A 135,977-nucleotide genomic window follows, 5' to 3' on the forward strand; every position below is an offset into this window, starting at 1 on the left:
AGAACAGTATTTGAAATTTGAATTTGACCTCAACCGGAAGTTAGAGAGATGGATAAACAATGAAAATTGGAATGCATTAACATTTTATTCATTGTAGCAAATCATCAATGAATCACACCATGATAGCTAACAAAGTTAACAAATCATTTTCGAATCATTTCATATGATATTCTAAGTTAACAAATCATTTTCAAATCATTTCATATGATATTCTAAGTTAACAAATCATAATGAAATCACACCATTCTAGCTTACAAAGTTAACAAATCTCTTTCAAATCATTTCATACGATATTCTAAGTAAACAAATCATCAAGAAATCACACTAAAACAGAATTGCTTACAAATCATACAATGGAAAGAAATCGCAACGAAATCAGTTGTAGGGAATTTGGAAAATTCTGATTTGTTTATGATTTGTTTAATGAATCGCAAGCAAATGGTACTAACAAATCGCAGAATCACGATTTGAAAGAGATTTGAATACGATTTGAAAGCAATTTTTTTATTTATTTTTCTGTTTGGGCATGCAATACCAAGATTCCCGATCTTTTCCTGAAAATGATCAAGATTCCGCACTGTCCAAGAAGAGAAAGAGAAAGAGAAGAAAAAACCGCTACAACCGCTGATAACACTAATAAGGAATCAAGACCACCTAGCTGAATTTATGACACTACGCAAAATTAACATAAAGATTTAACAGAGTCTCAACCATTACAATACTAAGTTACAATACTTTACCACCGGTTTAAAAGAAGAAACCTGCTGGAAGCTCTTACAGATTCAACATCAAACCACAGCAAAAGCTTTAATCATTAACACAACTCATAATTAAATATTTTCGGATCTACCACTATTTTAATTTCCAAAATGTACGACGATCATACACTTCACACCATTACCGACGCAATTGGAAGCAGTAACTCGAGGGTCCTAGAACGAAGCCAGTTGACTACGAAACGAACAGTGAGGTGTTGTCCAATTTGGAATTCACTGACATGATTATTAGATAACTATAAACGTACAATACCACCAAAGACCTCCCATGAGATTAACTACACAGAACAGGATAGAGGTCAACCACACGAGATGCTGTTACCATTCAAGAAAACACCAACATTTCTTTTGATATATTTTCTATTTTAATTTACTTTCACTTTCTATTTATATAACCATGAGAACATCACCATAGTGTGGGAACGGAACTGTACGGTTTTCTAATAAACTGGTCATTCGGGAGACTGTCAAGCGGGGCTCCGACATTTGCAAAATAACAAGTTGCTTGATGGAAACTTTGATGAACTCTTATGCTACTATAAAACGTTTCTGTTTCAAGTTTAGATAGCTAAAACATTCTTTATGTAAATATGAACCAAAAAAATAATAAGAAAGATATATGCATCCAAAAGTTTTCCTTAGAATGGTGGAGCTCCGTGTAAAACGATCAAAATTGTCACACAACAGCGATCAAAAATGTCAAATAAACATCGAAATATCAATGTTTGCTACCTGAATTTTCACATGTACCTTTTCTGATATATAGTCTTACCTGTCTGAAAATTTCAAAGCCATTGTACCAGTAGAAATCCAAATATATTTATTTTCTCCATGTCGGATATTTTTATTGACTGTACAATCGCTTGCAAGTTTACTGTAATATCACTCGGAGCCTTCCTGTACAATCACTTGGAGCTTTCCTGTAGAATTGCTTGGCCAAATTTATTAAATACATTGCACATGCATTGCATATGCATTGCATTGGTTGTTTCTTGCTGTCCTATTATATTCATCTATGGTATTTGAAGTGAAAATAAGCACAAAACCAGTCATTTTGACAATTAAAATTCTATCAAAGAACCCTTTTAAGGTGACTATGCCAGAGACAAAAACAAAATGTGTAATATAGATATAAAAAAAGAAGGTGTGGTATGATTGCCAAAGAGACAACTCTCCACAAAAGACCTAAATGACACAGAAATTTCCAACTATAGGTCACCGTGCGGTCGTCAACAATGAACAAAGCCCATACCGCATAGTCAGCTATAAAATGCCACGAAATAACAATGTAAAACGAGAAAACTAACGGCCTATTTATGTACAAAAAATGAACGAAAAACAAATATGTAACACATAAACCAACAACCACTAGATACGTATACAAGACAAAAAGAAAAGGACGGTACAAAATATGTTAAGAATATAATCTAAAATAAAAATGAAAATAATCCTCGTACAAAATAAATATTTATTTTTACCGAAAGGTAACTAGATGCTCTAGAAGGGTAACTAAATTTTGAATTTTACTTAATATATTATTTACCAGCAATTAAAAAAAAGATGATAAATACATATTTGAACAATACAACAAAGAATTTTTCATCAAAGGGTCGGGATATTGTAACTTGATAAAGGAATTCGAATGAGGAATGATGGTAGCTAACCCCTGATCCAAGAAAAGACACGTATATGTAAATAAGCATGATATTAAAATAAGAAGATGTCGTATAATTCAAATGATATGTCTGTTTATTACAAGCTATAGCTACTGGTAGAAAAAGCTCCAGTAAATCAAATTTTATCTTGGATGGGAGAGGACTTATTATCTGAAAAACAGAGAAAACACAAAATCCTTCAACATGACTTTTTTTTATATCAATGTCATGATTCAGGAACTTTTCAATATTCCCAACTATAGCATCTGACAAATGAACGAAACAGTTTTTTTTTAGTGAGAACATCATTTTATCAAACCACATTTATATTTTCTATATAAAAATAAGGAGATGTGATATGATTGTCAAAGTTCAAAAAATAAATGGATTTAAGCAATTATAGTCGGCTATACAAGGTCCCGACATGAAAAAAAGAATCAATACCTTTCGAATTTAACTGACGGTATAATTCATAATAAATTTTTTTACGAAAAATATATATGACAGACATGAACCAACGACAACCACTGAACTACGGGCTCTTGACTTGGAACAGGTACATAAAGAAATTGACAGGGTTAAAAAATATTTATGCTCTCATTTCTACCCAAAACTAGCACAGTACAAGACCAAACTAAAACAAATCTGTTGAATGATCGGATCATCATTTAATACTATCATTGACGATATCAGACCAGGTGCGGATCCCGCCTTTCTGAAAAAGGGGGGGGGGTCCAAAGCACGGAACACCATGAAACGTCCACAAAATAAAAACAATTCGATAAAATGGGGTTTCAACCACCTTAAACTCCCTCACCCCGCATACCGGATACGCTAATGCAGGCTGCATCAATTCAAATAAAAGCTTCAAACATCATTAACACTTTTGAGTGTGTAATTTAGGTTTAAAAAAAATTGATAACAATACCAAATAACTAACTGTAAGTTATTAAATCGTAACAGAAAAAGGAGAGAAAAATCATGCCAGACATATATTGTATTGGATTGCAGTAGTTTTAATAAATATTTATATGACAAAAGTATCATGGAAAACATAAACTGATCATGAATGTGGCAGAAGAGATAGTAGTAAGCATTATCTACCTAAAAAGTTATAATTAGTCATATGCCACTAGAAACTATTACAGCAAAATGCAATGAGTGTGTAGGTAAAGGTAATACCTTTGACTAGCTTGTTTGTTAGCTGGATCGTGAAGTCATTACAAGGTAAAGTAGGTTACCCTCCTTTCTTAGTAGTCTAGATGTCCAAACGATGAAAAGAAAAGCTCTAAGCGATTGTACAGGAAGGCTCCGAGTGATATTACAGTAAACTTGCAAGCGATTGTACAGTCAATAAAAATATCTGACATGGAGAAAATAAATATATTTGGATTTCTACTGGGACAATGGCTTTGAAACTTTCAGACAGGTAAGACTATATATCAGAAAAGGTACATGTGAAAATTCAGGTAGCAAACATTGATATTTCGATGTTTATTTGACATTTTTAATCGCTGTTGTGTGACAATTTTGATTGTTTTACACGGAGCTCCACCATTCTAAGGAAAACGTTTGGATGCATATATCTTTCTTGTTATTTTATAGGTTCATATTTACATAAAGAATGTTTTAGCTATCTAAACTTGAAACAGAAACGTTTTATAGTAGCATAAATGTTTTAGCTATCTAAACTTGAAACAGAAACGTTTTATAGTAGCATAAGAGTTCATCAAAGTTTCCATCAAGCAACTTGTTATTTTGCAAATGTCGGAGCCCCGCTTGACAGTCTCCCGAATGACCAAATTATTAGAAAACCGTACAGTTCCGTTCCCACACTGTGATCACCATAACTACTATTATGTAACTTACACTTCCGGTTAAACCGCTTAACAGCAAGATTCATACTTCACTGTCATATTTCTTTGTATAATAGTCCTGATGATGCCTATCTACTAGGCGAAACATGTAGACCCAATAAACAGATACTATGCGGTAAAAACATGAGTGTTGTTGTCTTTATTGTCGACATATTCATTTTTTTCAAGATGACTGTGAATACCTAGCGGTATCCACTCGTTTTTACCCTACCGCACAATCACCACTTCAGGTGTTGGTTCACTTATATTTTTACTTTCTCAAACAAGTCTAACGGCGTCTGCCAAGCCGATCCAATGAATGTACTATATGAGTAAGATCTAGTGATAACGCTTGCCACGGGAGAACTCGAAAATGGTTTTGTTAATCCACCCCATACCATCACACTTCGTCCCGAAACTATCCGTTTTCATGACACAAAAGTCCCCGAAACTTCTGCCTTGTCTACGCACTGTTACCACGACCCATAATAAGGCGGATGGGAATCCTAGTAAGATATTTCCCTCTTAACTTTTGATTTTGCATAAATGTGGCTAGTATTACTCAGCCGTAGTTTGGTAATTAACATATACGCTGTCGAATGCGTCTAGAGGAATGCTGAGTAAAGCCTAGGTTTTTTCTGCATTCACAGTACATTTTGATGATTCTTGTGTTAAGAGTAGGATTAGACGCAACAACACAATTGATACGATATTCTTTTGGGAATATGTTTTCGTTTTCCTTAATTTGCAAGCCTTGTCCTTTAAATCATCAAAGGAGTTACTGTCCCTTTCAAAAGCTTTTTAACAGTAACCCAAAATCAGAGTGTTTGGTCTATTAACCGGGTGTATTGTTTTGTATGCCGTCTTTTGCACAAATACTCCCTACATCCATTAGTAAGTCAAACGTGATATATCCCTCATAATCCCCTCACAAATGCATTGCAAAACTGAGGTAAAATCAATGCCCTCATAGAGTAAATCAAATATATTTGAAATTTCAGTTTGTATTGATTTGATTTCTCATTAAGAAGTGTGTTTCCGGTGTATATTGTGAGATTTTCAGTTTCATTTTAAAGCTAATTCTAGAGATTTAATGTGAATGTTAAATATGTAGGAATGATTTTAGATCTCAAATTTGAGCAGGGAAATGAAGGAATCTGTATGCAAAGCAACCCAATTTCTGATCAAATATTGACTTCCTCATGCTAAATGTGGACTCATGGTCACCATGCTGTATTAATGTGTGCTGAAGAATTCCGGTTTCGTCAGATGTAAATTTTTATGAATAACACATAAAACCACCACCTAAAAAACAAATCGATTATCTTTTACTCGATATTCGCGTATGGTATGACCAAAAAGAAATCGAAACCAATAAATCTGTTTTGTAATAGATTTGAGAAATGATAAATTTCGGTTAAAATCCGAATAGCAGAATACTTGTAAGAGACATGGACAAAGCAAAAAGAAATAAACAGGTTAAATGCGACTTAATTGTCTATGGACAATGCAGAAACATATATAGTTTTTTAGTTGGTATTACAACACTGTTTGTGAAATTGTTGCATTAAAGCAAGTTTGATTTTAATTTGTTTCCCCCCACCCGACACATTTTTTTTCTCTTGCGCTAGTATTGGTCTATACTCCGATATAGCGGTTTCAGTTTAAGATGGGTTATTGTGTTTCATTTCATGTATAGTGATGTTAAATAGATATAGGAAGATGTGGTGTGAGTGCCAATGAGACACCTCTCCATCCAAATTACAATTTATAAAAGTAAACCATTAAAAGTCAATGTACGCCATTCAACACGGAGCCTTGGCACACACCGAACAAAAAGCTATAAAGGGTCCCAAAGTTACTAGTGTAAACCATTCAAACGGGAAAACCAACGGTCTAACGTATATAAAAAATATTTAAAAACTGTATGAATGAGAAAAAACCTCGTGTTAAATAAAAGATACCAGCATCTCCAAACTATTTTGATCGACGGTTACCATGATCAACGCATTTTTATTGTGTTAAATTTTCTCAGTAACGGACAACTGTTTAAGGTAAATATTTTACAGACTCATTGCAAATGTTAATAGCCAAACAACGGATGATTAATGTTAGCCACATATATGTAAAAACAAAGAAATTAAGAGGGAAAGATCTTGCTGGGATTCCCCATCGCCATATTGGGATCGTGTTAAATTCAGTTACCATTATCCGCTTGTCAACAGTGCAACGGTATCCCTTATGCGTTCTTTACCAAAACGTAGAGATTTGTCTGTATACAGGATACGCTGCCAGGTGTGCAATCTCCAACGTCATCTAGCAGCCCTATGACGATCAATCTTTTTGTTGTGACGTCTCGTAGGGTATGCCGCTACGTGGTCAATCATTTGTTGAGCAAATTGCCTTTGACGAATCAAGAAATTACAATTTGGTTTAAAAAGAAATACGAGGTATATTCGAGTATGCTTTCTTTATCCATAATATATACGATTTTTTTTTTTTTTATCGATAACACATTTTTTCATTCAATCATTTCCTGATATATAAATACATTTCCTGATATATAAATACCTAAGTAGCCAAAGTGCACGCTAAGGGACACTTGTGACCATGGACAAATCAATTGAGTTTAAACTCCCATAGTTTTACATACATATATTTAAATAACCAATACAACCTATGATATATTTTTATTATTACCATGTACAATCATGAATATGTTATGATTGTTATATAGATAGTATACTTGTGCCTTTTGTCTTTTGTAGAACTGCAGAACAAACTCTATTCTCAACTAGCGGAGTTAGAATAATTTAATCGTTAAGGTGATTTGGATTCCACTGTATTGTTAAAGCTTTCATATGCGGCTGATGTTAAATCCTTCACATATTGAAGATTTGAATGTATGTAGGTTTCTCCTTTCGTTTAACCTTCAAATCAACTCTCATTACAAAATTAATGGTTTAATAGATTTAAGCCCATTTCTTATATTATCTTCCGAACCTGATTAATCATGCAAGAAAAAATCTTCTAAATACAGCTAACGACCGTCTGTGTTAACATTTTGTTTGTATATCATTCCCAACGTGGCATTTGCTTTTTTTTTTTATTTTTTCAAAGCCTGTTGAGTCATCATCTCCTCCAGCAACTTCAGACACATTTATTTTCTTTACTACAACCAGATCCTTCACAATATTACCTTCCATAACTTTGGCTGAGCCACTCCAACTATGTTTACATGTATGAACCCTTACAAAATCCCGTTTCATTTTATCTGATTGACACTGATTCACAAATCCTACAACTTGAAACCTTTGTATGTGATGAAGTATTCTCTTTACCTGCCTCCTCACCTGAGTCGTATTGAGATGCTTTATTATTTTCAAAATTTGACTGTAGTTTGCTCTCTCTCTCTCTCTGGGCGGTTTTGGATTCCCCATTTGAAGAGTTTGTGGGCAAATGTTTAGGCAGCAACCATTTGATTTTCGGGGGGGGGGGGGGGGGGGGGGGGGCCTTCGGCAAAAAAACAATCTATTTTTTTTGCGACAAGTTGAAAACAAAATAAAAAAATCTTTCAATTTAAGCATTACATATAGTGGCAGCTGAGGATGAAAAAAACCTTTTTTTTCTCAGGGTCAAAAACAAATTCTTTTTTTCTCCAAAATCTGGAAACAAATATTTTTTTCCAAAAAAAAACATAGACCCCTACCCCAGGCCAGAAAATCAAATGGTTGCTGCCTTATTAGCAGCAGAGTTTCCCGACAAATTCTTGACGTTCATCTTCGTAAAAAACCACATTGAAAAGGATTTCTAAAATCGTTCATTTTGTTTAACAATGAAATAAATATCAAAAAGTTAAGTGCCAAAATAAGTGACGTCATTTTTTCATTTTTATCTGATTCATAAGGCGTATTTGTTACAATAAAATTATAGCGTTTTTAAGGTTTTGGTTTTGATGCTACTGCTGGTGGACGTTAGGCAGCAACCATTTGATTTTCTGGGGGGGGGGGGGGGGGGCTATGGTTTTTTTTTCTGGACAAATTTTTTTTCCCCCGACAAGTCGAAAACAATTTTGTTCTTTCAATTTTAGCATTACATATAGTGGCAGCTGAGGGTGAAACAAACAATTGTTCCCCCCCCCCCCCCCCCAGAAAACCAAATGGTTGCTGACTTACCTCCTCAAGGTATCACCAGCCCAGTAGTCAACACTTCGGTGTTGTCATGAATATCATTATATGGTCATTCTTATAAATTTCCTGTTACAAAACTTAATTTTTCAAAAAACTAAGTATTTTCTTATAACTTTAGCCTTATTTGGCACAACTATTTGGAATGTTGGGTCCTCAATGATCTTTAACTTTGTACTTGTTTGACTTTGTAAAAGTATTTTGATCTGAGCGTCACTGATTCGTCTGGCGTATTAAATTATAATCCTGGTACCGTTGATAAATATACAACCTTATCGCTAATCCCGGCTGACCCGGCCGCTTGAACTTTTGACGTCAACAACAATCACTTTTCCATTGTTGCGTCAGATATTTTGTTTTATGACGTCAAAATTTTACGGGAACCTGTGTACTTGTTTGGCTTTATAACTATTTTGATCTGAGCGTCACTGATGAGTTTTGTGGAGACGAAACGCGCCTCTGGCGTATTAAATTATAATCCTGGTACCTTTGATAACCATATATTGATCCCCCCTCTTCCGCAGATGAAAAGTGTTATATTAAAATCCTACAACTTCAAACCATCTATGCGTGATGAAGTAGTTTTCTTCGACTTTTTCCCAAAGAGGGTTGCAGCATTTTAAGAAAATGCAAAAACGCAATTTCTGTAATGTAGAAATTCATATTTACACCTATCCTTAATATACTAACAAATCCGGCCTCTCATTGAAACTAAGGCAGCAACCATTTGATTTTCTGGGGGGGGGCTATGGTTTTTTTTGGAAAAAAAAGTTTGTTTCCAGTTTTTGGAGAAAAAAATAATTTGTTTTGAATTCTGAAAAAAAAATTGTTTGTTACACCCTCAGCTGCCACTATATGTAATGCTAAAATTGAAAGAAAAAAATTGTTTTCGACTTGTCGCGAAAAAAATAGATTGTTTTTCGCCGCAGGCGAAAAAAAAAGTTTGTACAGAAAAAAAAACCATAGCCCCCCCCAGAAAATCAAATGGTTGCGGCCTAAATCAGTTCAATTATCTCCCTTAAAAATTTAGCACCATGATAACACTCATTCTGATATTCATGCTCATCCCAATGACTGTTTAGTTTAATAAATATTGATTGTTGGTTGTGGAACGTCCAGTGGCAAATATTTCATGCATGGTAGGACGAAAACAAGTTAACAATAAATACAATACGTAGGTCTTGTAAAGGAGGCCATCAGATAGGATGGTCGGATGGTCGGGGAAATTTGGACTGCAACTGGAAAATGAAGGTATATTGGATAGGGACAAACATTTTGCCTGTAACAGGCCACTTACGGACCCCCACTTTGGCAAGCGTTTTACTGCATGTCGGAAGAATATCAAGTGACCCTATTTCTATTCCGTAAACACCGTCGGGGCATGAATATTTTTTTTGATTTTGCTATTTGATTTGGGATTTTCCGTTTTGAATTTTCCTCGGTGTTCGGTATTATTATGATTTTATATTTTAGGAGGTGTCTGTTTAGGAAAACCTCAATTATTATTCTGACTACAATATGTGAAATTTCATCCCTCTTTCTCTATTCGTAATGATCCCAACAACTTCTAAATCCAGCTACTGATCGGGTTGTTTGCTCCTGCAGGTAATTATCATCACTGTTAGTATGTTTCGAGTTCTTCGCTGACGAGTTCAGTTTAATATGATACTTATTTTCCTCCCATTATTATTTTACTTTGAGCTGCTAGTATACTAAAGTACAATAATTATGGATGCTACGACCATACATCATAATAGTATCTTGAGAACGTTTACGATGTTGCACCAATACTGCTGGTCTTTCAATTAGGAATTATTATAATGATCAATGACTTTTATGAATTTTTTTATGCATTTAGTTAGTCGTTGCACTGCATCTATTCATCGAGGATTTATACTTCATAAATTAAACTTTTGTAAAATGGGTCTATATATGTATTTGCTTCAACATATAACAACACTCTGACAACACTAGGCAAACTTCGTTTGAGCATGCGGATGTATAAATACACAAACACGTCCGATCAGAATGTGAACATTTAATAAACTCCTCTGATGGAAACCGAACAATAATGACTTTATTTCCAAAGAAACTTTATTCTACAGGTAAAGTCCATCAGGATGTGATCAACTTATTGCGTTATGTTCAATGATTAAGGTTCAGTTGGGATTTAATTTAGTTCCGACAGCTCATGCCGATAGACCAACACGCATTCTTCTCGTTATATGACCCTTGCAACAACTCCAGACCTGTTAAATTTCAGTTGTTTTTACATATTGCTGCCCATATTTCAAGATTTTTTTTAACACTCTGTCGGCTAACCTTGTCTTTTTCATTTTTAGCCATGGCGTTGTCATTTTATTTTTGATTTATGAGTTTGACTGTCCCTCTGGTATCTTTCGTCCCTCTTTTACAGAACCATCTAAAATTAGTCTTCCGTTTCCTGAATATACACGAAATATTTGTACTGGATGTAAAATACAACAATCATTAAAAAACGACATTTAGTCGGGCATACGTTTAAATGTATACGATAAATGCTTGTCGACCAATTTTGGTCAAACAAAGCTACCTGAACGTAGCGTTTCATAACGAAATATTATTGCCTAATACATCGGTAAATTCAGAAATTGAATGCGTGCATTTCTTATTAGAATTTATCATCGATGGACCCAATCGGGAAAATTTTAGATATGCGGCATTTAAACAATGCTACACGGGTTTCTCTGACGTGGGTCGGTACTTGCACATCCCGTCATTGTGTTATTGTTCTATGATATAAAAAATTGGATTCTCAACAATTCGAAAGATCTGCTTAATCTTCGATGACAATCTTTGCAATTTTGCAGCAACATAAAAACTTTTGATTTTTCTACGCTATATACTACTATTTCCCATCCTCAGTTGAACGATCGACTTCACCATCTCATAAACAGAGCTTTTTCTATAAAAATGAGAATCGTAGACTCAAATTTTGTGAAGAATCACACTGAATCTTCCAGAAAATATACTGAAGATGATATTATCAAAATGCTGGACTTTTTGATCGACAATATATTTGTTGAGTTTGGAGTATTTATATTTCAACAGACAGTCAGTATTCAAATGGGTACTAATTGTGCACCCCTGCTGGCCTATTTGTTTTTATACTCGTATGAAGCAGAATTCATTCAGAACCTTGCGAAATTCTTTACTGTTACTTTCCGATATATTGATGATGTTCTATCATTGAATAACCCATATTTCAGCCAATACTTGCATCTCATATATCCCGGTGAACTTGAAATTAAGAATACTACTGATACTAGAAGGACTGCTTCATACCTTGATCTTTTCCTCAATATTGAAGCAGATGGACGACGTCATACGAAAATCTATGATAAACGGGGCGATTTCAACTTCCCAATTATCAATTTCCCATTTCTCAGCAGTAACATACCCTCTGCCCCTTCGTATGGTGTTTACATATCACAATTGATACGTTATTCTGGTGCTTGTTCACACTATACGGACTTCATATACAGGAGTGTGCTCATTACGCAGAAACTGCTCCAACAAAGTTATGAGGAGGACATTAAAGTTTACACTCCGTAAATTTTATGGACACCATCACGAATTGGTGGATCCATACGGTGTGTCTTTGACCAAACTAGATAAGGACATTTTTACCACATGGTAGATTGTGTTTTGTCATTACGTCGTCTAATCTTTTAATTACCAAACGTGACTTATTACCGATTGTGACTGTTTTGCTAAGTGTGAATTCGCATTACTATAAGACGTGTTACGGTACTTATCTATCTCTAATTCATGTATTTAGTTTAAATGTTTAATATTATATTTGTAATTCTCATCGGATTTCGTCAAATGTGTTGGCATCTTTTCTATTATATTCATGTGTTATTGTAAGGAAAATTAATCACCGCCTTCATTTATTAGATTTGATTTTGTTCAATGTAATCTGTATGATGTTTTACGTTTGAAGTTAGATTCAAAACAAACTGGACATATATATAATATTGTTAATTGCTATTAGTAAGTATTGCAATGTGCATTGTGTTTCAATGTAATATCAGTATTTAGTTCTATTATAATCTTAAATCAATCCCAAATCTATCTTATTTTTGAGATATAGTTTTTCTAATGTGACGTAATTTTTGAGATTTTTCAGAAATTCAAATGTGACGTAATTTTTGAGATTTTTCAGAAATTCAAATGTGACGTAATTTTTGTGCCTTTTCACCACTTCGTATGTGACGTCATTTTTATGACATTTTGCGTTGAGGCCTAGACTAAGTCGGGTTTGTCTATTTTCTGTGTTGGTCTTTGTATTATGTATTCGGGTTTTGTTTTCTGTAATTAGTTAAGGTAACAGGTACGTAAATGGCTTGTCCACCGAATTTTTTAAGAAATTGTATTCACGTAGAACTTTTAAAAATAAACAGAAAAATTGAAAATTTTGAGTGGGTAACCGATCTACTTTCAAAGTTACAGTCATTTGAAATTGTTAGAAAAACACCATGAAGTACATAGACATAACGACAAATTTACGCAAAAAGTAAGAAATTTCCAGCTTATTTTAATCTGCAGTTAAAACCATTTCTACGAGTTTTCTATAAAAATTAAATGTTTTTATGATAGATTTTTCCTTTCTATTGATATATAATTTCCCTATGGTTACCGGACTCCTTTTTTATATATCAGCCGTTGAAAGGGCATTGCTGACGGGAAAAGATAGAAATTGCATGACGTCGCCGAAGAGGATTACGCAACGTCAAGTCTCCATCAGCAGAATAGTCACCAACATAAAAATCTTGTCAAATAAAGACAACGACCGCTACCTCAAGGCGTCTCTTTGATTATAATGTGTTTTTAAACTAATTATGCGCTATAGCGCTTATGAAATAATTATCCTGTCTGAAAAAGTATCACTAGTTATTACGGATATTCATTTGTTTACGGAGTATATGAAACCCTAGTCATGTATAACTTGATTCTTCTATCAGTGTGGGGTTTATGTCAATGAACAACTATTAAGGCACTGATTTAATGATAAAAGGAAATCTTTAAACAATGGACTGGTAGTTTAGAGTCTAAAAGTTTAAACAAAGTAAACGGAAACTATCATTGAAATTCACAGAATGACGATATACATTCATTGAATACATTTTCGACCCGAAAATACATGAAATATTTGCTGCTGCGCAATCAGTAAGGGAAACGGAATGTACCAAAGATGAAAACAAATTGACAATGCCCCAGAAAAACTGTAGAAAAAGTCAAACTGTACTGAGAAACACAACATTTCTTTTACCTAATCGAGTCATCAATGTGCCGATGAATCGTCGTACGACGTAGATGTAGGTCATATAATACATATATATATATATTGATAATTATGTTTAAATGGCACATGAACACAACACAAAAAATAGACAAACACTTCGAGTCCAACAGTACTGATTTATTTTTCCATCCTGAAATTAGATGGTGACTGTGTTTAATATTATAAAAGCAAATGGGATACACGTAATTTATAGATAAAGCCTACACAATATATCAAAGTTTGATGCAAATCTTCATTACTCTTTTCTCCTATTTTTTGTTTTGTTCAATGATTGTGAATTGATGCCAATATTATAAAATCGTAATGTATTTTGTCTAAAACTAAACGTGTAATACAAAATAACAAAATTAATATATAAACGTTCAGACAATGTTTTTTTTTTTCTAGCTTTGCAATGACATAATATGTTCTGAAATCGAGTCCAGTATCTTCTTGTCTTTGGTAACTCGGGGCTTCCCGTCGATCTGTTCTGTAAGCAATTCGCGTATACCATCAACACCTCCTCTATTTCCTGCAAGGATGAGATGGTTTAACCGTAAACCGGATTTGGCAATTTTGTTCAGCATTGTCTTTGAACAAAAAGTAGGTGGTATGTTGTTAAATGACTCCAGTCTAGATTTAGTTAGCTGCAGCTTACTGTTCATGTTTACTGTGTAGCGAACAGAGAAGCTGTGTTTTTCTAGCATTCTTGGAGAAACTTTTAACGTGTTGATAAGCTGTTGCAGGGATTGCACATCACCAATGGCATTGTGTGCATCATAACTTATTCCAACAATATCTTTCACGAGTGATTCCTGGTTGTATGCCTGCTTACTTGTCTTTCTGTCTGGTAGTAGTTCTTTCGTCAATGATAAGGTGTCAATAAATCCAACGCATTTTAATTCAAAATCTTTCATGACATTATTATTTTGTAAAGCCTTAGTCAGAATCCTGGAATCAAAAATTTTTGAATTGTGACCAATCAGAATGCATTTTTTTGGAAGCCAAGAAATAAACTGCTTTAAAATTTCAGTTTCTTCGTCTGTCTGCATAATTTCCCCGTTTTTATACAAAATTAAACCACTTTTTGAAAACCCAGTTACTTTAGAGGCAGATGGCGAGATACGCTGACTGGGTACCATATACCGATTATAATTTTGGTTGGCATATGCTGCAGCTAATTGAATGATATCACAATCAGTACCTGAAAAAGAAACAATTCAAAATAAGTCTTTGATATTAATACTTAAAAAATGCCGTCCTATCATTCATCTTACGATGCATGCACACAGTAACAAACTACAATGATTACCGTTTATGTTACTTAGCAATACAAACGGAAACGCCTGATCGTGTTTTTTGTTTGTTTGTTGTTAATGTTTTTTGTTTATAAATTTCCAATTACTCAGTGTAGATTTAAATCAAAGAAGATCTGTCTGTTTAAATTCTTCATAAATAAGAAAATAACCTGTAGCCGAAAAAAGATAACGATTATATTGGCTATGTAATAAAAGAAAGCCAACAACAAAAACAATTAATTTCTTACCGAATCCTGTAGTTTCAAGGTCAAAGTAAACAAATGTTTCGTCTTTCAAAGACACGGGATCTTCCGTCACTTCTGGTTCAGGATCAGGAATGGGTGAAATATCATCAGCTTTCTCTCTCGAATTTGCTGGTGCAGATATAGAGGTTGCATATGTAATGCCTTCTCGTATTTCTTTGGCCTTTATATTTAAGTTGAATTTTCCTTTTTTGACTAGTCTTTTTCTCTTTGCCTCCCGGGTACTTGCATTCACTTTGTCATGCTTGCGCTTTTTGTCTATTTTTGCCGTATGCATTACTGTAAATTTTCCCGGTGACAATTTATGAGCGTCGTATACTTGAGGTATATAAGAACGACCTTCGTTTTTCTGAATAACACCCACGCATACTCGGAAAGGAAGGGATTGACTACTACCGAAATGCTTAGCTTTTGGTGCCTTTAACGCGATAATTTGATTTAAGGATTCGTTTCCTTGTGAGCTGCCACAGTTAGCTAATTTATGTGAGTTCTTTGCGTAAGAATCAAACAATTTTGATAGATCAGCAAACATTTCCTGTCCGTTTAAATCTTTGCCATACGGAAGACTTTTGTGTTTGTAATTTTCTGGATCTTTATGGTAGTTACACCATAATAAGTCACATTTAGAATGATCACCAAAAGAATGGGGAATGATGGCATAAATATTCTGGCTTAATTGTTCTGCATGATTCTGGTTTTGAGCTATCGCATAATCTAAATCTTTTGTCAAGTAGCTTATAGTACTTGTTGACAATTTACCTTTGTGTTTTTCATGTAAGCGGTATAAGTCACTAACAATATTTTTTCTTTGGTGGTTTTTGTCTGACCTTTTAACAATATCAGAATTAATGTTTTGTTTAAGTCTAGCTAGAGTAGTGGTATCGTCATCCATTATTATACATGAAACTGTGCATCCTTTGCATTGCAGGTCCTGTACCATTTCAACGGCTAAGTTTGGCTCCATCGACTTTGCACTTCCACTGTGATTTTTCCTACAATCGTGCTGTCCAACTCCCTTTTCATCCACATACATACACTTCCTGCAATCTGCTGATTTAGTTCCTTGACTCACACATTTTCCAGTTTTTTCACCAATCATTGTAGCATGACCTACCAATATAATTATAGGATTTATAACGACATTCGAGCGCAGCTGGATATGCCCGCAGAGGTCTAACCATGAAACAGTTGTGGTAGAAACGTACACAATATTCAAGCTTGATACAAGTCAAATATTTGACATTTTACAGGTTTCTGAATAAATGTAGTCAAAGAACTCAAATTAGTTATATAAATTGAAATTATATTCATATATTATTACTGTTGTGCAATACAAGGTGCTGTTGTGCAATACTTAGTACATCTGTTGTCAGACTATAAACAATGTCATATAAGAAATTTATGAAAATCAAAATGAATCTTACATATTTAGATATAAACAATTTATGAAAAACGAATTGGAGCTCACAACAATAGATATAAACAATTCACCAAAGTTATATGAGAATTGGTTAAAGCGTTTTTGAGGTAATGTCCGACATGTTGACGACGGACGGACGGACAGACGAATGGACGGACATATACTATAATACGTGCCGTAAACAGACGATGTATAAAATTGAAAAGAAGAATTTATCTGAGAACACAAATGCCCCGCCCAAAGCTTTGAAATATTTCGAGTTAAAAAGAGTATAGTTTCAGAACTGCAAAAGACCCAATACTAAAATTCGAACCCTGTTTACATGTTGTGATACTCAGTAATGTATATGAGATTTATAAAATTTACATGACATAAGAAACAATGTTCCCATTTAAAAGGGCATAACTCTAGAATAGTAAGCGATTCACTGCCCAAATTTGAACCATGCATGTCTGCAAATTGTTGTATTTAACAGTGAGAATTTCTTTTATTAAGTTTAAGCTAGATTGTAAAAACAAAGATGGGACAGACGGCCGGACGGCGAAGGATAACTCTTAATGCTCCTTCACCTAGACTCTGGGCATAAAAAATCATTACTAAATAAGAAGTGATTTTTTCGGGGGTGACGTGAAATCTCTGTTTTAGCTATTTATCGTTTTACTATGAATAGAGGTATACCTGTCAAGCTACTGTAGCTTCTTCCACTTCCTCTTTTCTGCCAAGCACCATCAAAAGAAACTGTTATTGAAGGTCCATTTAAATTATCATCTTCATCTCTAAAAATATATGTTTCTTGTTAATGGGTAGTTTATATAAACTAGGTCTATTTAATCACACACGCTGGCAATCCGATTAACTTTGTTTCAATATATCTGACTATAAATCATCATTTATTATATTAAATATTATTGATTGTGAGGAGATGCCTGAATTTCGTTTCGTTTTTTCATAAAACTGAACACATCGACACTTCAAGATTTAATTGTAGATGTTCACCATTTGCAATGATTTATTTCTTCATAAAGGAATTTTCTAAAATTGTTCAACTATAAACTATAGAGACATTACTATCCCAAGTGTGTGGTAGCCAGGGTAAGTTTAACCTCACCACCTTCTATATGTGATTGTCCCAGGTACGGAGCCTGTAATTCATTGGCTGTCATTTGTTGCTGTGTTTCATACTTATTTTTATTCTATTATTTTGTACAGAAATTAGACCGTTAGTATTTCTCGTTTAAAATGTTTTACGGTATTTCGGGGCCTTTTGAAGCTGCCTATTCGATATGATCAGCTGGCCTTACGGTCTTATACATGTAGTTGTTATGTCAGAATATATCGCGTAGATAGTTGTCTTAATACATGCATCATACCAAATCTTCTTATTTTTTAATAAATATAAAATTTTGACTTACCTGCTTAAATCTATTTCTTCTTGTAAAGCTTTCTGACAAGACATTTCAGCACACTTTTCAATGGTTTTACCGATTTCTCTTTCTCTGATCTTTAAATTCTTAACTGCTATTGGGGGGATGTTAATGCCAGCAAGAAAATTGACTGTCTGGTGTGGACCCATTCCTGCATCTAAATAGGCTGAACAAAGATTTTTTTCATAAATACAATGTATCCGAAATATGTAATAAAATTTAATTTTATTGGAAAGACATTTATATGAAATGTACTTGAAAAATACAGATAAAAAAAAACAAAAACCAACCTCAAAGTCTACATTTTAATTGCTACATTTTAAGACTTTTTTTTAATGAAATTGCAATAACTAGAGACATATCTTTTCCTATTATAAAATGAATTAATCAATGCACGCACACATTTCCTAATTTTCTGTATACATACTATATGAACTCGCCTTATCTTTTAATTTTTGAAGCGGCGGTTATAAAGGATAATTTTCCCTTTTTTGATATTTCTGATCTGTGTCGTTTACCAGTGTTTATTAAGTTGGTGTAGGGACAGCTGTCACAAGGTACATACAAAATGCTTCCTAGGCCATATCTTTGTTCTTTTATGCAGTTGTGAAGATATAAAGGTGAATAACAGTTCTTACACGCTTTAAGTTGGTCAGCTAATAACCCCAACTCAATCACTCTTCGACCATCACGCCATGCCAAGGTACTATTACTATCATTTTCTTGGGAGGGAAGCAATGTTTCACTCGGACAAGACATTTCATTTACTATTACAACACTTTTTGTTAAATTTTGACGAGAATTGTTGAATACTTTACCACCAAATTGACCATTTTTACGTCGAAGCGGAATATCTTCCGACATTTTGAAAATATTTTTCTGGTGTAAGGGGGATAACTCTCATAACAACGAACGCAAATTTTCCCGTTTTCCGTTAGAGGCGTTCATTTACGTACCTCTCACCTTAAGACTTCAGTTTTATCAGGTATATCTTTGATATTCATTTGTAAAATTTACTGTTTGCAATAGCATACATTGTTCTAAATAATAAGGATGTTCTTATCACAAGTAAAAAACCCTAGCCGTATTTGGCACAACCTTTTACAACTTTTGATCTTCAGTGCTGTACAACATTGCACCCCTTTTTTTTGACTTTCGAACTTTTATATCTGAGCGTCACTGGTAAGTTTTGTGTGGACGAGGCGCGTTTTTTGCGTATTGAATTTTAAACCTGATGCCTTTTGTTATCTATCCATCTTATCGTTAATCCCGGCTGACCCGGCCGCTTGAACTTTTGACGCATACAACAATCACTTTTCCATTGTGGCGTCAGACATTTTGTTTTATGACGTCAAAATTTTACGGGAACCTGTGTGATTTTCAGTAATGTCAGGCAAATAGCGATATTAAAAGTGTATTATTCATGTATTTCTTTACATAATACGTTTTACTATTTATTTGTATTGTAGTCCTGTAATATTATGTTGTCATTTTAATGTTACATTTAACATTGCCATTTAAGTGCGATGTTTGGCATGCTACAAAACCAGGTTCAACCCACCATTTTTTCCTTTAAAAATGTCCTGTACCAAGTCAGGAATATGGCCTTTGTTATATTATAGTTCGTTTCTGTGTGTGTTACATTTGAACGTTGTGTCGTTTGTTTTCTCTTATTTTTGATTGTGAATTCACATTACTATAAGACGTGTCACGGTACTTATCTATCCCAAATTCATGTATTTGGTTTTGACGTTATATTTGTTATTCTCATTTATTAGGACTTTGTCTAATGCTTAGTCCGTTTCTGTGTGTGTTACATTTTAATGTTGTGTCGTTCTTTTATATTTAATGCGTTTCCCTCGGTTTTAGTTTGTTACCCCGATTTTGTTTTTTGATTTACGAATTTTGAACAGCAGTATACTACTGTTGCCTTTATTTATATATCTATTATTCTTGTTTTTCATTTTTTCCTAATGTGCTTTACTTGGGTACATATATGATGGTCAACTGCAACCATATTTTGATATTTTTACCTATTATGGCGGATTGTTTTGTTCACAAATCGTAGTAAATATAATGGAGTTTGATGCGACTGTCATACAAGAGAGGTTTATCTAGCTTTTAAACCAGGTTTAATCCGCCATTTTCTACATAAAAAAATGCCTATACTAAGTCGGGAACATTAAAGTTGTTATCCATTCGTTTGATTAGTTTGAGCTTTTGCCATTTGTTTAGGGACTTTCCTTTTTGAATTTTCCTCGAAGATCTTTCTTTGCTAGCGAAGATGCAAAAAATATGAATTTGCCGTCATTTAACATCAGAATATCCATTTTTATTAATTGATGCTTTCCAAAATCATTTATAATGACATTCCAATTCCAATCGGGAGGGTATCCAAAATTGCTCAAATATTTCAATTTTTTTTTTATTAAAAAAACACCTCTATGGTAGATTGATTTGTATTTTTGTCTTTCGTTATTGCTAATATGCTTTGTCTATATTCCTTTTTGTGTTTCTTTGATGTAAACAATATGTTATTATGAACAATCCAATAATATTTTATTAACACATTTACAATTAGGATTCAGAAACAAGCATCATGTCCTTATATTAATCCGTCTTCTTGTGTTTCTTTGTTGACGTGGCGTTGTATTTGTACATCCCGTTATTGTACTAAGGTGAATTTTTGAAATTTGTATTTTGATTTGTCACTATATTATATACTTGCAACAATTGATTTATACATATTATATATTATATGTATGAGTGTATGTTAGTTTTTTTTGGTTGTTCAATTTGTCACAAACATGTGTAATTTGTATATATGACAATAAAGATTATTACTATACTATATATAAAAATATTAATTTTCGCGAACCATTTAGGTCACGGAAATTCCAAAATATGGCATCAGTAAGGAGAGTTGTGCAAATAATGTGAATACACAGAACCCCCATCCAAATTATCTTTAGCTAAAAGTATTCATCATTTTCTATTTTATATGTACTAACAACATTCCATTTTTCTATAATTTCGATTAAAATATTCCAAAATCTGAGTTAAAAAAAGTCAAATGCCCAAAATAAACATTGTCTGATTGGTTGAAGTACTGTGGCGTCAATGATAAGCATAGCAAGCCTCGATGTAAAGCACACGCTTCACATGAATAAGGAGAGTTTTACAAATAATGTGAATACACAGATCCTCCATCCTATTTATATTTTGCTGAAAATGTTGCAATGTTCATCATTTCTGTTTTGATTCTGCTAACAACATTCCATTTTTTCTTTAATTCCGATTTATATATGTGGAACCCGCAATAAAAATAGATGGCCTCAATGATTTAAACGCAACGCAAAAAATTCCGTTGACCCTGAATTCAACGGATCGATAATAGCATCATCACCATCAACAAAATGTTTACCGTTATCTTTGTGAAATTTCAGTTATATAGTTCTTTAATTAGAGAAATTTTGGTAAGTATTACTTATTAATGTTAAGGTTCTACTGATGTGCTCCTCTAGACCTTTTTGACGGTCCGTTTTATCCCATTTATCTCAATATTATCTCCGATGACAGTAATGTCAACCCGACCTATTCGTGTCAAAAGTGAAAATCGCATCGATTTATTGAACTAATTTCTTCTTAAACTGTGCATGCATTATTTCTGTATTATATAATAACCAATCACATTCACGTTGCATGTTTGCATGAAAATGGTCATGTATTAGTGAATTGTAAGGGCGATGCAACTTGAGGTCGGTCAGTGCGCGATCACGTGACATTATTATTTGTAAACAAATTTAAAACATGCTCCCCGCGTAACACGTGTCTGAATATTTCTAGGTTTGCATATCAGTAGTCAAAGTGAATTAAACGTAGTTCTTAGTTGTGTTTTTTTTATATAGAATTAGAAGGTAAATCTACATAAGGGGGTCTCATTGGGGGGGGGGGGGGGGGGGGGTGTTCTGATCCCAGATCCCACTTACTGTTTTGTCAGATTCCCATATCCCGCTTACACTATGTACATGAGCAATTTTCATTTTTTTGTCATTTCCGGGGTCCTGCAGAACCCCATTTCCCGTTTTCACGACAGACCTCATTTCCCGTTTTCATGACACAATAATTTGACTTTCACGTTTCACGCTTGCGAAAAATTGTCAATATTGGTCACGCTTAGACCCAATGAGAACCACACACTAGTCAGTATTTAACTTCACCCAAAAAGATGACTCAACTTCCCTCTATATTTAAAACCTGCATACTAATTTAAATAGCATTTGCTCCCCTTGAACACTATTTGGCCCCTTCCGTGTCATTTCCCTTTAAATTTGCTGAAAAGTCATACTTTAAGTCCATTTACAGTAACGGCTAATATATGATTTTACCATCTTAATTTCAATTTTCATATTGAACACATTTGACCATTCAATATGAGTTCCCATGTATTTTTGTCATATATGAAGGAGGTTTTAGGTCATGTTTTCCTAAACACCTTATTGCTATTTGTCTGTCTGGATTGTTAAAACCACAAATCAAATATTGATGAATATGCAAGTTTTCAACAATCCCGGAACATTAACAAAGATGTGTGTGAGAGGGTGAAAATTACCCTTCTGATGTACTGATATTTTTAGCACCCCAAGTGAGAATCTAACTCAGGACTTTCAGCACTGTAGCCATCGGTCTTAACCACAAGATCACGAACTCACATTTGATGAACTAATTTCTTCTATATTAACTGTACGTGCATAAATTCTGTATTATTTGATAACCAATCACATTCACGTTGCATGTTTGCATGATAATGGGTTCTGTATGAGTGAACTGTAGTGTATTGCAAAATTAATGCAAATTGTGACGTCAGTGCGCCTTCACGTGACATAATTATTTGTAACCAAACCGGCTTCTCATGTAATGTAACGGTTTATTTCGTCCTCTGTGATATTTTATCCTGAGGATAATTTGTCCCGGTAATTTTTTTCCAGGCATGGTATTTCATTTCACAGGTTGATTTTCCCCAGAGGAGTGAAAATCTATCAGATTTCTGTGTTATGCGGATAGTATGTACGAGTATATATTTGCCGTATTATATTTCACAGAACCGTGTGAAAAAGAGTCCCATTAACTACTATGTAAGTTACTCTCAATCAATATATACCTGACTATAATTATAAAATGTTTACAAAGGTAAGCAACTGTCTAGGGCCAGGTAAGGGAGGGGAAAAATTAGTATTAGTACTATTTCGCAGAACGATAAACAGATGCATAGACAGACCAAGGGGGTGGGGGAAATTTAGCTTATGACATATATGTAAGAAATCATTGAAGCTTGATGGGAGTGGGCAACCCTCTGGTCCATCAGAGCCCCCACACCTTTTTGAAAAGTTCTGGATCTGCCACTGAGATTTGCAGGTTTTCTTAGTAAAGATACCTTAAAATATCACAAACTGTGTGCTTTCCAGACCATAGTTTACATTTTTTTTCATATTTTGCCGTGTCAAAATGACCTAAATTTAAAGGACAGTATATAGACCCAAAAATGGTATATCACATTCTACACATCAAGATTTTAGCAGGAAAGACTGCCATTGGAGTTTTTAACCATTGTGACTTTTTAATTTGATCTACTCCACTAATTAAAGTCGTTGAAGTAGAATATTTAATGTAGGTTTGTCCACATTTTGGTATATATTAATACATGTTTAGAAATAATGTTGAGCCTGTTCCTAGATGCCTGTTATAGACTTCAATATTTATTGTTTATTGAAAATAAATGGAATCAATTCTTTCAGAAAAGTTTGATTCTATGGAAATGTATCCCCCCTTTTATAAGTTGAAAAGGCTACATAGAGGTCAATATACAGTCTCCAACAGAAAACCAAAAAAGGAAAAATAAAGTGAATTTTGGAGAATTATTAAATGTACATGCATTTGAAATATTTAAGATATATTGTTTCAATTTTTTTAGTTCTAGGTTCCACATAACTACCATTTTAGAAAACGATTTCAATGCTAAGTCTATTAGAGGGATATTTGATTTTCATTGGTTGTAAATATGGAATCTTATTCAGTGGCAAAGGAAATAGACACTGACAAGTCTTAGATAACATTTTATATAGTTTTGAATTTTTCTTCGTCAGTTGACTAAAATTAGATGGAGGTGTGTTCTAATTTCCAACAGAGGAGCAATCAACCTATATCAATATGTGCATGAAGCAAATTGATAGTTGCTAGATACTGAATGATTATATCCACAATAAAGGTTTAACCTGTGCATATATACTTAAAACAAGATAAAAAAAGTCATGTCTTTTTCAGGACTTCTGAATCCAATCATGTAGTATGGAATGTTATTGAGATATGGTTTGGGTGGATGGATGGTCATGAAGGACCTGTAGTACAAAGTATATCACTGGATTTAGCTCTTTGTCTAAGTGTATTATTAAAGTACTTTGCTTTGAGCTCAGTTCATTGTTATGCAATTCATTCGTTGTGAAATTAAGATTTGACAGACAACTCTAATGGACAAGGATTTGTCAAAGTAGTATCATCTCTATGTACAATGTAAGTATTCAGGAGATAAAAGCATTCTATTTTGATTTGAACCATACATTTTATAAAAAAAAGTGGGAACAAATTTACCGGACAATGCTACTCCCACTACTAGCAATATGATGCTAGGTTGTTTTAATACATCTGTATTGCCTGCTGATGACTCGGCCCTGAGTGTAAATGGTCCTTCAATTAGGAGGGAAAAAAATTATAAGGCCTATCCAGTCTAAGGGAGCTACCATTTGATTTTTATGGGGGGAGCTAGGATGAAATTTGAAAAAAAAGGCAGGACAGGATTTTGAGTAAAAAAAAAAGGCAGGATGAGTAACTTGGCAAAAAAAAAAAAAGGCAGGATGACAATTGTTGTAAAAAAGTCAGGATAAGCTAAGAAAAAAAGAGGCAGGACCGAATAGACTGAAAAATAAAAAGGCAGGACAGAGATTACAACTAAAAAAAAAGGCAGGACAAAATTTTTCATCCTAGCCCCCCCCCCCCCCCCATAAAAATCAAATGGTAGCTCCCTAATCGATTTCTAAAACTATACTTCATTGCACATGTTCAACATTTTTATACAACCACAAAAAATTTGGGGTCGTAAATTGGTATCCTGTCCGAAAGATGGTTTCTGGATAATAACTTTATTATAAGTCAACAGAAATCAACAAAATTATAACACAACGTTTATAACCACAAAAGGAAGCTTGGGATTGATTTTGGGGGTTATGGTCCCTAAGGTTTAGGAATAAGGGGTACAAAGGTGCCCAAAACAAGCTTTAATCTAGTGTCGGTTTAAAAAGTTGTGTATAAGTATTTCAATTGTTCTGAAATTGTACCACAATGTTTAATACCATAAGTAGATTGTGTGGGTTATGGGACAAACAGTCTAATAATTACGGACCAAAAACAAACATTTTTGTAAATTCAAGACCCTTAATTGGAGTTTGTCCAGAATGGTTCTTGAATTACCTAATACCAATGCTTTATGAAATCTTCTTTGAAAATTGGAGTTATCTTTCTTTGTTCAGTCAACTTAAATCAATTATACAATATACAATGCAATATTCACTTTATTACCAACTGATAAATTAAAGCAGTCATTAATAACCATTCAGTGATTGCAAGCACTTTCTAGGGTATGCCCTTTTACAAATGGAAAAATTATACATTTTTTTAGTTTCTGATCTCTTAACTGAAGTTCGTCTCCTCTAAATGTTTCTCATTTCAGAAATTAAAAAGAAAATTTCTTTAGATATTTTTGTTTGAAAGGATTAATATTCAGCAGCATAGTGAATTGCTCCTAACACAAAAGCAAAACAAATATTTAAGTTCATTAGACCACATTCATTCTGTGTCAGAAACCTAAGCTGTGTCATCTATTTAATCACAATTCAAACTCAGAGCTGTTTCCAGCTTGAATGTTGTGTCAATACTAGCCCCAACTGTTCAGGCTTCGACCTCTGCAGTCGTATAAAGCTGGGCTCTGCGGAGCATCTGGTCCATTCATTTGTTTATTTTTCAATTTGTGTGAATTAACATAGTTACAGTAAATGCTAATTACTGCACTTTCATACCACAACAAATATTGTATTGGTACATGTATCACTCAAATGTGTATCCATATAACAAAAAAAATGAAAAGGAATAATTTTGCATTACCTTTTGAATACTATGACTTTTTAGATATGTAGACATATTAAGACTCATTAGTAGATGTTGATAATATTGGCTTAAAATGCTTGAAATTCTATCAGATTACTTTTGGAGCAGTTATGAGTTTTGAAATTAGAAAGATCATATCATATGCAACAAGTGTAGTAAGTTTCAAGTTGATTGGAATTCAGCTTCATCAAAAACTACTTTGACCAAAAACTTTAACCTGAAACTCCCACTTCCATTTTCTATGTTCAATGGACCGTGAAATTGGGGTCAAAAGTCTAATTTGGCTTTAAAATTAGAAAGATCATATCATAATGAACATGTGTACTAAGTTTCGAGTTGATTGGACTTCAGCTTCATCAAAAACTACCTTGACCAAAAACTTTAACCTAAAGCGGACAAACGAACGAACGGACCCACAGACCAGAAAACATAATGCCTATCTACTATTGTAGGTGGGGGCATAACAAATTTAATAAATAACACTCATAATGCTCAGATTGGTTGTCATCGTGCAACATAGTTAATAACACCATATAGAAAAAACATAGAACTCATTTTGTCATAAGACACTGTCAAACATCCATACATACTATCCACACTCATCTGTGTCCACACTTGTATTATTATAAAAAAAAATCCTCAGTATATGTAAAATATTTTGTAATAAACGCGACTGTTTTGGCTTTAAATGCATGCTCTGACAAAATAGATTTTAGGCATTTTCACTGTTTGTTAAATGCTAACTAAAAATGATTAAGTCCACTCTGTGCTAATGGCCTAGCGGTTAGTATGGTGAAAAATGAGTGATGCTATTATCAACGTATTGAAAGAATCTAATCAAAGATCATATCTCTGTATATTCAAAGTGCTCGATTTGGTTTTAAAGGCTATGGTCAAAATCGTGTTGAATTTTATGAGAAACACAATTTTTTCAATTTTCGGTCGGTTTTCCTAGTAGTAACCCAGAGGTAGAGAGAATAGTATGTTATTTGGTGTCTGCTGGAAATGTGGTTAGAGGCAAACCATTATTGCTACTGCAATCAATTTGTGATAAAAGAAGGTTTAAAGTTGCAATTATCCACGATGTGTCTGCTGGTTTTTTTAAGTTCCCTCCATTCCTTCTTTTCTCTATTTTCAGGCCTAAAAATAAGAGACGTGTGCAAAGGGTAGTAACTCATGAATTAAGATTATGATTTTACAGATATTGCATCCACTTTTACAGAAAGGGGACTGCTTACCCCTGTAATTTATATTTGCATATTATCAATTTTATTTATTTATAACATATGATTAGAGTTTGTGGTCTTTAGGGGTGGATTATAATTTTCACAAGCAAACTAAAATACATCGTTTTTATCTTTTTTTCATCAGATTGAAAGCAATTTTAAGATTCTAAATCAATATTTTAAACATGATGACAACACTTATTTTAAAAGGGGTTTTCTATCCTTTTTCTGCTGACAAAAATATTACAAATTTCAAAAAATGCTTATATTAGGGTTTTTGCTATATAACAAGTCCTATAATCTCACCTCTTGAAGTTAAAGCACGACAGCTTTAAATTTAAGGCTTTAAGAACATGACGGAGACAACCTATCAGAAAACAAAAACATGCTCCCTCCCAACTTATATAAATAGTTTAAAATTTAACGTAAACAGCATAAACTATCAACAATACCAACAAAATAAAACTTTTTTTATTAATAAAACAATAATCTTAAAATAATTTCATAACATGCGAATTTATCTTGTTGTTTTGCAAGTACAACATGAAAAAAAATCTGTACAATTTGCTACCAAGCTTATTTGGTATTTTATGTTTAAGTTTCTAGAGGAGAGTCGTTTTACAAAAATTTTACTCTGGGGGTGTTTCAAATGAACTATCTCTGTCTTTTACTTCTCATTATTCCCCTTACTCTGGAGCTGTTTCCGTTAAACATTCTTCATTAGTTATATCCCAGAAATCCTCACTGGCATAGAAATCGAAATCTGTACATAGATCTAGCCATTCGTTGTCTATTGTCATTTGCGTCGTCGTTAATTCTGATGAAATGAAAAGAATCTATGGATAATCTTTAAATGACAAAGGAGGCGGAGTTGTTTCCATTTAACTGATAACTTATTGTTTGTTTTTGATAGTTCTTTCAGATAATGTGTCCCTTGAATATTACAAAATATTAAACATCATTTAGTTCACTGATTTAAGTATTTAACTTTTTAAAAATGAAAATTTATTAAATGTACACAATTCATTGGACGAAAACAGGGAATAGCCGAACATTTCTAATGTATTTTCGTACGCTTCCACCTATAAAATTACCGTATTTTAATCTAAATTTATGTACGCTCTGTGTAAAATATCGACCAATGTTTAAATAAGCATAGAGCAGGTGAAATAATCATAAAATGAACTAAATTATAACGAGGGCCTTCTGGTCCTTCTATACAAACATCACAAGAACAACTTAGGTCCTGACAGACAAGAATGTGAGATCCAAGTTTAAGTGTGCTTACTGAATGAAATTTTTGTGTTCCTTTAATTGTTTTAACTTCCATATTTTTCTTTGGTGATGAGTGAAGTATTCTTTTTCTAGGAACATAAATAACACTTTGGTTTATCTGGTTATTTCTGTTGTGTTGCAGTACAAGGTAAACTTGGTATGCATTGTTTAGTACATAAGTTCCTCCTAATATGAGCAGTTCTAATCTTTGCTTGATACCTGCCTCTATACCATCACTGAGGCCCTTGTCATGACCTGACTCAGTATAATGGTATACAAATCTCATGTCATATGTTTTTTCTATAACAGATTAGTGCCAAAAGGCATCCTTGCATTTATACTGCGATGCACAATTGTCAGAGAACCTGTTGATTACTTTGATAGGACATCGTCCTGGATTATTTTGCAGATGTATAACTAGTTGCTGGGTGAAAACATAGACAGCATTTGTATCATGAACCAAACTGTCAGATAATATAACCAGAGACTCTTTAATTAACTTTAGCTCTTTAATAGTACTGTTATGTGCATGGCGCACAATAATAATTGGGTGAAAGGTCACTTGTTTTGGAGTCCAATGTGCTGATTCTGTCTCATCCTTGTGCCTGTAACCCAATGTTCTCTGAAAAGTCCATCACAGTAACAACTTGATCTATTGGCAAATGCTCAATCAAGTCTCTCTGTACTCTGTGTTGGTAGTCTGTCTTGTACAGATGTTCCGTGAAATCTCTCATTGCGTCATTTTTTTATTACTTGAGATTTCCAAAATATATTTTGCAGGAATGTTCTACACATCAAGCCATATCATTTGAAATCAAATGATTAGCATGATTGAAAAATATTGCTTTATATGCAAGGAACCATTTTTTTTTTTACTTTCCCCATACTCAATTCTCGTGTTATTGGTTATGTACAGGCACCTACATCAGTATGACGGCAGTTGTTCCTTGAATATATGTAATAAATGTAAACACATGAATAGAAAGTAAGTCAAAAGTATGGACAGTCATAGATGCACACAATAAGCGATACATTATTTTTTTCTTTAAATTACCTGAAAAATGATATACTAGTAAATTATATAGTCAAAATGAACCAGAATGACTATGAATTAAGCAAACATCCAAAAAAAAAAAATATGATAGAAATATTAAAATTTAATATAAAATGCAGAACTTCTGAGCGAGATTCGAACCCTTTCTTCAAAACCAACATTCATTAGTAGTTCTGTGCTCTACTGGTTGAGCCACGGCGATCCTTATCCATAATTTCTTATTAAGGAGCTTTATCGCTACAATTTAGCGATGTTACAATTTTTTCTTTAAAAAGTTGTTTTTTTTATGTTATAAGATGATAAGGACACACCAAACCAATTTCATATTTTTAGGGAAAGAGTAGTATAAACTACAAAAGTCATAAAAACATAACTCCCTGTTTTTCCCACCTAAAAACACCCGAAATTCCGCATATTGGACCTCATCGTTTTTGAGGGTTAAATTAGCTATTGATCACACATATCATAATATATGTAAATCAAGATATTGATCAAAAAGCATTTTTATTTTTTGTTTTTATAGTAAATTTTATTCTGTCGGCACTTTTTGAAATTAGCCCTTCTGTAAAAAAAATTCCCGACAAATTGGCCCTACCTCTTTGTAGATATGGCAACAAGTAGAACTACTCCATACAACAAAACCAATTTCACCGAAGATGGAAAGTTTGAAACTACAGTGGCAAGGGAGGGCAGAAGCCGAGTTGACGCATTGTACACCAGAACCAAGACCTTGCTCCAAAAGACTTCCGAATTAAACACAAGAACAGGGGCCAATGTTAAATTCATTGCAATCCCAACCTGGAACAATGGGAAACCAAATGTAATTTGATGAGGAAATAATCATCTTATTTCGGACGTATATGTATTATTCTCTTCAACCCGAACCTTACTTAATCTGTCATAATACAAACAACCCGAACATACAGGGGAGCTTTATTCAAGAGAAACCGACGCGCAAAAGAATATTTTCCATGAGTTTCCAAGAGTTCCCGTTCCAAACAATCGAATAATGTAAACAACATATGTTTTCAGCGGTGATGATCAGTTCCGCGCTGCACGACATCAAGAGCTTGTTTCATCTTAAAACCAAAAGCGGACACCATTGGTAAAATAAAAGGCCAACAAAAGTTAAGAAGAGACTTAGCCATATTAATAAATAAGACGATGTGGTTATCGTGCCAATTGGAAAACTCTCCATCTAAGTAACAATTTATAAAAATAGACCCATATTGGTCAAGGTACGGCATTCAACACGGAGCTTTGGCTCACACCGAACAGTAAGTTATAAATGGCCCCAAAAATTACAAGTGTAAAACCATTCAAACGGAAAAACCAACGATCTAATCTATATAAAAAAAAACAAAAAAAAAACGAGAAACACTTATAAACCACATAAACAGACGACAACCACTGAACATCATATTAAGTTCAAAATGACCCGGGCTAGACCTAACTATGAAATCGGAAAAACCTAAATGAAAGTTAAAACTACCATCATGGTTACGTTTAGCTGTAAGGTCATCTAGATAGTCCTTTCTCGTATCAACTAACTCTTCACATGACGAGAAGACGTAAACATAATGCTGGGATCGAATACCGGCGGACCAAACTACGAGCCATTTTCGTTGCTCTTGGATGTTGTTCTCCTCTCGTAAATGTGCAAAAATTATACCTACTTTTTCCTCATTGTTATGATTTACTATGCAAGGGTCACCTACAGTTACCGTAGGTGAGAGTTCTAAATATTGAGATGGCGTTCTCCTTTACGGATCTTAACCGAGAGGATTGTATTTAGGATTACGATTACAATTAGGACAACTCCGATTACCTGATGAATATACGTTATTGCATTGACAGCAAACATTGTTATTAAAACCCTTTTCTTTTTGACGCAAACTGATATCCACATAGTCATGACATGAAGGCATGTCTTTTATCTGGTCTCCACTAACCTCTTTTAAGAGTTTAGATATAATTTGGTTTCGATGGAACCTAAAAGTATCCACGTATTTTTTTTCATACTCATTAATTTTAGGAACTATACTGCCAAAAGCACCTACCCCGAAAATCTGTCACGCTGAAGGTGTAAAACTTTCGTCATTATGAAACGTTGTTATCAATCTTAAATTAGACAACAAGGTGCTTCATCAACTGGAACTTTTGACCCTTCTGTTATACGACCTGATGACCTCCCTACCTTCTTTTAATTGTCTATTGCACAATTAACATAACCTTCAGGACACTTTATTTGCTGTGCATCTGCACAAATGTAATCATGTACTATTAAGTAGCACCCCGAAGATTCCAAATTGCCAGCTAAGTTCGTACAAATTTTAGAATTGGTCAGACCATTTCTTTGGAATGCAAATGGTGTGATTAGTTCAAGATTTCATGAATAATAAACTTGCTCAAGTTGATGCGTAAATGCAATAGACTTCTTAACACTTCCATTAGTACTGCCCGCATCACAACCAGTCTCAGACCCTAAGACATTTAGTAGAAGGTGATTAAGGTGTGACACCCATTTTTGTCTAAGTCTTGATTCCTGTAAGCGTGTTGTATTTTTTTCTCATCTTCATAAAGATCTAGATTGATAAATGTACCAAATTGTGTGGCAATATCACATAAAAGGTCGCGACATTTATCATCAATCTAAGGAAATTCATGAAAAGAGGTCAATATAATTGTGATCTTCAATGGTCTCCTCGTCTAAAAGGTCGGTATTATCATGCAAAAAAAAAACAACGTCCGATGAATCAAGGTTTCTTAATGTGCCAATACCATTGTAAGCTGTAAGATATATTGTAGTATCGTAATAAAATTAAATATATATTTAGATTTTACTATGAAATGCCCACAAGCGGCTACAAACGGAGGAATCAAGAACTCTAGCGGAATACTGATCAATACTATTTGCGGAAGCAATATTTTGTAGAGTTTCATAGAAAACCTCAATAACTGATATAATTATTTTCGTTATAACGAAGCTTTGTTCTATTGTAATAAGAAAACGACACCTTAAAATCAACCTTTGGTGTTTTCAGTGTTGCACTGTATGGTTTCTGATTTAAAACTAATCGGTGCTGAAAACAACAGAACGTCTTAAGGCGAAGTGTACGTAATTAAACTACACAATGGATTTTTTTAAAATTTTACATGTAGATTTTACTTGTAAAAATAAATCGGAAAATAAAATAAAAAAAGGGGGTAACCGTTTTCGTTTTTGAGATACGAGCTGTTGAAGTTAACAGCATCATACACCAAAATTACAAAGGATATATAGGGAAAATCGTGAAATTCGGCAGTAATTGTTACATTTCCAAGATTTTCTATTATATTAGACAATCGATTTTTTTTTAAATTTATGAGACGATTCTAAAATGTCTGAGGACTCGATTGGTGCAAAGAAAGTCCTTAGCAACCGTGCTACTTTTCAAGCTATACCCTGGTAAAGTTGAATTTTGCGTGTAAAAAAACAAAAAACAACGACAACGTTATTGACGTCGCTGCAACAGTTACGACGCTTCATATAGTTCTATACTTGTATGAAATATATACCGTTTTGTTGGAGTTCATATTGCTCGGTCTTTAGTTCTTTATGTTACGTTTTGTGTACTATTGTATTGTATTTGTCTATTATATTCGGGTGCATGCGGAGATCGCCAAGCTAGAAAACGGTTGACATTTTTTCATTATGAACTAGAACTATTTTCGACTTTGGTGCCTTATTTTTGTTAAAATCTAAACACTGAGACGTGTTTTCAAAATCTTTGTTCCCATAAAACGTCATGTCATCAAGGTCTCTTCTCAGAATATCCGCCATCTGTCTGGCACAGGGTAACAAATCAATATTTAAGTAAATTTAAGTTGTGTGGTAATTCTTAGTACATTTGGGTAAATTAATCTTATCTTTGTGCCGCATAAGCATCTCTATAATTCAACACATCCATGAGCCACGATATTATATATTTTATACATTGCATGATCTTCTTTTTATCACAACCCAGACCGGCTAGTAACCGTTGTATAACTTTACACGTCTGAAGACGAATATTTGCGTGAAACATTTTTGTATGATTTTTATTTCTGGAAATCAATCTGAAATCTACAACAGTCCTTTTCCGAAAGTCGGGCTGGACCTTTACTATAATGTGCGTTCGGGATTTACACAAATTGTAACCCGAATAATTCAGTCGTATTATTCAGCTGATGTACGAATGCTACATTTCTCGTGTGGGAGAAAATCGGACATGGAAAGGGCTGAATTATTCGAGTTACTCAAATTGAAACTCGGGAATATATTTCTAACTGTTCGAAATTCGCGGAAACAAATAATTGTTTTTCGCATTACGGTATTGAATCAATATGAGTCAGAGCTACCAATTATTTCTTTTAACAAATTCGAATACCAGTCAGTTTATAGGACCTCAGTTTGAAATAGGGGCGGCAATCCATTCATTTTATCCAATCAATTGGAGGGGGGGTCAACATTGATAGTCAAAAAGCCTTGAAATATTCGATAAAAACGTTGAATGTAAATTATATGAACTCCAAAGTCTCATATTATAAGACTAGCAAACCACAGTCTTCTCAATTCTTGTATGATCATGAACTAGGTGAAAACCTAGGGCTAACCGAGTGCGAGATCCTTGTGGATAATCATCGAGGTCGTTAAACACCCCTTGCAGTAAACTTGGGTTAAATTTTAAAAAAAATCGAAATTTAATAGTCTGAACACATTTCACCTCTCATTTCACTAAATATTAAATTGCAGTTACAAGTATCACAAAACTTCCCTGACCTCTTTTCTTTAACCATAATTGAGAGAGGAGGGAAGGAGGGATCCAGATCCCGAAATCCCGGGCTTAAAATCACGAAATCCTGAGGTCCAGAATTTGAAAAAAATTAATCCCAAAAGGATCAATTCCGAAATCCCGAGCTTAAAAACACTCGATCCCGGAGTTCCGATAAAGGTCCTACCCTCCCCCCCCGTAATTCTATATTCTATTCATTCATAATCTTGAATTGAGACTTGATACTTCAAAATTACATTCTCTAATTTTGAATGCTGCACACAGGCACAATAAAAGAAAACAGATTTCGCTATATATCTCTTCGAAATTGGAATTTGTGAAAGAAGAAATGACATGTTATATTTTATCTTACATGTGTACTTTCAATTTCAATATGGTTCTAAATTTAGATTTAGTTTTCCCATAAATTGCGGACGGAATAGAAGACACCCTGTTTATTTTCTGCACATGTAGAAAAAGTTGAAAACTGGGAGTTGAGTGAAATTATTTTTACTTATTTTAAGATAAATGTTAGAGTGAGACAATTTTTAAGTTACTGAGTAATTTTGGGGGCATAATTTGTTTATTTTTTGTTTGTTTTCCGTCTTTGTTCTTCCTACTTGTAAGTGTTGCGCTAGTGGTCAAATTATTCTCTTGGTATCGTCTGATATCTTATATGAATATAAATCATGTCCTTAAATTTTCAATTGCACAAAGTACGAACATTTCAACGTCTTTTTAATTAAACAATTAAATTGACACGTCTTTCATTAAAATTATTTGTAACCTATTTTAAAACTTTACGTTGAGTACTGTGTTTTTCGTTCAAGACTACGGCTTTTTAAAACGATATTGTTGGGTCAATTCAGGTTTTATTTTAATTAATTTGATATCAATAGAAGAAAAAATGTTACATGTTTATTTGTTTATAATTTTGTTGTGAGGCGTTTTTTCTTTCTGATGATATCATAAACACGAAATGCCTTCTCCTACGCGTCTAAAACCAAAAAAAACAATTAAGTCAGTCTGCACACAGAACAACGTACAGAATGCTGTGATTTCTAGTTGGAGTTATTTAGATAATTTCTATGAGGTTTAAGACAGCACAGGCGTGCTTGTTGGATTCATTATAGACCGCAGAAAGTAGTTTCTCTTTCGTGTGTCCTTTCTTGGAGTAAGGGAGATAACTTGCGTAACTAACGACGAACGTTTTTAATCCCGTATTCCGCTAGAGGCGTGCAATTACGTACACTTCGCCTTAATTAAAGTATATACGTTATGGGAAAAGCTGCAATTAATATTAACACACAAACATCACTTGCCAAAAACACAACTTAAGGTAGCACAATACAAAGATTTTTTTACTTCCAATCACTAACCTTTAAAATTCTGTAACTTTCTTATAAATGCATAGAAAATAATAAAAGAAGTATATATAGATAGATAAAAGGTTACTCTTTTAAATGGTTGCAATATTTTTATTATGCAATCATTATGTAATCAATTATAATGTAATTAGTGGCAAAATCTGGATCAGTTCACTTGAATGAATTTAGCTCTATCATTTCTTTAACTATACAGAAAATATTTACGAAATCTTAATGAACACATCATGGGCTTCAAAAGCGTGTCTCAAATTGTCCTTATGGTATTCCATTCTCTCATAAATCTCTAATTAGTGTAAACATCCTAATCACATAAAAGAGGATATCGTTTGATTAGGTGTAAAATTTGTTCTATACATTCTATCTGAAATCTGAGACACCCTTTTGTAGATAATGGCCATAAGAACAACATATAATAAAATCAACCTTCTAGGGATACCGATGCAGAAGCTAATTTCATTTTAAAGTGGAAATTTGGTGAAAAATATTTTAGACACAGTTAACATTATATTTGGTTACATAATTGTTGCATAATACTAACATTGCATTAATTTGAAAGAATAATCTGTTAGCTATCCAAAACTACCACTTTTATAAATTTTAAAACTTGGGAGGTGTAGTTATAAAATCTTTGTATTGTGCTACCTTAAATGAAAATCAGAACCCTTAAAACACTACAAGACGCATTCATGTGTTCAGGTTTATTGAACATATTTCCAACAGAAATGAAAGATAAAACTAGTTATGTTAGGGATATAATGAATGATTTATCAAGAAGAAGTCTTTTAAAACATTAATTGTAATGAAAAAAACAACGTTGTATTTATAAATTTATTTTCCCATGTTAAGGAATGCTGTAGTATTAAACTGCACTGTCGTCAAGCTTTGAAATGTGTTGTATTCGAGATAAATAAATAGTTATCAAAGGTACCAGGATTATAATTTAGTACGCCAGACGCGCGTTTCGTCTACATAAGACTCATCAGTGACGCTCATATCGAAATATTATAAAGCCAAACAAGAACGAAGTTGAAGAGCATTTAAAATCCAAAATTCAAAAAAGTTGTGCCAAATTCGTCTAAGGTAATCTATGCCTGGGATAAGAAAATCATTAGTTTTTCGAAAAATTCAAAGTTTTATAAACAGGAAATTTATAAAAATTACCACATTATTGATATTCATATCAACACCGAAGTGTTGACTACTGGGCTGGTGATACCCTCGGGGACGAAACGTCCACTAGCAGTGACATCGACCCAGTGGTGTAAATAGTTATCAAAGGTATCAGGATTATAATTTAGTACGCCAGACGCGCGTTTCGTCTACACAAGACTCATTAGTGACGCTCATATCGAATTATTATAAAGCCAAACAAGAAAAAAGTTGAAGAGCATTTAAAATCCAAAATTCCAAAAAGTTGTGCCTAATTTGTCTAAGGTAATCTATGCCTTGGATAAGAAAATCCTTAGTTTTTCGAAAAATTCAAAGTTTTATAAACAGGAAATTTATAAAAAATGACCACATTATTGATATTCATGTCAACACCGAAGTGTTGACTACTGGGCTGGTGATACCCTCGGGGACGAAACGTCCACCAGCAGCGGCATCGAACCAGTGGTGTAAATAGTTATCAGAGGTACCAGGATTATAATTTAGTACGCCAGACGCGCGTTTCGTCTACATAAGACTCATCAGTGACGCTCATATCGAATTATTATAAAGCCAAACAAGAACAAAGTTGAAGAGCATTTAAAATCATAAAAATAAACTCATCATAGATACCAGGATTAGATTTTGTATTAACGCTAGACGCGCGTTTCGTCTACAAAAGACTCATCAATGACTCTCGAATCAAAAAAAGTTATAAAGTACCAAGTTGAAGAGCATTGAGCTAAAAATCCTTAAAAGTTTCGCCAAATACAGCTCAGGTAATCTCGAGTTAGTGGCACTACGTATTCCTTAAATTCTTCAAAATCAGCAATATGTAATGCAAATCATATTATACCAATACCTTACAGCAAAATTACTTCATGTCGTCTAGAGAAACTGTATTAAAAACAGATTTGCTGTTCCATTGAACGTGATATGTAAGTGTAATCATTTTTAGTACTAGAATATAGCTTCAGTTTATTGTTAACAAATCTTTAACATGTGTAAGACCATTAAGAAACTATGTATAGCTTGATTTTCGGTGTAAGCCAAACCAATATGTTAAAAGCTGTACTTTTGTCTATAAAGGAAATTTATCATATGCTGAATGGGAAGAAATTAAAATAAGAAAATAGGGTAACCGTTCATTTAAGCTCACAATGCCTTCGAAAGCGGCATGCATTTTTTGTTTTGGTACTTTTTTTTTCTGTTGAACTAATATGAGAAATAGTGGTAATACTGTAAATTCAAAAAATATTGCGTGCATTTAATATTGCAATTTTGTCATTTAATATAAAAAAAGAAGATGTGGTATGATTGCCAATGAGACAACTATCCACAAAAGACCAAAATGACACAGACATTAACAACTATAGGTCACCGTACGGCCTTCAACAATAACTAGAACGCATTTTTTTTATTTTTGCGATATAAATTATGTTTTATTCATATTAATGATTTTTAAATGAGAGTTCAAATTAATGCGATCGAATTTTTTCGCATTAATAAAACATCACAATAATTTCTGAACTTTCAGCATCGAAATAAAAAAGAACTAAATTACAGAAATCACTTAATTTTACAATTGTTTTAGTTTGAGTACAGCTTATTTGAAAAAAATAAAATGAAAAATATAGGTCACCGATGAGTTAAAAAAAAAAAAAGACATTAACCCACTTAGAGCTGTACAAAATCATTGATGCTACAGTTTGCCCAGCAAGCCATGTGAGAGGGCTGCAGAGAGTGAGAGGGTTATAGAGGATTTATTTCGATTCAGAGTCTGATAGAGAACAGCTGATAATATCTGGCATTTCTATTCCCAAAACAAAATAATCCAAATGTATACACGGAACCCAAGAATAACAGAAAACAAATATCCAGAATACATTAAAATCAGAGTAAAAAATGTTCCATTTTCAGCAGGATATGAACAGATAGAGCGATGTCTTGAGTTTAAGGGATTTGACATATTTAAACTGTATAGAGAACGGTTGAGGGTTGATGGATTAGTAACCAATTGCCAAACTGGCGACAGAATTGCAATAGTTGCTCAACTCAGTAAACCATTACCTAGAACATTAATCATATGCAAATGCAAAACTATGGCAATACATCAAGGGTAAAGAAATAAAGGCAAATAACATTACTATCAATTAATTACTTCTCGTTTATGTTGTCAATCGAAAAAAAGAAAAAAATGATAATTGCAAAAACTGAACAGAAATGACATTGTTATATTGTCAAAAAAAATTAAAAAATAACGATTTTTTTAAAAAACATTACACGAAATTAGGAAAAAAAAAAATTAACAATTGTCAATCATATTTTTAAATTCACAAGATGATGGGATTTATAAATATAATATTAATCATATTGAACATGAATTATCTTGTCAGTATTGTCCATTAAAATTGTAATAAGTCATTGAAATTTGTGAAAACTTCTGTAAACACATCTTTATGTCAATCGTAATTGTGTATTTCAAAGTATATTTCCTGAACTGAGGTATATAAATATGATCCTGCAATGTTGCTCAACACTAACTTCCCAGGAAAACGTATCCACAGATAGAAGGTAAGGTTTCTTTAAATTTGTTTAATTCCTGAAAATATTTGAAACTCTATTAATTCATTTTAAAAACAGCAAGAAATAATAAAGTAACATAGTTTAGTGTTTTTCTCTATTTTGGTTGGTTAAAAAAAATGCAAGGATTTGTTTTATCACTATATAATGTAATGTTGTATTTAAAATTGGGAATCGTACGTTACTAGATCTTATTTTTCTAACGTTCTTGGAATATTTTTAGGGTAAACTTGTAGAAAGAAAAATGCTTCGAGTTCACACCAATTTATTAAACACTAGGTATATTGTACACCAGCTTACAGTCAAAACAAGATTGACAAATCGAGGATATCAGCAGCTGGGTAGTCAATTACTATAAATAAATTGTTAAAATTATTTTAAACACTAGGGTTTTCTACCCCTAGACATAGATGTCCTTATCCAATTTGCACAATTTTATTCTTGTGGAGACAAAACTCGTTCAGCGTATTAATTGATATGCCTGGTATCTTTAATGAGTTTGTATACATATATACACATTTAAACGGAAGGATTGATTAGAGGTACCTTAAACCTCATAAATTACGCTAACTGGCGAGTGATACGACACTATCATATTAAGGAATAACAATTCAGATGAATTGACTTTCCGACAACCTACGAAAATTTAAGTAGTAAGTCATTCAAAAACACATGTTCTCTTTAAACGTGTTACCACGTAGACGTCTTTCATGCACTACAACTCGTGCAATTGATTGGTCACTTTTCTTTCAGGAAAAAAATGTGACCTTTTCAATGCACTCAAACTAGAATATGATTGAGGATATTTATTATGTTTCCAAAGACACGAATATATTTATCTAATGAAAAGAAAACACAGCAATTGTTTGGATATGTACTAGGTTGTCTAAAATAGGCGATACAGCGTAGCTAAGGCACACATTTTTCTGTAAAACTCGTTAAGATTTGCGCAACGATAAAAATATATGATGGCAAAATACGAATAAGACGATATAAAATCATGTTGACAAGTATTTTGGCTCGGAAAAAAGTAAATAACTAATAGTTGTTTGTGTTTTGAAAAATGATTAGTCAGGTCAATTTTGACCTTTTGACTTAAAGATGTACTAAGGTTAGGTTTTAGCATTTTTGTCACATGATCGGAATACTTGATTTTTTTTACTTCAGCTGATCTACCCTTATGATTCAGGGGGAAATCATTTCCTCCATAACACCCATTTTATTTCCTTAAAACTTGAGCCTTAAATAGCCTATTCACCAAATCTAATCATATTCTAAATTTCTTTTCCTACGAGTGAGAGCCAAATAATACTAATGCAATTACAAGGATAAAGTCCGACTTGGCCTTTTCTCAAGTACATCCTCAATTATGAAATATGGGACTTCATAAAACAAAATAGCAAAAAACAACTCGGTACTATCTGAACATAGCTTTAGTCACTTACTATTCATCTCTATATTTAAATACACATCAGTGTCCAACTTAAGGTTGATGTAAGTAAATACAATTGCTTTATATCGATGTGAAGATTTGTTTTCTTTTGTTTACAGATAAAGATGAAGCTGCTGATCCTTTTAATCACCATAGCTGTTGCAGCTGCTAGTTATAGCAAAATCGGTAAATTATTTTTGACTCGCATATCAAGTTTTGAAATAAACAAATCATATGATAACCTCTCCTTTTTTCCCTTGTTAATATGTATGCTATAGATGCTACATTTTATAAATTGGGGTATCGTATTTTATCGTTGTAAAGTTAATGCCAAAGTAACGAAGAACCGTTGAATAAGACTTTCGTTTAAATATTTTCAATTTATCGATAGCCAATAACTTATACTGTTAGTTAATCATTTTTATTATAATCATCTAAATAAGCTTACCAAAGCGCTGTACTTCATAAATACACATTTATTCTGTTGAAAGACTTATCAATTATTTTTCCTAAATGACTTTTCAAACGACGAGATTGTCAAAATATTATTTCAGATTTAAAGTTTTTAAATAAAATGTTACCCGTTTTGTGTAATGAATGTTGCAATTTCTTTTGCTTATATTTGAAACCAAAAAAAAAGTGGAGAGGAATAGATCTTTTACATTTAGTGCAAAAAATTAAAAGAATTTATTAGAAGATATTTGGATAGATGTCAATGAAACAGAAAATACAAAACAACATAAAACCAGAAATGGATTTTAAATAGACAGATTCTTTAACCATTACATACACGAAGTGTCTTTACACATTAACGCTCGCATATACTTTAAAAATAAGCTTCCAATAATTAAATTGCTTATATTGATACCACCTTTTTCACTTTTAATATAATTTATTAATATAATTTTAAAGTTAGTAGTTTCGAGTTGATGGAGCTTATCCGACTCTAATTATGGGCTTTAAACGAGAAGGGAAAAGGAAATAAAATTATGACATAATACATATTTAATTCAATCTGGACATATTTTGTTTCAACCAGAACTTCATTTTTGATTTTATTAACTTCTAAACTTCTTTCTAATAACCTGATAGGTTTTGCTATCATGTTTAAAGTAAAATTACAAAAATACCGAACTACGAAGAAAAGACAAAACGGAAAGTCCGTAATCAAATGGCAAAATCTAAAGCTCAAACTCATCAAACGAATGAACTAAATTGAAGCCTGCAAGTTCTTGCGGTTTCTATGACCCAAACTGTCAGTTATTGAACCATCATTGTGTAGTCCCCAATAGTCTTCTTTTATACAGGTCATACGTGAGTTCTCCCGCGTCCCATCGTATCCTTTGAAACAACACTTAGAATATAAAGAGGAAGATTTTGTCAAAGTTAATCTTTTAATTTAATTTAGTATTCCAAATATTTTTACTAAGCTGATTTCTGAGTTTTTGTTTCATGTCAGTGGTCTAATAGCCAAAATAAGTTTCAGATTGAAATTATTCTTAACGAACATTTGAGAACGTAACTATGCCCTTCTATGATAATTATCTGCACAGTATTCGAATAATAGTGTTTATGCACGACTTTGTTTAAGGTGGTACCTTACACTACAGGGAGATAACTCTGTAAAATCAGCTAAACGCTTTAATTACGTTGTATTGTTAAGGGAATATTAAGCTTCTCAATGATCAAAATTAGTGTTTGTCAAGCTGCTAAGTAACCAGTGTAATTTTTCTGATAAAATGGTTGGTTCAAATTTTTTGAAATTTTTATATTTTTGTCAGAGGGTCAAAGTAAATACTTTGTCAAAAGTTTATAAAAATTAACCGAGCCAAATTAATTTTATTGAAGGTGTTGGGTACTGAAAATTCAAAACGGAAATGTCAAAACCAAATCGCAAACACATCAAACTAGTGGACAACAACTGTATATTTCTGAATTTGTACAGGCATTGTCTCATGTACAAAATGTGAATTAAACCTGGTGTTAAGCTAGCTTAACCTGTCACTTGGATGCCAGCCGCATAAAATTCCATTATATTGACAACGATCAGTGAACAAAACAAACAAGACTTTATGGATAAAAATATCAGAAATAGGAATACAGCAGTCAACATTGTGTTATAATTTTAATCACTATAAGCACAAACAAATATGCAACAATGAAACATAAAAAGGCATCTAGACCAAGAAATAGTACATATTCAAATAACATTTCAAATGCATATCATTTGAAAACAATTTGAGATAAGGTTATTCACTTAGATCTAAGTTTACTTAAAAAGAATCATCAATGATAAAATTATCTTAAATTTTGTAAAGGAAAAGGTTATGGAGGATATGGTGGCATGGGAGGTGGTGGATACGGCGGAATGGGCGGCATGGGATACGGCAGAATGATGTATGGAGGCATTAGATATGGATACGGCGGTATGGGATATGGAGGAATGATGGGTGGGTACGGAGGAATGGGTGGATACGGTGGATACGGAGGAATGGGAGGATACGGTGGATACGGTGGTATGGGAGGATACGGAGGAATGATGGGCGGATACGGTGGAATGATGGGCGGATACGGTGGAATGGGAGGATACGGCGGAATGGGCGGATACGGAGGAATGGGTGGATACGGTGGAATGATGGGCGGATATGGTAGAATGTCACTTATTGGTGGCAAATATGGAAGATATTGGCCAGGTGGTAATAATTATTGGTGGACAAATAGGAAAATGGGAGGTGGCATTTGGCCACGTACTAAGAAAGGTATAGTAAGGTGTTATTTTCTCTTGTCGTACCCTAATTGTAACTATAATTCATACTGCACCAAGACTACAACCTTATTTACCGATTTTCCATTAATAAGACTGCCTTATTTATCGTTTTTCAATTCATTTTGATATAATTCTATTTAATAAGGCTATCTTATTTACCGTTTTTCAATTCATATTGATATAGTTATATTTAACAAGGCTAGAAGGAAAATTAAGTTAAGGTGGTATCCAACACCTTCACTAAAATTTATTTGGCGCGTTCAATTTTCATAAAATTTTGACTAAGTATTTACTTTGACCCTTAGACAAAAATATAAAAAATTCCAAAAATTTGAACCAACCATTTTATCAGAAAAATTACACCGGTTATATAGCAGTTTGACAAACACTAGTTTTGATCATTGATAAGCTTAATATTCCCTTAACAACATAACGTAATTAAAACGTTTAGATGATTTTACAGAGTTTATATCTCCCTGTATTGTATTTACCACCTTAACAGAAAAAAACACGCGTTAGGATGAATGATAAAGCTCTATTTTTTTTAGGATTTAATAGGTTATCTGAGTTGTCTTAATAAAAAACCAGCTCTTTTCCCCAGAAAAAAGCTAACGACAAAATTGATCGTAATTTATACTGAAATGTTCATCATTCTTCGAGTATTTTCGTCGTAATAATTGTTTATGAAATGAGCCGTTGTGTCGTATCATTAACACTTTTTGGTTTCGTTACTTGTCGTTATTACAGTTTTTTCATTGTTTGTACATCACTGAATTTCTTTAACAACCAATATTTCTATTTTACAGTGAGTGTTTACTAGACAGGTCCATCTGGAATGGCACACACGATATGGAATTCCCTTTTATATATACATCTTATATACTAGTAGATATTAGTAAACTTTGCAGCACATCTAAATGATTTTGTTATTTCTTACCGTGTCTTCCTACTTAGTGATAACATTGTTAAATTGTAGACAAGTCGTAAGTTTCTTCTGCTTCTGCCTGATAATGACCACAATCAACGAGCTGATTATTATGTCATGTTAGACCTGGTCAAACAGTAAAATCTGAAATTGGTGTTTTCTGTATGTAATACTTTGTTGCCAGACGTCAAACAATCGTAAATCGATCAATCGTTTCAAAACATGCACTATTGAAAACTACTTATTCCCTTGTTTTTCTTTAAAAATATGGCAGAACACTTCTCTGTTTGATCATACTTGGAAGTAATTTTAGCTGCGATATATATCCACCTTTTTTTAATCTTTCCACAAAGTAATATTCATACAAAATATATGTCAAGAACGTCTTATTAACATTATAAAAATCGTTACATTGCATATACATTATATAAAAGTTACTATTGGAACACATGGGTAGATTCATCTTCCCATAACATACTTCAAACAAGCCTTTCAATATCTACAAAATGTGTCAGGTGAGTTTTGTATAAGTTGTTTGCCTTTGGACTAATAACTTTGTCAATAATTGCAAGTACTCTAAGATCTATGCTTTATGTCTTTTTTTGTTGTGGGGACGTTTAAATATCCTGCTATGTCTGGTCTGTTTTTTTCTTAGATAATTTTTTCATTGTATCAAACTGATTAGTGAAGCGCCCTTTTCAACTGATTTGTAGTCTGTTCTGATGTTGTATAATACACCTAGTTTAACCCCGTGAATACCTCAACTGTCTTAAAGCATGCTACATGTATATTTTCTTCCAAATAGTTCCACTGTTGCACTGAACTTTTGTAAAATGTTTGATTTGACTTAAGTTTTTTGCTTCAACTTCAATGAATTGGTTGATTGGTTGGTGTTTGATTCATGAGTCGAGCCCAACACCCCTACATTGAGTGCAGTGAGAGCTAATTACACTATTTTTACATTTAAAGTAAATCTTAAATTATTAGACTGAGACAACAGCCTACAGGTCCTTAAATAAACTTGACTTCAATGATTTGATGTTGTTTCTGAATTATAACAAAATTGAACAGACCTGGATTAAAAATAATCGAGCTTTTCATATCATGATATACATCATGTTCAGTGCGGGCATGTTGATATGTCATTTATAGGGTTGGTCAATGTGTACATGTACATAAAATGTATATGTCGTTCAATGTTCATGTTTTAAAATGTTTATATTTGTAAATGCAAATTACCTGCTCCAAGTTTGGTGTTGACACTGAAGCTTGGCATCCCCTTGGCCTTTGGTTTACTTGGGTCTCTATACATGAGCTGCATTGAACATACAGATACCCAGACAAACCACACTTCATTTCCCCTTTCACAAAGTCATCGGTCAGAAGAAGTGGACCCATGTTGCACTGTTTGCAGAACTTCAAATTGTCTAAAAGGACTGCCCATTCTACTAATCTTCTCCCAGAGGACCAAGTGCGAGATGTATCTACTTTCCTACTTCCTACCAATTTGCCTATGCCGGGACAACACATTTCACAGCCAGTAGCACCCAAATCACACACATGGTTTCCACACTCATAATTGTGATCTATCTCAATGTTTTCCACAAAGCGAAGAAACGGAGAGACGTCAATCTGCTTATTTTGTTTGCTAAAACGACCCCGTATGTCTCGAGTCAGCCATATTTGTTTACCTTAACTTCTGTTTCCGATTGACACAATATAAAGATTTTTTACAAAGAATGAGCGTTTACTTTATTGTTTATGAAAATATACTTTAAGTAAGCCTTTCTGACATTATAGGAATCATTTTAGAAATTAAAGTTATACTTTCACTTCCTAGGCGTAAAATACCGAGGTTTTGAGAAACTTGAGACCTTGGTAAACTCCGGAACATTTTCCGAAAATCGTTATTGTGGGTCGGATACCTTAATTTCACCTTTCAGTATATTGATGATGTACAGTCTCTTAATTATAATAGATTCAGTGATCACTAACATTTAATGTATCCGAGTGAACTTGAAATTAAAGATACTACCGACACAGATAAATCTGCTTCATATTTAGACCTTTTTCTCGAAATGACTACTGATGGTAGGTTGAATACCAAAATTTATGGCAAACGCGATGATTTTAATTTTCCTATAGTCAACTTTCGATTTCTGTGTAGCAACATCCCAGCGGCACCAGCATATGGAGTATATGTGACTCAATTGATACGTTACTCTAGAGCTAGCTCAAAGTACGTTGATTTTTTTGAACGAGGAATACTGCTTTCTCAAAAGTTGCTAATACAGGACTATAAATCAATCAAATTAAGGTCATCACTCAAGAAAGTATACGGTCGCCATCATGAGCTGTTTGGCCATTATGACAAAATTGTGTCCGAAATCATATCTGATATTCTTACTCAGTCATAATAACCTTTCATAATTACCGAACTGAACAAAGAAATAACACGACGGGTGCCGTATACGGTGCAGGAAATGCTTACCCTTCCGGAGCACCTGATTCCACTCCCGGTTTTTAATGGAGTTCGTGTTGTTTCTTAATAATTATTAATAACTAGAACAAACCCAGGAAATCACGTGCATTTACAGCGTGGTTGAAAGTATGTAAACTGTTGTAGGATGAATTTTTGTATGACTGGAGAATTTCAGGAAAGGTATCAAAAGTATCTTAAACTTGAACTGATGTCAATATAACATTTTGAATTTTTCAACAGTTCAAAATATTGGATGTAAATCTAAAGAATGTCAACGCAAAGGTCAACTATTTGTAGTAACATGAAGGCACAATTTTTAGGAGGCGAATTGCTTTGTCACCATGCTTTTTGTTTCGTCGTGCAGAAGACAGAATTATTGATATGTTAACCTTTCCAATTTCAGTCACTCGATACGAATTCCACTGATGAAAACAGATTATTATGTGATATTTGCAAATTAGATTGGAATTATAAATAGAGCCATAATTAAATACTAAATAAACAATGTGATTTGTGCCGTCATATTTAACTGAAATCTGCAAGTGGCGTCAGACTTCAGGGGCGGATCCAGCCATTTTTAAAAGAGGGTTCCTAACCCAGGAGAAAAAGGGGGAGGGGGTTCCAACCATATGTCACCATTCAAATGCATCGATCGTCAAAAAAGGGGGCCCATCCCACAGAACCAACTCCCCCCCCCCCTGGGATACGTTAATAAGTTAATAAGGTGTTGAATTTTAAGAAAGCAAATTAATTCGAACTAGAACACACCCGTGATTTCGCAGGTCCGTGACTGAATTAAAGTCTATAACTATGTGCAAGCCTTATTTTAGTATTAGTATTTTCATCTGATAAAGTCATGCCGATTATAAGATACACAGTTTTCTCTGCTTTCAAATCTTATGACCCGTGTATAGAGCATAATCCTAAATATACTATTGGTATCGGTATCGGACTCGACCCGGAACTTCTTAATTATTGGCAATATTAATTACGTGGAAAACAAAAGGGCCTGGAGTGGTGTAATTTTTAATCTACACCTTTGTACTATATTAGTTATATAAAGATACACAGTTTTCTCTGCCTTTCAAATCTTTGTGTTTGAACCCGTCGATTTGGAACTTATCAATTATTGGTAATATTAATTATTTGGAAAACAAAAGGTCATGAAATGGAGTATTTTTTAATCAACAGCATTGTCCTATATTAGTTATAAATAAAGTTGAATTCTTTGATTCGCTGTTTTACGTCATGCCCGCTAACAAATTGAAAACTGTACGCCTTATTTTTAGTCCAGAGTTTTAGTATTCGTATTGTTATCTTAGAAAGTCTTACTGATTAAAATACTACAATAGGTAACAATTTGACAATTTAGTAGTGTCAACCCTGTGATTATGACCCGTGCATATAGCATATTAATCCTGAATACACCGTTTGTTGGTGCGCCTGTCAGATGCGGAACGTACAGATAAGGTATTAGGTAACAGGTGAATATACTATTGGTATCGGTAGCGGACTCGACCCGGAACTTCTCAATTATTGGCAATATTAATTATGTGGAAAACAAAAGGGCCTGGAGTGGTGTAATTTTTAATATACACCTTTGTACTGTATTAGTTATATATAAAGTTGAATTCTTTGATTCGTCGTTTTTACGTGATGACGGCTGACAAATTGGACCTCGTAATTTTAGTATTATAGATTGTTGATGTAAATGTTCTTTGGTTTTGTGAGTCTTTGTTCACTCCTTGATTTGATTGTTATTGTCTTGTGCAATTTTGAGCATGTCTTACCTTTATGATATGCAGAAGTCAATATAACGACACGCAAAATGTTAGCAGCAGAGTAAATACAATCATTTAAGAACTTTTCATTGTCCATGGTCATGGGTGCCGACAAACACGTTTAACCCTGCTACAATTTGTATGTGAAAAATAAAATCACAACATAACGAACTCCGAGGAAAACAAAATGGAAAATTCGAAACGGAAAGTCCCTAATCAAATGCAAAATCAAGTTTAAACTCATCAAACGAATGGACAACTGTCATATTCCTGACTTTCTATATGCATTTTCCTAAGTAGAAAATATTGGATTGAAACTGGTTTTATAGCTAGCTAAACCATATATCATTTTCATGTATTAATCGTTTTACATTTGTCATGTCGAAGGCTTTTATAGTAACTAAAATCTTTTATTGTCGTATAAAATGTTTTACATGTTTTTGACAAACAAATAAACAACATACCTATCAATTGTCGTAGAGAATATATGTTCACTGGTATGTAGGATGGGTTTCGCTGTTGTTGAAGGCCGAATGGTTACTTATAGTTCCTAACCGATATGTCATCCGGTATATGGTCTTAGGGCAATCATTCATCGTCTTAATGTTTTGCTCACGAACGAACGTGTGTCGACATCTTATATTCAATAGCGGACATATATTTGTATTAACGATTCTATGCTACTTTTTAAGTCTACGACCAGATGCAAAACAAAGCTTTTGTTACACAAAACATCCATGTGTGATTTAGCCTATACGTTAAGTTGATTATAACCTTGTTTGGTCACTCCTATGTAAAAAAAAAAACCATATGATTGATGGACTGATGGTTTCACATTAACATTTTCTTATGTAAATGTTACTAGAACACACCCACGAAATCGCGGGCATTCAGAGCGTGGTTGAAAGTATGTTACTGGTGTAGGAAGAATTTTGTAAAAGATTTAGTGACTGGAAAATTTAAGGAAAGGTATCAAAAGTCATAGGTGCTTGGGGATAAGACAATTGTTCTTGTCCCCTCCTCCTTTTTTTCCAATTTTCATTTTTTTTGTTTTCTATTAATTTCAATATGAACATAGATTTAGTTTATTATGAACATGCATTACTATAAATAAAGGGTATTTGCTCTTTACTATCAATTCTCAGTTTATAAATCAATGAATTTTTGTAAAAGATTTTATGACTGGATAACTTCAGAAAAGGTATCAAGTTAAAGGCACTTTGGGACAGGACAATTATTTTTATTGCCCGGTTCCTCCTTTCCAATGTTCTCATTTTTTTGGTTTTCTATTAATTTTAATTACACAGGCATAATTTTAGCGCTTATCTGTATATTATGTTCATTCGCTCCCATAACAGAGGTCTCATTTGGAGGCTTCGATCCCGCAGTCAGCTTACACTATGTACGTAAGCCATTCTCATTTTTTGTAATTTCCAATGTCCCGCTAAACTTCGATTTCACGGCACACTAATTTGACTTTCACGTGTCACGCTTTAAAAAAATCGGCAATCCAGCGTCACGCTTATACCCCAATGAAACCCACTATAAATACCGTGTATTTGCTTTTTACTATCAATTCTCAGTTTACTAATCGATCCACGGCGGCCATTGATATATCATACAGACCTTTATTCGTAGAATATGTATGTTCACTGTAAAAATAAAACGCAAACCGGATGTCTAGTCTGACTTAAAATTTCGTCCAATGACGGAAACAGTATCCGGATGCCTTTTTCTTGTTTTTCTCCCAAAATAGCTCAATCTGAATAATCTTAAGAATGGATGACAAATGCGACTATGCACTGTACCTATAGGACCAAGAGGCATGATGATAAATTTATTGTGCAAAGAAGAGAAGCGACACACAAAATGAGGTTTTCTCGTTTAATAGTATAGATGTAAATAATGAATTTTTGATGCATGATCAAACAGCCTCCTTTCAATAGCTAAAATGTCTTTGTTGGTTTAAACAAGAACATATAATATATTAACAGAATGATCGCTCTAAAATCTCCAGGGGTTTATTCTTAAGTTTAAACTGTTGTTCGTTTTATATGTTTCCCCGAGATAGAATGTTCTTATAATTTGCTAAAACGAAGATTTTACTATGCTTCTTCAAAAAATATAATAAAAAGAATGGGTCAGCGTGCTATTTTTTAAGCTATGAGTCGTTGAAAATTGCCAAATTTTGCTATGATTGATCATATAAAACACATTTTTGTGCACAAAAAGAAATCTATGAGATAAATTTTGAATTAAATTGTGAGAAGACAGGTTTAATAATTTGTTTTGAGAAAATAGAAATAAAAAATGGTGTCCCGAAATTGTTTTCTCGCTACAAGTTAAAAAAAAATCCTTATCGGTCCAGGATATTTTTTTTAACTAGGAGCGTGTTCTCCCCTTTAATGGCTTAATTGAAACAATTGATTCTAAAACACATGGTATTTGTTTAATTTTTTGTGATAATGTAATGAACCAGCAAGTTTTTTTTCATATAAATAAAAAATATAACCAATAAAATTGCACATCTGTCTACAAATTTGGTCATATAACTAGACTGGTTGTGTACTGCGATAACACTTTCTGTTATAACTGTTCCTGCTTCTTCCACGTTAATTTCATAAAACACTATCTAATATAACTGTTTCTCGATTCTACCCCGTAAATTCCTTAAAACACTTTCTAATATAACTGTTATCGATTCTACCCCGTGAATGTCTTAAACCATTGTCTAATATAACTGTTCCTTATTCTACCCCGTAAATTTATTAAAACACTCTTATATAACTGTTCCTGATTCTACCCCGTAAATTTCTAAAAGACGGTCCTATGTAACTGTTCCCGATTCCCCGCGTAAATTACCTAAATCCCTGTTTTACATAGTTGATTCCTTATATTTAACCTTTCTTAACACTAAAAAAAACCAATGCTTTTACTCAAATATTAAACAACAAAGAAAACATTTGGTAGTTTTATTTATTAAATAGTACGTATTTAAAATAAATCAGTGGGCCTTCCTTCTCTCTATGAGCTGTTTTCAGGTCCTCATTTTTCCTCGATTTGTTTTTAGAGTTGAAATATGAGTAAAATGTATATATCACGGGAAAAGGAATATCTTTTCATGTTGGAAACAACTAAGTGATCATTTTCCAACAATTTTCAATCGTTTTTTTCGCTGGTGTAGATTCTACTGCTCTGGGTTCTTTTCCAAATACTGTTTTTTAACTGATCGTGTTTAAAACGATATGTGAATAGTTGTTTCTGATATATATCTCAACATTGTGTCTGTGATTACATTTTGTAACAGTAAAATCCGTATGAACCATTACGTTTACCGAGAAAGTTTTTTTTAACAAAAAAAAAACTTGTTCATATTAACGTCTACAGAGTGAAAGCACGAAAAATAGTCCAAAGATTTTTTCAGTCATATTAAAACACCCATCTTTTTTGTTCTTTGTATCTGGATTTATTTTCAAAGTGTATCTTGCTTATTTTGCCCGTAACTACCTTGTAAAAAGTGGGAATAATATTGATAATATATATATTTTACTTATATAAATACTTCAGTGAAACTATTTGAAAAACCCAAAACAACAACAACAAAAATTCTAATTTTCTTATATTAATATATCTTAGTGCTTATATATACAAACTGGGGACTATACAAAATACATGTACAGATTATCTATACAAAGATAAAACACAATTTCAACGCCCTCATGAAGTTTAACGACTGATTCATGTTTAAAGTAAAATCAAAATCATGCAAAGTTGCTATTACTGGAAAAGTTGTATTGGACTTGACATACGAATTACTTCTAGGTTTCTGTCGCTTTGTCTTTTTCGTTATACTACATTTCATGAGTTTGAAATCTGAAGGAAAAAACAATTTTGCAACATTTTCCTCACTATCTGGTTCGTTTGATATGTAAGATTTTGAAGAGGTTGCTGTTCTCTTATGCCGTGCACATTAAGGGTAGGATTGTAAAGAATTTGTAGAACTTGTAGCAGGATTATAATTAGCGAAGGAAGAAGCGGTAACGTAGCTAGCGGGTGCCATTACTGTATAGTCAATGTTTGAACTCGGCGGAGTTGCAGATACAGTTTCATCATCTGATTCATCATCGCTTCCTTGGACGATGATTGTAGCATGGGCATTTCCTATCTCTTTCAGAGGAGGGGCCGGTTAAAGTGAACGTTTCCTTCACTAAGCTGAAGAAGGAGTCGTGAACGTTTCTCTTGTTTGGAGAAGCGTAATTTCACCATATCATTTCAGCAGATGTTGCTCAAATTGCTTTGTGTTAGTTCAGTTTATGCGTTGAAAATGATCTTTTGACAATTTCCGTGCACCTTCATTTCTATTTGTGCAACATTTAAAAATTTACCCGGTTTCTGCATTTTTATTAAACTTGTTTGAAGCTCGTCTTATGGCAAACTGAAAAGTGCTTATACCTGACTTCATTTAGAGAAATGTATGCAGACAAACTGTCGTGAAATATTCTTGTATCCGGGGAAACGTGCTTTGTAATATGAGGAATTGAAGTATCAGACTCTACCGGGTACATAATTATCCCATTAGAGGCGGTTTTGACCATCCCAAATATCCAAATTCGGGTTTCTGTTGGTCTTCCCGTCATACTTTATTTTCCGCCCAAATAAACTACCACCAAATTCAACATCCCAATCAAATACAAGGTTTTGATATTCTGTGTGTACATGTTCACAGAAATGTTCTCTTACATTACTCGCCCAGTTGACGGACATATGTCTGTATTCTATCCCCGCGCTAAGTGCAGATTGGTGTAATGTTAGGCCATCTAAATATTTCTTAATAAAATGCAACAAATCTCCAAAATTGTATGCGGAACTTGGAAAAAAGAAAATTTTCTCATTCCAAATTCATGGCCATTTGAGCACATAAATGAATAACAATCACTGGCCTTTGTGCGCTTGTATAGAGTGCATTTTTGGGTGCACTTGACGCAATCAAAATTCATTTAACGCAACCCGTTTTGTCAGAGCCAGATTAAGAAATCATCATCTGCTGAAAGACAGCGTTAGAATAAGTCCAAGGATTACGGAAATCCTTGAAGTCAATGCCTTCATGTATATTCTTTTGTAATTGATAACTGCCTTCTCTATGTTTTTTCCTTCTTGTTTCACGACCAGACATTTTTGGAATGACAAGAACAAAAACGAACTTAAATTGTAATCATTTACAAATTTTTAAAAATCAAAATCTTAAAGAACGCCTTCTATTTGCATACATAAAGCTAACCTATATTCACATAGACCGCTCGTTTTATAAACCGTATGCATGTTATTCAATGCAAAATTAAATATTCAAATAATTGTTAACTGCTTACCTTTTGCTCACTCTTATGGAAATAATAACGAATTCTTCTATCCACATATTCAAAACTAAAAAAATACAGATGAGTAAATATATTTCTTTAATAATTACTTACTCTTAACAATGCTTCAAAGGGTGTAATAAATAATCATTGTCAATTTATGTTTCTCCTGGTCTAAAGCTGTTATTGTTCAGAAAAAAATATATACATTGTTAATTTTATTATTTTTCATCGTTTTAGTTCCCGATTTCCACAAACAACGCTTTGTTAACCATTTTTAGTATATTTTTATTGTCGGGATTCTTTCCCCATACATTCTGCAATTTGACCCATTTTCATTTCTCTTTTACTGGTCCTGATTATTCCCCCTAATTGACATAATTTTTTCCATGTCCCCCAAAAAAAATCCTAGCCCGTTTTATTTTTTCAAAATAACCCCAAAGAAAATCCTAGCCTTTTTTTTCTTCAAAATAACCCCAAAGAAAATCCTTTCAGACGCTTGAATATGTGTGACAGAAAATAAATTAAATAATTATTTCACAAAAATAATTTTATTTTACAACAAAATATCCTCCTTCCTTCTTATAACACTGTTTTATATAACTTTTTCTTATTCTACCCCGTTAATTTCTCAAAAGACTGTCCTATATAACTGTTCCTGATTCTACCCCGTAAATTTCTTAAAACACTGTCTTATATAACTTCCTGATTCTACCCCGTAAATTTCTGAAGACACTGTCCTATATAACTGTTCATGATTCTAACCCGTAAGTTTCTTAAAACACTGTCTTATATAACTGTCCCTGATTCTACTCCGTAAATTTCTTTAAAAAACTAACCTATATAACTGTTCCTGATTCTACCTTGTAAATTTCTTAAAACACTGTCTTATATAACTGTCCCTGATTCTACTCTGTAAATTTCTTAAAACACTGTCCTATATAACTGTCCCTGATTCTACTCCGTAAATTTCTTAAAACACTGTCCTATATAACTGTTCCTAATTCTTCCCCGTATATTTCTTAAAAAACTGACTTTTAAATTACGGGTTGGATTCAAGAAGCAGATATATATAGATATAAATAATATATAAACCGGACCGTGATAATTGACGTTTCATTTTCTGTTCTGATTTAGTAACTATTCCATCATTATACTTGGAGTTTATTTCTCGTGAAGTAACTAGCAATGTGTTGTGGTACGAAAACACTTTACGCATAATCGTCTTTTCCCATTTAACATTGCTTGCCGCATTTCCAGACACAGAAACTGGATCCTTTTTTTTTTGCCAGTGATTTGCCCAATTTGAAAGTTTTCGTTTCAAAATTTCTTTTAGTCTGTGGAAAAGGTGACCTGAGCCTTTCTTTATTTCAGAGCCTACCCTTTCGTCAGGTTATTTGTGTTTGTTGCTTTCTCAGCATTCAAACTCAAGTTGAAACATTGACCAACAGCATGAGTAAAACTTTGAAGTGCATATAAATTGTTGTATGCGTCACTGGTAGATTAACATTTCGATTGGAAGTGACAGTTCCCAATGATGATGTGGTCTTTTAAAGATTTATGCTTTAGAAAGCTTCTGGTACATCCGAAAACTGGGCAACAGAAAATTACACAACTGTTTTCTGTATTACTGATGGCAGCACTGTCATCTCCAGTTCAATGCTTTCCTGTTGAATAATTCCTTGATGTTTTAGGGGTTGTATTTTCATATCTCTGAATGCTATATTATCTGATGTTGTTGCAATCTTTAGGTTCATGATGAAAGTTTGGCGTAGATTTTTCACTTTGCTCATTGGAATAGTCATTCCTTAAACATATGAAGGAAGGAAGATACAATCAATTTTCTGGAGAAAAATAAAGAAGGGGAAAATGAACAGCAAGGAGACTTTATTTCTTAACTACTTTCTAAACATTTACAGCATATAAAATTCGAATTTTCCAAACAGATTTATTTTCAGTAATAAATTCAAATGTTGTAAGCATTTTGATGTAGGGGTACTTACACGATTATTAAGAAACATATTTACATGAATATTTTTGATATTTTGTTTGTTAGAATAGATTGACACTACGTTTCACCCAACCCGTTGTTAGTGAACATGGTGAACATGTGAGTAAAACAAAGTACAGGCGAAAATATTACTACCTTTGAAATGCTAAGGCTTTTCTACCTGAGGCATAGAATACCTTAGATGGATTTGGCAAAACTTTTAGGAATTTTGGTCCTCAATGCTCTTCAACTTCGTACTTTATTTGGCCTTTTTAACTTTTTTTGAATTTGAGCGTCACTGATGAGTCTATTGTGACGAAACGCGCGTCTGGCGTATGTACAAAATTTAGTCCTGGTATCTATGATGAGTTTATTGACTGCCGAATGGTTATTAATGGACGTTACATTCATTTCTTCTCATTTGTGTTGTCAAGCAGAAAGAGAAAATAAAATAATGTGATGTTTGCAAAAACTAAACAGAAATAAGATCTGTTTTATTAGCAAAAAACAAAAACAGCAATTTCTAAAAACAATTATACAAAATTACGAATTATTTTTTTTTCAACAGCTGTCAATCATATTTATTAATTCACAAGATATTGTGGTTTAAGAATATAATATTAATCATGTTGAACATGAACTGTCTTCTCAGGATTGTCCATAAAATTGTAACAAGTCACTGAAATTTAAAAAAAACTTGTGATTACAAATTTTAATGTCAAACGTAATTGTGTATTTCAGAGTATATTTCCTGAACTGAGGTATATAAATATGATCCTATTATGTTGCTCAACACCAACTTCCCTGGAAAACATATCCACAGATAGAAGGTAAGGTTTCTTTAAAGGAGTAGGTCCGGTAAGGACCGATTTTGGCCTCAAATTTCAGGTTCATCTGACGAAAGATTTTGACCACTTTTTAAACACTTAAGTGTCTATTTCATTTGAATCAATTAGTTTGAGTGAAAGATTTTAACTGATTTAGTCACCTAAAACGATCCGATTCAAGCTCAAATGTGAAAAATCTACCAAATATGTCAAAAAATGTCACTTTTCTGATGGTTTTTGTCAAAAAATGAAAGTGGCCGCATCCGTGTTCATCCTCAACCTTTATATATGTTATGTATTATCATAAAATACAACTTACATTTCAATATTAAGGATGAACACGAATGCGGACACTTTCGTTTACACGAAAACTGTCTAAAATTTAACTGAAATGCTAGAATTGTGAAGATTTCAGTAATTTAGCATGACTTAATGGTGCTAGTACCCGATAAATGTGCATTGTATTGTCAAAAACAGCCCATATTTATGTAGCAGAAGCATTCTAATGTCCAATAAATAACTAAAAGTTTACATTTTAACAATTTTGTAAAACTGCTATATTTTGGGGCCAAAAAGGGGTCTTACTGGACCTTCTCCTTTGTTTAATTCCTTAAAATATTTGAAACTTTATTAATTCATTTTCATAACAGAGAAAATAAGGTAACTAGTTTAATGTTTTTGTTTATTTGGTATGTTGAAAAAATGCAGGGATTTTTTTATTACTACATAATATACTATGGTCTTTGAAATTGTGAATCATACGTTACTAGATTTATTTTTTTCTTAAATACTTTAGGGTGAACTTGGTGCAACAAACCTCTTTGGGGCTTACACCAACCCATAAACACTAGATCTATTGTACATCAACTTCCAGTTCAAAACAGTTTGATAAATCGAGGGTACCAACAGCCCAGGAGTCCCTGCCACTTTCAAATACTATAAATTATTGTAAAAATCAATATTAACACTAGGCCAGTAGGGTTTACCTACTCCTAGAAATAGATGCCTTTATCCAATTTGCACAATGGTATTTTTGTCGAGATGAACTCGTATTAATTGATAAACCTGTTATCCGTAATGAGTTCTTATACGTATAGACACATTTAAACTGGAAAATTGGTTTGAGGTACCTTAAACCTCATAAAGGAGTAGGGGCAATAAGGCCCTTATTTGGCCCAAAAATTACTGCAAATTTAAAAGTTATCATACATATTTTAAAATTACTGAAAAGTATCTCAGGTAAAAGGTATTCAGAAAAACAAAATAATTTTGGACATTGAACAAGTTACCATGGCAACAAATCATGCCTTTATTTGCATATTTTGTAAAAGTTTGTGATTTTCCTTGTTTTTCATCAAATTTTTAAGTATATTTTCGATTGGAAAAGTATGTGCGCACACAAGAAACAACTTTATATTTGGTAAGATTTTGTCAATAGTAATAATAAAGCTTCAGTTAAATTATTTTTTTGTTTCTTGGCTGTGCACGATGTTTCCACAACAGAAATAAAGATAGAAAACTGCATAAATTCTGAATTTTCGTCGTTTTAGTGAAAACAGTACCTTTTATGACGTAATTGTGACGTCATCACATAACAATCTTAATGTTTTTCATTTATATTTCTTGGCCCGATGCATTTCTAAAGATTATGTGCCAATTTGTAAAAGTTATCAAACATTTTATTTTCTTGGGCCAAAATCAGGCCTTAATGCCCCTACTCCTTAGGCTTACTGTTAGGTGATAAGACAATATCCTATTTAAGAAGAACAAGTCAAATGAATGCACTTTCCGATAACTTTTAAAAGTGTAGACCGTTAGTCATTCAAAACACATTTCCTCTGTAAACGTGTTACAATGTAGTAGTCAGTCTTTCATGCATTGCAACTCATGCAATTAATTGGTCACATGTCGATGTGGCTAAACATGTGAACACTCAAACTAGAATATGACGAAGGAGATTCATTTAACTAATAGGATCACATCAGTGTCCAAAATAACGTTGATGTAAGTAAATACAATTGCTTAACATCGTTGTGAAGATTTGTATTTCTTTTGTTTACAGATAAATAAAGATGAAGCTGCTGGTCATTTTAATCACCATAGCTGTTGCAGCTGCTAGTTATAGCAAAATCGGTAAATTATTTTGACTTACAAATCAAGTTTTGAACAAACCAATCATATGGTAATGCCCCTCCCCCTTTCCCCCCTTTTCTTGTCAATATGTAAACTAAAGATCATACATTTTATGAATTGGCGTATCCTATTTTTTCGTCGTCAGGTCAATGACTTTGGAATGGAAAACATTTGAATATTATTTTATGTATATATTTTCAATTTCGCGTTAGCCAATAACATTTACCTTTTCAGAAGTTAATCAGTTTTATTATAATCATGACAACAAGATAACCACAGCGCTGTAAGTTGTGCTTCGTGGATTTTTTTATGAACATAAGTTTACGTACTATATTAATCATGGTACCTTTGATAACTATTAACATTTATTTTGTTGAAAGATGTATCAATTATTTTCCCTGACGACGAAGTTGTAAAAATATTATTTCGGAATTAATGTTTTTTTTAATAAAAGATTGCCCGTTTTGTGTGTAATACATGTTTCAATTTATTTTGTTTACATTTGAAAATAGATGTTGATGGGAATAGATCTTTGATATTTGGTGCAAGAAATTAAAAGAATTCATTAGAAGATATTAGGATAGATGTCAATCATACAGAAAATTCAAAACAACCTAAAACCAGTAACGGCTTTTAAATAGAAAACGTCTTTGACCATTACATACACGAAGGGTCTTTAATATTAACGCTCGCATAGACTGTAAAACCAAGCTCCAATATTAAAAATTGCTTATATTGATGCCACCTTTTTCCCTGATAACATAGTTTTAAAGCTGCGAGTTTATTGAGCTTATTCGATTCTTATGATGGTTTTTAAACTGGAAGGGAAAGGAAGACTTTAGATGTCATAATAAATATTTTACATCAATCAAGTCATTTTTTTTTAACCAGGACTGCATCCTTGATTTTCTTAACTTCTAGACTTGATCATATGATTATAAAGTTTTGTATAAACGACGTTAAGACGTTTACCAATTATAAAAAAAAATGTATATAATAAAAGAATTTGAAGTAATTTACAACATTCTGGGGGCCTCAAAATGAGTTTACTGTTCATATTTCAAGAAGGACTAAGATTAAACAATTCAACAGTCCACTTGGTGTACAAATCTTTGCAGCACGAACAAGTCCATCTAGTCCTGTAATCACATCTTCAATAACACTTAATTTCCACATTGTTCTTGGTGAATTGTCCATGATAAGTACAACAGAAACGATTTTCACATGTGTATCAATTTTTCCTGCCACATGGTGAAACTCTCTCTGTCCGGTATTCAGTTATCCACAGTCTACAAAAATGTTCAATGAAAGTTCGTTTTCGTTGTAATAGTCCATTTGCTTCTGTTGATTCGTTCATATTGTCCTCTGTGTGTATAAAGTTCTCCTGAAATAAATGTGACGGTGTAAATTGCTCTCTAATATTTGCTGATGGACTGTGAAGACGAATAAGGCTTTGCATATTGGCATTCACAATTCGTGGGGTTGACCAGATCTCTGTTTCAATACATGTTGGGCTTGATCGTAATTTGTGTTTGTAATTTGTAATTCTGAGATGCACTGGTTTGCTTCTCCGTACAATTGAGACCTCAAATAGTTAAACTTCTGAACGTCGTGTAAGGACAAGTTTGCATGTACTGCTGACAAAAGGAATCCCAATGCCATTCCAGTATATTTCCTCCGAACGTGGGTAGGGTAAGCTTTGGTAATTTATGGTACATACTTGAGTTTCAAAATGTAGATGCTGAATTATTTGCTGGCTTGAAACTTACTGGAGTCGGGTTTATTTTGGTTGTTTGAAAGTGTAAATTCTGTTGCGTGTGGGTTTAATTGTGGTTGTTTCGTAGATTTTGTTTTATCTGCTTCCAAGATTACTTTTGCCAGTTTTGTTAAAGTAATTTGAATATCAAAGTAATACCTGTTGGCTTCTTTTATCTCTTCTTGAATATCCTCATCCGAAATTTCTTTCACAATTTTGTCGTTGAGTTCCGCGATAACTGTTTCCTTTCTTCCGTATCATTTTTCTGATTGACATAAATTCATTCACATTGTATTCCTGTAATAACTCTTCGACTGGACCACGATGTCCAGCTCGAATAGGTTTGAGTTTAGAACTCATCGTTCTTTTTGTCACGGCACAAATTTGACATATATTCTGAAAAACTAACGAAGAACGTCTTCATAGAACGAAATCTTTATTTAAACCCACATATGATTACAATATCGTCGCTAAGTAGAGACATCGAATATACAGTTACGCGGTAAACAACGTTAAGACGTTTACCAATTATACGAAAATGTATATAAAAAAGAAAGCAAAGTAACTTACAAGAATAGTATCGAGATGAAACTGATCTAAACGAACATTTGAGAACGTATTTAGGTCCTTATATGATACATTTCTGCACACTATTCGATTAAGTGTGTTAATACCGGAATTGGTTAAAAAAAACAACATTAAAAAGTAAAGTCACAAAAAATACTGAACTCTGAGGAAAATTCAAAACGGAAAGTCCCTCATCAAATGTCAAATCCGAAAGCTAAAACGAGTGGAAAACTGTCATATTCCTGACTAGTACAGGCATTGTTTTATGTGTGGATTAAACCTGGTTTAAAGTTCGATAAACCTCTCACTTGTATGCCAGCTGCATAAAATTCCATCAGTTTTACATCGACGAGTGAACAAACCAAACAGAAATAATGGGTAAAAATGTCAGAAATAGGAAAACAGCAGTCAATATTGAAAAACAATCTTAATCACTATAAACACAAACAAATATGCAACAAAGAAACATAACAAAGGGATCTAGACGAAGCACAACATACACATTAAAATAACGTTTTCAATGCTAATATTATTTGAAAACAGTTTGAGACTATAGATTATTCACTTTTAAGTTTACTTTGCAAAATGAAATGTTCTTTAATTTTGTAAAGGAATTGGTTATGGAGGATATGGTGGCATGGGAGTTGGTGGATACGGCGGAATGGGCGGTATGGGATACGGCAGAATGATGTATGGAGGCATTAGATATGGATACGGCGGTATGGGATACAGTGGAATGGGTGGATACAAAGGAATGCGTGGATATGGAGGAATGGGAGGATACGGAGGAATGATGGGTGGATACGGAGGAATGATGGGCGGATACGGTGGAATGATGGGAGGATACGGAGGAATGATGGGTGGATACGGAGGAATGATGGGTGGATACGGCGGAATGATGGGAGGATACGGAGGAATGGGTGGATACGGAGGAATGATGGGTGGATACGGCAGAATGGGCGGATACGGTATTGGTGGCAAATATGGAGGATATTGGCCAGGTGGTAAAAATTATTGGTGGACAAATAGGAAAATTGGAGGAGGCATTTGGCCACGCACTAAGAAAGGTATATTTAGGTGTTATGTTCTTTTGTCAAAGGTAGGCTAGTGATAACTTTGATTCATACTGCAGTAAGACTACTTACCTTAGTAACCGTTATTAGATTCATATTGCTATACTTATATTAAGACTAGAAAGAAATTCGTATTTAGAATAATGATAAAGCTCAGTTTTGCTAGATTTCAATAGATTAATTGTGAAGCGTCTTTAAAAAAAACTACATTTCAGAAAAAAAGCAATCTAACCGTAAATATTGACCGTAATTTATACTGCATTGTTCATCATTTTTCGAGAGTTTTTGTCGTAACAATTGTATATGAAATAAATCGTTGTGACGTACCATAAACACTTTTTAATTTCGTTACTTTTTGTCGTTATAACAGTTTTATCATTGTACATCACTGAATTTCTTTAACAAGCAATATTGATATTTTACAGTGAGTGTTTACTAGACCGGTCCATCCAAGATGGCACAGACGATAAGGAATTCCCTTTTATATATACATCTTATATACTAGTAGATATTAGTAAACTTTGCAGCACACCTTATTGATTTTGTTATTTTTAACCGTGTCTTTCTATTGCAATTTTGGATCCTCAATGCTCTTCAATTTTGTACTTGTTTGGCTTTATAAATATTTTGATATTAGCGTCACTGATGAGTCTTATGTAGACGAAACGCGCGTCTGGCGTACTAAATTATAATCCTGGTACTTTTGATAACTATTTCTACTTAGTGATAACGATGTTAAAAGGTGGAGACCGGGTTGAACCGAAAACTCTGAAATTGGTATTTGATGAATGTAATACTTTGTTGCCAGACGTCAATCAATCGTACACCAATCAATCGTTTCAAGACATGCACTATTGAAAACCTCTTAATCCCTTGGGTTTTTTTAAGTATGGTAGAACTCTTCTCTGTGTAATTATACTTGAAGTAATTTTAGCAGCTGAATCCCCAAAAGCTGCAGTTTTTCGATCTTTTCGCAGAATGATATATGTCAATAAAGTCCAATTAACGCTTTTAAAAAATCGTGACATTAATTATAAAAAATATATAAAAGTTACAATTGGAACTCAGGGGGTATATTCATCTTCCCATACTATACCTTAAACAAGCCTTTCAATATGTGTCAGGTGAATTTTGTTTAAGGTGTTTTGCTTTGAACTAGCAGTCAATAATTGCAAATACTCTCAGATCTATAATGAATGTCTTTTTGTTGTTAAAATATCCTGCCATGTCCGGTCTGTCTTTTTCTAAAAATATTTTTATGATCGAAGAAGCGCCCTTTTCAACTGATTTGTAGTCTGTTCTGATGTGTTATGTTGTTCTATTCACCTAGTTTAACCCCGCTTTATTCTGTTTGTGTCTGCCTTCCAATTCCGTGTCTCAATACTTATGCATCCGTCACAACAACACCTTACTACTTTTCCACCGTCAGAACTCTATGTTACAATGTTCAACGTTACAGATGTGTGTCAATATTGTGCAATTTTGATAATGTCTTACCTTTATGATATGCAGTCCCTTATATCATGGCAAAATCAAAGTTTAAACTCATCAAACGAATAAACAACTGTCATATTTCTGGCCTAGTATAGGCAGTATCTTAAGTAGAACATGTTGGATTAAACCTGGTTTTATAGCTAGCTAAACTTCTCAGTTGTCTGAATATCCCAAGTGGACGTTTAATTTTGCATATTATATTTTTTTTAATTTTTATTGTTTAATGTTTTGAATATATCATTTTCATATATTGATCGTTTTACATTTGTCATGTCGAAGGCTTAACACCAGCCCAGTAGACAGCACGTATGTGTTGACTTGATTTATTATTGATATGGTCATAATTATAAATTAACTGTTTACAAAACTTTTAAATTTTTAATATACTAAGGCTTTTCTACATCAGAAATAGATTACCTTAGGGACGGTGCAATATTTATCAAGCAGAGGGGACCGGTGCAAATCGCAAAACCTGTTTGAAAAAAAGTATTGTCCCATGCTGATGTGATAGGAAAAAAAGTTATGTCCCATGACCTCTATTCATTAAAAAAGTATGTGTCCCATGAATATCATGAATATATTGAGTGAATAAAAACAAAATCTGTACCTTAAATAACGTAAAGCAGCAATATCTATTGTGATATAAATGTTTTTGACAATCATTTTAACATTCTCGACTAGTCTTGACCTTCAAATTTAGTTTTGACAGGTGTAAATCAGCACATCTAACTAAATTAAATATTGATCTTACAAAATTCAAGCTTATTAGGTAGTTTGATTTACTGCTGTGAAATGCAAGAATTTAATTTTACAATAGGTAAAAATAAAAATTATTTATATATAAAGTAATCTTGGTAAAAAAAAAGCTAGGATTTGCAATAAAGATAGGCATCTTTATTTTTTTTTATAACTTTTTCAAATCAACTTGGATTTTCATCAAACTATGCAGCTATCTTAGATATATATTAAGCTTACTGAATCCCATGTCATTTAGTTTTTTGTTGTATTGCTGTAAAATTTAAGAATTAAAGTAATCTTGGTAAAAAAAAAGCTAGGATTTGCAATAAAGATAGGCATCTTTAATTTTTTTAAATAACTTTTTCAAATCAACTTGAATTTGCATCAAAATATGCAGCTATCTTAGAGATATGTTAAGCTTACTGAATCTTAGGTCATTTTGTTTTTTGTTGTATTGCTGTCAAATTTAAGAATTAGATAAATCTAAGTAAAAAAAAGTTAGAATTTGCAGTTCGAACAAAATAGAGATAGTACACTTTACAATTTAATTGTTAAATTTGACAGCAATACAACAAAAAACAAAAATGACCTGGGATTCAGTAAGCTTAATATATATCTAAGATAGCTGCATAGTTTGATGAAAATCCAAGTTGATTTGAAAAAGTTATAAAAAAAATTTAAAGATGCCTATCTGAATTTATATAATAATTTTTATTTTTACCTATTGTAAAATTAAATTCTTTCATTTCACAGCAATAAATCAAACTACCTAATAAACTTGAATTTTGTCAGATCAATATTTAATTTAGTTAGATGGGCTGATTTACACCAGTCAAAACTAAAATTGCAAATCCAGCCTTAGAGAAATAAATTACCAGTCCCTAACAATATCAATAAAAGAAAACTGTTAGATAAAAAAAAAAAACAAAAAAAAAACAACCTTCATAAAGTAGAACTGTTTTTTTTTCTTTCTCCAAATCTAGTATTTTCAAATGCCAAAATGCATTTATTTTCAATAAAAAGGAGTAATAATTTAGAATCAGTTATATAAGCAATAAACTTTTTTTTTCATTAGTTGATTGGTTATTTAATATTATCACTAATACAGAAGTACACAGTTGCATATAGATATAAGAAGATGTGGTATGAGTGCCATTGAGACAACTCTCCATCCAAGTCACAATTTGTAAAAGTAAACCATAATAGGTCAAAATACGGTCGTTTAACACGGAGCCTTGGCTCACACCGAACAGCACGCTTCAAAGGGCCCCAAAAAATTACTAGTGTTAAACCATTCAAACGAAAACCATTGGTAATCTATATAAAAAAAACGAGAAACACTTATGAACCACACCAACAAACGACAACCACTAAACATCATGATATACATGTATACATTAGTGATATTATAAGTAATATAAAAACTTAGAGAACTTTACTCTCTAACTCATTATCTGTGTATTTAAAATTGTACAAATGACATAAAATGGCAGTCTATGCTGTGCTGGTGCTTAAATCCATATATTTGACGTGACACATATTTATAAAAGGCCTAAAAATATCGGGATACTGTCCACACACTTGAATTAATGTAAAACACTGTTCTGTCAAAAGAGAGATGGTTAATTTTACTATAACAAAAACGTTTCGGTCAATAGGGCAAGTGGGAGGGGTTTACTCTCAAAACTACTAAAACAAAAAATAAGTGTAAAAAGTACTAAATGGAATGGAAAACAACATAATCCATTTAAAAAATGGAAAGACATATGAAACATTTGTAACTGAATATGGGACATTAACTGATCATAAAAAAAATATCACCCCAAAACAAGATCCTAAAGGTCTCAATTGACGCTTTAAATAATTGCTGTTACAAGAGCATTATCCGTATATTTAACAAAAAAGAAAGGAAGCATTTTGAAATGTCAGTCAGGTTTTATAATATATAAGTACATGGTACATTATGAAATGGCTTAGTTTGCTTTCATTCAATTTCAGGTTAGCTGAACATTTTGATATTGACTCAAACAGTGACACGTCACCTGAACAAATATTTACTTTCGCTGTTAATGATTATAAAAAAAATCACTACATCTAGTAGATAAGATCCCAAATTAAGCGATATGATTACTGAGATGTTTCCACAAATACAAAAATGAAGTATGCATCGCCAAAAAAACAGCTTTAGGTGTAGTCCATGCCAGTGGCTACAAGCATATTTCAGACGAATTGTGCACATCGTGCTACAAGCATGAAATTTGGCATAGACCTCTGTTACTCTTTAAATTCAGATAGGGAGGCATTTGAAAAAATGTCTCACTTCCAGTAAAATCTAAAATGGCGGACATCATACTTAAACCATCCAAATATCGAAGTCTAGCATGTGAAAAGGTGTTATAATCATGCTACTATCATTATATTCGGCAGAAACCTTTGTTATGTGCTTCTTTTGAATAGATTTTATAAATAAGATGTCTTCAAAAACCTTACTTCCGGTAAAATCCATTATGACGGACATGAAACAAAAATAATACAATTTTTAGAAAGGGTAATTGAAATGTGTTTTTTAACGTATTGCTGCTATCATTATATTGTGCAGGAACCTTTATTTGGTACTTCTCACGGATACAATTTTGAGGACAAAGTCTTTAAAACACCTACTTCCAGTAATGTCCTATATGGCGGACATAGAAATATAATTTTTTATATTAATATTTAAGTTTTTTTCAAATGTAAAAAAAAATATGTTTTTTGTACATGTCATTAAACTTTTGGCCACAAAATCACTAATGCTCTACTTTGTTTAAAATGTTTTAATACAAAGTTCACACTTCCGGTAAAAAAAAACAATATGGTCCTAAATCCATTTCTATATCCTCGATGTAGAGTTTTGGATGAATTGACTAAAACAAAATAAAGTCAATAAAGTACTAAAACATTTCTAAAATTACTAAAATTGGCCACAAATACATGTTTACTCACAATCACCACCACAAGCCATAGGCACTTGTTTCTATCCATGGGAAGACCCACTTTCAACGTACAATGTAGTGGATCTTCCCATGGATAGAAACTAACGCCTGTGCCACAAGCATACAAAGCAGTGCACAGGAGACCTGATTTTCCTCATTTACAAAGACCACTGCATCCTTTCTTACATCCATAATGTACAAGCTCCTCACAAGATGATGAGGCATCAGAAAAAGTTTTTTAAAAGGGTTTAGATGGATCCTCTTTATCCCTTCGACATCCATTGGGGCCTGGACTGGATAGCATAAGAGCCAATTCCAAGCTCATCCCCTTAACACCCGCCTTAGTATATTGCACGTTGCATCACAAACGAGATGATTTCAGCTTCCCAATTATGAACTTTCCATTTCTATGTAGCGACTTTCCAGTAGAGCCTGTATACAGAGTATATATCTCCCAATTGAGACAATATTCCCGCGCTTGTATTTACTATCATGATTTCCTACGTCGTAACTACAATCCCCTTCGCTGACATATATAGTTTATTAGTTGTACCCACTTCCTGCTGCTAAGGATACATCTGTCTGTAAAAGAATGTTCAAATTTTATTCAAAATAGGAGGCAAACTTTGTAAAAAAAAGTAAAGAAAACATTTGTAATTAATCTAAGGTTTCTAAAGATGAAATTATACAGTTAATCAAGAGCTTTGCTCCAAATTTATATGATAATCATTTTACTTTATCTCAATTTGTTGCATCTAACACAAAGATTAAAACAAGTGATAGATGAAATAAAGATGTTATATGTATGGTATTGGTAATATTTAACAAAAATCCTGCTGCGTACAGAGGTTTGGCACTTAATAAATGGCTTCATTTGCCATCAGAACAAATGCTAAAAATATACAAAAATGCTGTACGTCGGGAACCTGGTATCATTCCTGAAATTATGCTATGGATGTCGAACGATGGTAAACGACAAATTACATTAGATGAATGGTATTATGGTGGTCTTATTCTTCATGAAATGACAATTCAAGAGGATCTTCAACTGGTCAAAACCAATGAATGCTCTGTACTGCTTGAATTGTCAGATAGTGGAAATGACGTGAAAATGATGCAGGCTTGAAATGAGGGAAAATTACAATCCCATATTGCAAACCATGGCTTAACAGGTTTTAAGTGTTTTTTTGCATTTTCAAAACTCCCAGGCTTCTCCTTCAGAAATATTTGTTACCACTTGATTGTGCATAGATGAATTGTATAGATGGGGCTTTAGGTTAATTAACTATTGTATGGATGGGTCGGCAAACAACAGAGCATTTCTCAAGATGCATTTTCCTGATAGAAAGTCTTTGTACAAATACGATTGCTAAATGTTTAAAATATCCAGGTAGAAAAATAGTTCTTTTTATGAACGCCTGTCATCTTTTGAAGAAAATTAGGAACAGCATTTTAAGCAGTGGCTTTTAAGAATCACACCAGGAGGTAATAAAAGGCGTTCTTCAGTTCTAACAACACACGAGCTTACTGGTTTCATTCTTCAAAGATTTTATACATCTTTATATAAGCTTTGGATTTCAAATATTTTGGCCACGAGCATCACTGAAGAGACATGTATTGTCGAAATGCGCATCTGGTGCAAGAAAATTGGTACCGTTAATTTTATTATACCTGTAAAAGACATAAATGATGAAAGGTTAAAATGATTTTCTGAAGCTTATAACTGGTTCAAAGCATGGAAAAAGTCAATTGTAGGTTTGACCAAAAGTGTGCAGTGTTTGCAATAGAAATGAATCCGAAAATAAATGTCCAAAAGAGCACAATTGTTATCGTAACTGGAAAGGAAGATCGAAGGGAGTAGAGGCTGATAAATCAGAAGTGTTGAAATATTACCGAATAAATAAGGATAACAAGTTATATTCCTTACTTGGTACACCCTTATCTGGCTGTTGTACAGTAGAGGCCTTAAGAAAGATTGAACAACAAGGACGAGAACGGGCAAACGTAAATAATAGAATTGAAAAGACTTCTGTTAGAAACTACCTAAAGATGATTTGATCCTTAGAAACAGACTTTACTTTCTGACAAAAAAAATCACCCTGCTTTAAAAGTTAGAATCATGATTTGCAATGTTGTTTAAACTACATAGTAATCCATGATGAAGGAAATCCAGATCAAATATCAAAAGATCTTAATGCACTTTCAAAACATTATTTTGGTGATCATCAATGTTATAATCCTGGTACCTTTGATATCCATTGCTCTATCCGCTGGTGCCTATTTCTCGGTAGTCCCAATTCTGTTTTCATATCATTTCCTCAAGGAAAATCACTCTCAATTCCTAGTCAATATAAGTCGTTGGAAAATGTTTTCGAAGGATATGCTCAGAATAACATTAAATTATCCACTTTTGGAATTACCTTAGCTAATGAAAGTTTCAATACAATGGTTTCAGCTAAAGAATTAATGTATGTCCATTGTAGTTCGGGTTTGTTTAACTGCAGAGTCTAAGCAGATGGAGCACAGAAGAATTCAGGTCACAAACCAAGTCATTGTTAGTTGTATTTTATTTTATTATTCTCCCACTTTAAAGGAGCAGTACATTATGTTCGTGGTGTCCTTACTTCCCAGGTGGTCGTGTGGTCCTTTTGGACTGCTACAGTGCAAGCGATTTGGTGTCACGATATCTCAGTAGCATGGGTTCGAAAGCAAATTTACAGATCTAACACTGTTGGGTTGATGTTTAGAAGAGTTGTATATATATATATATATATATATATATATATATATATATATATATATATATATATATATATATCAAAATGACCAATAGCATTTGTGAGGTAGAACCCCCCTTTGTTCTTTTCGTTGATTTTGTTTTGTATTTCTTATTTGATTTAAATATCAGATTTTCTATGTTTTTACAAATTACCTATCACTACTTCGTATGTTACGCTTTTACTAGTGCTACCAACGTGAACTCTGTTACAATTTCTTAGTTCACTATGCATGCTTGGAACAACATTATTATTGCTAAAAAAATATATATCTTAATTGGTTTTTATCTCACCAAGCTTTTATTTTTATGCAATAATGTGATACTCAGCCAGTTGAAACGTACTTTAGGCCAGTCTTGCGTGGGTTGGATGATCTGGTCCTATTTTTCTAGGATTAAACCTTAGTACTCAAAGATTGGACCCTCACCATTATGCACCTCCTATGATGTGGTATATTGAATAATAGACGTCTGTAAACTCATTTATATTCGTATACATTTGCAATTATAATGAATAAACTAATTAAATTAGCAGAAAATGTAATAACCATAAGAGATGCAACTGCAATTTGAATATCAAAAGTATCAATACACCAGTAATAAACTTCAATATCTATTTTTGTAGCATCCCCTTTTTACGACATTCAAAATATTAAAAAAAAATTAGGAACTTATTTCTTTAATTTGATCAGGGTTCCTTGTAATCAGCCTAATCTGGCTTGTCTGGGGGCATAAGCCAACGAAAAAAATACATAACAGAAAAGAAAACAAGATTTAAAATTAAAAATGAATTATATCAATATGGTAAATAAAGGCAACAGTAGTATACCGCTGTTCAAAACTCATAAATCCATGGACAAAAAACAAAATCGGGGTAACAAACCAAAACCGAGCGAAACGCATTAAATATAAGAGGAGAACAACGACACAACATCGAAACGCAACACACACAGAAACAGACCAATCATCAGACAAAACACCACGAGAATAACAAATGTAACATGAAAACCAAATACATGAATTTGGGATAGACAAGTACCGTGCCACGTCTTATCTCAATATCTCAAAAATAAGAGAAAACACAAACGACTCAACGTTAAAATGCAACACAAAGAGAAACGAACAATATATAACAATGACCATCTTCCTGACTTGGTACAGGACACTTTTAAAGGGGAATAAAAGTGGTGGGTTGAACCTGGTTTTAAGGCATGCCAAACCTCGCACTTTAATGGCAAAGTTAAATATAACATTGAAATGACAACATAATATTACAGGACTACAATACAAATAAATAGGAGAACATATTAGACACAGAAAAACATGATTAATAGATAACAAAAAGCATCAGGTTTAAAATTCAATACGCCAAAAACGCGCCTTGCCCACACAAGACTCACCAGTGACGCCCAGATATAAAAGATCGAAAGTGAAAAAAGTACAAAGTTGTACAGCAGTGAAGATCAAAAGTTGAAAAGGTTTCGCAAAATACGGCATTGTTTTTATGCCCGGGATAAGAACATTCTTATTATATAGAACAATTCATGCTATTGCAAACAGTAAATTTTATCAAATGAATATGAAAGAGATATACACAAAGAAACTAAAGTAGAAACTTTGATATCTAGGCTTTCATACCCCCAAAAAACACTTTTGGGACCTCAAATTTTAAAACAGAGTCTTGAATATCGTGTGCACCCTTTTCTATTGTAGCAAACGTTATTAATGCTTGGAGTAAGCTAATAAACAGGTAATATTTCTTTAAACTACATGCAAAACCATGCAATTTCTTTCACTTCTACGATTTTATGTTGGATTAATTCATTGATATGTATAAGCTACCGCTCCCGCTTCGTACGATTCGTCAAGTTACGCTTTCGTATGTTCGTTTGTCAATATCCTGAGATAAATTTTCATCCAATTAAATTTAAAAAAAGTACATTCAAATTGTTCCTTACAAACTACGACAATTCTCACATGTATTTATTTTTTTTTTGTTAATTCCACACATGCAAAAGTCCTCGCCGATTTTACATTTCAATCATTTAAACACAAACATGTCTACTGAATTCATTTTATTTTCGTGATAAAGATGATAGTAAATTGCATAGTACGTCAATTGTGTTCATTCACCTGCCAAATGATACAATTACTGTTGTTTTGTTTCTATCTTTCGAGAATAATTCGCTCCGTTTATGAAACGCAGTTATTTCAAAATGACCTAAGCTTAGCTACCGTGTTCGTTTAATAGCATGAAAATAGAGAAATTATTATCCCATCAGTGTGAAAGAAAATTTAAAGGGTTACATGTATTTATACGTTTAAAATGGGTACATCTGATGCGTTACATAATAATTGTGTTGCTAGATGCATAAAGAATATAACTACAAAAGATATCACAAGTAAGGGTATAATATTTTGGCCCCACTATTTGAAAATCAGGCGACGACACAACATTACAAAACATTTGTTTAATTCTTTTAACCAAGGATTTCCATTTGTAGTACCATAGTACATTCCATTTTCGGTCACCTGTGTTAATTCACGTGCACGCTATGATTGTTGTTGTAATTGAATCTTTCGGCCAATGAAATGAGACGTTACAAGTTCTTTGTATGGGATACGCCAGAATATCAAACGCTAAACTTGACTGCAGATAAGTATATAAATTGGTCACTTACAATCTGAATTAATACTATAGTATCTATTTGAAGTGACTTATAGGTCCATTGGGCCAGGTGTAATTTAATTGAGATATTTCAATATTGTACATATTTTGTTATACACAATGTCACCATAATAAACATATTTGTATTGTATTTAATTAATATAAACTTCAAAATCATTATAAGCATATGTTTAATGTGAGCCTTTCATTTGATATAATTTCACAGAGGTCAGTATGCCAACCTATTAGACGAAGACGACTCTTCAGATGAAGATGATGATGATTACCCAGAAATGACGGGAAAAGATATAGACACCTTCTTTCCAAAGAGAATAAAATCATTACCACATGCAGCTGGTTTTGGCAAAACGTTTAGGAATGTTGGTCCTCAATGCTCTTCAACTTCGTACTTTATTTGGCCTTTTTTTTTTCTTTTTTTTCATCTTTTTTGTATTCGAGCGTCACTGACGAGTCTTTTGTAGACGAAACGCGCGTCTGACGTATATACAAAATTAGGTCCTGGTATCTATGATGAGGGTGGTAAAGGGGGGTACTGAACACGGAAACACGTGAAATAAAAATCGCAAAAACGTAGCACGAAAAATAAAAATCGGGAAAAACGAAGCACGATAAATAAGATCGTAAATATGAAGGAAACAAGTACCAGAAGTTATATCCAGTCGTTCTTGTAGATCATGCAGCCATTAGGCCAACTAAAATTAATTAGTAGATTTTCATCCAAATTTTTGAAAAAAATGGGGCGGGTGGGAGGATTTTATTTTTTAAATTTTATTTCATGTGAAACCTTCTTGTCACGTGTTATTCATATATGCAAGTGTAATAATAAGCTTATATCATGTAAATACATCCATAATGTATCGTGTATAAGACAATAACAATCAAAACCAAGGAGTAACCAAAGACTCATAAAACCAAAAGACATTTACATCAACAGTTACAAATAATAAGTAGGAAACAACACGAACTCCACTAAAAAACCAGGAGTGAAATCAGGTGCTCCGGAAGGGTAAGCATTTCCTGCACCGTATATGGCACCCATCATGTTATTTCTTTGTTCAGTTCGGTAATAATGGAAGGTTGTTATGATTGAGGAAGAATATCACTGAGATATGATTTCTGACACTCTTTTGTCATAATGGCCAATCAGCTCATGATGGCGACCATAAAATTGCTTGAGTAATGACCTTAATTTGATTGATTCATAGCCCTGTTTTAGCAACTTTTGAGAAAGCAGCATTCCTTGTTCAACAAAATTAAGGTACTTTTAGCTAGCTCTAGAGTAACGTAACAATTGAGACACATATACTCCATATGCTGATGCCGCTTTTTCAAATTCGTAAATATATATATCTAATTGGCAACTGTTCTACATGTAATTGCCACTTTAGAAACCTATTTTATAGTAAACAACAGAAATGTGGAGAAATGCTCTCTTAAGTTGGACTATCTATATCAAATGTATTTTGCTTTCTAAGCAATGTTTTTTTTTTGTCCTAATAAAATGAAACAAAGGCATTGGTATGCAACACGAGCACGATAAGTACGGAATAAAATGAAAACTCAAACAGTGTTGAAATAATAGGGTTGGTCCTTAATATGCAAGATGCAATTATAATTACAATGTAGAACATAAAGTTGTTTAATGACTCTATCGTGGGTATTGGGACAGAGGATGTCTACAAAAAACGAAAAGCATGGATAAATCTAAATCTAAGAGCTTGCTATAAATTAATAAATTAAAAATGCGCCGTATGTTTGTCGATTTTCTAAACTCAAAATACGGTCACCAATCTATAAAGTTCATGCTTGTGTCAATTTCTGTATTCCAGTCAAACGTGTTCACACGATTCTTACGCTTTTGGGTTTCATTCACAGTCCAAATTTCTTGACACAAAGTCATTGTATAAATAAAAGAAATCCAAGGTGTTTTTCTCACAAACATTTGTGTCATTTGTGACATACTGCGATTTGCGTTCTTGGACACAGCGTATTACTCGTAACCCGAATATTTCACGCCCTTCTCGTAATCAATCTCTATTCTCGGTAAATGATGTTGTCATCATATATCAGCAGAATATATCGACTTAATCATTCAGTAAGAATTCTTTAAGAAATACGAAAACCGAAATTAGAAAAAGGAAGTTTCACATGAAACGAAATTATCGACGGTTACCGGTAACGGAAATGAACAAAATACGGAAATCGTAATTTTTTCAAAAATAAAAAAAATCGAGGCGGGAAGATTTCAGAGGAGCGGGCGGGGATGAAAATCTATCAATTAATTTTAATTGGCCTTAGTAATGAACATTGAAGACCTTGCGGTCACCTTTTAGCGTCCGCTACTTGCATCTTACTTGATAAAAAATTGAATTCATAGACTAGCAATTTGATGGACTTCATTAATACCATACATATTGCAAAAGCAAAAGTAGAATGGTAACAATATATACATCAATTTCTATAAGTTTACAGAAGACGTGAAGTTTCAGAAGGTATTATAACACACTGACTTTTTAATCAAATTCGGGACCTGCACGAGAAATTAAGAGCACTGACACGAAACACGGAAAATAAATAAGGGGAAACACGAAGCACGCAAATCGAGCCAAACACGAGAACACGAGAAATAACACGTTAAAACACGAAAATACGTGAAATAAAAAGGCCGAAAACGTTGCACGAAAATAACCCTTTACCACCCTCTATGATGGGTTTTACTTCTTTTTTTTTTCTCCAATTGTCAATGTTATTCCTATTAAATTTAATTTTCAAAACATGACGCTCAAAGCTCTCAGTAAGCCGGATTTTGGGGGAAAAGGGGGGGGGGGCTTTATCCCGACAACCCTTGCGCTGCTCACTGGTGATAATAATTTGTGAACCACAAGTCCTACGGCTTGCAGGTTTAAAAGTTGAGTGTGAAGACTGTACCGATGATTACTTGATGACTACTTCTACTTTTTTTTTCGAGCTTTGAATCCGGTGATATAGGAGAAGAGAATACAGGAAAATTTGTACACTACATTCTCTGCATAGAGGTCAATCACGCTCCAAAATTTTCCACTAACCTCGGCTGCACAATTATCATTTCGAATATCACAAGCATCTTTTGTTCCATTTTTAAAATCATCAGTACGAACTGGTTATATATTTTTGTCTTGGAGTTTGTTGCTTTTTTTTAAAACTGACATTTAAAATCAAAAAGAGACTTTAGTCGTAATTTTGGAGTGTTTGTATTTGTTTCGCGTAGAAAAAAGTTTTTCTTTTTTATATTTCTTTATAGCATTTGAATTGGTATCTTTTCCTGTACAACTGATGGACAAAATAACCCTCTAATGCGGACATACAGTCTCCTCTTTCCTGACCAGCTCTGATGATTCCAAGAATTTGATCAGCGTTTTTGACGTCATAGCTTATTGAATAAATTATTAGTCCATTTCTCATTTTCAAAAACAAACGAACATATAAACCAACATTGACCATGGCACACAAACACACAATGACGGGATGTATAAGTACAGAGCCACGTCATACGTAACATAGAAGCACCAAAAAGGCATATAGACCAATCATATTAGTTTAGTTTAAACATATTTATTTATAGTAAATTGGCAAACAACTTATATTAATCTCTTTTCACTTTTCACTCTGCGGGTGCGAGTGTCGCCTTGTAGCGGCATAAGCCTGCTCTTTTTCGAAATCTACATAGGTGTTTTTAATGTACCAAAGACATGGCTCTCTCTTAACACGGGTCAGCCATTTATCGTCTCCTCCGACGGACTATCATCGTTTCCTGAAGACCATACTCGCAGAATGGTGTCACGGGAGAGCCGAAAATTCAGTGCCTGAAATTTTCATCCCGAAAGGAAATCGAACCAGGAACCTTTATGTTAGTAGTCCGATGCACTAACCACTACACCACGGCTCTCAAACCTATTAGAAAAAAATGAAAGGTAACACGAAAAGTATAATAGAACAATGAAGGAATGAATGTATGAGTACAGAGCCACGTCATTGTAACGAAGAAACACTATTAGGCATAGAGACAGAGCATCTTAGCAAATATGAAAGGCAATACAAAAATTATCATAAAACAATGAATGACGGGATTCATAACCATAGAACCACGTCAAAAGGATACAACCAAAAACTGACCAAACAGTAAAAGTAATAAAGACAAATTAAAGAATACTATAACACGTTATTAAGATGATAAACAACGTTAGTACCAAGAATATATACTTCAAGACCATCGTGAAAAGGGTGATAAAATATTGGATTAAAATGGGCCTGAATCGCGTCCAGAAAAACGAAAAGGGAAACATAGACAGATAAACATACAAAATACACATAGAAACGAGCATATTGAAATAAGCACAATATTCATTTATTATAAAGCTCTAAAAATTATACTATGTTCGATGTTTTCCCTTGGAATCTGTTGATTGTGTTTTACTGTAGCATACGTCGTACATTTGGGTTTTTTTTACCATTGAGTTTGGTTTGAATTGACTTTATGATTCAGCAAGATACGCAGTCAAATATTTTTGACTTCATTATTATAAATTATTTTCATGGAAATTAGAAATTCAAAATAATATGAAAGACAAGACAATTAGCAGTGTGGTTATCTCCAATAAAATAATAACGCCGCATCGAACACGCGTAACTTCGTCAATAATTCATTAAAAGAGACGAAATTTATTATTTGCATACATTAACGCATTTGGATTGTATAAAATACTGCAAAACAGGCCACAACCATTGGTAGTTTTATCTGCAGCACAATTGGACACAAACTTATGCATATGTCAAAAAAGCTATTGAATTCTATTTGCATCGTAATAGAACAGTTACATTATATATGCAATCAGAACTTGATTATCCCGTTTTCTTTCAGTCAGTCCTAGTTAAAATGGATGGTGTCCGGTAGTTCGATGTGTCTTTCACTAAATTGCTCTCGATCAATAGCAGCTGGAAGGAACACGTCTTTACTGAAGTTTTTCATGAAACCAAATGAATGCCTTTATCATGGAGATGTTGACATCTTTTTTTGACAATACACAACAAAGTGGTAGAATACGTAGGGTTAGAGATTTATTTTATGTCACATTCAATTTCTAGAGAAATTGAGAGATGAGAGACTTGCACCCAATAATGCAAGCCGAGGAACTGCCAGATGAATTTCCTTTTGTTAATTTATAATTTAAACTAGAAAACAAGATATAGTTAATTCTGCCTCATTCATAGGGTCGGTTGAGAAAAAAACTAAAGGACAAATGAGATGATTGCAGCTTCTCAATGGTTAAGTTTGTATTTCTATATGTAGCAACATTTCAGGAGGCCTACATGTACATATGGAGTATACATCTCCCAGTTGATACGATATTCCAGGGTTTGCATTTCCTATTATGATTCCATTAATAGAAGATTGCTGCCCACAAGGAGGCTATTCAACAAGCTCACAAGGAAGCTATTCAACCAAGAATTCCCAGTGGTGAAGCTGAAATCATTCCGATGTAAATTTTATAGACGCCATCATTAGTTGTTTGACCATTATCCAATATCTGTTTCATAGATGAAGACAAATATGTTTCAATTGTCGCCACCCCAATCCTATCCTCCTTTACCTGAATTTGACCTATCGAATTAGAATGATCAACTTGACGGATACAACATGTTAATCAGCATCTGCTTTCAGTCCTTATGAGTTAGAACGTCCAATGATATCTTTCTCCTCTTCTGCTGATATACCCGTATCTAATTTAGTAGAAATTAAGATATAATGAAGCCTAATTTGTACATATGAATTGAATAGGTGCACAATGTCCAAGTTGTTGTCTCATCAATAAGATATATTTAAGATGCGGATTCAATTTGATTTATTCTAAACATAACTAAGTAAACTACTGTGAACAACAATGTAAACCTCAATAACAACTTAACATTTAAATTAGTCAACAACTAATAATCAATAACGTGTAAATCTAGTGTTTATTAGGTCTTTCCACTTTTCCGTGAAAAGACCTATTGGTTTTCTTCTGATTATTAGGTCTTTCCACTTTTCGGTGGAAAGACCTATTGCTTTTCTTCTGATTATTATTTTTTTTTTTTTTTTTCTTCCGCCTAATTTTTTTCCTTCGCTGTTTTTTTGTTTCGCAAGATGTCGCTTAGAAATTTGGAATATGATATCGAACAGTTTATACGCTTTTGAAACCAACTCTGCTTAAACGAATACTTTACCATATAAGAGTTATCTCCCCGAACACTGTTTTTCTTGTTATCTCTAAGGCTTCGCAACACTATAAGAAACCGACAAATTTATTTTTCCAAATTGCTCGTTATATCATCAGGATGTTCTGTTTCATTTTGACCGAAGCTATCCGGAGACTCCATATGAGAGTTATCCCCCCTTTTATATATGATATAAGTGATATGCATTTCTAACTGGAAAACCATAAGTGTTAGAGGCCTAGGGTCTTTTGATTTGAGGTCCTTGGTCCAAAAAAATGAAAATGAGGTCAAGGTCAAAGGTCGAGGTCATGATTAAATTTTTGATTTTGGCTTGTTATCTCTTATTTTCAGAAATCTTATAAGATATTGACAAAATATTTTCACATAATTGTTAGTCGCGACATGTAGTTACACATAAATTTTAGTCGAAAGGGTACGTAAACATTTGCTGCGAGTTTTTCCCCCTTTTATATCTAATATCAGTCGTATGGTAATATAACTCATTAACAATATAAAGTAAAGACCTAGAGTCTTTTGATTTGAGGTCCTTGGTTCATGACCTTGAAATTGAGCTCAAGGTCATATGTTTATTTAACGTTCTAGATTTTGACCTTTGCTTTTACCTAATATGTATTCATGTTAAAGCTATTAGACTTTTTGCATTTGGTTGCAAGCAGTATGACGTTGAAAAAGCTTACCGGAAGTTACCCTTTGTAAACCGGAAGTAGCTAATTTTTGTAATAAATTATTGTAAAAGTATGTAAAACCATATATTTTTGGAATCAGCATCAAGTAAACTAGAAGACAGTACCAGAAGAAACATATTTTGAACCGGAAGTAAAAAAATATCTCCTTTATTTATATATTATTGTATAGAAACCTTATATTTTTGGAATCAGCATACAATAAGTTGTCATTTGACCCTGAAATTGACATGTAAAACCAAATTTTAATATTTTCATATAAAAAAAATCATTACTGGTGGAAAGACCATCAATGGTTCTCTGAACAATTGGTTTTTAATTAGGTCTTTCAACCTTTCGTTGAAAGACCTATAGGTTTTGTTCTGATTATTAGGTCTTTCCACTTTTCCGTGGAAAGACCTATTGGTTTTCTTCTGATTATTATTTTTTTTTTTTTTTTTCTTCCGCCAAATTTTTTTCCTTTGCTGTTTTTTTGTTTCGCAAGATGTCGATTTGATATTTGGAATATGATATCGAACAGTTTATACGCTTTTGAAACCAACTCTGCTTAACCGAATACTTTCCCATATAAGAGTTATCTCCCTGAACACTGTTTTTCTTGTTATCGCTAAGGCTTCGCAACCGTATAAGAAACCGACAAATTTATTTTTCCAAATTGCTCGTTATATCCTAAGGATGTTCTGTTTTGTTTTGACCGAAGCCGTATCAAGATTCCATATAAGAGTTATTTCCCCTTTTGTATTTGAAATTTTGAAATGTATTTTAAACTGGAAAACCATAAGTGATAGAGACCTAGGGTCTTTTGATTTGAGATCCTTGGTCCAAAAAAATGAAAATTAGGCTAAGGTCAAAGGTCAAGGTCATATTCTAAATTTTGATTTTGGCTTATTTTCACTCATTTTCATTAACCTTTCATTAAACATTAACGGAAAAGTGGAAAGACCTATTGGTTTTCTTCTGATTATTATTTTTTTTTTTTTTTTCTTCCGCCAAATTTTTTTCCTTTGCTGTTTTTTTGTTTCGCAAGATGTCGATTTGATATTTGGAATATGATATCGAACAGTTTATACGCTTTTGAAACCAACTCTGCTTAACCGAATACTTTCCCATATAAGAGTTATCTCCCTGAACACTGTTTTTCTTGTTATCGCTAAGGCTTCGCAACCGTATAAGAAACCAACAAATTTATTTTTCCAAATTGCTCGTTATATCCTAAGGATGTTCTGTTTTGTTTTGACCGAAGCCGTATCAAGATTCCATATGAGAGTTATTTCCCCTTTTGTATTTGAAATTTTGAAATGTATTTTAAACTGGAAAACCATAAGTGATAGAGACCTAGGGTCTTTTGATTTGAGATCCTTGGTCCAAAAAAATGAAAATTAGGCTAAGGTCAAAGGTCAAGGTCATATTCTAAATTTTGATTTTGGCTTATTTTCACTCATTTTCATTAACCTTATAAGATATCAACAAATTATTTTTACTAAATTGTTAGTTGCGACATGTCGTAACTTAATAATTTTGGTTGAAAGGGTGCGTAGTGAATAAATGGGAGTTTTAGCCCCTATCATATCTAAAATTATGCGTAAAGTGATATAACTTATTAACCATACATATTAGAGACCTAGGGTCTTTTGATTTGAGATCCTTGGTCCAAAAAAATGAAAATTAGGTCAAGGTCAAAGGTCAAGGTCATATTCTAAATTTTGATTTTGGCTTATTTTCACTCATTTTCATTAACCTTATAAGATATCGACAAATTATTCTTACTAAATTGTTAGTTGCGACATGTGGTAACTTAATAATTTTGGTTGAAAGGGTGCGTAGTCAATAAACGGGAGTTTTAGCCCCTATCATATCTAAAATTATGTGTAAAGTGATATAACTTATTTACCATACATATTAGAGACCTAGGGTCTTTTGATTTGAGATCCTCAGTTTTTGACCTTGAAATTGAGGTCAAGGTCATAGGTAAATTTGACGTTCTAGATTATGACCTTTGCTTAAAATTCATATCTATACATCACAATGCGATAGGAACTGACATTTTAGACTGATTTTTAATAATTTAATATCAAAATAGATATTTACAGGTGGAAAGACCTTCAATTGTTCTCTGAACAATTGGTTTTTAATTTTTTGTTTAGTTGTTTTTTACAGTAGTAATGCACACTTTGCAGTTCACTTTTCCAACTATAGTACAGGCCAATGCAGTGCTGGTGAAGCCAATACTGACAGTACTTTCTTCTTGTCTTCTTGTTGGTATGTCCACAACCCCCAAAAGATTCCTCTGTGACCCCACACTCCTGTTTTACGTTTTTCTTCTTTGGTACCAAAGGTTCCACTCTAACAACAGCATGTCGCTTAATAGAAAAGTCAGTGTGTTACCTGTGCAGATATGCTTGAGTCTGCTTGTTCTTTTGGATCATTGTCGTTGTTTTCATATTTTCAAAGAAAGTATATTTGTTTAGTCATATTGATTCCGATGTTTAAAATTTCCGATGGATTAGTCTACATCAAATGTATTATAACACAATGCACTCATTTTTAGTGAAACATGATTAGAACAGTGATAACTAATTGATAACGAAGGGACAAAAACTAGACCATGAAACAGACAACACTAAAACAATTACATAAAAAACTACCAAGAAATTAACTAAAAGAACAAGCTATATGCATGTATGTCATGATAAATTGAATATTGCTTACAGCCAGTAAACTTTTTCCCCTCCTACTATATGTGGCCGGTCTGAGAGAGCTTTTAAGTACTCGACCTTTTTCTTATTTGTTCTCTGCGATGATGCATTCATTCTAATAACATCAGACTGCAAATTTTTATGATACACAGTTTCGTCCATCTGAAAAGATATATATGTTATCTTCTCAAATGTCTTTAGAATTCAATGAGGGGAAAAAAACTCCGTTAAAATTGTACAACATGATTCATATTGGGGATTTATTAAATCAGGATCTTGAAAAAGTTGGGCACACAGACAAATTTGTAGAGGCCAATGCAGTGCTGGTGAAGCCAATACTGACAGTCCTGTCTTCTTGTTTTCTGGTTGGAATGTCCACAACCCCCAAAAGAAAGAAGTTTCCTCTGTGACCCCACACTCCTGTTTTACGTTTTTCTTCTTTGGTACCAAAGGTTCTACTCTAACAACAGCATGTCGCTTGATAGAAAAGTCAGTGTGTTACCTGTGCAGATATGCTTGATTGTTCTTTTGGATCGTTTTCGTTGTTTTCATATTTAAAAAGAAAGTATTAGTAGATTTTACGTATATTCTTAGAATTAGTGCATAATACGTTCTTACTCTTCTTAATAAAAAAAAAATTGTTTTCGTTGTTATTATAAAGTATTGTACAAAAATGCCAATTTTTGAATGGCCGTTTCAAACCTGACTTCAGAAAATCCTTCTTCCGGCCTCCATTGCTTTGTTTACTTTCCAATAAGCGTCTTCAAAGGAGTAGTTCCAGTAAGACCCCTTTTTGTCCCCAAAATATATCAGTTTTACAAAATTGTTAAAATCTAAACTGTTAGTTATTTATTGGACAGTACAATACTTCTGCTACATATATATAGGCTGTTTTTGACAATACAATGCACATAAATCGGGTACTAGCACCAGTAAGTCATGTTAAATTACTGAAATCTTCACAATTCTAGCATTTTAGTTAAATTTTAGACTGTTTCCGTGTAAAACGAAAGTGGCCGCATTCTGTTCATCCTTAATATTGAAATGTAAGTTGTATTTGATGATAATACATAACATATATAAAGGTTGAGGATGAACACGGATGCGGCCACTTTCATTTTTGACAAAAACCATCTGAAAAGTGACATTTTTCGGCAAATTTGGTAGATTTTTCATATTTGAGCTTGAATCGACGTTTTTAATGACTAAATCAGTTAAAATCTGTCACATAAACTAATTGATTCAAATGAAATAGACACTTAGTGTTTAAAAAGTGGTCAAAATCTTTCGTCAGATGAACTTGAAATTTGAGGCCAAAATCGGTCCTTACCGGACCTACTCCTTTGATAGTAGACTTAAAACAGTCCAAGCAAATCATGCATTCGAGAATTACAAAATGACACCGTCTTTACGCGATTTTCCAGCGAAAAAAACATCATCCATAATGAAAGAAAAAACTTTGGGAAACAAACGATATTCATGCATTCAGTGACTGAGAGACCAAGCTTGACAGTACACAGTAATACAAAAAACAAAGCTAAGTCTACAGGAAAATAAAAAAAGTGTCCTTACGTGCACGACATACCACCATTACGGGATATGTCTAATTCAATTTTATACGCATTTCAGAATATCAAGATGCAAGTAAAACAAAGTATATTAGAAAAACACATACCATCTTATAAGTATGTTAAATTTATGCGATTCTTGCAGTGATACTATGTACTCAGTAAATGCCTGTAAGACCAACAGACAAATCATAGTACAGAAAACAAGACTAATCCAAACAAAAACTGAAGTTCATCTTATCAGAGTATATAAGGTTCCTAACATAAATTCAAATTATAATGAAGTATTGATGGCTTAATAATAAAACGTTCAATAGATTTTGTCATTTAAGTATTTATCTCAAAAATGAATATCAAGGGTAATCCAAACCAAAATTAAATGTACATCGAAACTTAAGCTATGAATTTTCATTCATGTATATTTAACTAGGATGGAGAGTTGTCTCACTGGCACCCATACCACATCTTCTTATATCTATATACATTGAATTTAATTAGTCTAACGGGTACGTCACCTAAAATATTTACAACATATAAAATTCGAATTTTCCAAACGGATTTATTTCCAGTTGTAAATCATTTTTTTTTAAAGCATAGGGGGTTAATAACATAATTATTAAGAAATACGTTTACGTGAATACTTTTAACATTTAGTTGGTTTGCTATAAAATAAAAATAAAATGCCACTACGTTTCATGTGCCCGCTGTTCGTGAACGTTTGAGTAAAAACAAGTAAAGGCGAAAATGTTCATATCTTTTACTGCCGAAATTGTAATTAACGGAAGTTACATTTAATTACTTCTCATTCGTGTTGTAAAATGAAAAGAGATAAAAAAAAATGATGTTTTTAAAAATAAAAACAGAAATAAGATCTGTAATATTGCAAAAATAATGAAATATATTTTTTAAATTATACAAAATTAGGAAAAAAAAATTTTAACAGCTGTCAATCATATTTATAAGTTCACAAGATAATGTGGTTTATTAATATGATATTAATCATATTAAACATAAGCTGTCTTGTCAGTATTGTCCATTAAAATTGAATCAAGTCATTGAAAATTGTGAAAACTTGTGTAAACAAATTTTAATGTCAAACGTAATTATGTATTTTAAAGTATATTTCCTGATCTGAGATATATAAATATGATCCTGCAATGTTGCTGAACACGAACTTCCCTTGAAAACGTATCCACAGATAGAAGGTAGGTTTTTTTCTAAATCTCTTTAATTTCTTCAAATATTTGAAACTTTCATAATTTATTTTAATAACGGCAGAGGATTAATGTATTATATTTTGTGTTCTTTTGTCATTGTTTGTTTGTTTGGTTAGTATGTAAAAATGGGGAACTTTTTATCATTAAATAAGGTAATATGGTATTAAACACTGAGGATTATAAGTTAATAGATTTTATTTTTTTTATGGAGGCTCGAGGGTAGAAAAATTTCAGCAAAGTTTTAAACATTTTATTTTTCATTACAAATTTTATTTGTTACACTAGTAGTTGTTACTTTCTGACATGGAACAAAAATTAACAAAAAAAATCGATTTGGTTTTGGCCCTAGATGACTTTTAACATGTTTATATCATTTAAAAAGCTCCAAACCATCTGCCTTTGGTGCAAAAATGCCATTTTTTCGCATTAAAATTGAAATATCTTTTTTAACTCATCGGTGCGCTATATTATTATTTTTTTTAAATAAGCTGTACTTAAACTAAAGAATTGAAAAATTTAGCAATTTCTATAATTTAGTTCTTTTTATATTTCGATATTAGTTAAACAGAAAAAAAATACCTTAAGGTGTAATACATGTACCACCATTGATTTTCCACTATTAGTCATTGTTTCAAATAAAGAAGCTCCTTTTCAGGTTTAATCCACCATTTTCTACATTTGAAAATGCCTGTACCAAGTCAGGAAATGACAGTTTTTGTCCATTCGTTTTTGATGCGTTTTGTTATTTGATTTTGCCATGTGATTATGGACTTTCCCAATTGATCTTCCTCTAAGTTCAGTATTTTTGTGATTTTACTTTTTTCAAGATATTTGTTGTTTTTTAAATGGCGGGAAAAAGCTGATTCTGATTTTTACCTTATATTTTCATTGATATTATTTCGTCTTAAATCGAAATAAAAAAACCTCAACAAACAAAACAAAATTCATTAAATACTACTATCTAAACATAGCTTTGGTCACTCTCTAAACATCTGTATTTATAAATATACATCAGTCAATAATAACGTTGATATAAGTAAATACAATTGCTTTACGTCTTTGTGTTTTGTATTTCTTCACTGAAGGTATCTTTATTTATTTACAGATAAAGATGAAGCTGCTAATTCTTTTAATCACCATAGCTGTTGCCGCTGCTAATTATGGAAAAATGGGTAAATAATATTTGACTAACTACCTACTTCTCAAGATTTTAATAAATTGATCTTTTATGATATTATCCCCCTTCTTTTCTAAATAAAATGCATACTATAGATGTGCGTATCGTTTGTTATCGTTGCCAGGTTAATGACTTTGGAATGAAGAACAGTTGAATAACACTTTTATTTATATATTTTCGATTTGTCGGTATCCAATAACTTTTACTTTTCCTGAGTACATTCAAAGATTTGATAAAATCTTTAAACTCAAGCACTTCATCCATGCGCTCATCAGCCGTTGCAAAATATATTTTCTATACATTATCTCTTAATGAATTTTCGAACGACGAAAATGTTAAAAATAATAAAGGAGCAAACTGCAATTTCTTTTGGTTATTGTTTGAAACCACAAAATATTGAGAGAAATTGATATTTGATGCAAGAAATTAAAAGAATTCATCAAAGGAATCTTAAAAGATGTTAATAAGACAGATACTACAAAACGAACTAAAATCAGATATACGTTTGAATAGATAGCGTCTTCCACTATAATATGGACGAAGTGTCTTTTAGCAAAGGCAGTACAGAAACAAGCTCCAGCGATTAATCTGTTGATTTAGATATCAGACAACCCCTTTTATAGATATCAGTCGCGAGTTGATGGAGTTCTTATATATTGTTATTAAATTGGAAGGTAAAGGACATTTATTGTGATATATCAAATATTTGTTCAATTCAATCAAGACATCTATTTTACAAACAGGACTACATCCTTGAACTTAACAATATCTAAACTGGTTCTAAATTATCAATTTTTCAAAGTGTATTGATAATATGTCTATTAAATATCGTTGTATCAGTTTATAGTATTTGAAAAAAAACCATTTTGAGATTAGATGATTATTATAATTAAACTATTTTACATTTTGAAAAGGGGGAGGGTGGTATGGAGGAGGAATGGGATATGGTAGAATGGGCGGCGGATACGGGGGAATGGGATATGGTGGAATGGGATACGGTGGATACAGACGAATGATGTATGGAGGCAGTAGATATGGATACGGTGGAATGGGCGGATACGGAGGAATGATGGGTGGATACGGTGGAATGGGTGGATACGGTGGAATGGGCGGATACGGAGGAATGATGGGTGGATACGGTGGAATGGGCGGATACGGAGGAATGATGGGTGGGTACGGTGGAATGGGCGGATACGGAGGAATGATGGGTGGATACGGTGGAATGATGGGTGGATACGGAGGAATGGGCGGATACGGTGGAATGATGGGTGGATATGGAGGAATGGGCGGAAGAAAATATGGAGGATATTGGCCACGCACTAAAAAAGGTATAGTATGGTCTTAATTTATTTTTTGTAGTTTATTCGTCGTTATTATTTATACTGCAGAAAAACTACTTACATTTTTAACAGTTTTGCTTGCAGAAAGAATAAATCTAAAATGAAACAAGGTTAGAAGAAAATAAAGCAAGAAGATAAATGACAAAGCTCTGTTTTGTTAGAAAATAAACAATTCATGTTTCATTAGATATGTGTAAGGCGTCTTTAAAAATCTTTGGACTCTGCACAAAAAATTCTCAGACAAAAATTAAAAATTGATCGTAATTTATAGAAATATGTTCATGACTCGTACGAGTATTTTCTATCTACGGTTTTTTTTTATGAAAAGAGTCCCTGTGACGTACCATAAACACACATTAAGAAGCAATATGTATATTTTACAGGAAGTGTTTACTAGATTGGTCCATCCAGAATGACACAGAAGATATGGAATTCCCTTTTATATATACACCTTATATACTAGTAGATATTAGTAAACTTTGCAACACACCTTGTTCTTAATGTTATTTCTAACCGTTTCTACCCCTGTAGTCGAGTTGTAACATGCTGGGGGAGTCATCTGTACATTCTTTTGATGTGTTTCAGGCTTTAATTTCCCCATTTGATGAACGACACTTTCCGTAATGGATTTCCTGAGAAATCGTAATTTTTGCTATTTGTTTTTTTTTTTTTTTTTTTTTTTTTTTGAACAGTTCAACCGAAAACTTTGAAATTGGTATTTGCTGTACGTAATACTTTGCTGTCAGATGTCAAACAATCAATCGTTTGGCGCCAGTAAACTAACACTGCTTTATTCTGTACCTGCCTGAAACAAACTTAATCTTGTCCAAGATTATTTGGAGGGTCAGATTTGTGCGCCGCAAACATATTGACCCGGCCACCTTATGTAACGGCTTTTCCTAGTCGATGGTGAGTGGTTGTAGATTTATGGTGTGTATGATCGTTTACATTTTTGTACATTAAGCAGATTATTACTATTGAAGGCTGTACGATAACCTATAGGTACAAACTACTACGAAGTTTTGTTCACTGGTGGAAAGTTGTCTTATGGGTAACTATACAAGGATTATAATTAAGTACACCAGACGCGCGTTTCGTCTACAGAAGACTCACCAGTGACGCTCATATATCTTAATATTTTAGCCAAACAAGTACAACGTTGTAGAACATTGAGGATGTTATATATTGTAAGTAATATCCTTTCAAACGAACGTCATCAGTTTCTTGACGGACACACACTTTTATTGCAGATTCTGCACCACTATTTTAGGTTGTTATTACCCTTGATGGGGACCGACACATTTTTGTGATGTGGGATATTAAGGACGGATGGAGTTGAAAAAAAGTCGGATCTGGGGAGAAGTCGGAAGTTGGATATGACCATGATTTTGGATGCGGGGAAAACCCATAAAATAACAAAATGCATGAATGGTCATGATGTGTCTTTACCATTAATAGTCAGCAGCATGATGTTACATGAGGACATTACTTTTTTAACGTTGGTAGAAATGGGGTGATCTCTAACATCAATTTGCAGACTTTTGAAACCGATGTCAGTGTTGTCAAATATGACACATGTAGTCCACATTTCATTTCACTTCGACAAAGCCGCATATATTTTACTGAAACTGAAGTCCAGCCAAGTAAAGGGTATTGATGAAAAAAGGAAAATTTCAACATGAATGGATTTGTTTTCCTTGATACGAGACAGAACGGTTCCTCAAGATACACTTGTGGGAACTGTACTTTTTTTATATTGTTTTGGTCATTCGGGAGACTGTCAAACGGGGCTCCTACATTCTAAAAAAACCAAGTTGCTTGATGGAAAGTTTGATGAACTCTAATGTTACTATAAAGCGTTTCTGCTTTTAAGTTATGGTAATCAACACATTCTATATATAAATATGAACCAATCATATAATAACAAAAGTGTGTCCATAGTACACGGATGCCCCACTCACACTATCATTTTCTATATTCAGAGGAACGTGAAATTGGTGTCAGAATATGTGTACTAAAAGAGGGACGAAAGATACCAGAGGGACAGTCAAACTCATAAATCGAAAATAAACTGACAAGCCATGGCTAAAAATAAAAAAGACAAAAAAAAAAACAATAGTAAACATGACATAACAAAGAAAACTAAAGAATAAGCAACACGAACCCCACCAAAAACTGGGGGTGATCTCATGTGATCCGGAATGGTAAGCAGATTCTGCTCCACATGTTACACCCGTCGTGTTGCTCATGTTATAACAAATCCGGTAAATAGTTTAAGTTTATTTGACTTCATCAAAAACTACATTGACCAAAACATGAAGCGGGACAGACACGAACGAACGGACGCATAGACCAGCAAACATAATTCCACTCTACTATCGTAAACAGAAAGGGTACATGTGAAAATTATGATAGCAGCGATGGTATTTTGAGGTCGCTTTTGTGCAGTTTTGATTGATTTACTCTGAGCTCCCACCAGTCTAAGGAAAAATATTTAGGTGCATGTAACGTAGATGGGGCATAAAAATGATACATGCATCTAAATGTCATAATTTTCACATGTACCCTTTCTGATATATCGTCTTTCATGTCTGAAAGTTTAAAAGCCATTTTCCCAGTAGAAATCCAAATATATACATTTTCTCAATGTCAGATATTTTTAAAGACTAAAATCTCTTGCGAGTTTACTGTACAATGAATTCTGAATGTGTCAGATGCAGATTTCCCCTTTTGCCTCTTGAAAACATTATTGAAATAAAATATTGCATCTAGTTTTAGAGCAGAAGAGCACAATATAGAGGAAATTACCTATTTTCAAAGCGTAGATCCGAAGAGGCATGCTATTTGTTAAGATAGACTAACACCTTATGTAGCTTGGAATATTGTAAAAAAGAAGAGCTGGTTTGTAGAAAACAATAATTTATATATTTATCATTGCCATAAAAGCGGGAGGTTTGGCATGCCACAAAACCAGGTTCAAAACACCATTTTTGTCTTCATTAAAATGTCCTGTACCAAGTCAGGAAAATGGCCATTGTTATATTATAGTTCGTTTCTGTGTGTTGCATTACAATGTGGTTTTTTTTTTTTTGTTGTGTCGTAGTTTTTCTCTTATATTTGATGCGTTTCACTCATTTTTAGTTTGTAACCCGGATTTTTTTCCTCAATCGATTGATGAATGTCGAATAGCGGTATACTACTGTTGCCTTTATTCATGCGTGGCGCTAAGATATGAAAGTCATCTGGAGTGTATCAAATTTGATGAAAATGTGTTTAAAGACATACAAACAAAACTAGACATATCTTACTTTTATCATTTCCTTTAAACATTATTTAAATGTGTATCAGATGTGAATTTACTGGTATTAAATTTGTATTTCACAACAGGAGTTTTAGGATGGTATTTACCAAGAAATTATCTTATAACTGTTAATTGAATTAAAGAGTGGGGTTTCAACCTTTTAAATAATTGGTTTAGATGAGTCGGTAAATAAGTTTAAATATTCACTTGTTAAATAATATATATGAATGAAAATAATTTAAAATAAAATATGTTAATGGTTAGGGAGTAACATTGAAATACAACAGTATTGGCACACCTTTCCCCTGTTAGTTACTTTTCTCAAATGTTAAGGGCGTCTTCCACCAGGAAGGTGCGGTTTGATAAATGTCAAATATATTTTTCTCCTTTAATGTTCAGAGGAAAAAGTCATGTTTCCCCCTTTTAAAAATTATGATTGGTCAGTGCCTTAGTAAATTTTTGTTTTGCTTGCAAAGAAAGTTTGTTAAACAGTACTATTTTTATATTCCTTTAATGTCGTTCGCAATAATGAGCATCAGTTGATCAGGGCAATCAATTAATTGTATGATGGAAATCGAACAGAAGGAACTGAGGCATTTCTAAAAACTCCAGATAGACCATTGGAAAATATTCCAAACAAAGATATTCAAATTATTGTTTGGTACAATTTCGATGCTTAATTTATGAAATAGAAAAAACTTGATGAACTAATTCCAGGTCCTCGAAAGAATTTCAGATCTGTGGCCACTGCAATAGTTGACATTTTGCGTAAAAAAGCAGCCTGTTAAGTGTTATCAGTAAAAGTTGGGGCTTCTGTGATTTTTATCCGAAATAATTCAGGCCTGTATAATAGATGCTTAGGACACATTCCGTCCATATCAAATAAATCCATAATTGTCAGTTTCAATGGGAGGCTAGTTCAAATGGAAATATGTTTTTATGTGTATAACCCAGCAACTAAAACTATTTAAGCATCAAGAATGTAATATCCATTGAGGTTAGCTTATGTTTTAACAGTGCACAGGGCCAATCGCCAAAGTATCAAATACGTCGATATAGACTGCACCCGACTAATTCGGAGTAGCTATAAAACGTGCCATATCAACAGATGGTTAATGTTTTTCTGAACTACAATCCCTTGGCTGTTGTTATGTTAAAACATGGCGATGTTGTATGATTTTGCAAATTAAATTATCATTATTTATATGATTTAAACAGTACACCATTACTTTTTACAGTGGTGGCAAGGTAAAAGGATAGACGTACAGTTGAAAAAATCGAAGATGAAATATTAAATTTTGATGACAATGTAATTTTTAATTTGAGCAAAAACACAAAGAAGATGATGAAGAAAAACAGGATTTCCTCAAATTATGTATGTGGACAGTTAATCAGCAAATAACTCCAATGGTTAAAGAAGTTAAAGACAGGCAGCAACAATCATTTAATTAAAAACCTGTAAATGAAGCAACAACAAATTCTACGGGCTTAATTAAATTGAGATATTTAGCTGAAGACTGTATTTTCAAGATAATGAAACGGCTTAGAACTTCAGTACTGATAAAACTTACCAAAAATGGTAAAAACAAAAAAATGGAACCGCAACTGGCATGTATTAAGCAAACATTTCAAAATTAAGAATTGTTGCGTCGCCACCACAGTGTGGGTATATACTTTTAAAAGTTGTCGACCTGTTACTATTGTTTTAAACTGTTTTGGCTTATCAAGGACATAAAACTAATAAAAGTTTACAACCTGTTTATAACTGTATTCGGGTACAACATAAAAGTTTTGACACTAGTAATAAATTATACTATAAACTTTATACGACATTATATGATACTCAAATGAAGCCCCAAAAGGATACATAGAACTCAAAATTTTTTAAGATTTATCGATATCCTAGTTAACTTGATATATTTTTGGTGATGTGCAGTGGCACCTGAGATTTAGATAACGTTACGGTAAAAATGAGGTGCTGTTGTCCCAAGGTTTATAATTTAGCTATAAATGGTCATTCCTAAAAGTATCCCTAGCTGGCAGCAATTTGTGACAGAAAGATATACACTCCATTAATGGTGCCCTCTTTATGTTGTTGACAATCAAGTGTCATGTTAAGCAATTACAGGAATGGTGCTATTGCACAAAACGTGTTGATGATAGCTGGACATTGAAAACGAATCATAATTATTATCACCAAATTAAGATGCAGCTTGCTGTAACTGGGTTGAAGTGGTGCTATTTTTATGAGAGGTCGCTGAGATCAAAATCTAGAGTGTATCAAATTTGATGAAAATGTTTGGAAAGACATGCACACCAAACTAGACATATTTTCCTTTTATTATTGCCTTTAAACATTGTTTTAATATTTTCAGAATTTATTTGGATATTTAAAAGAAAAAAACCTCAAAAATTTTAGTAGAAATTACTACAACATATACCTACAAAGAAACTTTTATTCAGGTGGAAAATTGTATCTATAACATAATTTTTGTATCTTTTGTACACAAGAAGAAGATTTATTAACACTTCTTTTTACTTTGTCCGTATTTAGAACTTTTTGGAACAAACTAAATGAAGTGTTATAGAAGAGTAAAATTACTTTTAAGATAAAATTTAGACATTTGATATTTGGTTATAAAACTTCTGATGAAGAATATTTTGACTTTCAACTATTTCTTAACAATTGTTGGTTTTTCAATTTACAAAACTTATTACATATCAGATCAAAAAACAAAAAATGTCAATGTTTTCTCAATTTTTCTTAATGACTTGTTTGACAATTAAAAGTATTGCTTTAGCAACCAAAAGAAAACATATGAATAATCATTATGAGTGAAATTATGTATAATATATATTTGATGTAATATGATTTTTAAAACTAATTAATTCCCTAAGTGATTAGTGGATTGTAACAGTGGATATCAGGAGGAACTTGGACTACTGAAGGATTTTGTAACAAGCAAGACATTAATTGAAATAAATATTTAATAATGTTGTTAAAAATGTAGTCTAGATTACAATATTAATCATTCGTCACCTTAACTTCTCTTATTATTTTTTGCGAATTTATTATTTCTGACAAAAAGGGATTGTACTTGGTGAGCCTAACGATAACGAAAGGAAAGCGAGGGAACAGGAAGAAAAGAAGATGGAAACAGAAATCTTTCTTACATTGGTAAAAATAGAAGGCAGACGGAGGAGAATAATCAAACTATAAAGAAGAGGAGAACAGAAGTATACAACATATTAAATTACGTTGCTAAAAATAGAAGACAGACGGAGTAGCATAACCAACCTAAAAAGAAACAAACAAAAGATGGACCAAACATTAAGAAGAAACCCACCTTCCGAGATTTCACCGGATTGTTGTTTTCCTGCTTCCGAAAAACTAAAAAGAAGAATCACTGTGATAAACTATTTATTTCTTTATACTGGTCGTTTCTTTTCTGTATTTTACTAGATTAATTAATGTTTATTTCAAAAAAAAAATAAATTTTGAAAACACTTCCTTAGTAAGTTCAGAAATACAAAATCAACAGCTGGAATTATGGTAAAAGGCCAAGGATGCCATAGTGCCACATAAAAAACTTGTGTTATTCTATTATACACAAAAATAACTATATGCCCAGTAGAACAAAAAAAAAATTCTATCACACATAATCATGTGCAATAAGTATTATTAACAATATACATTCTCTTAAATCCCATAACCTTTGAATACAGGATTGGATGCAACAGGATTGTGTTGTAAATTTGTATGAAAAATATACATTTCTACTCACAAGTATATGCAATAAAAATTTAATAATATTCACCTTCATTCCTTTTACGTTATTATTAATCATTAATTGGTTTATTTAACCAGATAAGTAATTATGAAGAAGGCGCCGCCAGGAATGGAGTTATATGATCCAAAAAATACTTCAAATCTTATAACTATTTGATCTTTAAAGAAAGGTGTGTGTATATGTCACTGGTTCAGACGTACATATAAATATAATTATTTCTGTGACTGTTTCTTACATTTATTTGTAGGATCCTTTACTATAGATAATTATATCTCATGCTTATATATCATTTAATACTGTAGTACGACGCTAAATTAAAACTGACATGGAAAAGTAACATTCTTAACGACGCTTAATCAGTTATCACGAAGAGTCCCAATGGAAGGATGAAATCGATTGAACTGGAACTGTTAACTTGTTACTTATTTTACTAATTATTTTATGAATATATATATCTGCACATGTGAAAATAATTTTTTTACGCCTATATATATAGAAGAGTAAAACTACTATTAAGATAAAATTAAGACATTTGGTATTTGGTTATAAAACATGTGATGAAGAATATTTTGACTTTAACTATTTATTAACAATTGTTGGTTTTTTAATTTACAAAACCTATTACATACACGGGGGGGTAACTTCGATATTTTCTTGGTAGGGGTGTGCCATTTTTGCCTAAAAAAACGTACCCATTTTAATATAACATTCACTGGAATTCAGTACCTATAGTTATATAAATATTTAAGAAAGAATGACCTATACTTATATACAATATTTAAAATATGACCCATGCTTATATAAGCACTAACTCACCGGGGTTCATTTGGGAACTTATTTGAAAGCACTTTGTTTGAAAGGTGAACTTTCAAATGAATTGATTTAATTGAATATGATAGTTGACCATTAATAATGTATGATTCTCAATAGCATATTTATATATGATATGTAGATCATACCCCGAATCAATATATAGTTATCAAACGTAAATGCATTTTAATATAGGATTTCATTAAAAAGGAGGGTCATTTTTATATAAAATCTCGCAAAATTATGACCCATATTTTTGGCACATCCCCGTATACCCAATAATAGGAAGTTGACCCCCCGTGATTACATATCAGATCAAAAAAACAAAAAATGTCAATGTTTTCTCAGTTTTTCTTAATGACTTGTTTGACAATTAAAAGTAATGCTTTAGCAACCATAAGAAAACATATGAATGATCATTATGAGTGAAATTATGTATAATATATATTTGATGTAATATGATTTTTAAAACTAATTAATTCCCTAAGTGATAAGTGGATTGTAACAGTGGACATCAGGAGGAACTTGGACTCCTGAAGAATATTGTAACAAGCAAGCCATTAATTGAAATAAATATTTAATAATGTTGTTAAAAAAATGTAGTCTAGATTACAATATTTATCATTTGTCACCTTAACTTCTCTTACTATTTTTACGAATTTATTATTTCTGACAGAAAGGGATTGTACTTGGTGAGCCTAACGAGAACGAAAGGAACGCGAGGGAACAGGAAGAAAAGAAGATGGGAACAGAAACCTTTCTTACATTGGTAAAAATAGATGACAGACGGAAGAAAATAATCAAGCTAAAAAGAAAAGGGGAACAGTAACCCATAACATATCAAATAACGTTGATAAAAATAAAAGACAGATGGAGGAGGATAACCAATCTAAAAAGAAACAAACAAGAGATGGACCAAACATTAAGAAGAAACCCACCTTCCGAGAACTCATCGGATCGTTGTTTTTCTGCTTCTGTAAAAGAAAAAAGAATGACTGATTAGACAATTTATTTATTTATATTGGTCGTTTATTTTCTGGTTTTTACTGGATGGATAAATGTTTTACAAAAATAAAATAATATTCAAAACACTTCCTTACTGGTTCAAAAGAAAACTTTGCAGCTGGAATTATGGAAAAAGGCCAAGGATGCCATAGTGCCAAATAAAGCAAAAAAAAATGAAAATGATATTCAATTAAACTCAAAAATAACTATACGCTCAGTCGAACAAAAACATTCTATCACACATAATTATATGCAATAAGTATTATTAACAATATACATACTCTTAAATCCCCTACTCTTTGAATACAGGATTTACAGTAAAGGGCCGAGGATGCCACAGGACTGTGTAGTATATTTTGCATGAAAAATATACAAGTGTAATGGTCTACTGACCACTATATGCAATACTGAACTCTGAGGAAAATTCAACACCAAAAGTCCCTAATCAAATAATAAAACTCATCAAACGAATGGACAACTTCAGTCTCTTTATGATTAATCATTTATTGGTTTATTTATCCAGATATCAAATGGCAAAAATCAAAAGCTCAAACACATCAAACGAATACATAACAACTGTTATATTTCTGAATTGATACAGGCATTTTCTTATGTAGAAAATGCTGGATTGAACCTGGTTTTATAGCACTAAACCTCTCACTTGCACGACAGTCGCATCAAATTCCATCTATTGACAACGATGCGCGAACAACACAAATAGACAAAATTGGAAAACAAGTCAAAATAAGGGGTACAGCAGTCAACATTGTGTCATGATCTTAATCACAATAAAGATAAACAAATATTTAATAAAGAAGCACAAAAAGGCATATATAAAATTTAACAACCTCATTTACGCCATCACGAGTTGGTTGACCGTTATGGAATAACCATATCACAAATGATATCGGATATGTTCCTTACGTCGTAACTACAATCCCCTTCCCTTTCCTGAATGTGACCTACCGAATTAGACTATTTACCGGATTTGTTATCACATAAGCAACACGACCGGTGCCGCATGTGGAGCAGGATCTGCTTACCTTTCCGGAGCACCTGAGATCACCCCTAGTTTTTTGGTGGGGTTCGTGTTGTTTATTCTTTATGCCCGCGTCACACTGTCCCGATTTTTACGCCGATGGCAACACGATAATGGAAATTTTCAAAATCGGGACTGATCGTATCCAGATCGGGCTATTCGTAGTACCATCTTTAACCATCGTAGAACCATCGGCCACTTTTTCTAGCCTTCGGTAACAACTTCGGGAAGGGTTCTAAATTTTTAAACATGTTAAAAAATCCCCGACGGTGCGTCCGATGTTGAGGGTTCGTATTGAGTTCGTATCACCATCCTCACCATCGTAATGTCACCGGAAATGCATCTTTGCACATCGTATTGCATTCGTGTTTCCATCGTTTCCATCGGGCAGTTTTGGCATTACGATGTCTACACGAATTAATCACGAAGATACCCGAAGGTCTTACGATGGCAACACTACTTCGTGAAGACCTCGTAATCCCGTCGTGTTGCCATCGAATAAAAGTACGAAGGCGACATGATGGAACTACGACGGAAATAAATCCAGCTAAATGTAAAGTTAATTTTCGCTCTAAAATACATTAAAAATGCCATGCGCGATATGCACTGGTCAGTCTAATACGACAGTTAAGAAAGACGTTCACAAAACATGGAGCTCATATTATATAATTCTATGAGAACAAGAAAGGCGACAGCGTTGTTTCTATTAATTCAAATGGAACAAGAAGAGCAGCTATTACAGGCTCAGGATTTACTTTTACAAGTAAATTTTTTTTTTTTTTTGTCAATTTTTCATTTCAAGTAACATAACGAAAATCAGAAACGCACCTCGTACACCAACACTGCAGGTACACGTATATATAGGGAAACCAACTTTTTCTTCATTATTCTGATTTTTTATGTATCGTCTGAGTTGTTGTCACACGAATGTTTACTCCATAACCATTTTGTTTTCTATATGTCATATTTTGCCGCATTTGTTGCCCCACATCCTTCCTTTTGTCTATATTATTATGATTTTCTCCTGGAAAGAGCTCTTTTTTAATAAAAGGGATCAACGAACCCATTACCTTACCTTTAAGATAGATCAGTAAACATGGGCATAACTATGGGTGATTATTCAGACTAGTGCACACATTTTACGGTTCATACAAGGCAATGCCGAGCGTGGCATCCCCTCGTATGTAACATATTGGGGACAAATATGGACACTACATTTGTACAATGTATATGACACATGCAGAAAATGGTAAATTGAATATGCATATTTGATACATAAACTATTTTTTTAGAAATCAACCAAAACATTCAGTAACTGGAAACACCTTTAATATTGTCTTTAGAACCAGCAGGTAAAAAAATGAGCAACCAATTTCCTGTGTATTATGCTAATTCAAGGAGAAAAAACATGTCCATCTGCATGACCTTGACCTTTGGCCTTGAACGTAAAAAATGTCAGATCACTACAAGGAGGAACAATATACCAAATGTGGTTAAAATCTTTTGAAGCATATTGGTTTTAGAGTGTCCACAAGGGTGATATTGCCTTGTATTACAACTGCCACTGTGACCTTGACCTTTGAACTTTAAAGTCAATAGCGCTTAAGATATTCTTAACGAGTAACACCATACCAAGTTTTGAGCATTTTGGTTCTAGAGTGTCCATAACAATTTTATCTACACGCAACTTACATGTAGTAGGCGAGGGGATAATAAACTAAGTTTTATAAGAATTAGACAAAAAGATCGATTATCCGCCATGCTTGGCAGACTTGTACAGAAACGATATGTTGTCGAAATTCTGTTCGTATCTTTTAGACATCGTATGGCCATCGCGCCATCATCGTAATCCATCGTGTAGCCTTCGTAATCCTTCGTGTAGCCTTCGTGATCCATCGTGTAGGCTTCGGCTGAGATATGAAGCTTAAATACCCGTCTTCGGTTAACCTTCGTATGTCCATCTTTTGCTATCGTATATAATTTCGGCATCATCGTATAGACTTCGTTATTCATCGTACTTGCTTCGGTCACTTTTTTGGTATTTTAACGAGATCGGGACCAACTTCGTACGAACTTACAATTTTCGCATTCGGGTGTCCATCGTATATAAAAATCGGGACAGTGTGACGCGGGCATTAGTTTTCTATGTTGTGTCGTGTGTGCTGTTGTTTGTTTGTCTTTTTCATTTTTAGCCATGGCGTTGTCAGTTTGTTTTAGATTTATGAGTTTGACTGTCCCTTTGGTATCTTTCGTCCCTCTTTTACACGTTACGCGCGATGTTCGTACATGTAAGTGTAACACAACGTCGCGAATATTTTGTAACGTTTTAACCAAAACTTCGGCTGAAACGTTGTTTTTAAGCCAGTGCGACATTCTTGTACGACTCCGCAAAATCAACGGTGCTTTTTAACTACTTATTGAAAATTTATGCATTTAAGATTTTTGAAAAATTCAGAAAAATAACATTTTAAAAGATCATAAAATTCTACAATTATAAGATCTCGGATAAGTGAACAATTGACGTAAATTTCAGTCGAGTTCGTTTTTACGTCAAAAAATGACAACCTTGTAAGCCTTTGAAAAATCGCTCATAAATTACCATATATCATTTTTCAGAATATTTGTCTTAAAATTCATTAAATTAAGCAAATTAACATTGATGTAGTAAAAAAAAAAATACTAACATTTTTTCGTTTTAGATAAATGTTTTTTGATTCTCAAATCTGGAATCCCAATTTTTTTCCCTGTGGGACAGATTTGCCCTTGCAGTATGGAACACTTTTTTTTCTATGACGTCATCATAACGTCATAAAAAATGCATAAAAGACTGAAGGAACCTTTCTGTTAAATAATGGAAAAAACCGTTTTTCAAAATATTAAATAGTTTAGACGAAAATCATAGTTTAGTGGGTGCAATAAATGAAATATGTTACGCGGGACAGCCTAAACATAGCCGGTTTTTAAAAACGAAGCGTGTCGCATGCAGCATAAAAGATAGTTTCAATAATTTTTTTTTTTCGTTTTTATTTTAAAAACATTATTTTTTAAAATATTTACAATAGTTATGAATATGATATCACAAAATTATATATTTTGGACTTGCATCTTGCCAACTACACCGATTTTCCAATGAGGTACGAACATCGCGCGTAACGTCTAAATGTTTGGAACTTCATCGAAATCAACAAGTTCTGTTTCGCTCTCCAGAATTTCGTTGTTTTTCTAAAATATTCTTGGAACGGCGCTCCAATGTCCTGCAAGTATGGGTTTCAGCTTCAAATCCATCTTAGTAACGGCACAAAGGGTGACTGGAGAAAGAAATACGGTCACTTGGTCTTCTTCCAACCGGCAGTAAAACGCTTGCCAAAGTGGGGCGTTCGTTTGGCTGAGCGGCATGTATCAAGTTTGCAGCCATGTCCGCTCAGAATGGGGACGTTAAATCCGATGCCTCGTGCAAGGAAAATGCCACACTCTTTGAAGGTAAGTAACCCTTGCAACTCTTTGAGGGGTCCGTAATTAACCTGTTGCAAGGCAAATTTCTGTCCCTATCCAATGTACCCTAATTTACAGTGGCAGTCAAAATCATCCCGGATGGCCTCTATTGCATAATCTACCGATTATATTTATTGTTAACTTGTTTTCGTCCTGAAAATGCATGTAATATTTGCCATTGGACGTTTAACAACCAACCATCAATCAATCAATCAATCATTCAGTGGGAAAATCGGGCAACAATACGGCTAACAATAACAAAGGAGTCTACAATGTATGGATCTCTATTTAACGTCACACCTTAAGTGACGTTACAATGAAAAGCCACATCGGGAACTTTTTGCTTTTTTTGGTTATTTCCAACATCTTTAGTGTCAGAAATATGCCAGGACTGTTGTTTTTTTTTAATCTTAGTCCTACTTTGCCTCGTCTTTTTAGATGACAATCTTCGCCAACATCAATAAGATATTAGAACCAGAAAAGAAAACAGCATTTATTGATATTTAAGGTAGTCGATTAAACAGCTGTATAGGTTTTTCGCTATAGTTTTAAAATCTGCAGACGGTTGTGATGATTTTCTGATGGCATCGTAATAGAATGACATATTTTTTTCTAGACCAAATTTTTTCTTATAAGTGCTGTAGCTATAGATCTTTTCATCAAAGTGAATTGCCGTAGCATCTAAACTTATTGCATACTTAGATACTAGCATCTACCGTGCAATTAAACAAGACATATAAAGAAAAAGTAGACGAAATAAAATTAATGTAAATAACGACCTGTATGTTGACCACTAAGTGTCCGTTGGTTTTTGTAGTTGGGTCGCTGTCTTATTTACGTACACCGCACAATTTTATTTTATCATCAGTTCCTTAAGATTAAAACAGTACATGAGGTCGGGGAAAAAGATGTGTTTTTGTGGCTTCATAAAGGTTAGTCGATACCATTGTGTTGTCATAGTATCCGCAGTAAACTCATTAAATGAATCGATACACAAAGCATTGGAGACTAACAGGATTTTCAAAAAAAAAAACTTAACCAAGTAAACGACAGATAGTTGCTTTACAAAACAATTGACGAACACCAAGCAGAAAATTTGCGTGAAATTGAAACCAGCGTCAAAGTTCACAATAAAATGCAAAGCCTCTCTAATAGTGTAAAGCATATACCAAGCTGTAGATAAAGTTACGCTTAATATGTAACTTTTCATATGGAAAAATCAAAGGAAAAAAAGAATATCGTAATGGTATATTGTCGAAAAAAGCTAGTACCCGAACATGGTCGGAAAAATTAAACTAAATTATCGGAAGTTCAATCATCAAAGGAATTTGTGCTAGAAAAATGTAACATGTGCTGATATACAATCAAACAGACGAGCGACAGTCCCAATATAACAGAACAATATTAGAATGTCTAATTAACAACATTATATAAGTATACTTATAGTTCTTGGTGAAAATTATGTCTCGTCCAGATTTCAACCAGAAGCCTGAAGAGAGAACTCATTTGGGATCACCTGATATTTTACAGTAATTAAAAAAGAGGGACGAAAGATACCCGAGGGACAGTCAAACTCATAAATCGAAAATAATTGACAATGTCATGGCTAAAAATGAAAAAGACAAACAGACACACAATAGTACACATGACACAACATAGAAAATTAAAGAATGAGCAACACGAACCCCACCAAAAACTAGGGGTGATCTCAGGTGCTCCGGAAGGGTAAGCAGATCCTGCTCCACATGTAGCACCCGTCGTGTTGCTTGTGTAATAACAAATCCGGTAAATAGTCTAATTCGGTTGGTCAAATTCATGAAAGGGATGAGGATTGTAGTTACGACGTAAGGAACATATCCGATATCCTTTGTGAAACGGTTATTCCATAACGGTCAACCCACTCGTGATGGCGTCCGTAAAATTTACGAAGGAATGATTTCAACTTGGAACAATAGCTTCCTTGTGAGCAGCAACCCTCTAACAAGAAAGTCATGATAGGAAATCTAAGCACGGGAATATCGTATCAATTGGGAGATATATACCCTGTATGCAGGTGCTGTTGAAATGATGCTACTTAGAAATGGAAAGTTCACAATTGGAAAGCTGAAATCATCTCTTTTGTCGTAAAGTTTTGTTTTCAACCGACCTTCATTGTCAATTTCTAGATTTAAGTCGAGATATGAGGCCGACTTAACTGTATCTGTTGTATCCTTTATCTCAGTCAGACAGTATCAAAAACAAAAAGTGCGTTATTTTTTTAAAGGATGATTTATAGGAAAAATAAAAATCACTACAATAAAAGAGAAAATAACCAACGAAATATTGTATTGCTCGAAAACAACTATTAGAAACTTAGCAAAGTTATATATTTTACTGTCAAAAAGACGGAGGCAAAATTTAGATATTTGAAATTTTAGCTTATTGTATGATTAAAAAGCACAAGGGGAAAAAACAGAACATTTAAATTCAGTTTCCTATATTTTTTTAGGATCACTGTGTTTGTCAAAGTTGAAACATGATACATTGTTTTATTAATATACATTAGTATGTCTTTCTTTTCTTTTCATTGTCATCATTGATTTAATTGTATTCATTATTGTGCCTGTAATGGGCGTCTTTAATTGACAATCAAATATATTTGGGTTTTTATTTGTATCGCGTCGAATCACAATTGGCGTCACAGGCTGCGTCATTGGAAATTTTGTCACAGTGCAGTAAACATGGCGTTCTCTTAAACAAAGTGTTGAAAATGAATCATTGCATGCGTTTCATTAGTTCTGAAATACTAATATTCTTGAAAGAATTGATAGGTGACGGAACAAAGTACATAAACAAGAACCCAAAATAAGATTTTCTAATGTCTACAATCGATTACAGAAAGAATACGGGTTTACACTACAACAGCGTCGACGAGTACAAGTTTATCAAAAATAAAAGTAACGAATGCAAGAACATTTAACCTTTTAACACAATATACAATTAATAAGATTATAAAAGTTTGGATATTTCATTTTGTATATATTATAATATTTCTAACGCTTTCCTTCATGCAAAAAATGATGTTTTTGTTAACATCGACCAAAACTCTTCCTTTCAGAGTTTGGAAACGCTTCCTTTGAGATAAAAGTTACTAGGAAACGCATCCTTTCAGATAAATTAAAAATAATTATACCAACGGTCAGACTATGGATTTATGCAACTCTGTTTAAACGTTTTGCTGTCCCGGGGCTTGTAAAATTCAAAACGATACATCTCATATATAAGCATTGATTATCATTATGTTGCAAAAATATTTTGAACTCATGCAACAAAATTAGATCTATGTAAATTTTAAATGATAACTTTTGATTTTACCCGACTTCATTGCTTAATAGATTATATAAACAAACCTCATGTGAATTGTCTTGTCTATCAATAGGTACCAGGATTATAATTTAGTACGCCAGACGCGCGTTTCGTCTACATAAGACTCATCAGTGACGCTCAAATCAAAAATATTTATAAACCCAAACAAGTACAAAGTTGAAGAGCATTGAGGATCCAAAATTCTAAAAAGTTGTGCCAAATACGGCTAAGGTTATCTATGCCTGGGATAAGAAAATCCTTAGTTTTTCAAAAAGTTCAAAGTTTTGTATACAGGAAATTTATAAAAATGACCACATTATTGATATTCATGTCAACTCAGGATTTACAAAATAGCGTCTAATCAATATTCAATTTGTACAAAAGCGACGTGATAACACCCACGCAAACATTTGACGTTCTAAGATAGTTACAAATCCTGAGACATTGATGGCATTGAAATTCCGTATTTTTTTTAACTCACGATTAAATAATCAGTGATTACACACATTATTGAAAATTTATCAACATAAAGTAATACAACATGAGCTCCATAGTAAATTCTTTTTTCAAGTTGTAATAATTGATATCGATTTTTTTCTACTTTTACTTACACTGATGTATATCATTTTAGAGAGATCTAGAGATACGGTTTAAGATAAATTATATAGAAAAACAAATCCACATTGACCGATACATTCCAGTAGATGCTTTGGGTGCCAGGGGGAATGGTACATGCAATAATGGTTAGTGCACTTGAGTCGACAGCGTTTTCAAGACTAGAAATTTTCATTTTTTTAACAAAGTAATAATCAAAGTATGCTTCACCGAGCGCAGCTGAATACGACCACAGAGGTCAAACCCTGAACAGTTGGGACAAATATGTTCAATATTCAAACTTGAAACAGGTCTGAATTTGGACTGTAATTAAATATTTGGCACATTATAAGATCTGACACAGAATAAATGTAGTCAACGAACATGAAATTGATTTTAATTTATTTTCAAATTAAGATTCCTTGCTGTTGTGCAATACACTGTGTTGTTGCGCAGTACTTAGAAAATCTGTTCTCATACTATATACCGGTACACAGAATTAGCAAAATAAATTGTAAAAAAAAGATTCCAAATATAAAATCAATATAAAAGTAATCAAGCACAAAATTGAGAATTGGAAATGGGGATTGTGTCAAAGAGACAACAACCCGACCATAGAACAGACATTTCCTAAGTCTAAGGGCCAAAAAGTAATCAGACAGGAACAACATTAGAACTTGATCTGCAACTTTTCATGGTAAAACTATACTAAATATCAAACCAATATCTTCAAACTTGATTAAAATGTACGGAAAACTGATTTCACAGACGGACTGACAAACGGACGGACGTACAGAGCGCAAACTTTCGTTGGTAGGGAACTAAATATAAAGTTACACTATTCTGAAACACATTTTAGAAATTCAACTTGCCTCTAAGCTGACCGAAATTTTGTGTACTAGTATTAAATCTATGAGAATTTATATAAAATACAAAAACCAAGACTATTTTGCTCTCCTGCTTCTTTCTCTCTTCATGTTTTCGGATAATTCTCAATTTAAGTTTTAAATACGGATTTAAAATAGTGATTTGGTAAATAATGCGTAGTGGTGTCCGTTGTCTATTTTTCACATTTCAAGTAACCTTCTTCTCTGAAGTGCCTGAACCAAATGAAACTATTAAATTAATCTTGACATCAAACTATTCAAGATGAAAAATTGCAATTCTAAGCGTTGTTGTTGCATGTTTTGTTTGTTTCCTTTATGCAGAAATCACTACGAGTAAAAACTATATATTTTCTAGTGTTGGCGAAAAATGTGGCTTTTAATGTATTCTTTATACTTGTTCTCTCACATGGTTATGTAATCTGCATGAATTAAGAAATTATAGAAATTATCCGTAACCCTGTATACATAGAGTCCATCAGAAGCTCTCTTCTCTTTATATCTGAATCATTATTTCTATAAAAAAAAAATTCCAGAGACCAAATAATTTTACAGGAGAGGTCTGTTTTTTGTCTAAATCACCACTTTTTTTCCTCTTTCCTTTTTTTTGGAAATATCATCCATCTTGTTAATAATATGCTCGGGGTACCGGACATCATTTTCAAAGAGAACCACACAAGAACTTTGGTTTAAAAAATATTTCGTGGTTTCGGAGGAGAAAAATAATAGTTTACGGACGACGATGATAATAATGTCAAAAGCTTACATGACAGAAACTATCAATTATATATTTTCAGATGAATGTTCCAATAGATCCAACTGTTTTGGATTATCTGGGGGTACAGCTGTTGCCGTTAGATGAGGACAATGATTTAGCCGAAGACCTTTTAAATTCTTGTGAAGAAGAACCAAATACTGAAGATCAGATCCCTGATTTGTTTACAGATGGGAGAAGAAGTAGCTCACCATCTTCAATCAAGTGTACAATATGCTTAATATAATTTTCCAAAAAGTGTAATCTCCAAAGACATATGAAGAAACATGATGGCAACATGAAAACTTGTAATGAGTGTAGCAAACTGTTTTTTAGTGGCTATGACTTATCCAGGCACGTTAATTTTGTGCATAAAAATATAACCCATGACTGTACAACATGCAGTAAAACTTTTAAATCAAAGGTTGGATTAGCTTACCACGAAAGAGGTCATGCCAACAACTTCCGTTTTTTATGCCCCAACTGTGGCAAAGGCTTCAATTATAAGGGCGATTTTGAAGGCCATAAGGCAGGCCATGATGGTGAAAAAAACTTTGATTCTTCCAAATGTGAAAAGAAGTTTCAGTATAAAAGCAGCCGAAATGTGCACCAAGGGCTACGCAAAAAAATGTGACACCTGTGGGAAAGTGTTTAAATCCTTGAAATATCTAAAAGAACACTTGAAAAGTCCGGGCTGTACAAGCACTCCAAAAATAACGGACATTAAAGAGAGATTCATTCCGATTTTATTGACATTTTATTACATGCTAGTGGGTTACATTATATGTTCATTTAAAATTTTTATTAATTCAGTATTCAATTGTAGCAAAATGTTTTACACAAGAAATTAATCTTTCATTATTTTTTGTCATTAAATATAATTTAATTTATCGTACAGGATAATGTACCAGAAAATAATTACAATGGGAACAAATTTTATGAGCAGTATAGTATAAGAAATAAAAAACAGTTTGTTATTTATATTACTTGTTCTGTTAAGAATCATGTTATTAAGTACAATTACAATAATAACATTGAGTTATTTCAACGTTAAAGAGAATATGTATTCGACTTTCAATTTAAAAAAAAACACACGCTAGTGTATAGCTGTTGATGGTTGTAGTATTTCTAATGGTAAGATAAAAAAAAGACGTACATTTTTTGTACATCCACTGAGATCAGTTTCAAAGCATGCAGAATTCTCCAAACAAATAATCGTGATTCAAATATGTAATCAAGTTCCACTTTCCCAAACTAGCTGGTAATTTAGCTTAACCCCTATAAGTACAAAATGTTAAATTAATCGCGTAATAGTTATTTAATAATGTTCAAACTCATAAATCAATGGACAAAAAACAAAATCGGGGTAACAAACTAAAACTGAGGGAAACGCATTAAATATAAGAGGAGAACAACGACACAACACTACAATGTAACACACACAGAAATGGACCAGACATCAGACAAAATCCCACGAGAATAACAAATATAACATCAAAACCAAGAACATGAATTTGGGATAGACAAGTACCGTGACACGTCTTATCGCAATGTCAATTTACACTCAAAAATAAGAGAAAACAAACGACGCAACGTTAAATTGTAACACACACAAAAACGAACTATAATATAATAATGGCCATATTCCTGACTTGGTACAGAACATTTTTAAAGGAAAACATGGTGGGTTGAACTTGTTTTGTGTCATGCCAAACCTCGCACTTTAATGGCAATGTTAAATATAACATAGAAATGACAACATAATATTACAGGACTACAATACAAATAAATAGGAAAACGTATTAGACAAAGAAACACATGATTAATGAATAACAAAAAGCATCAGGTTTAAAATTTAATACGCCAAAAACGCGCCTCGCCCACACAAGACTCACCAGTGACGCCCAGATATAAAAGATCGTAAGCGAAAAAAGTACAAAGTTGTACAGCACTGAAGATCAAAAGTTGAAAAAGGTTGTGTCAAATACGGCTTAGTTTTTATGCTTGGGATAAGAACATTCTTGTTATATAGAACAATTAATGCTATTGCAAACAGTAAATTTGATCAAATGAATATAACAGATATACATAATGAAACTGAAGTATTAACTCATTACATAAATCAAACACCAATACATAATGAATGACCAACACAGAATAGACACACCCGCCTCAGTCCAGGCCTCAACGCAGTAAATTATGAAAATGACGTCACATACGATTGTGAAAAGGCATTAGAAATTACGTCAAATACGATGGTGAAAAGGCATTAAAAATTACGTCACATTTGAATATATGAAAAAGTAAAATCACAAAAATACTCAACTTAGAGGAAGATCAATTTGGAAAGTCCATAATCACATGGCAAAATCAAATAACAAAACGCATCAAAAACGAATGGACAAAAACTGTCATATTCCTGACTTGGTACAGGCATTTTCAAATGTAGAAAATGGTGGATTAAACCTGGTTCTATAGCGCTAACCCTCTCACTTTAATGAAATTTCTGAAACAGCAGAAAAATAACGTCACATATGAAAAACTATATCTCAAAAGTAAGATAGAATTAGGATTGATTAAAGATTAAAATAGAACTAAATACTGATATTGCATTTAAGCGCTGCACAATACATATTGCAATACTTATTAATAGCAATTAACTATAATATATATATATATATGTGCAGTATGTTATGAATCCAACTTCAAACGTAAATTATCGTACAGATTATGTTGACCAAAATTAAATCTTATAAATGACGGCGGTGATTAATTTTTGTTTCCATAACACATAAATATAATAGAAAAGACGTCAACACATTTGACAAAATCCGATGAGAATTACAAATATAACATTAAACATTTAAACTAAATACATGAATTTGGGATAGACAAGTACCGTAACACGTCTTATAGTAATGCGAATTCACACTCAGCAAAACAGTCACAATCGGGAATAAGTCACGTCTGGTAATTAAAAGATTAGACGACATAATGACAAACCACAATCTACCATGTGGTAAAAATGTCCTTAGCTAGTTTGGTTAAACACACATCGTATGGATCCACCAATTCGTGATGGTGTCCATAAAATTTACGGAGTGTCAATTTTAATCTGTCCTCCTCATAACTTTGTTGGAGAAGTTTCTGCGTAAGTAGCACACTCCTGTATATGAAGTCCGTATAGTGTGAACAAACACGTGAATAACGTATCAATTGTGATATGTTAACACCATACGAAGGGGCAGAGGGTATGTTACTGCTGAGAAATGGGAAATTGATAATTGGGAAGTTGAAATCGTCCCGTTTGTCATAGATTTTCGTGTGAAGTCGTCCATCTACGTCAATATTGAGGAAAAGATCAAGGTATGAAGTAGTCCTTCTAGTATCAGTAGTATCCTTAATTTCAAGTTCACTGGGATATTTGAGATGTAAGTATTGGCTGAAGTATGGGTTATTCAATGATAGAACATCATCAATATATCGGAAAGTAAAATTAAAGAATTTCGCATGGTGCTTTTTCTTTTTGTCTTTTAGAAGGTTTTGGATGAATTCTGCTTCATACGAGTACAAAAACAAATCAGCCAGCAGGGGTGCATAATTAGTACCCATTGGAATACCGATTGTCTGCTGAAATATGAATCCTCCAAACTCAACAAATATATTGTCGATCAAAAAGTCCAGCATTTTGATAATATTATCTTCAGTATATTTTCTGGAAGATTCAGTGTGATTCTTCACAAAATATGAATTATTGTAACCCAAAACAAGAAATTTGTATCTACGATTCCCATTTTTATAGAAAAAGCTCTGTTTTATGAGCTGGTGAAGTCGATCTTTCAACTGAGCATGGGGAATAGTAGTATATAGAGTAGAAAAATCAAAAGTTTTTATGTTGCTGCAAAATTGCAAAGATTGTGATCGAAGGTTAAGCAGTATATCTTTGGAATTTTGAAAATCCACATCTGGTTAACACCACTGGTAGAATATATCTCCTCACAATATTTTTGAAGACCATCTTTAACTCTAGAAAGAATAGTAGTTTATGATATTCGAAAACATAAAAAATTTTAATGACTTGTTTATTATAAATAATACATGTATAGTCAAGTCATTGTGTATTGCATACATACATACATAGTATTAAAGTTTAGTTGTAACTAGTCTGTTTTAAAAGTATTGGGAAACATATTTCGCCGAGCGGAGCGATGCAAAATTTTTTAAGGGTTTTGGAGTCACTGAAGGCCCAAGAAGCTATAGAACAAATGATGCAATATCATGCTTTCTGGGTGTTCCGAAGACCCTTTCTTAATCTGAAAATGCAAGTTTTGTTTTAATAATTTTTGACAATATTTTGGTCTCTAAGCAAAATGTATAAATTCAGTGTAAGACTTGAAGTTTCTAGGGACAACATCAAAAGACCAATGTGCATGAAAAAGCAATATGGAATTCACATATTTAAGTCTGTGGCCGCTGGTTTTTTTCAAACTCATGATCAAGTTCATAACAAAATTACTAGATTACAAATGGAATGCAACACTAACTGTAACAGAATACAGAAGGGCAATCAATGAACAAAAGACAAATAAATATGAAACATCAATCCCGAAAAAGCAGGTCTACGTCTGAGGGAAAACAGAACTTGCTTCTTGCAAGGCACTCGCAGCGAACACAATTTGATATGGAGACAAGCGTTTGGTTTTGATATTTCCTTCATTAGGCATAAATTTGTCTCAATGTAGTTACGGCGCTGTTAAAAAAAAGTGAGGTAAGGTTTCCTGAGACAATATACCTCAAGTTAAATGAAACCAATTTTCAGACATTTCAAGTATATTTAAACAATGTTAGTACTTTTATCATTAAACAAATTGGGAAGTGTTTCCCGATTTTTTTGGGGAAAAAAGATGAATTCATGAAGAATTTGGTCCCATCTCATACTTTCAAATAGACCTGCAGAGTTATTTATTGTAATGTCGTGCATCTATCCATCATTGAACATCAAACTTCCAGCCTTTACTGTTTGATCCATTTTTAGGGATATTCTTTTGGTGTTGCTCAGTACTTATACATCCAGCCGTTGTGTTATCGTGCTACAGTCATTTTTGTGTTCGTCTGTTTCATTTTCGCTCATGTTCTTTGTCTATATGCCGTTTATTTGATTTTAAAAGAATAATATTAACATTGAAACAATGTTGACTGCTCTACCCAAATTTGGACTTATTTACATATTATTCCTATTATTTTTTTTATCATAAGGAAATGTCTGTTCCAAGTCTGGAATATAATTTATGGCCGTTCTTAGCAATTAGTTTGATGTGCTTGAGAATTTAATTACATATTGCCGTTTGCGAAAAGACTCCGTATTCAATTTTCCCTTGTGTTTTCGAACTTTTGTATCTAGGCGTAACTATTAAGTCTTATGTGGACGAAACGCACTTCTGGCGTATTAAATTTTAAACCTGGTACCTTTTGTTAGCTATTATTCGTGTGTTTCTTTGCCCAATATGTTCTCATATTTATTTTTATTGTAGTCCTGTAATGTTATGTTGCCATTTTTAATGTTAAATTTAGCATTGCCATTAAAACGGTTGGTTTGGCATGCCACAAAACCAAGTTCAACCCACCATTTCTTTCTTTAAAAAAAAGTCCTGTACCAAGTCAGGAATATGGCCATTGTTATATTATAGTTCGTTTCTGTGTGTGTTACCGTTTAACGTTTTGTTTCTGTTGTGTGTTTGTTTCTTCTTATATTTGAGTGTGAATTCACATTACTATAAGACCTGTCACGGTACTTTTCTATCCCAAATTCATGTATTTAGTTTTTATGCTTTATTTGTTATTCCCAGCGGATTTTGTCTAATGCTCAGTTCGTTTCTGTGTGTATTACATTTTATAATGTTGTGTCGTTGTTTTCTTATATTTAATGCGTTTACCTCAGTTTTAGTTTGTTACCCGGATTTATTTTTTTATATCGATTTATTAGTTTCGAACAGCGGTATACTTCTGTTGCCTTTATTTGAAACCCATGTTTTGTCTGAAATAAGCTACATAAGTTTTCTTTTCTACCTGTATATAGCCAACTAGACATGCTGCTGGCTTGGCTATATAGAAATACAGAATAGTTAGCATAATTAATATATTTTCGCACAATGACAATTCCGATTTATAATGATTTCGAAAACACGAAACACTAATTTCCTTTCAAACAAAGGACAACTGTATAGAAATGAAATCGGGTACGGATATCTATATTTCCATTTTTGTATATGAACGGCAAATTAATTTTATTCAGTTTACCCATATCAACGCGTTTTGATTTTTTTTTGACGACCAATTTCTCTTTTTATTGGTTGAACTATGAAAAAAAACTCGCAGTATTTCGGTTTCAAATTTAGGAAATTAGTCTTTAATACACGAATTACCGAAGAATAGAACATAGTTATTACATAATCGACAAAAGAAATATAGACCAGGAACATCGTCCGCCATCTTTGGATATATGTAACTGCAGAAAGGGATACCACTTTTACCCCAGTGCTTAATGCATTTATAAGTGTGACAATTTTATGGAACAAAGGTGTCGTCATGTCCTTTTCAAAAGTAGCTTTACACATGAATTTGGATGGGACATTCCAATGCCAGTGTTATTGAATATTGAAATAAAAGCTTGCAAAGCTCATCTTTGAAATGAATTGGGATATAATTTTGGAAGATTTCTGTATGAATCTTGGATTCAGAACACCTAAATCCTAGATTATGCTAAGAGGTATTGTGACTATCGTAAAACATTTTCAGTTCTAGAAATCATGTATGTTGGTGTTTCTGGTGAGCTTTTGATCCCTTTTGTCAGACACTAGGGAAAATCAGAAAATCTAATTTCCAAACTACTGGGCATGGTCAAATGAAATTAACGATCCAAAGTATGTCTACATGCAACAGATGATGTTTGCTTTCTCGCATGCAACCATGTTGTTTTGAAATGGTTGTGGGAAGGGAGACCGTGAGGCTCTTGTTGCAGGCAGAGATAAACTATCTCTCCTATTGTATGATAAACAATCCTCGTTATCAACGAATCTTATGTTTGAATAAATATATTGAAACTTGACCCACCAGGGGTTAAAGCGATTGTTCAGTCCTCATAAAGATTAAACCGAACTGGTAACAAGGGCCATCAAGGGTGCGATGCATGTCTGGAAGAAGCAAACAAAGAGGCTAAGCATTGATTTAAGCAGATTGGTGATCCTTGGTTGAAAGTCTTTAGGAACTTAGACAAGTAAAAATAGGAATATATACTCAATAATTAATTAAAAAATGCTTTACTATGTATATACATATAATGGAATTCGATATGAAATCCAAACATCTTAATTAAAAAAACATAGGAACATATGATATAAATAATTAAAATACACCTCACATTTATGTTGTCAGGTGAGGTTTTGAAAATTTGACACCTTAGTTTTTTCCATCAATAAAAATGTTATTTTTTTGCCCCATGGCACTTTTCTATTATAGAATTAACACTTCAATTGCTCATAAAAGATCATTTACAAAAAATTAGCTGATTGTAGGTTTTCTTACTTAAAACATTATTAATTTTAAACTTAAGCTTTTTAAAATTGAACCGGACTACATCCTTAAAAAGTAATGAACATAGGAGGTTTTTTTCACAAATAGAGATGCTCAGGACAAAGAAATGGAATAGTCTTGGAACTCTTAAGTTTTTTAACTGTGATGTCGGCACACGAGGCATGAGCCCACACATCACAACTATCTGCATCACAGCCAAGCCATGCTGATTCCTATCTGCCATGTTTTTTTCTGAAAGTTTTGTCACCAGCAGCCAGGTTCGGATATTATGCGGCAAAAATTACATATTATTTTATATATAATTATTGGCGATAAAACCAGGAAGCATACTAATTTCCTTCCGTGAAGACTGTCTCTGTACAGGTTGTTTCTTCCTGTCTTTAACAGTCTTTGGAGCTACTGAAAGTTTCTCCAAATCAGCTCCAACTTGTAAGTGGTAGTTGTGGGCAGAAACAATTTGTTTGTTTTTCTTTTTCTTTTGATCAGTCTGTGATCTGCACATGGAGTTAAGTCTTCTGCCCTACAAAGTACAATAATTAAACATTATATAATTGAAATTGCACAAATATGTGTTTTAAGGGTCGAGGACTTGAAGACTTTTTTTTTATTTGTGATTGGTTTTTGATTATTCTGTTTGAGTTTTGAACTTTCAAGTTTCTGATAAAGAAAAAAAAAACAATTAGAAGATGCATAAATAAAAATAACCAACTGTTTTCTATGTGAAGTCCAGATTCTTAATTGCTGTCTCAGCATATTTGTTATGTTCCGTACGTTTTGTCATTTTCCCATTTCATCCCGCTTCTTATCGAAATGGTCTTGTTGATATTGGGCTTCCTTGTTGATTGCTGGATTTTAGTTTCACGGATACGGTCCCAGTTTGAACGTTGCCGGCTTAATTTGCCATTACTTCATCTAAAATATATGTACTAAAGAGGAACTGATATTTATTCTCACATGTTTAATCCCATTACAAGGAAAAGTCGCAGAACTGTGAGTGTCTTGTTTTTAAATTTTTAACGCTTCCTAAAAAGTTAATTGAAATGGGATTTCTTAATTAATACGAAACGCTTATTGTTAGACAAATCAGGAAGATAACAGATGCATTTTTAAGTAAACAATTTCGCAACTTTTACCAAATGTTTCGGTTTTGACCGGTGTTCCTGATTCAATGTGTCCATCCATTTCAACTATTTTCGTGTTGTTGGTTTTTTGTCTAGAGATCTCTTTTATTTAAGTGCTATCCATTCACTATCACTAACTCACTTTCATCTAAGCATAGTAATTATTTTAACCAACCTAGATCTTTATATATGAAGCCTTTTCCCTCTGAAGACTTATATTCCCCTCTCATCTTCAATTTGAGTCAAGAATTTTAACTCGGACGTTTGATGTGCCTCTTGTTTAGTTATCATTTAAGCATAGTAGTTATTTAAAAAAAAACCTATATCTTTACATACGAAGCCTTCTCCCTCTGGAGACTTACATTCCCCTCTAATATGTTCAATTTGAGTCCAGAACTTTAACTCGGACGTTGTATGTGCCTCTTGTTTAGTACATTCCCCTCTCATCTGTTCAATTTGACTCCAAACTTTTAACTCTGACGTTCTATGTGCCTCTTGTTTAGTTCACATCAAAGCATAGTAGTTGTTTTAACAAACCAATATCTTAACGTATGAAGCCTTTTCTCTCTGGAGACTTATATTCCCCTCTCATCTGTTCAATTTGAGTCCAGAATTTTAACTCTGACGTTGTATGTGCCTCTTGTTTAGTTACATCAAAGCATAGTAGTTATTTTTATAAACCTATATCTTCACATATGAAGCCTCCTCCCTCTGGAAACTTGTATTCCGCTCTCATTTGTTCAATTTGAGTCCAGAATTTTAACTCTGACGTTGTATGTGCCTCTTGTTTAGTTAACATCTAAGCATAGTAGTTATTTTAACAAACCTATATCTTCACATATGAAGCCTCCTCCCTCTGGAGACTTATATTCCCCTCTCATCTGTTCAATTTGAGTCCAGAATTTTAACTGTGACGTTGTATGTGCCTCTTGTTTAGTTAACATCTAAGCATAGTAGTTATTTTAACAAACCTATAGCTTCACATATGAAGCCTCCTCCATCTGGAGACTTGTATTCCCCTCTCATCTGTTCAATTTGAGTCCAGAATTTCAACTTGGACGTTTGATGTGCCTCTTGTTTAGCTATCATTTAAGCATAGTAGTTATTTAAAAAAAAAAACTATATCTTTTCATATGAAGCCTTCTCCCTCTGGAGACTTACATTCCTCTCTCATATGTTCAATTTGAGTCCAGAATTTTAACTCGGACGTTGTATGTGCCTCTTGTTTAGTACATTCCCCTCTCATCTATTCAATTTGAGTCCAAACTTTTAACTCTGACGTTCTATGAGCCTCTTGTTTAGTTCACATCAAAGCATAGTAGTTATTTAAACAAACCAATATCTTAACGTATGAAGCCTTTTCTCTCTGGAGACTTATATTCCCCTCTCATCTGTCCAATTTGAGTCCACAACTTTAAATCTGACGTTCTATGTGCCTCTTGTTTAGTTAACATCTAAGCATAGTAGTTATTTTAACAAACCTATATCTTCACATATGAAGCCTCCTCCCTCTGGAGACTTATATTCCCCTCTCATCTGTTCAATTTGACTCCAGAATTTTAACTCTGACGTTGTATGTGCCTCTTGTTTAGTTCACATCAAAGCATAGTAGTTGTTTTAACAAACCAATATCTTAACGTATGAAGCCTTTTCTCTCTGGAGACTTATATTCCCCTCTCATCTGTTCAATTTGAGTCCAGAATTTTAACTCTGACGTTGTATGTGCCTCTTGTTTAGTTAACATCAAAGCATAGTAGTTATTTTTATAAACCTATATCTTCACATATGAAGCCTCCTCCCTCTGGACACTTGTATTCCGCTCTCATTTGTTCAATTTGAGTCCAGAATTTTAACTCTGACGTTGTATGTGCCTCTTGTTTAGTTAACATCTAAGCATAGTAGTTATTTTAACAAACCTATATCTTCACATATGAAGCCTCCTCCCTCTGGAGACTTATAATCCCCTCTCATCTGTTCAATTTGACTCCAAACTTTTAACTCTGACGTTCTATGTGCCTCTTGTTTAGTTCACATCAAAGCATAGTAGTTATTTTAACATACCAATATCTTAACGCATGAAGCCTTTTCTCTCTGGAGACTTATATTCCCCTCTCATTTGTTCAATTTGAGTCCATAATTTTAACTCTGACGTTGTATGTGCCTCTTGTTTAGTTAACATCTAAGCATAGTAGTTATTTTAACAAACCTATATCTTCACATATGAAGCCTCCTCCCTCTGGAGACTTATATTCCCCTCTCATCTGTTCAATTTGAGTCCAGAATTTTAACTCTGACGTTGTATGTGCCTCTTGTTTAGTTAACATCTAAGCATAGTAGTTATTTTAACAAACCTATAGCTTCACATATGAAGCCTCCTCCATCTGGAGACTTGTATTCCCCTCTCATCTGTTCAATTTGAGTCCAGAATTTCAACTTGGACGTTTGATGTGCCTCTTGTTTAGCTATCATTTAAGCATAGTAGTTCTTTAAAAAAAAAACTATATCTTTTCATATGAATCCTTCTCCCTCTGGAGACTTACATTCCTCTTTCATATGTTCAATTTGAGTCCAGAATTTTAACTCGGACGTTGTATGTGCCTCTTGTTTAGTACATTCCCCTCTCATCTATTCAATTTGAGTCCAAACTTTTAACTCTGACGTTCTATGAGCCTCTTGTTTAGTTCACATCAAAGCATAGTAGTTATTTAAACAAACCAATATCTTAACATATGAAGCCTTTTCTCTCTGGAGACTTATATTCCCCTCTCATCTGTCCAATTTGAGTCCAGAACTTTAAATCTGACGTTGTATGTGCCTCTTGTTTAGTTAACATCTAAGCATAGTAGTTATTTTAACAAACCTATATCTTCACATATGAAGCCTCCTCCCTCTGGAGACTTATATTCCCCTCTCATCTGTTCAATTTGAGTCCAGAATTTTAACTCTGACGTTGTATGTGCCTCTTGTTTAGTTAACATCTAAGCATAGTAGTTATTTTAACAAACCTATAGCTTCACATATGAAGCCTCCTCCATCTGGAGACTTGTATTCCCCTCTCATCTGTTCAATTTGAGTCCAGAATTTCAACTAGGACGTTTGATGTGCCTCTTGTTTAGCTATCATTTAAGCATAGTAGTTATTTAAAAAAAAAAAACTATATCTTTTCATATGAAGCCTTCTCCCTCTGGAGACTTACATTCCTCTCTCATATGTTCAATTTGAGTCCAGAATTTTAACTCGGACGTTGTATGTGCCTCTTGTTTAGTACATTCCCCTCTCATCTATTCAATTTGAGTCCAAACTTTTAACTCTGACGTTCTATGAGCCTCTTGTTTAGTTCACATCAAAGCATAGTAGTTATTTAAACAAACCAATATCTTAACATATGAAGCATTTTCTCTCTGGAGACTTATATTCCCCTCTCATCTGTCCAATTTGAGACTAGAACTTTAAATCTGACGTTGTATGTGCCTCTTGTTTAGTTAACATCTAAGCATAGTAGTTATTTTAACAAACCTATATCTTCACATATGAAGCCTCCTCCCTCTGGAGACTTATATTCCCCTCTCATCTGTTCAATTTGGCTCCAGAATTTTAACTCTGACGTTGTATGTGCCTCTTGTTTAGTTAACATGTAAGCATAGTAATTATTTTAACAAACCTATATCTTCACATATGAAGCCTCTTCCATCTGTAAACTTGTATTCCCCTCTCATTTGTTCAATTTGAGTCCAGAATTTTAACTCTGACGTTGTATGTGCCTCTTGTTTAGTTAACATCTAAGCATAGTAGTTATTTTAACAAACATATATCTTCACATATGAAGCCTCCTCCCTCTGGAAACTTGTATTCCGCTCTCATTTGTTCAATTTGAGTCCAGAATTTTAACTCTGACGTTCTATGTGCCTCTTGTTTAGTTCACATCAAAGCATAGTAGTTGTTTTAACAAACCAATATCTTAACGTATGAAGCCTTTTCTCTCTGGAGACTTATATTCCCCTCTCATCTGTTCAATTTGAGTCCAGAATTTTAACTCTGACGTTGTATGTGCCTCTTGTTTAGTTAACATCAAAGCATAGTAGTTATTTTTATAAACCTATATCTTCACATATGAAGCCTCCTCCCTCTGGATCCTTCTATTCCGCTCTCATTTGTTCAATTTGAGTCCAGAATTTTAACTCTGACGTTGTATGTGCCTCTTGTTTAGTTAACATCTAAGCATAGTAGTTATTTTAACAAACCTATATCTTCACATATGAAGCCTCCTCCCTCTGGAGACTTATAATCCCCTCTCATCTGTTCAATTTGACTCCAAACTTTTAACTCTGACGTTCTATGTGCCTCTTGTTTAGTTCACATCAAAGCATAGTAGTTATTTTAACAAACCTATATCTTCACATATGAAGCCTCCTCCCTCTGGAGACTTATATTCCCCTCTCATCTGTTCAATTTGAGTCCAGAATTTTAACTCTGACGTTGTATGTGCCTCTTGTTTAGTTAACATCTAAGCATAGTAGTTATTTTAACAAACCTATAGCTTCACATATGAAGCCTCCTCCATCTGGAGACTTGTATTCCCCTCTCATCTGTTCAATTTGAGTCCAGAATTTCAACTTGGACGTTTGATGTGCCTCTTGTTTAGCTATCATTTAAGCATAGTAGTTATTTAAAAAAAAACTATATCTTTTCATATGAAGCCTTCTCCCTCTGGAGACTTACATTCCTCTCTCATATGTTCAATTTGAGTCCAGAATTTTAACTCGGACGTTGTATGTGCCTCTTGTTTAGTACATTCCCCTCTCATCTATTCAATTTGAGTCCAAACTTTTAACTCTGATGTTCTATGAGCCTCTTGTTTAGTTCACATCAAAGCATAGTAGTTATTTAAACAAACCAATATCTTAACATATGAAGCATTTTCTCTCTGGAGACTTATATTCCCCTCTCATCTGTCCAATTTGAGACTAGAACTTTAAATCTGACGTTGTATGTGCCTCTTGTTTAGTTAACATGTAAGCATAGTAATTATTTTAACAAACCTATATCTTCACATATGAAGCCTCTTCCATCTGTAAACTTGTATTCCCCTCTCATTTGTTCAATTTGAGTCCAGAATTTTAACTCTGACGTTGTATGTGCCTCTTGTTTAGTTAACATCTAAGCATAGTAGTTATTTTAACAAACATATATCTTCACATATGAAGCCTCCTCCCTCTGGAAACTTGTATTCCGCTCTCATTTGTTCAATTTGAGTCCAGAATTTTAACTCTGACGTTCTATGTGCCTCTTGTTTAGTTCACATCAAAGCATAGTAGTTGTTTTAACAAACCAATATCTTAACGTATGAAGCCTTTTCTCTCTGGAGACTTATATTCCCCTCTCATCTGTTCAATTTGAGTCCAGAATTTTAACTCTGACGTTGTATGTGCCTCTTGTTTAGTTAACATCAAAGCATAGTAGTTATTTTTATAAACCTATATCTTCACATATGAAGCCTCCTCCCTCTGGATCCTTCTATTCCGCTCTCATTTGTTCAATTTGAGTCCAGAATTTTAACTCTGACGTTGTATGTGCCTCTTGTTTAGTTAACATCTAAGCATAGTAGTTATTTTAACAAACCTATATCTTCACATATGAAGCCTCCTCCCTCTGGAGACTTATAATCCCCTCTCATCTGTTCAATTTGACTCCAAACTTTTAACTCTGACGTTCTATGTGCCTCTTGTTTAGTTCACATCAAAGCATAGTAGTTATTTTAACAAACCTATATCTTCACATATGAAGCCTCCTCCCTCTGGAGACTTATATTCCCCTCTCATCTGTTCAATTTGAGTCCAGAATTTTAACTCTGACGTTGTATGTGCCTCTTGTTTAGTTAACATCTAAGCATAGTAGTTATTTTAACAAACCTATAGCTTCACATATGAAGCCTCCTCCATCTGGAGACTTGTATTCCCCTCTCATCTGTTCAATTTGAGTCCAGAATTTCAACTTGGACGTTTGATGTGCCTCTTGTTTAGCTATCATTTAAGCATAGTAGTTATTTAAAAAAAAACTATATCTTTTCATATGAAGCCTTCTCCCTCTGGAGACTTACATTCCTCTCTCATATGTTCAATTTGAGTCCAGAATTTTAACTCGGACGTTGTATGTGCCTCTTGTTTAGTACATTCCCCTCTCATCTATTCAATTTGAGTCCAAACTTTTAACTCTGATGTTCTATGAGCCTCTTGTTTAGTTCACATCAAAGCATAGTAGTTATTTAAACAAACCAATATCTTAACATATGAAGCCTTTTCTCTCTGGAGACTTATATTCCCCTCTCATCTGTCCAATTTGAGTCCAGACTTTTAAATCTGACGTTGTATGTGCCTCTTGTTTAGTTAACATCTAAGCATAGTAGTTATTTTAACAAACCTATATCTTCACATATGAAGCCTCCTCCCTCTGGAGACTTATATTCCCCTCTCATCTGTTCAATTTGGCTCCAGAATTTTAACTCTGACGTTGTATGTGCCTCTTGTTTAGTTAACATGTAAGCATAGTAATTATTTTAACAAACCTATATCTTCACATATGAAGCCTCTTCCATCTGTAAACTTGTATTCCCCTCTCATTTGTTCAATTTGAGTCCAGAATTTTAACTCTGACGTTGTATGTGCCTCTTGTTTAGTTAACATCTAAGCATAGTAGTTATTTTAACAAACCTATAGCTTCAAATATGAAGCCTTCTCCCTCTGGAGACTTGTATTCCCCTCTCATCTGTTCAATTTGAGTCAAGAATTTCAACTCGGACGTTTGATGTGCCTCTTGTTTAGTTATCATTTAAGCATAGTAGTTATTTAAAAAAACTATATCTTTACATATGAAGCCTTCTCCCTCTGGAGACTTACATTCCCCTCTTATCTGTATTATCAGAAAAATCAGTATACATGTAATAATACTTATATTCTTTTATATGACAATGAGTGAAACAGCCTTAATTTTTTTTTTACATATACCATTGATACTCTATAAATAATAATAAATTTGAAATGTGAACTTAAAATTTTAGGAGAACCTTCCAATTTTAATAACTCCATTCTGTCTCCAAATCATTATTTTAATCCTTGGGAAAAAGTTTATATACTAATTTAAATATATAACCACGACCAGTAATCTAATTATCAGCATGGCCTGCTTGAACTGTAGTATTTCTGTGTAAAGTTATCCTCCATCTGGAGACTTATATTCAGAGAAATACATGTCAAATAAAGTTTTGACCCTGATGTCATGATAATACAGTGCACTTTTTCAGCCTCCTGCTTCCCGGACAGTTGGTTTAAATGTAAACGGGAATCCACAGTTTGCATCCTGGGCAACTGAGGAAATTGTAAATAGGAAATATTTGGAATAAACAAGTATCAATTTAAAAAAAACAAAAACAAAGGCTGTTTCTCAGCTACAATCTCATCCAAGGGCCAAAGCAATAAATCATATACGGAGAAACAGTCTAGAGTTTGAAACACAATGGGTACTATGTTTATCACCTGTTTTCTTAGGCACGGTCATTGACTTATTACATCATATAATTGTCTTTCTACTCAACTGAGAAAAATCATTTCACTTAAGGATGTACTTAGGTGAGGTAAGGTGAAAATTAATAAATCAGTAATTTAAAATTGATACTATAAGCTGGTAGGGCATTCTTTAAGGATAAAAATAAGCTTAAAATATTGATAGGTCATGGACCTCCTTTTCGAGATATTTGAGATTGAAAATATGGCGGGAAAAGGCTGACTCGGACTTTTACCTTATAATTGCTTGGTATATTTGGGTCTCAAAACAAAAGAAAGAAAATCAAGAAACTTCTAAAATTTTGGTAAAATGACCTTTCATGAGCTATCAAGTCTTCTATAAAACTAGAGGCTCTAAAGAGCCTGTGTCGTTCACCTTGGTCTATGTGAATATTGAACAAAGGACAATGATTGTAGCCAAGTTTGGTTTAATTTGGCCCAGTAGTTTCAGAGGAGAAGATTTTTGTAAAAAAAACTCATCATAGATACCAGGACTAAATTTAGTATATACGCCAGACAAGATTACTAAGATTTACAAAAAATGGTTAAAAATTTACTATAAAGGGCAACAACTCCTTAAAGGGTCAACTGACCATTTAGGTCATGATGACTTATTTGTAAATCTTACTTTGCTGAACATTATTGCTGTTTACCAATTCAGGGGCAGCAACCTAACAACGGGTTGTCCGATTCATCTGAAAATTTCAGGGAAGATAGATCTTGACCTAATAAACAATTTTACCCCATGTCAGATTGGCTCTTAATTGGTTTAGATATAACCCAAAAACTGCATTTTATCCCTATGTTCTATTTTTAGCCATGGTCGGGTCACCGGACACATTTTTAAATCAAGATACCCCAATGATGATTGTGGCTGAGTTTGGTTTAATTTGGCCCAGTAGTTTCAGAGGAGAAGATTTTTGTAAACGTTAACAACGACGGACGCAAAGTGATGATAAAGGCTCACTTAGCCCTTCGGGCCAGGTTAGCTAAAAATAAATGGGTGTTATGGGGGAAAATATTTTACCTTGTATTGTATAGAAAAAAAAACAAGGAGGCAGAACATTTGACACAAATTTTAAAACCTCGCATAAGTACATCCTTAAGTACGTAGCATAATAAAAGAATTATAACAAACATTATTACATTTTCATTCATAGAAAAACTGCATCACCAAATGTAATCAACCTGGGATTATCCTCAAAAGAGAGTATTTTTAGTTGTGATACCAGACTCAAAGACGTGTCGCAGAAAAAAGAAATAAGAAGAGGAAAACGTGGACATGGGTTGGGGGAGTCTCAAATTGAGGATGTAACATTGAGTGCTACTCTTTCGTTGAATATTGATGAAAAACTGCATCACCAAAAGTGATCAACATGGGATTATCCTCAAAAGAGAGTATTTTTAGTTGTGGTATAGTTTTTAATTCTAAAAACGCATCAATATATGCGAAGTTCGTTTTCTTCAACATTTCGAAATTCTCTACTATCTATAGTATATGTTCAGTGGAATCATTATTAGATATATTTTCGATCAGTTGCCCTGCCACTAATCCCTAATGTTTAATTATTGTACTAGTGAGTTATTGCTAGAACTTTTTTATTTATTTTTTGGACAGATTTTACTTGTGCGGGTTAATTTTGTAGGGCCCGCAATTGTGTATACTCTATGTCATGTATGTGTATAAATTATTTGTTGAATAAACAATAATTTTTAAGAAGAGGAAAACATGGACATGTTTTGGAGGAGTCTCAAAATGAGGATGTAACATTGAGTGCTACTCTTTCCTTAAATATTGATGCTAACATCAGCCAGTATACCATGAAGAGAGGAAGTGCTGTAACCATCCAAGAAAATGAGCTTGCTCAAATCGATGATTGGTTGCAATACTTGAATAAGAATGAAAATGAAGGTGCAAATATAATACCATGTGATCATTAATAAAGATTGTTAAACACCTTCTGCTAATGAATTGTTATACTTTATAAAAAAAAATAATAAAGTTGTATACTGATATAAATAGGTGTATAAGTTCCAATGAAACAACTCCCCATCCAACTCACAATTTATAAAAGTAAACCATTGTAGGTCAAGGTACTTCTTCAACACGGAATTTCGGGTCACACCGAACAGCAAGCATGATTTAGAACAATTTATATAAATCTATATTGTGTTATCGTCGCCAAATACTGCATTGGTCATTCCTATATGCACAGACAATCACAACAATGTAATTTGCAAAAATAAAGGGGACATTCGGAGTAATAACTATTGAAGAAAAAAAGACCACAACAGGTACAAACAGAAAACGATTAAATACTAAGATTTGTTTGTGTTCATTGCTGTATTATAAATCAAGCCGTTTTTTTTCATTTATTGATCAAAAATGTGAAAGTCATCACTTTCGTGAAAAAAAAAAAAAACAATATCTGATTTAAAGAAAGACAATACTTTAAGAAAATAAGGAATACAAATACTCAAGCTAGTATCATTGTTCAAAGATTTGATTGACAAGATGCATGTGTCTGAAAGAATAAGAGGAATACTTTTATTAAAACCGGTTTACAATAAGTTTACAATAAATGAAGTACGACTTAAAATATTCAGACTTCTGGTCCATCAACTGTGCAATTTTCCTCAGGAAATTCTACACCATATTTGTAAATACTAGTGGCAAATATGACACACATATTCCTGCTGACAGAAGAATGGAGTACCTTGTTAAAAGAAGTATAAAAAAAAACATATGAAAGTGCGGACAACATTTCGAATCTTACCAGGGCAATCTATGACTAATGAAAATTTTGACAAACAGTAATACATTGTTCAAACTTTTCAACAAGTCCTTTGAGGCAGATGAACTGGCTATTCTAACATATTCACGATATATAAGACCTTTAAAGAGTAGACAGATACTGCTCTACTTCTTCATTTAATCGATATAGCGATCCTCAATGTTGCAAGAATATGACGTGCTTTCCATTCCGGAGCACCCGGTTATAACTTGGTTCGTGTTTTTCAGTCCTTAGTTTTCTCTGGTGTGTTTTGAGTACTGTTATTAATCTTTTGGTATTTTCTATTTATTTTTTTTTTTTGCAATGACGTCGTCTGTTTGTCAACGGCATACGGGATTGAATATCGTTTTGGTATATTCCACCCATTAAAAATTAATTTGAGAATGAAAATGGGGAACATGTCAAAGAGACAATTCAACAACCCGACCATAGAGCACAAAACAGCTGAAGGCCACCAATGGGTCTTCAACGCAGCGAGAAATTCCCGCATCCGGGATATGGAAGTTGATATATAGATTTAGAAACAAAGTCACATTATTGAGGAAAATCTTTGGAGCGCACATTCTATTAAGGTTATCCTCATATATAGTTATGTATACAACACATTATGTTTTTCATGTGCTTATGAAAAGAACAAGATCCATCAAGTATTGAACAACTGAATACGATTGAAGAAGATTAAATTATAATTGATGTTGGAAGAAAAAAAGGATGTTTATTCTAAAATTACTTATGGCCGATACACTTGAGAAAGAGCTTGATTATATCCATCCAGAGCGTTTCATTTTTGATGACGCAGGAACAAGCTTAATTCATCGAAACAAACATTCAAAGGTGTACAACGAACAGAGGGAAATCAAGCAAATAACATGCAATTCAATAATAGAAAAATTGAATAATTTCGTAAACAAGACAAATATCCGAAAAATGTCCCTCATCTTAACAAGGTAACAATGGCAACAGAATTCTTAAAACATATATTCAGAGTCGCTTGGTGAATCTTTTTTTATGGACAATACAAAGTAAATGTCCGAATTAAACCATATCGACAACCAGGCCCACACCTGAGACGATGTTAGTCGTCGACTATTCAACCCGAGAAGGTATTTTTGGTACGGTAGAGATCACCAGGCCATCATTGATGCAGGTGATATGAAATTTGTTTCTAAAATTTCAAAAGACCAGTATTTGACTGGATTAACTGATGTAAAAGTTGTGTATTCAATAGACAACTTGATCATGACCAATAAATATTCAATGATCAAAATGGAAGCTTAAATCGATGACCTAAATAATTATCACCTATAAACTCAAGTTTGATAGTCAAAGTTAACTTTGAAGAAAATCAAATGAGAAAGACAAAGGGTGATACCGCTGCAAAACTAGGAAAACAATACAACCAAAATAACTGTAGCTTGATCATAAACAGAAATAATATATATGTTGAGAGCTACGAAATACAATGAGCAAGTGGTCCTTAGAAGGGGATAAGACAAGCTGGTGACATGAAACAGGTATATCACGCTAATGCTAAACAATTATTCAATGGAATCAAATACCTGGTATTGATAATGACTGCGAAATAAACAAAAAGCTTCCTGTGGAGCAGGATCTGCTTACCCTTCCGGAGCACCTGAGATCACCCCTAGTTTTTTTGTGGAGTTCGTGTTGCTTATTCTTTAGTTTTCTATGTTCTGTTATGTGTACTATTGTTTGTCTGTTTGGTTTTTTTTCATTTCTAGCCATAGCTTTGTCAGTTTATTTTCGATTTATGAGTTTGACTGTCCCTCTGGTATCTTTCGTACCTATTTTATGCGTTTTTAAGTCTTTTAGCATGGAATCAATTTTTCAAGGGTAAGGTACGAAAGTATGTCACAATTTTACATGGCGGATGGGCGATGAAAGTGTTTCTCTAGAAAGAAAGAAAACATGTATTTAGTGTATACAAGAAATCAAAATGAGTTGTATGAATCAGATACATAACAGGCTATTGAGGTTGCAGAACTTGAACTTTTGAAAATTTGATACATGACGTAAAAATCAAGGTCAGTCATGTTGGTTTTGATAAAATTTAAAGTAATTCAAAATTAACAATTCTGCATTAGATAATAACAGATAAGGGTGTAAAGAAGCACTGGGGATGTTTTTGATGCTATAGATAGTACGATTGCCGAGAAGGAGAAGATTATAGTAGTTTACCCACCATCGAATGAGGTTATAGTACGATTGCCGAGAAGGAGAAGATTATAGTAGTTTACCCACCATCGAATGAGGTTATAGATTTTACAAACAAGGTAGATTATGAGGAGAAAAATTCTACTAGTTTGGATAAAATGTTGAAACCAAAACTCACCTCGGACAAAAGAAAAGCAGTCATTTCGATGACTACCGTTAAAAATCATAATGTGAAATATTGTTGAAGTGCTTAAAAAAAAGGTGTAAAGCTGTACGACAAGCATTTAGAGGGTGCCCTTTGGGGGGGGGGGGGGGTTTGGATGATGAATGCAAAAAAAAAAGTACAAGTGTTGAGGTCTTTCTCCGAGAAACCCTAAAAAGTGAAATCTAAACAATGTCTCACCTCCTCCTATCGAAAGCAGGACAATATAACTAAGAACCACAGATAATGTAAAGGTCCTAAAAGTAGGGGAGAACGAAGGGGAAAATCATGAGAAATCAGTCGAATAAGTATGTAGGAAAACAAACGAGGTTACAAAAGGCGTTTTGGTTTTAAAAAGAATGACAACGATGTCAGTTTTAGGTTTTCACTTATTGATGAAAGCAGTCTTACAAATGTCTGGTTATGTAATGTATTTCAGTTGTTTCCTGTAATTAGTTAATACTTTAGTCTTATCATGTACATCTTTTGTATACAATTTTAAAAATTTACTGTTTGCAAAAGTATAAATTATTTTAAATAATAGCGATGTTCTGGTAATTAACAGAAAACCCTGGCCGTTTTTGATCTTTTGGTCCTCGATGCTGTTCGACTTTGTGCTTGTTTCGACTTTCAAACTTTTGTATCTGGGCGTCACAAGTAGATCTTGTGTGGACAAAATGCACTTCTTGCGTATTAAAATTTTGAACTTATTGCCTTTAGTTGGCTGTTGTTCGTGTGTTTCTTTGTCAATTGGGTTCTTGAATTTATTTATATTGTAGTCCTGTGGTGTTGAGTAGTCATTTTATTGTTATATTTCACATGGCTATAAAAGAGGGAGGTTTGGCATGCCACAAAACCAGGTTCAACCCACCATTGTTTCCTTTAAGAATGTCCTGTACCAAGTCAGGAATATGGCCATTGTTATATTATAGTTCGTTTCTGTGTGTGTTACATTTTAACGTTGCGTCGTTTGTTTTCTCTTATTTTAGAGTGTAAATTCACATTGCGATAAGACGTGTCATGGTACTTGTCTATCCAAAATTCATATGTTTGGTTTTGATGTTATATTTGTTATTCTTGTGGGATTTTGTCTGATGCTTGGTCCGCTTCTGTGTGTGTAACTTTGTAATGTTGTGTCGTTGTTCTCCTCTTATATTTAATGCGTTTCCCTCGGTTTTGGTTCGTTGCCCCGATTTTGTTTTTTGTCCATGGATTTATGAGTTTGAACAGCGGTATACGACTGTTGCCTTTATTTATCGCAACCAGAATCCCTGTAATGTATTGAGACTTATTGTAGTAAATAGTGATTACAAAATCCAAAGAATGAACGTACCAATGATCTCAAAACTAGTGTAAGGCTACGAGTGAATTCAACCAGTCGTATTCCTGTATGCCAGTATTTAGGGGTCATATCAATTTGTGATATTCTCGTGTGCATGTGGCGTGGCTCTGTACGTATATATTCAGTTATTGCGCTGTTGTCAAACTTGTTTTTTTGTTGCTTGTCTTTCATTTTTTTTTGCTGTATGCTTTGTGTATATGCCTTTTAATGTTTTTTCGTTACATATATGACATGACTTTGTACTTGTACATCCCGTCAATGTACTTTGGAAAATTTATGCCATTTTGTACTTCTTTGTTACATATTTGTTTGTGAATTAGTGATTAAGATTATAAACAATGTTGACTGCTGTATATTTCTCATTTTTTCCTATAATGCCTGTTTATTTTGTTCAAGCGTCGTTGTCATTTTAATGGGAATTTGAAAAGTTAATTAGTAAGTGTGTTGTATTATATTTTTAAGGGCATACGATACTGTTACAGGGGAGATAAAGCGTTGCTTATGAAGACTCGTCAAATAACTTTTATATACTTGCCGTCAGGTCGCCTTTTGTAATATCGGAAATTCGCGGGAAAATATATTGGTTAGTTGATTCCGCGATTCAAAAACGGGCACCATGCCTTTCCAAAAGAAAGAAGAGAGAGAACGGAAGAATAAGGTTTCCAAATTAATGTCTCAATGTCATGTAGACAGAAAAAGGATTACAATAGAGAAAGAAATTGAGAAGTGTGACCTGTTTTAATCTGCCTCATCGAATATTTCAAGGCAGGATGGTAGACGGATCATCGAAATAAATAAGCTGCCAAATGCCTTAGTCCTGTACAATATGTCCTATCCCCTACATTTGCACAAGGCATAATCAGAAAAAAAGACAAGGACTTGGAGGTTACCTCACCGTTTGTTGTGCAGAATGTAACAACCTAAATACAATCAAGACAGATAAGACACATGGTAATGAGGTGTTTGACTTTAATAAAAAAAAAAAAAAAAAGCTCACTCTCTTAGAGGACATTTTTGACACTCCAAGATAACACATTGTGTCCAATGTACGGATATATCATACTAGTTTTAGACCAATATTACCTTTGTATGCCTCTGAGCTGTCGAAGAAATACTAAATTCCAAAAATTTCGTGATACAAAATTTTATTTGTCATGATGACAATATTTCAGCATTGAGGTTATAACAGTTAAACCTGTCTGAGAGTTTTCATCTGAACCTGACCTCTTGTTCATGGTGCATTGGTCAATATATAGTTTTTACTGTTTGTTCGGGTTCTTCTTTGACGGTGTGGAAGTATTTAACAGAATAGAGAAGTTCTACACGATTTATCAATCTAGTACTGAATCCGAGGTTTGGAGTTACACACTGTCAGGAGAAAGGTCTGTTGATTTGAGTTGTGTGAACCAGATTTATATATATATAAAACGTTTGGGCATAAGTTGTTGTTTTTATTATATGATCTTATATTAAAATTTTTTTTAGTCAAATGGAAATTTACGTTGAACAAATTGTTCTAACATGGGTAGTTTTCAAGAATTTGCTTTTAATTAAACAAAAATAATGGATCTTTGGGCAACGTTTTAAAATTTCCATTGATTTATCTGTTTAGAGTTAAAATTGAAAAATAAACGGCGGGATACGGGAGTCTTCGGACAGAGACCAACAACATGTCAACACCAAGAACCAAGCTGAACTAAAGGCACTAACTGATGGAATAAAGACAAACACTGCTATTTTTATTTGCAGCTTAATAATACAGATACATATAGCAAAGAAACGCGGCTGGCAATTAATTGTAGAAGAGGGTAATGTTGTTTCTCAAGTAAAAAGAACCAAAAAAGAAATAAAGAGAAAGTGGACGAATGTCAAAAGTGAAACGAAAAAAAAAAAAACACAACATAGAAAATCTATGAACAAAACAAGAGGCGGACCAGTAAATTTAAGTTGGGATCCAGATGAGACTGAACTTGTTGTCTTAGGAATTCTTGGGCCAACAGCCGTGATATTAGTGGTTTGATCGAGTCGGAAGATTTGCCGAATGTAAATGAAAGAGGAGGCGAGATAAGTTTTTTATTATAATTTATAGGGTTCGCTCCGGATCCAGAGTGTTAGCGTGCTTTCCATTATCCGGTTCGTATCGACGGAACCGGTTCAGGATAATAGAACATCCAAGGGCAGACGATACGATCCAAGATGGCTTCCGCTATACCAGCGATTTCTTATAGTTATCCTTTTTTAGACGATTTTTTAGATCATCTACACTTTTTATTATTTTATTCAATTTGAAGATTCAGTTAATAATGATCATTTTTTTACACCTTTAAGAAATAATATTAACCGTATTCAAAACTATTATGAAACGGTTATTCCAATTTACACCATAGATGAATTTAGGTCTCATTTCCGTATGAGCAGGTCAACTGTTGAACAACTTTGTTCTCAGTTATCACTTACTGGGGAAATACCCACCATTCATGAACACGGCAGGTCCCCATTAGAGACAAAAAAACAGCTCCTGATGTACATATGGTAAAATTTAAGTTAATACTTATCATGCTAATAGTAGTAAAAAGAAACAAAAACGAACATTAGTAGCCATTACACACGTTTCACAAAATCCCAAAAGTATGAACAACACAAAAAACCATCATATCATTGATTGAACCCAAGTGCTCTAGAATGGTATACAAAAGTTGCTGCTCCACATGTGGCACCAATTATATAATATGAAGTATAAAATATACCATCAGAGACAGCAAAAAACCTGCCAAAAAGATGTGTAGGATATAAGAATTGTTCATTTGAATAAAATGTCAGGATTTACCAAGCAACTGTACTGTCTTTAATAAAAGAGAAAATGAAATCAGTGCTTTTTTGGTTTTATGTTGGCAATTAAAATTGTAAAGAAACCTTCCTATGCTTCGTATTGGGCAAACAGATATCGAAATGTACGGACATACACACTGATACTAAATAAAGGCAACAATAGTATACCGCTGTTCGAACGTCATCAATCGATCGAGAGAAAACAAATCCGGGTTACAAACTAAAACTAAGATAACCACATCATTTATAAGAGGAAAACAACGAAATAACAGAAAAAAGTAAAATCATAAAAAATACTGAATTCCGTGGAAAATTCAATCGGAAAGTCCATAATCACATGGCAAAATCAAATGACAAAACACATCAAACGAATGAACAACTGTCATATTTCTGACTTATAACAGGCATTTTCGAATGTAGAAAATGGTGGATTGAACCTGGTTATATAGCGCTAAACCTCTCATCAAATTCTATTATATTTACATCGATGGGTGAAGAAAACAGACATAATAAATAAAGTTACTGAAGTGCAACAAAAAACCAAAACGATAATACATTTTTTATAGCGAGGACAAATAAATTTTATATTTTACTGCACTGTAAGAATACTGTTGGTCTTGAAATCATGACAATTATGAAATCTAACTGTGATACAATCAGTTAATTATTTTCCTAAAATAATGTTTTAATAATTTACTATTTTTCATTGAAGTCTGAAGAGACAAACACTACTCAGACAGAAATATGGACTACCCTTTTTACAATGCCGTTGAGTTGCCTATAGAAAGTTAGCTTCAACTAGAAGGTTCTGCTGATCATACCTTTACAGGAAGTTTTGAACTATCAAATGGAGTTTTATTGGAACTTGCATTTTTGGGATAAAACAAATCAAACGAATTGGCAACAACTGTCATATTCCTGACTTTATACAGGCATTTTCAATTACAGAAAATGGTGGATTCAACCTTGTTTTATAACGCCAAACATCTCACTTGTATGACAGTCGCATCAAAGTCCAGTATATTACTACGATGCGTGAACAAAACAGACTTGCAAAATAAAATTGTCAAAATATGGGTACAGCAGTCATCACTGTTAATAAGCTCTCAAACACACAAGACTTATTGGTATATTCACACACAAAAAAGTAAAAAGTACTTAACAAAGTAAGCTCTTTGAAAATTCAATTGAATAAAATCAAAGCAAAATCTGAAGATGTGAAAGATGAAATTGAACCGTTGAAACTGGTTTTGAAAGAAAAGGACCATCGAATTTAAAAAAAAACTTGTTAGGCAGCAACCATTTGATTTTCGGGGGGGGGGACTATGGTTTTTTTTTCTGGACAAATTTTTTTTTTCGCCTGCGGCGAAAACAATCTATTTTTTTCGCAACAAGTTGAAAACAATTTTTTTCTTTCAATTTTAGCATTACATATAGTGGCAGCTGAGGGTAAAACAAACAATTTTTTTTTTCTCAGAATCAAAAACAAATTATTTTTTTCTCCAAAAACTGGAAACAAACCTTTTTTCCAAAAAAAACCATAGCCCCCCCCCCCCCCCCCCCCAGAAAATCAAATGGTTGCTGCCTTAGAGAGCACCATTTTGAAAGAAGCGGCAAATCTTGTCAATTGAAATAAAGAGGTAACCTTCAATAATTGTGTCCAACTGAGTGTGATATAGTTATCCGGATTGTAAGTTTCAAGTAAAAAAAGTCGCCCCCGTTTTTCAGAGTGTGCAAACATTTATTTGACATTGATTTAGATAAATATCAGTTGCCTAGTTTATCAACAGTGCAATCAATTTTTGAAGGGCTCTATATTTAAACATTTATGTCCGAAAGACTAGATCTGAAAACTGGGGTCTTTACCGTGACGGTACAACATGACGTAAGATAAAAATTGTTCATACAATAACATTAGATTCTGGTATAAATGTAATGAGTTTAGGGTTCAACGGAATTGCACATTAAACTGCAGCAACCATAAGGTTACACAAGGTAATTTGTCTGTGTAAGCTTATTTAAATGTTGCAAATAAATCTATCCCCCTAAATACGTAGCAGAAAATGGTGCTGAGCATGTGGCTCGTTCATTGGATAAACTTACATATACAATGATTGATAGGACTAGCAATGAAAAACTTGCAAACACATTGTTGAATGAATGGCGCGACGCAATATTGCTGATCTTTGAACTTAATGGTGACACGCAAACTGTTTACAGTTTTCATTGTATGGCACATGTGTTGTTAGGGTTCCATAGTTTATGTTAAACCTGAACATAAACAATTTGAAACAAATTTTTATATGGCAACTCATCTTAACAGGAGGAAATTCCTTGCTGTCGAAGCTGTTAAAATCTTGTTTATATTTATAAGAAAACATGGGTACAGCACCCGTACAGCAGTAATCACTGTAGTCCAGGGAATCTGAGGTGAAAAATGGCTCAACCTCAAAGTAATTGCAACAGAAATAATTTATATCAATTTTGTTTCAATGGATACCTGTTAGTGACATATTAAAAATCGGCGTTTCACAGACCACGGGAAATTGGTGTTTTGGGGGTAAAATGGGGATTTTTATGTAAAAATCGCTAAAAACTGGAAAAAATGATTTTTTTTTTAATTTTTACTCAAAGTCCCTATTTTTTTCAGAAAACGTTTCAATCATATGTATCATCGTGATCAAATATTAAAAATGCATAGTCTTCAGGTTTTTTTTCCAAAAAACGCTGATTTTGAATAGAAAATCGCTGAAAACTGGAAAAAATGAAATTTTTTTAA

The 135,977-nt window shown here is 33.2% G+C and overlaps 3 protein-coding genes across 6 annotated transcripts; 2 read left to right on the forward strand and 1 right to left on the reverse strand.

The window, feature by feature from the left end:
* Positions 1 to 13,891: 13,891 nt before the first annotated feature.
* Positions 13,892 to 18,657, reverse strand: LOC143063075 (uncharacterized). Its single transcript, XM_076235007.1, has 4 exons — positions 18,194 to 18,657; positions 17,460 to 17,557; positions 15,347 to 16,471; positions 13,892 to 15,004 (listed from the first exon to the last, which is right to left on the reverse strand). The coding sequence occupies exons 1-4, from the start codon at positions 18,352 to 18,354 to the stop codon at positions 14,205 to 14,207; spliced, it is 2,184 nt and encodes a 727-aa protein (XP_076091122.1). The 5' UTR covers positions 18,355 to 18,657; the 3' UTR covers positions 13,892 to 14,204.
* Positions 18,658 to 39,840: 21,183 nt separating this feature from the next.
* Positions 39,841 to 89,061, forward strand: LOC143062152 (uncharacterized). Of its 4 annotated transcripts, none has more exons than XM_076233952.1 (4): positions 39,841 to 39,875; positions 41,436 to 41,502; positions 43,641 to 44,075; positions 44,890 to 45,001. In XM_076233952.1, the coding sequence occupies exons 2-4, from the start codon at positions 41,442 to 41,444 to the stop codon at positions 44,901 to 44,903; spliced, it is 510 nt and encodes a 169-aa protein (XP_076090067.1). In that variant the 5' UTR covers positions 39,841 to 39,875; positions 41,436 to 41,441; the 3' UTR covers positions 44,904 to 45,001. The 4 variants fall into 4 exon arrangements, with proteins under 4 accessions (XP_076090067.1, XP_076090066.1, XP_076090069.1 ...); XM_076233951.1 differs by having other exon boundaries at positions 39,849 to 39,875; positions 43,635 to 44,075; XM_076233954.1 differs by lacking the exons at positions 41,436 to 41,502; positions 43,641 to 44,075; positions 44,890 to 45,001 and adding exons at positions 87,162 to 87,228; positions 88,148 to 88,561; positions 88,957 to 89,061 and having other exon boundaries at positions 39,852 to 39,875.
* LOC143062151 (uncharacterized) lies at positions 57,420 to 63,502 on the forward strand. Its single transcript, XM_076233950.1, has 4 exons — positions 57,420 to 57,445; positions 59,505 to 59,575; positions 62,510 to 62,965; positions 63,397 to 63,502. Exons 2-4 carry the CDS (start codon positions 59,515 to 59,517, stop codon positions 63,408 to 63,410), a joined length of 531 nt encoding a protein of 176 aa, XP_076090065.1. The 5' UTR covers positions 57,420 to 57,445; positions 59,505 to 59,514; the 3' UTR covers positions 63,411 to 63,502.
* Positions 89,062 to 135,977: the final 46,916 nt, after the last annotated feature.

The sequence above is a fragment of the Mytilus galloprovincialis genome, chromosome 2, assembly GCF_965363235.1.
Source record: "Mytilus galloprovincialis chromosome 2, xbMytGall1.hap1.1, whole genome shotgun sequence".
Taxonomy (NCBI): Eukaryota; Metazoa; Mollusca; class Bivalvia; order Mytilida; family Mytilidae; genus Mytilus; species Mytilus galloprovincialis.

Excerpts from the sequence above, each read along its gene's own strand:
- LOC143062152 (XM_076233951.1), top strand. The coding sequence starts at position 41,442 with ATGAAGCTGCTGATCCTTTTAATCACCATAGCTGTTGCAGCTGCTAGT. Across the intron at positions 41,503-43,634 it reads TGCTAGTTATAGCAAAATCG|GAAAAGGTTATGGAGGATAT; the intron begins GTAAATTATTTT and ends AATTTTGTAAAG.
- LOC143063075 (XM_076235007.1), bottom strand. The coding sequence starts at position 18,354 with ATGGGTCCACACCAGACAGTCAATTTTCTTGCTGGCATTAACATCCCC. Across the intron at positions 17,558-18,193 it reads GAAGAAATAGATTTAAGCAG|AGATGAAGATGATAATTTAA; the intron begins GTAAGTCAAAAT and ends ATATATTTTTAG. Across the intron at positions 15,005-15,346 it reads CCTTGAAACTACAGGATTCG|GTACTGATTGTGATATCATT; the intron begins GTAAGAAATTAA and ends TTTCTTTTTCAG.
- LOC143062151 (XM_076233950.1), top strand. The coding sequence starts at position 59,515 with ATGAAGCTGCTGGTCATTTTAATCACCATAGCTGTTGCAGCTGCTAGT. Across the intron at positions 59,576-62,509 it reads TGCTAGTTATAGCAAAATCG|GAATTGGTTATGGAGGATAT; the intron begins GTAAATTATTTT and ends AATTTTGTAAAG.